The sequence below is a fragment of the Lynx rufus genome, unplaced genomic scaffold (genome assembly GCF_022079265.1).
Source record: "Lynx rufus isolate CCGP_SWC_20201006 ecotype Redwood Valley unplaced genomic scaffold, mLynRuf1.p SCAF_21, whole genome shotgun sequence".
In the NCBI taxonomy this organism is placed as follows: Eukaryota; Metazoa; Chordata; class Mammalia; order Carnivora; family Felidae; genus Lynx; species Lynx rufus.
Window position 1 is genome coordinate 18321593 of NW_025814836.1, and position 144179 is coordinate 18465771.

Genomic DNA, 144179 nt, shown 5'->3' on the forward strand with positions numbered 1-144179 from the left:
TTCTCTAGTAACTTAGGTTTTAAAATGATACGTAAAAAAATATATGGCCATAAAAGTATTCATCTGAGATATAATATAATATATATATAATATATATTTTGGGTAAAATTGAGGAAGGTCAAAGTCTGAATCTTACATGAGGTCTACAGTCAGTAAGAAGAATTAGTGAAACAGACAGGTGAGCCCAGGCACAACCAGGTTCATTCTCTGGTTCAGCTCTGAGATTATGGCTTCAGGATAAAATGGTATCTCAGCCTTCAGTGAATGTGGAACATTCAAGGCCCACCCTCTCATGTGAGGGAGCCAGACCGTAATAGACAATCTTGATCTCAAAAAAAAAAAAAAAAAAAAGTCTAAGACAAAGGAAAAAAAGATGAATAAAAAAGACCACGCTTTTTTTTGGCTCTTCTTGAGAAGTCTAAGCTACATTTCTGCAGTCCCAACCAACCAATCAGAAGACAAGCCTCCAGGGGGCTAAGTGGTAATGGAGGAGAAAGATCCATGGGCCAGGCTTGGAGATGCACCCAAAAGAGGCCATGGGCCATCGCTTTGCATACCTAAAGTGCTATTTTCTCCATTGTCCAGAATAGTGTTAGATGCTGCTTTAACAGGCACTTCTTAGAACAGACAAACTATAATCTGGATTTAAGGGTTTCCTCATTATCTCTAAAGTAAATTTACAAAAAAAAAAAAAATCAGGGAGACTTGCCATGCAAGCCATGGCTACAGTGAATACTATGGCTGTTGGTAATATGGCTTTAGATTCCAATCCAAAGGGAAAACCCTCATCCCACCTCCTCTGGCTGATTTGTTCTATCTTGTTGTTCCATCTGATTGAAGACCTAAAAGTTAAACCAGCCTGCAGAGGGAATATTTCAAGAAAACACAGGAGGGGGTGCCTGGGTGGATCAGTTGGTTGAGTGTCCCACACTTGGTTTCAACTTAGGTCATGATCCCAGAGCCATGTGATTGAGCCCCGTGTTGGGCTCCACACTCAGCGTGGAGCCTGCTTGAGATTCTCTCTCTTTCTCTCTCTACCCCCCTCCTCAACTTGCTATACATAAATAAACCTCAAAAACAAAAAGCAAGAAAGAATGAATGCCTGCCTGAGAGAGCTGCTACATCCTAACCCATTCATTCTGTCAACCAGGATCTATGATTCAATCTGATAACTGCAATAAATGGGTTTGAATAAAATCCTATGGCACAAAGAAAGCAGCTTGGTTGATTCTGCCTGGAGGACTTGGGCAAGGTGCTCAGGGAAGGCAGACTGGAACTTGAAAGGTCCATCAAGTCAGCCGCGACCAGGGATCATTGTGAGAAGAGGCAGGAAGTCACAAGAGCCACGTGAGTTGAGAGATGACACGTGGGCTCCGTGGATGGAGCCTCCCGCAGGCAGCACTGGGCATATGGAGGCTGGAAAGGGAGGTTGGGCCCCAATCGGGCATGCTTGGAATCCAATGGGAAACTGCGTTGGGGAACATTTTCTAAACCGTAGAAGGAACGTGAACATCTGCTGTTATGATTATTTCTTTTCCTCTTTCCTTCCCTAGTCTTCCTTAAGTGCTGCTGGAAATGCCAAATTCTATCAGGGTTTCACAAAGAGAAGCTGTGAAGCCTTCAAACCTGTACTTGAAACTTAGCTCCACATACTTGCCCTGGGAACCTCCATCTCCCCATCTGTAAGCTGGGGATGATACCACCTACTCTTCAAAAAACGTTAAGGGTAGTAAAGATCGCTTATACGAAATGCCTGGCACATTCTAGGTGGTCAATAAATGGTAGCTATTAGTATACTTTTATTAGCAATACTGTATCTGAAGTGCCAGGATCAATGCCTGGCACAGAGGAGATGTTAATAAATCCCCTGCATTTTCCTTGGAGGCGACAAGGACAGCTTCTGAATTAGCATTGTTTGAGAAGAGATCAGAATTCTAATTCCCCCGATGATTCTCCCCATCTGAAATTTTCACTCTCCTTCCATAGGTTGTGAGAAAATATTTCCAAAGTGTGTTTTTCAGGCACATTAGCTCTATGGTCTGAATGTGTATTAGAAATACACACACACACAGAACCATGCAGCATTTCTCAAACTTATGTGACCTCAGGACACTTGGCTCTGTAGAGCCAAACTCAAATGGAGAAAAAGGCAGATTCAGTCTCTATCTGCAGGAGGCCCCTGTTAACATTGAGACATCTTACCTACAAGGAGATAAAACTCAAACATCTTGTAGTAATAGTGATAGTATCTACAATTCAATGCGTTTATATGCTTAGAACGTTAACTGGCTCTATCTCATTTAATTATCTCACTTAATTCATTAAGGTCTCAAGATAATAATGGCCACATTTAGGTAACACTTTATATAGTTATATAAACATCAGGTCATTTATCCATTAACTCGGGGATCCATTGCTGGGCATGTAAACTGAGGCACAAAAACAGAAGAAATGCTCCACAGGGAAATCGAAAGATGCTTACGGGAAATAGGATGAATACTCAGAGTACCCTGTGAAGTTCCTCGATGTAATCACCTCTAGAGAGCTGCTGCTTATGACATGGTGGGGTTCGGGACCCTCAGGGAGCCAGTCTCACCTCCACAAGGCAATTCACAAGAAAATGTTTATCAGACAACCCCAAACAAAATCCCTTTTCCTACATATACGGAGTCCCTAATTTGACACGGAGCCTCTGGAAGCTGGTAATGGACAAGCCTTAGCAACAGTGGCTTGTCACGTGAGTCCCCTCAAAAGAGCAGTGAGGGGCGCCTGGGTGGCGCAGTCGGTTAAGCGTCCGACTTCGGCCGGGTCACGATCTCGCGGTCCGTGGGTTCGAGCCCCGCGTCGGGCTCTGGGCTGATGGCTCAGAGCTTGGAGCCTGTTTCCGATTCTGTGTCTCCCTCTCTCTCTGCCCCTCGCCTGTTCATGCTCTGTCTCTCTCTGTCCCAAAAATAAATAAACGTTAAAAAAAAAAAAATTTAAAAAAAAAAAAAAAAAAAAAGAGCAGTGACTTGCTGCCCAAACCTTCCCCAATTGTACTGATCCTGCCCAGGGAATGGGGTTCACCTGCCACTCGCCACACCTGTTTAGCCACTTCCTTATTAAACCAATTCTAGGTCCACTTCACTTACCGCTTTCAAATTTAACAAATGAGCCAATATGGCTCCTTCATTGGATTTACAAAACCACAGATCTAGCCCTACATCCGACTAAAATATCTTAGACCACAAAATCAGCTCTGTGGGGCTGGAGCTGGGTGCTATGTGTCATTGTCATTGACAGCACCTGCAGATGGCTTTGTTTTTCCTCCCTCGGGCACAGTCACACTAATATAACATTGAGGACTTTATTACTTTTCCTGCATGCTTGCTTGTCTTCTCAGGGAAGAGAGGATTTATAGGAGCTCAAGAACCCCCATGCCCCGAGACCTTCCCCACCATCACTCAGCAGGTGCCAACACTCTGAAACCAAAAGGACACCAGCCCAGGTAATTGATGCTCAGGCTAGAGGCCTCAAAACCTCTCCATGAAATAGTTTGCCTCATATGGTCCAGCCAAATGATAAACTATCACAAAGCCTCAGAAAGAGATTATGAGGGAAAACAGTATAAGAAGTATAAAGCAATGTTTTGTTTTGTTTTTAATGTTTATTTATTTCTGGGAGAGAGAGAGAGAGAGAAAGAGCGTGCACGCGTGAGAGTTGAGGAAGGGCAGAGAGAGAGGGAGATACAGAATCCAAAGCAGGCTCCAGGCTCCAAGCTGTCAGCACAGAGCCTGATGCGGGGCTCAAACCCACAAACTGTGAGATCATGACCTGAGCCGAAGTCGGACACTTAACCAGCTGAGCCCCTGTAACACAGTGTTTTGATGTGAGAAAATTTTAAATAGCAAAATTCAGAATGGCCCATATACTCAGGATGCAAATGTGCAAAAGTATGTGTGCACAAGTATGTGTGCACGTGGTATTTAATACGTAATGTGGAAGTCATTATTGTACTAGTGTGTTGAGAAAAGCATTTTTTTAACTTATGGCCTACGCTTTTCAAATTTTTTCAATTTGATCAACATGGTTTAAGATTTTGAACATAAAACCGTCATATATTCCAATGTAGCTGTTATAAAGCAAGGAAGTTAATAGCCATCGATTATGTACTACATGCCAAGGGATGTACCTACAATATTGCAACTAACGCTCAAAACAAAATTACAAAGGTGCATACTATTATCTCCTTCTTTCAGATAACACAAAGTAACTTGCTCACAAATGACTATAATAGACCGAGCGATGGTTCCAAATCTTTACTTCATCCCCAATAACAGGATCATGCGTCCCTTTGTGTCGCCATGTACGTAAGCTTGTAGTGCTCTGGTGACTCTGGGTTCAGCTACGTGACTTGTTCGGCTGATGGGAGGTTAGCAGACAGGATGTAAGCAGAGGCTGCAAAAGTGCAGAAAGATTACCATAGTTGCGGGTATTCTCTTGCACCTCTGCCATCATCAGCCTAGTTTTCTTGCCAGACACATGAAGCAAGGCACCCCAACTGAGCCAAGGCTTGATCAGTCTATCCCCCGCACCCCCAACCGTCATTAGTCCTCACTGTTGTGCACTACTGGGATTTTGCAATTGGTCATTATCTAACATTATCATGGCCGTTGTCAACTGAAATGGTGACTAACGTGAATTCAAACTCAGCCACTCACTCCAAATCCGTAGCCTTTTTTTCTGTGCCATACTAACACACAGTCTAAACGTCTACTAAAATCACACTTGATACATGGGAAATTGGGCTGAACCAAATGGAATACTGATCAAGTTCATCTTTGTCATCTTTTTCTTTTCCCACTGTGACCTCCCATGCGTAAGTATTCATAGGACAATGAATTCTACTGCAGCTATTCTAGCACAGGTATTTCCCTGAACTTCTAAAATTGGGCTAGATGTGGTTGGGAATAAGTTTTACATGGTGATGACTGCTATTAGATAAACAGAATCACAGTTTTTAAAGATCTAACAAGGCAATGGTTGAATAGGGAAATAGCTACATAAATCGTGATGCATCAAACAATGGAATATTATCCCTCTATATTGTATATTAAAAAGCTAAATACGTAGGTTTGCTTATTTTTGCATGAGCATGTAAAAAAGTCTAGAAGGATACACACCAAGCAGTTGTACTGGCTGCCTGGGGGGAGGGTCAGGAACACATTTGTGAGTGAAAGATTGTCAGCATTTACTTCATACATCTTCATATTGCTTCACTTGCTACAGCAATCTTAAATAACTTGTAAGCCACTATTTCTTTGAATGTTTTCTCCTCTCTCTCTCTTTCCTCTCCTGTTCGCCCATTATGCATAAATTGGTACGATTGATGGTCTCCCACGTTTCTCTGAGATGCTGTTCATTTTCATTCACTTTTTTTCTATTTCTCATCTTGCACAGTCTTTTTTAATCTACAGGTTTGGGAATTCTTGGGTTTGCTGTTTCAAATCAACTGGTGAGCCCCTGTAGCAAATTTTTATGTCAGTTATGTATTTTTTCAACTCCAGAATTTCCACTCGGCTGTATGTTATAATTTTTATTTCTTTGTGAATATTCTCTATTTGATGTGACACTGCCTTCTGTTTCTTCTTTAATCATGGCTTCCTTCAATTCTGTGAACATATTTACAAAGACTACTTTGAAGCCTCTGGTTGTTAAATCTGACATCTGGTCATTCCCACAAGCAGTTTCTATTGTCTTCTTTGTTTCCCTCATGTGTAGGTTACACTTTCCCATTTCTTTATAGGCCTCATAATTTTTTGTTGGTAACCGAACATTGGAGATTAAATATTGTAGCAACTTTGGGTACTGGTATTTTGTCACTGGTATTTTGGGGTGCCTGACCAGATTTTAGTGAAGTCTATTCCAATCCACACCTCCCTCCCCGCCCCCAACACACACACACGCACGCACGCACACACACGCACACAGTGTTAAGCCTCTGGTGTTGCTCTTCAGAAGGTGCAGATTTGGGGATAATGAAGGTATTGGTTGGGTTCTCTTTGTCTCTTCCTCTGACTTAACCAGAGCTGTTAAACTCTACTCCTTGTCTACTGTTTTCAACAACTCTCCCGGGGACATAAATTGCTCTATACCGTAATCCAGATTGTGGTTCCTTTGGAGGAACGGTTCCTGTGAATCTGTGTCTGATATTGTTCTGAGCCCAGAAGAGCTCCTACCAGCTCCTACCAACTCCTTCCCCAGTTCTCTCCTGAAAACTAGCCTGCCTATAGCCTGGGCCGTATCTTCATTAAATTTATGAGTCCCTACCCAATTAATTACCTTTTACCACAACCTTCACTCTCCCTGAGGTTTGAACTTCTCCACGCTGAATTGACGAGATTAGAAGCTCTCTGTCTTACGGTCTGCTAATCTCCTGGGCAAAATCTCTGAGTGATATCTCTGGAGCTGGAGGCTAGGGCAACCTTTGCTGTGAGGGACACTCTGGTCTACTTCCTGAGCACTTTGTTGAGAAGGGTTGAGAAGGAAATACAACCTAAAGTACTCTTGCTTTGCCTTTGCTGGTATGGAACCACCACCTCACAAGCCCTGGCAAAGGCAACAAGACCCCAACACTGACTGCACACGATGCCTAAGGTAGAACATTGTCCCTCATGTGGGGGCTGGGCAGAAGAAGGGAGTCCCCACCTCCCACGCCCACTAACCTGCATCTTTGCCTCAGCAGCAGATAATTTGGGGCAAAATAAGAGGGCTTTCCTGGGAAGAAATTCCTCCAACTGGAAGCAGGGACAAGGGAGCCCGGTGTTCTTGGCCACAGCAGCCTGGAGTGGAGTCTCCTCTTTGCTGAGCAGGAGTGGGTGATAAAGGAAGTGTCTTGATTCAGATTCTACAAGCTCCACCATTTACCTAATTTGCATAGATTTTTTTGAATCCATGTTTTTTTTCACTTGTCATTTGCAAACGGGACCATTTCCAGAAGTTCTTTTTTTTTTAATTTTTTTAATGTTTATTTATCTTTGACAGAGAGAGACAGAGAGACAGAGCATGAGTGGGGGAGGGGCAGAGAGAGAGGGAGACACAGAATGCGAAGCAGGCTCCAGGCTCTGAGCTGTCAGCACAGAGCCCTATGCGGGGCTCGAACTCACAGACTGCAAGATCATGACCTGAGCCAAAGTCGGACGCTCAACCGACTGAGCCACCCAGGCGCCCCATCCAGAGGTTCTTAATGGTTGGGTTTTTAAAGCATTTTCTCCAGTCTCACTGGTGAGTGGATCAAGAGAGGACCTCATGCTATCATTCCAGAAGTCTCTGTTCCACCCACTGACCTTACACGACATGTGTAAGCAATGAAAATGTAAAGTGAAAAGTAAAACATCTGGAAGACTTTTTACTCCAAACCTGGTTATTTGTGGATGTAGAACCTGAGGCCCAAAGTCAGTGGTTCATCCTTACCCTCCTTCCTTATGTTATCTCTCCCCAGTGCCATGGTGTGCTTGGGAGCCCAGACAGCCCCACTAGAGATGTGGCAGGTGTAGATTAAGACAGGATGATGAGAGGGATGCCCAGGTGGCTCAGTTGGTTAAGCATCTGACTTCAGCTCAGATCATGATCTCACGGTTCATGGGTTCAAGTCCCATGTCGGGCTCTGTGCTGACAGCTCAGAGCCTAGAACCTGCTTTGGATTCTATGTCTCCCTCTTTCTCTGCTCACACTCTGTCTCTCTCTCAAAAATAAATTTAAAAAAACACTTAAAAATTTTTGAAGAAAAGATGACAAGAATTGTCGTATTGTCCACTTCACCCTCCCTAGTTCAACAAGGGTGCTCCCCTTGAGGGGATAGTTTATTTATGCGGCACAGAGACCCCCGACAATGCCAGTGAAATCAAGCAGCACTGTGGAGTCGATTCCCAGATTTCCTTAGAATTGTTACATTCAGTCACTGCTCCTTCAATGTTCTATTACTAAAGATAACTCTGCTTTGTTTGACAAAAATGCATCTGGAGTACAGAATCTTAAAAGAGAATGTGCCCAGATGGTAGTGATATTTAAGGAAATATAGTTTTCCAATTTGGGAATTTGTAACCCCCTCTGATTTCATTTGTATGATTTTTCAGACCCTCCTTTTGCCCATACACTGTTCAAGTTGCCAGGGGAGTTTTGTGGTGTAGTCATGGTAACCACGAAGCCTCACTAGGATACCCACCCCCTACACACACGCACACAAGCACACACACATACACACACACACACACACTTCACATGCTTTACCCACCAACAACAACTCCAACTCCAAAAGTCATTTATACCCTGAAAATGAGTTTAAAATAACAAATTCCAAAAGTTGTATGAGCCACATGTTGTGTTTTTGTCACTATGTCTAATTACTATTCACACTGAAGGTACAAAATATAAATGGAATTCAGTAGCAGATTGCTTGCTGTTGAGGATTTCCTTTTTAATAGGAGGAGGATGGGGAATGGGTGTGTTCCCCACTCTGCTAAGGAGGAAAGCTGAAATTGAAGGTGGCTTTATTGAAAGTGGCCTTCCTGATTGTTTTCACTTTCCTTGGAGTAATAATTATTCTTGGCTAATAATGTTGGTTTTTAAAGCAGGTAATTAGTGCTTCCAACACTGTAATTGAATTCTCTGAAAGCCAAGATCTGCATTCTACTATCTGGGTCCCAATTATGTGACCAAGAACTAAGTCTCAGTGACAAGAAGCAAGAATCCCCCTGCAATTGCTTTGGTCAGGTCACAGCTGGAGGGATGTCCAGGGTTCAGGAGACCAATTTGGGGGGAACGTTGATGACTAGGTCTGCACGCATAGGCCAGAGACCAAATCCGTGAGCAGATCTGGAAATCCTATCTTAAAACTAAGCTTTGTGGAAACTGAGAGCCTTTGGTCTGGAGAAGTGTATGGGATTTTAAGTCTGAAACTATGTGTTTTCTGTGACATGATCTCTGAAGAGCAGAGGAACTGAAACAGGAGTGTCCTTAACCAGGGAGAAACCCGGCCCAAGCTGTACCCTCCAAAGCAAAGGAGTGGGAAAGTGTCCCCACTGTTTGCTCTGAAGCCCCTCCTACCCCTGCCCTGCAAGGTGATAGGTTATGTACAAGAAGCCTTCCCAGGGAGGCTTAGCTCCTTCTCACTCAGTCTATTATTTTCCTAGCCTGTGTCAGCCTGGAGTGGAGCCGGAAATAAAGGTTGATGTCAGAGTAGTTTATTTGGGAGGATGATTCCAGTGAGCAGGACAGAGGGACAGGGAAAGGAAAGGAGACTAAGGAAACCTATACAAAGAAGCATTTGCAGGGTCTAACTGGCCCTCGTTCCTGGGCCACTTACTCACACACGATCACCTGAGAAGTCATGAAATGGGTCTCTGAACCATCTTCCTGGGGTTTTGGAAAGCATTTATCCTAGGGTCCTTTCCCATGATAGTCTAGGGCTTTCTCCTACAGGGCATGGACTCCCCTCCATTTTCAGAGCTGAGCATTGGTGCGTACTGAGCAGTTCTTCAGCTGTGCCATGCTGTGGTGTCAGAAATGGAGGAAACTGTACGGATGGATTGCCACAGTAGAATCAGTTGAAAGAAGGGGCAAAGCCAAGGGGATTCAAAATGGTGCCCCAGAGGCATCCACAACCAGGACAGAGGATAGGCAGACACTGTTCTGGAATCCTTGGGCACTCCTTGGGCATGTGGTACTAAAGACCTGACTGTCCACTTCTGACCCAGGGATGCAGCTTCCCAGTGCCTTCTTTAGAATCTTCTCCAACTACTGTACTGTGCTGCATGTACATCCCGCTGAAACTGTCCTGCTGAAACTTCATCCTTAAACATGAATCCCATCTCCCTCTGACCTATTGGAATGCACAGTGCTGACCGGAGCCTATAATCTTTGCTTCTCACCTTTTCAGGTTCCCCCTGTTGGAGGAATCAGAATTTCTGAACACATTCTCCTTCTGTCTTCTTAGAATTTTTCAGATGACCTCTTTCTTGCTTCTGTGTGCACCACCTGCTGTCCCTTCTGACCTGGCCTCTTTCCATGTCCTGGCCTCTTCCTCGCCTTCTGTGCTCTCTCTGTGTCCATCACCTAATTCATTCTGTCTCTCTTCTTGATCCTCTTTCCTTTAGACTAGGTTTCTCCAGGGAAAATCTTATATGTGGTGTAAATTACATTGGAGAACTTCATGCAGAAGCAATATTGATTTTTTTTAAAGCAAGATTATGTAAATTGCAGAGAGTCTATTATTTTGCTTGCCAAAATTCCTTTAGCAAAATTATGAAGTCAAAGTTCTTTAATATGAGGCAGGCCAAAAAAGAAAAATATGTACGATCAAATCACAAAAACATGCAATTCGGATGCATTCCTGTTGGTGTCTCAGGCATTGCATTTGGACTCCATGAAACCCTAACACCAGAGTGTTTCTGCTAAACTCCACTCCATCTTCTTATACTTCTTTTCTATGTGAGAAACCTGAACTTCTCTCAGTCATTCTTCACAGGGGGCATGGCCTACGTTTCTAAGTTTCCCGTAAAGTGGGTCATGTTTACAGTAATCAGCTAGGTCTCTTAAGATTTCCTCTGGGCTGGTAACGTAGGATTTCCAATCCCATTTAAAAGTTTCACCTGGTTCTTTCTGGAAGTCCACAAGAGGTGCCACACGTTTGCATATAAGTGCTTTTCTCAAGTTCCTCTGCCAGCTTGGCTTCCCCACTTTGATATACGGTGCCCTCCACAAAGCCTTTCCCACTGGTACCATTGCTAGGATTGCTATTCATAGCCCCACAGCAGGCTCCCCGACAGGGCTCCCATTCAGGTCGGGGGAGTGGCTCGTGACTGATCTCTGAGATGACATTGTCTTCCCCACCCTTCTTTAACAGGCCTGATGCACATGACCATCTCTGTTCTTCTCCAGCTGAAAAGGATTCTGCTCTGCAAGCTTATGCCAGGAAGGTCCATTTCATGATACACACCAGGACTCACACTCAGACACATTTCCAGATCCTTCCCCATCTGTCTTTTCTGGTCTCTTTTCTCTGTGTGCTCATCTTTAGCGGTGGAATGTTCTGCAAATGGCATGGTTTCTTCAGGACAGATTTAGTGTACTGTGACTTTTCTATACATTTCCTGGTACTTTTTCTACCCATTTGGTTTCAGAGAGAATTATTTGTATTAAATAGATGAAACAGAAAGCGCTTTTTTTCCTCCTTAGAACTACAGATTCAAAGAAAAGCAAAAGGGAGAGGCAGCTCACATTTACAGACATTGGAGGAGAAAAAGAAGGCTCAGAGAGGTCTCTCACTTGCCCAAGCTTACCCATCTAGTAAATGACAGAACCAGGATATGAACCCTGGCACTTTCTAGCTGCAAATCTCTCTCTGTTTCTCTCTCTCTCCCTCCCTCCCTCTCCCTCTTTCTCTCTCTCTCTCAATTTCTGGCCTCTTTGATTGCCTTCTTTTATAGCTTCTGTTGATGTGGCCAAATGAAGTTTCCTGTCGCTATTTTGTAAACATCTCAGTTAACATCTGAACACAAAACTAACCTCCGTTTTCTCCATAGAATCTTCATTTTCCTTTTCTCTTTAAGTGAGTCCTAAGTCCAGATTTCAGATTTCCCTCCACATTACACTTACAGGTCACCTGCTGCTTCTTCCTTCAGCAGAAGCCACCGTGAGGAGCAAGCAAAGCACATCCCACGAAGTGTCTCAAAATGAAACATATCTAACAGTACATGCGTTTTCTTCCTCGCATCCTACCAAGAGTCACCCTCAGAAAATTCTATTTCTGTGCTTTGCTTTGTAAGCATTCCCTAGAGGACATTGTTCTCACTGTAGAGAGTCAAAACTTGGAAGGACGTTACAGTCATTTCGCCACCTCTTCCATTTTTTTTTAAATTTTTAATGTTTATTTTTAAGAGAGAGAAAGAGAGCGGGGGCGGGGGGAGGGGGGCGGACAGAGGATCCGATGTGGGCTCTGGGCCGACAGCAGAGAGCCCAGTGTGGGGCTCCAACTCATGAACCTTGGGATCATGACCTGAGCCGAAGTCGGACGCTCAATTGACTGAGCCACCCAGGGGCCTCTCCACCTCTTCTATTTTAAAGATGAGGAGATTGGGATTAAGCACCCAGCCCAGAACCTCACAGCCTTTCCCTCCATCACATAAGTTAGGACTAGAACCAAGAACCTCTGGGCTCCCAAACTGAACTTCTCCTAGTGTATCTGACCACCTTTCCATGGATCAGTTGTGCTGGAAAGATGTGCTCCCACGAGCTCAGTTAGGACAATGCCTATATGTGTTTAAATATGGGTTAATGTCGGGGCCACCTCCCATACGCGGAAGAGTTCAATTTTTGAGTAGATACATTATGAATAGAGAAAGCACCACTCACTTCTGCATTCTCATTTATAACATTTACCTTCACAAATTCCCAGGCACACCCAGAGGTTTTGCCCATATAAAACCCCAGCAGCTGCAAATGGGGAAGGACCCCTGAAATAAGCACGGGTTAAATGCCAGCCATCTGCTAGGATGGTTCTAGGGGTTTCCACAGGAGCATTTAATAAATGTTAGCTGAATCTGATCTAGATAATTCCCCCACCAAGATTAAGAAAGTCCTTCTGTGTGAGGCTGGAGTATATTATACATGGTTGAAAAACACCCTGGGCTCTCCAGCAAATGTGTTCTGAAATCATGTCTACATTTGGGTGCACCCTAAAGAACAGAGGGGAAATAAGCAATGTTTTGCAAAGGCTGTCTCATTCCACTTGACGGAGACTGGGAGGAAAGGCTAACCAACCCTGGAGTATAATGCATCTTCAAGGTAGTTACTGCCCTCTAGTGTTACAGGAATAGAGCAAAAAGTGTACCTGGCAGAACCTAAATCCAACTCCATAGTTTTTGAATTCATGGTAAGTCTCAGCAGCCTTAGGAGGTCCTTGGAAAACACCACTGGAAACGGATGCCTCACTGGGGTTGGCCAGTTGTGGCTCCCAGGGTGTGCACACAGCCAGTTCACACTAGTATTTCCATATTCCTGAAATACTAAAATGCATCTATACTGGTTGGCAAAAAGCCACTACCCTATGCCCCCTGGCCCCCCACCACCAGCCCAGAACCAGGACCCTCCCTTGGACCCCTCCCCCAAGAGCTCCCCACCGCCCAACAACTGAAGCTTTAATGTTTGCCAAAGCAAGGGACCTCCAAGACCCTGATCCAGTGCTATGGGTGCAGTGTTAGGCCAGTGTTTGAATCGACCCAGTGATTAAATATTACAAATGTGACATTTAATTGCCTCTCACCATTCAACTATCATGTTTCTTCATCTGTCCATCCATAATTAAGTGAGGAGGGTCCTATTAAAAAATCACCATCCTGTGGAATTCTCAGAACTGAAGATGGCATTCAATTTGGTTACTATTGTCCTGGTGGCTTGGAAACACCTATAGCCAATGACTAATCTACACCCCGGCTTCTTTGGGAGGAACTCAGGGGAATGATTACACTGTTCTATATGCCTGGTGACGAGGGGCCAGACCTTAGCCTCACCTCTGAATCACTCTTTGGACTTTGCTGAGTTACTTTGTCTTTCTACATTTCAGGCCCCCCATCTCTAAGGTGGGGGGGGGACAATACCTATATCATTAGGTGATTATGATAATTAAAGGAGGTAATCTGTATCACAGCTCTTGTCACACAGTAAGTTTTTAATAAGTGTTTGCTAATATGTGGATTGCAAAGTATTAAACGTTAAAATTTTAGTCACCAGTCACCAAACCAACTATTTCTACTACTTCAATATTTTAAAGAACCAAAAGACTTAGGTCATCAGGGCAATTCCACTTTCCAGGGACAGTCAGATGGAAAACAAGGAAGGACAGAGGGGAAATTAAGGGATGGAAAATAGGGAAACAACAATTGGTTCTGGTTAGTCCACACTCTCGGTGTGAGCTCAGTCACCAAGTGGGTGTGCTCACTGCACGTGACATTATTGACAGACGTAGCCAAACAGCTCTAGATGGACATATGGCAAGGGGTTGTTCAGCCATTTGTCAAGTTGTTGCAACCCAGGTAATGGGTCCCTCTGCACCTGCAGACTTCCTTTTCACAGTTCACAGCATGTGGGTCTGTCCACCTCGTGGCCATGGAACTGAGGACTGGTCAGTATGACACAGGACTATGAAACATAACTGACTTCTGGTCATCTCAACTTGCAGATGCTTGACAGAAAGATGGCGGGCTTCCAAAGAAACATCTCCTTCCTCCACTGGCTGTGTGTCAGCATACTTCATCAACAGTGATGGTATTACCAATACCTTCTATCCTACAAAGTATTCTTTACAAACCTGAGAGCACGCCACAGGACCCCATGAATACCTGGCGAGATGGCCTTTAACTTTTTCCCAAACACCACTGTTCTAGGAGCAAGACTCTATACCTGACAGGCTAGAAAACATGTCCCATCCAGTCAAAGAACTGAGATAGCCACGTTTGTAACAGTGTCTATAAAACAATTCAACACTGCTGGCCAAACATTCAGGGACGACCATGACCGGTCACCCGTATCTGGATACTTTTAACCTCTCCCCCAAAATGGCATGTCTCTTGACTCTCTTCCCAAAAGAGAATAAAAATTCTTAATCCCCCAGCATTGCTCTTGGGAAGCTACAGTTTGGACTTCCCAAATTTTGAAATAGAAAAGAAAAATGATACATAGGCATAAATCGGTATGGAAAGATGGACCGGTAACTTTAAGAAGAGCTCTTCCTACCTCACATCTCACCTGTTGTATCTCCCTAACCTATCACATCAAGAACAGAGAAGAGAGAACAAAAGATACAGACACTCCCTTAATCTCTTAGGTTTGAGGACCTCCAGGATTCAAATGGACCAAAAAGCTGAGGCCAAAGCTCATGCAGAAAAACAACCTTAAATTCTCCTCCATTTCTGAAACCAGAAATGCACAGATCAGCTCTTTTAACATTCGACCCCATTTGAAATGTAGCCTAATTGACAAATCTGTGTTTAACTACTTAATGTTTCACATTTATAAATTTTGAAATATCTTTTAGATTTTAACCCTTATGTGAAAATAGCCCAAATCAAAACTGGCCAATCCATGGCATGTAGATTAATCAGTAAGAGTTTTCACATCTAGATGCTATGGGAGGTATTTTGTTTTGTTTTGTCTTGATATACCACAAATTCCTCCATCTTCCCCCAAATATAATTTTTTAAATGTTGAGCTCTTAAGGTGCCTGGGTGGCTCAGTCAGTTGAACCTCTCACTCTTGATTTCAGCTCAGGCCATGATCTCACAGTTTGTGAGTTCAAGCCCTGCATCGGGCTCTGTGCTAAGACCATGGAACCGGCTTGGCCTTCTGTCCCCCCTTCTCTCTGCCCCTCCCCACTTGTTTCTCCTCCCGTTCTCTCTCTCTTTCTCTCTGTCTCTCGTACAAAGACTGGCAAATCAGCTAACAGCAATCCACTCCAAACATCTGTTAAACGTGGGTTTCTTTGCCTCCAACTGGCCAATTCCAAATTGAAAAGAAACACACTTTACGAAACACATTTTAAAGTCTAATTTTATCTCTTTCAAATATTTTTGAGGTCGATAGAATTTGTTTTGTATTTCTGGAAGAAACATGTTAATAAACAAGAGTCACTTATAATATGTTCGTCTATTGATTACGTCTATTGCTTGTTTTTCTAAGCATTTTTGAAACATTCTTTTGTGATACAGTCCAAAGTCTAATTTTCCTGCAAAGACATTGCTATGGGTCTTTTGTTCATGCCCTAATGAAATCACATAGGCTGACTTTGACAAATTGGAATCACTGAGATTATTTAATGTATATAAGAAGAGGAGGACAGGACAGTGGGTTTGAGTGACACTTACTGATTAAACAGACCTCCCTTCCCAGCAAAATTATCCAATGTGGTGACCACATTAACTTGGGTAGAGGATAGTCCCTTTCTGAAGGAATACATATTTATGGTCTCTGAAGTTTTAAAATCATCTAAACCAGCAGGCCCAGAGGTGCTTGGACAGAAAAGTGTGTGTTTTAGGTGAAGTGACAAGGACTCTCTGTCCCCCAGCTCATGGCTCAAAACTTCCAAACCTTCCAGAGGATGTATTATAGTCCCCGTAAGCAGAGTTCCTCTTCATTCTGTAATCAGCAATAATGCAACTTTTATTTCTCCACTTCACCCTTGTGGACAGCTCTAGTCTGTTTCATTTCATTCTTAATCTTCCTAGAATCTTTGTTTTTTTGTGTGTCTTGCATCCATGAATATAGCCAGACCAACCCTAGACCATCCTACACACCTAGAAAACTAATCGGAGGATTAATACAACAATCCGCACAACTTGAACCACAGAATTCAGTAGGTTCGCGGCGCAAGAGGTGAACTTGGGGAGAGAGAAGCCGGTGGTGGGCAGGGAGCCGCTTTGGCAGGCGGAGAGAGAGGACGGAGACCGGGGTGGGGGGGCAGGGAATGCGGGAAAAGCACCCCCTCCCCAAAACCAGCTGGAGAGAAAGTGGAAAACTGGAAACATCAGCGGGCACTAAACTAAAAAGGGAGAAAGGAGAGGGTTTAAATTCCATTAAGACTGTAAACAAGGGGAACACAAAGGCTGCAACCCCGCAGCTAGGTACCTGGTGTTGCTCTGGTGGGAAGAGCGAATCCCCAGGAGCAGAGTGGGATCCGGGAGGTTCTCGGGCCACACGGGGAAAAGCGGTTCCACTGCTGGAAGGACACTCGGTAGAGACTGTTGAAGCCACCGGGTCCCAGCAGACCCCAGAAAACGGCCACATTTGCTGCTGCTGGAACAAGGTCATTAAGGGTGGAGCCTGGTGCCAGATGTGTGTGGTGATTTTCCATAATCCCTGAGACGGTGCTGCTACACTATCTCGAGAACTTTTTCTGGGGCAGCTGGCACCTGGCCGCAGTCTCCGGGCACCGGCAGCAGCAGGGTCCGGCAGGCGTTCCTGGGTGCAGCCACATTCGGCCATTGCTCGGTGAGACCCTCCCGCAGAGGGGCGGACCGGGTCAAAGCCGCAGTCCTTCGGAAGTAAGGGGCCGGGGAAAACAGCCGCGTCTGAGACAAAACTCCGGAGAGAGGTACGGCCGGGGGCCTGGTCACGGAGAGGGAGAAAGCAGGGAGTGGACGAAAGGTGAAGACAGAGGACCAGTGCGTGATTGCTGACCTGGGAGAAGAGACTGGTTAGCTGGGTGGAGGCATTTTCACCGCTCCAGCGCATGCACGTAGGCACACGCACGCGCACCTAAGGGCGCAGCAACAATCCACCCCAGTAGGCTAGCAGCGCCATCTAGTGGAGAGCGGAGCTGTTACACTGAGCCCCGCTCAACTGGGCCAACTTCGCTCTTGAACACAAGTCTCACCGCCGGCTTAGTTTATGGACCATAAAGCACTACATACACTGACTTCTAGGGGAAAATGAAGCAATTTCAGTCTTACTTCAATCTGTTAGCAGGTTCATCTATTCAATTTTCTTTCTTTTTTTTTCTATTTTCTTTTTCTCTTTTACAATTCTTTTTCTTGAATACAGAAAGAGAAAAAATTCATTTTTATTTTCAATTTTTATTAAAAATATTTTTCTTTAATTTTTATTACTATATTTTTTAACTTTTGTGTAAATTTTTTCAAATTCTATTTTACTTCCATCATTTTATTTTAGTCTACTTCAGTGCATTCACCTTTTCAAACGTTCAATTTCCTTTTTTCTTTTTTTCTCTTTTTCATTTCTTTTCTTTTTCTTGAATGCAGAAAGAGAAAAACTTCATTTTTACTTTCAATTTCTATTAAAAATATTTTTATTTAATTTTTATTACTATATTTTTTGCTTTTATGTAAATTTTTTCAAATTCTATTTTACTTCCATCATTTTATTTTAGTCTACTACAGTGTATTCACTTTTTTCAAATTTTCAAATGATTTATTTTTTCTTTTTTATCTTTTTTCTCATTTTCATTTCTTTTCTTTTTTCTTAAATGCAGAAAAATACAAAATTCATATTTATTTTTAATTTTTATTAAAAATAGTTTTCCTTAATTTTTTTCTACTATAGTCTTTACTTTTGTGTAAATTTTTTCAAATTCTATTTTACCCTCATCATCTCATTTTAGTCTACTTCAGTGAATTCATTTTTTTCAAATTCTCAGTTTCCTTTTTTTTTCCTTCCCCCCTTCTTTTTCTCTACTCTGTCAAACCACTTTCAACACCCAGAACAAAACACACCTAGGATCTAGCATCATCTATTCGATTTGTGTGTGTGTGTGTGTGTGTGTAATTTTTAATTTTAATATTTTTTAAATTATAACTTTTTTAATTTCAATTTTTCTACCTCATTAATTCCTTTTCTCCCTTCAAAATGACAAAACAAAGGAACTAACCCCAAAAGAAAGAGCACAAAGAAACGACAGCCAGGGACTTAACCAACACAGATACAGGCAAGATGTCTGAACCAGAATTTAGAATCACGGTAATAAGAATACTACCTGGAGTCAAAAATAGACTAGAATCCCTTTCTGTGGAGATGAAAGAAGTCAAAACTAGTCCGGATGAAGTAAAAAAAGCTATAATGTAGTTGCACTCACGATGGGTGCCGCAGCGGCAAGGAAGGTTGAGGCAGAACAGAGAATCAGCAACACAGAGGACAAACTTATGGAGAATAACGAAGCAGAAAAAAGAGGGAGATGAAGGCAAAAGAGCACGATTTAAGAATTAGAGAAATCAGGGACTCATTAAAAAGGAACAACATCAGAATCATAGGGGTCCCAGAAGAGGAAGAGAGAGAGAAATAGGGGTAGAAGGGTTATGTGAGCAAATCATAGCAGAAAACTTTCCTAACCTGGGGAAAGACACAGACATCAAAATCCAGGAGGCACATATATATATAGCTATATATAATCCAGGAGGCTATATATATATAGCAACAAAGATTAGAAAGGACCAGAGAACACCACCTGAAACTCCAACACTACAAGCATCATGATGGCAATAAATTCATATCTTTCAGCACTCACTCTAAACGTCAATGGACTCAATGCTCCAATAAAAAGACATAGGGTAACAGAGTGGATAAGAAAACAAGATCCATCTATATGCTGTTTACAAGAGACCCACTTGAGACCTAAAGACACCTTCAGATTGAAAATGAGGGGATGGAGAACCATCTATCATGCTAATGGTCAACAAAAGAAAGCCAGAGTAGCCATACTTATATCAGACAATCGAGACTTTAAAATAAAGACTTATATGGGGCGCCTGGGTGGCGCAGTCGGTTAAGCGTCCAACTTCAACCAGGTCACGATCTCGCGGTCCGGGAGTTCGAGCCCCGCGTCAGGCTCTGGGCTGATGGCTCAGAGCCTGGAGCCTGTTTCTGATTCTGTGTCTCCCACTCTCTCTGCCCCTCCCCCGTTCATCCTCTGTCTCTCTCTGTCCCAAAAATAAATAAACGTTTGAAAAAAAAAATTTTTTTTTAATAAAAAAAAATAAAATAAAGACTTATCAAGAGATGCAGAAGGGCATTGTATCACAATCAAGGGGTATATTCACCAAGAAAACCTAACAGTTGTAAACATTTATGCAACAAATGTGAGAGCACCCAAATATATAAACCAATTAATCACAAACATAAAGAAACTCATTGATAGTAATAACATAATAGTAAGAGACTTCAACACCCCACTGACAACAATGGACAGATCATCTAATCAAAAAATCAACAAGGAAACAAAGGCTTTGAATGACACACTGGACCAGATGGACTTAACAGATATATTCAGAACACTTCATCCTAAAGCAGCAGAATATACATTCTTCTCCAGTGCACATGGAACGTTCTCCAGAATAGACCATATACTGGGACACAAATCAGCCCTAAGTAAGTACAAAAAGATCGAGATCATACTGTGCATAGTTTCAGACCACAATGCTATGAAACTCTAAATCAACCACAGTAAACAATGTGGAAAGGTAACAAATACTTGGAGACTGAAGAACATCCTACTAAAGAATGAATGGGCTAACCAAGAAGTTAAAGAGGAAATTAAAAAGTATATGGAAGCTGATGAAAATGATAACACCACAACCCAAAACCTCTGGGACACAGCAAAGGCGGTCATAAGAGGAAAGTATATAGCAATCCAGGCCTTCCTAAAGAAGGAAGAAAGATCTCAGATACACAACCTAACCTTATGCCTTAAGGAACTGGAAAAGGAACAGCAAATAAAACCCAAAACCAGCAGAAGACAGGAAATAATAAAGATTAGAGCAGAAATTAATGCTATAGAAACCAAAAAACAAAACAAAACAAAAAACAGTAGAACAGATCAATAAAACCAGGAGTTGGTTCTTTGAAAGAATTAAACAAAATTGATAAACCACTGGCCAGTTTGATCAAAAAGAAAAAGGAAAGGACCCAAATAAATAAAATCAAGAATGAAAAAGGAGAGATCACAACCAACACAACAGAAATAAAAACAATAATAGGATAGTATGAGCAAGTATATGCCAATAAAATGGGTACCATCTGGAAGAAATGGACAAATTCCTAGAAACATATACACTATCAAAACTGAAACAGGAAGAAATAGAAAATTTGAACAGACCCATAACCATTAAGGAAATCAAATTAGTAATCAAAAATCTGCCAAAAAACAAGAGTCCAGGGCCAGATGGGTTTCCAGAGGAATTCTACCAAACATTTAAGGAAGAGTTAACACCTATTCTCCTGAAACTGTTCCAAAAAATAGAAATGGAAGCAAAACTTCCAAACTCCTTCTATGAAGCCAGCATTACCTTGATTCCAAAACCAGACAGAGACCCCACTAAAAAGGAGAACTATAGACCAATTTCCCTGATGAACATGGATGCAAAAATCCTTAACAAGATATTAGCCAACCGGATCCAATAATACATTTCAAAACTTATTCATCATAACCAAGTTGGATTTACACCTTGGATGCAGGGCTGGTTCAATATCCGCAAAACAATGAACGTGATTCATCATATCAATACAAGAAAGGACAAGAACTATATGATCCTCTCAATAGATTCAGAGAAAACATTTGACAAAATACAGCATCCTTTCTTGATAAAAACCCTCAAGAAAGTAGGGATAGAAGGAGCATACCTTGAGATCATAAAAGCCATATATGAATGACCCAATGCTAATATCATCCTCAATGGGGAAAAACTGAGAGCTTTCCCCCTAAGGTCAGGAACAAGACAGGGATATCCACTCTCACCACTGTTATTCAACATATTATTGGAAGTCTTAGCCTCTGCAATCAGACCACACAAAGAAATAAAAGGCATCCAAATTGGCCAGGAGGAGGTCAAACTTTCACTCTTCGCAGATGACATGATAATCTATATGGAAACCCAAAAGATTCCACCAAAAAACTGCTAGAATTGATTCATGAATTCAGCAAAGTTGCAGGATATAAAATTCTACACACAGAAATCGGTTGCATTCCTATACACCAACAATGCAGCGATAGAAAAAGGAATCAAGGAATCGATCCCATTTACAGTTGCACAAAAAAACTATAAAATACCTACAAATAATCTAACCAAAGAGGTGAAAAATCTATACACTGAAAACTATAGAAAACTTATGAAAGAAATTGAAGAAGTCACAAAAAATTGGAAAAATATTCCATGCTCCTGGATAGGAAGAACAAATATTGTTAAAATGTCAATACTACCCAAAGCAGTCTACATATTCAATGCAATCCCTATCAAAGTAACACCAGCATTTTTCACAGAACTAGAACAAATAATCCTAAAATTTGTATGGAACCAGAAGAGACCCCGAATAGCTAAAGCAATCTTGAAAAAGAAAACCAAAGCAGGAGGCATCACAATCCCAGACTTCAAGCTAAACTAAAAAGCTATAATCATCAGGACAGTATGGTACTGACACAAGAACAGACACTCAGATCAATGGAACAGAATAGAGAACCCAGAAATGGACCCACAAATGTATGGCCAACTAATCTTTGACAAAGCAGGAAAGAATATCCAGTGGAATAAAGACAGTCTTTTCAGCAAGTGCTGGGAAAACTGGACAGCGACATGCAGAAGAATGAACCTGGACCACTTTCTTACACCATACACAAAAACAAACTCAAAATGGATGAAACACCTCAATGTAGGATGGGAAGCCATCAAAATCCTCCAGGAGAAAGCAGGCAAAAACCTCTTTGATCTTGGCCACAGCAACTTCTTACTGAACACGTCTCCGGAGGGACGGGGGAAACAAAAGCAAAAATGAACTACTGGGACCTCTTCCAAATAAAAATTTCTGCACAGTGAAGTAAACAATAAGCAAAACTAAAAGGCAACCGACAGAATGGGAGAAGATATTTGCAAATGACATATCAGATAAAGGATTAGTACCCAAAATCTATACAGAACTTATCAAACTCAACACCCAAAAAAACAAATAATCCAGTGAAGAAATCGGCAAAAGACATGAATAGACACTTCTCCAAGGAAGACATCCAGATGGCCAACCGACACATGAAAAAATGTTCAACATCATTCATCATCAGGGAAATACAAATCAAAACCACAATGAGATACCACCTTACACCTGTCAGAATGACTCACATTAACAACTCAGGCAACAACAGATGTTGGCGAGGATGTGGAGAAAGAGGATCCCTTTTGCATTGTTGGTAGGAATGCAAGCTGGTGCAGCCACTCTGGAAAACAGTATGGAGGTTCCTCAAAAAACTAAAAACAGAACTACCCTACGATCCAGCAATTGCACTACTAGGTGTTTATCCAAGGGATATAGGCGTGCTGTTTCGAAGGGACACATGCACCCCCATGTTTATAGCAGCTCTATCCACAATAGCCAAAGTATGGAAAGAGCCCAAATGTCCATTGATGGATGAATGGATAAAGAAAATGTGATACACACACACACACACACACACACACACACATACATACATACACACACAATGGAGTATTACTCGTCAATCAAAAAGAATGAAATCTTGCCATGTGCAACTATGTGGGTGGAACTGGAGGGTATTATGCTAAGTGAAATTAGAGAAAGACAAAAATCATATGACTTCACTCATATGAGGACTTTAAGAGACAGATGAACATAAGGGAAGGGAAACAAAAATAATATAAAAACAGGGAGGGGGACAAAACAGAAGAGACTCTTAAATATGGAGAACAAACAAAGGGTTGCTGGAGGGTTGTGGAAGGGGGGATGGGCTAAATGGGTAAGGGGCATTAAGGAATCTACTTCTGAAATCATTGTTGCACTATATGCTAACTGATTTGGATGTAAATTTTAAAAAATAAAATTAAAAAAAATCTTCTTAGAATCCGCATTGCTGCCACCAGAACCATGCATACAAATTTCCTCCCCGCAAAAAATAAAAAAATAAAAATAAAAAATTCTCCGCCTTCCCCCATACTCTGCTAATTAATCAATATGTGCTATAAGCTTGCCTCATATGCAAAAGCTCTGTGGGATTTATTTCCAAACTGTCCCTATGGCTGCACCAGAACACAACATAGCTACCCACAAAAGCACAAAGCTTGGGATGGGGATGAGGGGTTGGGGGGACAACCTAAAGGTCGGGATCTGGTACACCACGGGACACACAAGAGCCATTCTGTAAATACATGTTGAATGAGGTCTAAGTGAAGGACTTTATCCCACTCTGCCTTTTTCTTATCTAAAGGAAAAATCGCTTCACTTTTTCAAGAGACATTTCCAAACCAAGTTCAGGTTAGCTGTCAGCAGGTCAGGTTCACACCTAGGTACGTCTTTATTACTGCCTGTTCACCCCTACATAGAAGAAAGCTTTTAGTAGAGTAGAGTACCAATAGAAGGCCTAATGGATTAGAATGTGACGCAAATTTTTTAAAAATTTGTTTAAAAAGGGGGGTGCCTGGGTAGCTCAGTTGGTTAAGCATCTGACTTTCGCTCAGGTCATGATCTGAGGGTTTGTGGGTTCGAGCCCCGCGTCGGCCTCTGTGCTGACAGCTAGGAGCCTGGAGCCTGCTTCAGATTCTGTGTTTCTCTCTCTCTCTCTCTCTCTCTCTCTCTCTCTGCCCCTCCACCATTTGTTGTCTGTCTGTCTCTCTCTCAAAAATAAACATTAAAAAAATTTAGAATGTGCCACAAATATATTTGTGTCTGTAAAAATCATTACCTTATGGAAAGAGTCAAAACAGAGCTCATCAACCCCAGGTGAAATGGTGTCCACCCTCTCCTGAGCCTAGAAAATAGAGGCCTACAAACAGACATGGGCTCACAAGTTCAAGGCCTGAGTGAAACCAAGCAGTTTCCAGGGAAGGGAATATTTTCATTGATGCTCTTCAATTACTGATACACTGCCACTTATGGACTGTCTCTGAACTTTAAGAAAGATGATGATCATTTTTCATGAGCTGCTAGTTTTTGTGAGTTTCTGGTTGGGCTGGATTTAAATTACCAGGGTAATAGAGCTTCCCCAACAAATGTAATGGGCAGGTTTTCAGCACTGCTCAAAATATGGCCAAGGGTGACACCATCCACATCACCTGGGAGTTGTTAAAAATGTAGTCTCTGTTCCCACCCCAGCTGAGGGTGGAGCCCAGCAGTGTGAGGTTGAATGCCCCTCCAGGTGATTCTGATACACAGAAAAGTTCAAGAAGCATGAGCCACCCATCCTTTCTCCCCTCCTCCTTTAGTTTGGACAAAGTGTGGCAATGTTCCCAGGTAAATGGTAGATTTCCCAGCCTCCCCTACAATATTAAGGGAGGTCGATGAATATATATGTGGAAGCAACTGGAAGAAGCATCTAAGAGAATAGTTTCGAGGGACGCTGGCTTAGCTGGCAGGTGAGGTCCCTTTGCCCCTTGCCCTTTTGTCTGCTTCCTGCCTGAACTGTGGACATGAGCACCAGCCCTTCGACTGCCATCTTGGTCCCTGAGGCAGCCTCATGGAAAACAGCACTAAAAACTCAGAAGCCTAAAGGTAGGAGTCTTTTCCCAGTAACAAGATCACAAAGCAGCCATACCAGCCATGGCTTTCTTTCCTCCAGAATTCCTCAATCCAAGAGAGAAATAAAACTTTAACTTTTATAAATGTTTTCTACACCTGCTTGTGGGTTTTCACTTGTGTGTCATCAAAGGACCAACCATGGAAATGGAAACATGTTTCCAGGGACTACTGGGAGACTTGCCCATGAACCAATGTCCAGCTTGCATTCCTGGCCCCCATCCCTTCTTCCATGTACAACTATTTGTAAAGTCAATTAAGTAAAAACTGATTAAGCTCTGTAGAAAATGAGCAAGGGTGTTTGTTGTCTTTTCCCTTACCGGGTTTATAAAGATGAGAAAATAGCACACTCCTTGAAGAAAAGAGAAACAGGAAAAAACAAACAAACAACGGCATTCTGAAATCCACGGTTGACCGGTAAAAAAGTAAGAATCCTCTTACAAACAAAAGGTGTATTTTACCGATGATAAGATCATCGTGCTTTTTTTTTTTTTTTTTTTTATGGCCAACTGAATAACCATCTTGCCCACTTGTAAGTAGTAGGAGGCAGGAGGCAGGAACTATGACCAGAGTTTTCACGACTGGATTCCCAGGTGCCTGGCACAAGGTTTGGGCTCAGTAAGGATTTGTTGAATAAATGAAGAATGAGTGGCTAGATGGATTAATAATACCAATCATTTCATACATATACTGATCCTTCCACTTATCACATGAGTTTTCAGTGAATGGCCTCCAGGAATGGAGGGTAAATGTTTGTCACACTGTCCCATTCCTCAAAGATTCAATGACTGAGAGATAACTCCAGAACTATAGACAGAACATCGCCATAGGCCTGGTAGCCCACTCCCAGCACTACGTGTCACCTTGGTCACATCATTTGACCTTTGCGTTATACAAATTATGAAAGCTGAAGGAAATGAGTCTCAGCGTGCCAATCCCAGCTGATCCCATCAATTTAGGAATCCAGAAGAAACCTTAGTGTCTGGAAATAACCTCTAGTCTCACTTCTTAAAGGTTTGTTTACAATGATTTTTATTATTTTTAATGAGCTAATACAAGGTCACGGGGAATCCTGGGGATGTGGTTATTTATGACCTCGGGTGCATGTGCTACTTCACAAATAGGCACACCCCTTTCACTAATTATTTCCAATAAAACAGAAGGTCAAAAATCAGCATCAGGAGATAACACAACACAGTGGAGGCTGTTAAAAGTAACTACTCCCAAAATGAGCATCATAAAATACATCATGAACTGGGAACAGTTTCGCTCAACGAAGGAGAGCTTCATCCTTCTACTCTCCAAGGATGCCATCGGTAGTTTCTCCAGGTGGAATGCAAAATGAAAAAGAAGTGCCTGGCCAGATATGCTGTGCGTGATCCCCGCCCCCCACCCCCAATGACCTGCCACAGGGACTATTTTTAAAGACGCATTTATCTCAGCAGTAATGACTGCACTTGAGAAGTGGCCGGGTACCAGTGCCAGGCAATTCTTCAAGAGGAAAGGCTGCAGGGCATGGCTGCACCCTTTACAAAGGCTTACGTGATGGATGAGACGGGAATTGCCCTTGGTTGGTTAGGTGGTCAGTTGAAGGAGCCATAAAGGTAATACAGAAGTGACCCCCAAATAATGGCAGCCACCTCAACACTCAAAAACGAATCAGATGTTAAATGTGCAAGATCCATTTTCACTAGAAATGCAGACGCTAACTGCTTTGTAAATTTCTTAACCGGCAGCTGCTCATTAAATTGTATCCCATTGAAGAATAATGTTACAAGGGATGTGACCACCTCCAGTTTACAGTGGAAAGTATATTACAGCTATGTTACATGGGGCTTCTCATTATCAATGTAGCATTTACGTTAGGTAGCTCTTGTAAAACACAGAGAAACGTTAATCCACAATAGTATGTTTATATATTTGGGGGAATCAGGGTATCAAATCAGCGTTAAGATGTCTTCCTTCCCTGGGCAGGAAAAAAAGAATAGTGAAGAAAGAGGTAGGGGACAAGAGAACCAGAGTAAACATTTTAACCATTAAAACTGATCTCAGTTCCAGGGTAGAAAGGTTTCATAATATTTACTCTTTCCTTCAGTTGACCTGTTTGTGACTCCAGAGAATAACAGAAAGATGGCCTGAAGCTATCGTGGGGCCCAAGCACTTCTCTAAATCTGACAAAACACTCCATGCGGTCATCATTATCCTGTTTAAATTTTTGGAGATTTCTGGTAGGGAACATATGACATTCGCCGCACTGAGAACACTGGAAATCAACTTAAACAACAAGTTCTTGCAAACTGATACTCTCCTGGCCTCGGCCAGTTCACCCCCAGGGGCATGAGCTCATAGCTCACCGTCCTTCCATGCTAGACAGTTCTGGTGTCCGAAACGTTCCTTTCCTGTGTTGTCAAGACTTCAGTCTATTGCTGATCTTTGTCCAAAGCAGTATTTTCCTAGGTTCCCCACCCCGGTTCATGCTCCAAACGGGTCTCAGGAAAGAGTTCTGTTGGAACACGGAAGGGAAACATCTTTGACATCCACTACATTCCCTAATTCCCATGCCGGTGACATCTGTTTCAAAAGTCCTGAACCGGGACACGTAGCACAGATTTCTCCTGCCATGATAACAAACATGGATCGTGTTTTACAGTTGAAAGAAACAGAAAGAATTTACGCTTTGGAGAACTGTGGCTACACTTCCCTCCCTCAGTCGCCCCTGTTGTCCGCTGCATTTTATTCTCGTCTCCAAAGGGAGGGCCAGAAACCCCTGAATCCTTCTCACACTGTTTCCGGGTGAGCAGCCACGTCAAACGCCGGGGCCCACGTTGGCGAACTTGAGTTTCACAAGTGATCTGTGTAAGAGAGAAAAGTATCTACTCCACCTACACGAAGAACAGCGCCTGGGTTAAATGAACTGTACAACGTGAGTTTGCCGAGTGCATCCTCCTGACAGCGAGTTAAATGGCTATAAGATATTGTGCTTGCATTTCATTCAATCAGACCCAATTTCCTGGGACCTCAAATGCCAACTCCTCCCAAAATATGGCTAAAATTCTGGCAAATATCTGCAGATACCACTTCCGCAAATTAAATCCGAATATAGTTATGTACAAAGTTAGTTTACAGGATACCTAAGTCTCTTTGAATAGATCGAAGCAGGAATAAATAGCATCCTTAAATTTACCATTTGATCATCATGGGAAACTTAGGACACCTGGTGGGAGGTGAGTAGATTTCTATAGATATTGCTCAAATATTTGGTTTTCTATATTAGAGTATCTTCAATGCTATTGTGCCAATTTTCAAATGGAACATATGACCGGTGACATTTCTCAGTGCAAAAATATAAGTATCCTGTTTTTCAAGCCCACTATTTATATGACTCTAATTTCCTGGCAAGTCAGTTTGCTAGGTCATTGGACTCCAAGGAACTTTACGGAGGAGGAGCTTAAATGTTTCTCACCCTCAAATTCATTCTGAAATGCAAATAAGTCCTCGCACCTCCCCATTGGGGAACACACACTCCTTGGTCAGCGTGTGCACCCTCTGGAAGGTGTTATCCCTCTTCCCCTGCTCTGGGCTGGGGAGACCTGAAGCCAAGAACACAGCTCTGGGATTGTAAAGGTGATTCAGGACACCCCCAAATCAGTCACCTGAGTTACAAGCATAATGACAGCTGAAATGGATCCTAAACTAGGAGTCCCAAAATCGACTTCTCCTCCTGAGTTCGCCAGACAGTGTCCTCTGGACAGTGATAGACAGGAAGCGTGGGCGCATCGAAGGTTCCTGGATAAGATTCTTCCAACATTTTCTTTCCCCAGAGGGTGTTCACATCAGGACCTGTTCTCGGGTCTCTGGCAGTCGAAGAGCGATCAGGCCACCCCCGACAAGAGAGGCAGCAGCCAGAAGGATGGGGACCACTACGGTTATCCCAACAAAAGAAGCAAAGATGGTGTTTCCCAGGATGGCTCCAAATTTGCATAATCCATTGAGGATGCCAAAGGCCGTGGCCCTGTAAAAGAAGAAGAAAGTAAGTCATCGTGAAAGTCAAACCAGACTTCCTTAGATGAGCGGGACCATGGGTCCTTTCTTCTCCTTGTTGTGAGAGAAGGTATAGTGAAGGTGTGGAAGGGAACCTTTTTCCTAAACAGGAAGCATTCTCATTTAAATCAAATGTGGAAATACAGAACAACATAAAGATACAAACTTATATAACTCCACCACTAAAAGGCGATCACCACTATTCACATCCTGCAGTGTTTCCTTAAAACTTCTTTCTCTTTTCTAATGTTATCTCTTCTTGAAATTGTCACAGGTAGTACATGCAAACCGTGAAACACTGAAACAAATGGAGAGAACGAGGCGGAAAGGATCAGCGTTCCTCCTTAATAACACCCGGACCCTCTTGTGGCAGACACTGCTGGGTGTCCCTAAGTAGCATTTCTCCAAATATAGACTACATTTCCCAGACTCCCTTGCTGCAGAGTCTGGCCATGTGACTAAGTTTTAGCCAATGGGATGTCGGTGCACGTGGCAGCTCCTGAGAAATTTCCTTAAGAGGTGTCGTGAGTGGTACTTTTTGCTCTCTTCCCTTCCATTTCTCTTCCTTCCTCCCTTCCCACTTCCTGGAATGGAGATGGTCTTCTCTTGGACCCTGGCAGAGCTCATGAAAGGGATTAAAAGAGCCTGCAGTGCCTGTTCTGGACTTCTACAAGAGAGAAAAAGGAAATGTCTGTCTTCCTAAGGCTGCATTTTTTTGAGATTTCTGTCACTCATGGCAAAGCCTAATCCTAATTATTATCCCTCAGTCACACTTCTGAGGGGTAACTATTATATATTTAAGTTCATTTATTTATTGATTTATTTAGTAATTTCTACCCTCAACGTGGGGCTCAAACTCAAGACCCCGTGATCAAGAGCTGTGGGTTCCACTGACAGAGCCAGCCAGGTGCCCCCTGAGTGGTAACTGTTAGGAACCATCTACCCTTTCTTGACTCCGTCTGTACACAGAGACTATATTCCCAGCATCGTCTTCCTTCACCTGAAGTAAAATAGTTCTTTTATTAATATATTTCATACCACAGGTTTATCAAGAAGGTGCCCACATTTTTGTACCTTAAATTCTTTTTATAATTTTTAATCATTTTGTGGATAACTACCCCTCAGTCCCAATCTTCTGGTTTTCAGAAGTTTCTTGGGTATTTTCACATGCATATTTTTCCAAATGAAATTTCCAAAGGTGTCCCAAGTTTCCAGAGGGAGGGGGAAAATATCTCATTGAATTTTGAATGGACTCTTTGAAGTTAGAAGAAAACTAAAGAAGATTTGAAAGGTTTGTAAGATTAAATCTACTTAGAATTTCATAAGGTGTATCTTAACATATATGTAAGTCTCCTGTTCTATCTCTCAGTAAAGCTGTGTGGTTTTTTCCACATACAGCCCAGGGAAGAACTGACCTCTGGTTGGTAGTGAAACCTAAGTGTTTCACTTTTCTTAACAAATTGATTCCTAGATATTTTACGATTTCTTCTATTATTAAATGGAATTCAATTTCGTTTTTAAATGTGGTGATATATTTGTAAATTCCATATGCAGCTAAGTTACTTTTATTATTGACCACCTTATCAAATTATTTTATTGTTTACAGCAGTCTCTTTAGTTAATTGTCTTGAGTTTCATAGATGTAAAATCATATACTGTTGATATAATGATAATTTTTCCTCCTCTTATTTTTTGTAAAGCTTAGAAAGCTCTTTGGTTCAGGGGAGGGGGGCTCCAAATATGGGACGCTATCCATATTCCAACACTTCTGTCACCCATTTGGAGAATATCATTAAGATATTTTGCAGAATTTCATTCACCTGCCTTCCATATCACTTCACACTCCTTTTTTTTTTTAATATGACATTTATTGTCACATTGGTTTCCATCCAATACCCAGTGCTCATCCCCACAGGTGCCCTCCTCAATGCTCATCACCTACCCTCCCCTCCCTCCCACCCCCCATCAACCCTCAGTTTATTCTCAGTTTTTAGGAGTCTCTTATGGTTTGGCTCCCCCTCTTCACACTCCTTTGTGACCACAGGACCACTTTACCTGCTACCCTTCAAACTCACAACTCCTTCTCCATAACGAGAAATAACTGCTACGTAATGGCCTTGACCCTACGCCTTTAAACTAGGACTCTTCTCATATGGCTTGCACAAAATAAAAGTAAATGCTGGGCTTCCCTACCACGTTCTCTGCACATGCCCTAGACCATCATGCCTCATCCCTACCTTTATCTTCCCTTACCTCTCATCTACCTTTTGTTTATCTAGTTCCTCATCTTTGTCCCATATCTCCCAACGGAGACCTATCCTCACCTCTCTTTGGATTGCATGACACATACGGTGTCACCCTCATTCCTCTCTCCTGAACATGGTTCGCACCTGTCCTTTGTATCTAGCCACCCACTCCACCCTATCAGGCTTTAGCCTGCTCATCTCCATGCCTCTGCTGGGCCCCCTACAGGAGAAACTCAACAGCTTAAGAGATGCTTTGCTCACAAAACACCCGGAAGACCAAGATGGCAGCAACGGAGGATCTTGGAACGGGTAGACCTCTGGCCACAGAAGTCCAAACAACTCCCAGAGGGAAGCCCAGGGAAGAACTGACCTCTGGTTGGTAGGATATAGTTCCACCGTGATCACATCCAGAGCATTCCAGGCTGCAATGCTGGTCCCACAGAACAGGCACTGCCAGCCAATCATCTCAGACTCGCTGTTGCCAAAAAACAGGAAGAAGCAGCAGACCGCGGAGATCAGCATGGAGCCACCTACAGGGGGAGGTCAAGGGCAGAAGAAAAAAATGAAGACAAGACTGTCACCCACCAGTCTTTCCCCTTCTCCCACCTTCACAGGTGCAGCCTGTGCAACAGGTCTATCTCTACACGGAGAAAGCACAGCTTGAGGCCCCAAACATGGTGCTCCGGTCATGGGAGCAGAGCCTTCTGCTTGGGTCATGTCACCAGAGTTAGCCCCCGAGAAGGATTTTGAAATCCTCATGCTGTGGTGCTGCCCAGCCCAGAATTACTGGGGATGAGCCAGAGAGGGCCCTAGTTGAAAATCTATGTCCCAGACATTGTTCTGGGTGCCTGAGATACATGAGTATCAAAACCACCTCATGGAGCTTACCTGCTATTGAGAGCATAACCATCAATGGGCTGCCGAAGAAAACCTGAAAGGCCGGCTGTTAATTCTTCATTTATTCCCATCTCCGGCCCAGATATCTGACCTGCCCTTCTCAGCCCTGCCCTGTGCCCTGAGAAGCTACCCCCAGAGACTGCATACCTTGTCAGCTGGGAGCGGAGAGGGGTTGGAGTGTTTCTTCCCAATTCCCATCCCATTTATAAGCCCCGTTTTGGTGATGGCTGCAGCCCCCACAGGACTATGGTTCCTTCCAGGAGCCTCCACCTCCATGGTTCCAGTTCTCACTGGGCTATTTTTTTTCCCTGTAACCCTAGAGGCAGAAACTGCTGCCACTTCTGCTAGCATCTGGGTGCCTCATCTGCCTTATTTGTTCCCATAGCCCTGCCCACCCCTCTAAAAGTCACATCCCATCAATAAAGTCTCTTCACTAGAACTCTCAGGGGTGGCTTCTTTTTCCCACCAGCACTCTGGCTGACCCAGCTAATGATAAGAGGTCCCACTGAAAGAAGGCTGTGTCAAAGGCTGCCCAAATCCAACCCACCCAGCCTGGCCCAGAAGAGCTTGGGAAGTGTGGAGTGGACGCACAGCATAGACCAGGGGTCTGGCTGGAAATGCGGTGAGAATGGTTAGCAGAAAGAAAGAAAGCCGCTTGCAAATTACCAGCTGGGAAACAGGCCAAGGCGCCCCACCAGGCAACCGGGGGTGGGGGGGAGGTGGGGGTGGGGAAGACAGGTCCTCCAGTTGCCAAGAAGCCATGTTGGGGGCCTGGTCTCACCAACAAGTGCCTCCTGGGGGGCCTCTGCCTGGAATGTCACACTCAGACCTGGAGCTGCGAAGATTGAGGCCAAACCCTGCTGATGAGCCGGGACATGGTAAGCATCGCCTGGGTTCTGCTGATTCTGGGAAGGGGTAGGGCTGTGAGCAGGTCACCTTGTAATCTCTTTCCAAACAGTGAGGAAGGAGACAAACATCTACTTGAGAACCCTATCATCTAAACGCATGCCTCCCTCAAAGTGGCCAGCCATGGCACTTGGCTTACAATAAATGTTGACAGCTGTTTGTTGAATACAAAATATGACCGTCAAATGAATCAAGTGATAGTTGAGGAACTGGCATCTCATCTATGTTAGGTAATCCTACCGTAGATCCTTGTGGCCCCCTATAGATCCTTGGTTAATTCCTTTCACTTGTGATTGAGAGGCCTGAGTTCAAATCCCTGCTTCCCCTGTGTGACACTGAGCAAGTCTCATAACCTCTCTGTGCTGCCTCACTTTCCCCATCTGTAAAGTGTGGGCAAAAACAGGACCTACCTCACAGGTTTATTTCGAGTGTTAAATATGTTAATATTAACAAAATGCTTGGCACAAAGCCTGACCTATAATACGTGCTTCGTAAGTGTTCGTTAAATGAACTTTCTAGTTTCTGTCTCTCTCTCCCAATAGATCATTTGCTCTGTGAGCATAAGGACAGTGTCTGTCTCAATTACCACCGTGTTCTCATTGTCTACCGCACAACCTGGCAGAGAGTATGCGCCACATAAATTATTCCTTATTGAATGAATACACGAGGACTAACGGTCTCATCAGGAAAACTTCTACCCTTGTTAACAAGACGCTAGTTCAACCCAGGAAACAGCACAGCATTGCAAACAGGACGAACTCTGCCCTCGCAGATTCTGCAGGGAATTTGAGGAAATAGCCATTTCCTTTCGTGGAAAGGCTATTTCAAAACAGGTCACCCACACGCCATTGAGACATTTATTGAGCATCTGCTGCGCACTGATAATATCACAGTTGGTCCACGGCATGCCAGGCTTTCTACTAAAGATCAAAGAAAGAACGGTCTGAGCTCTCAACAGAACCAGAGAAACAAAATACAGATGCTAATAAGAGAGTAGAACATAGGGGAGCCTGGGTGGCTCGGTTGGTGAAGCACCTGACTTCCGCCCAGGTCATGATCTCGTGGTTCATGGGTTCGAGCCCCACACCGGGCTCTGTGCTGACAGCTCAGAGCCTGGAGTCTGACTCGAATTCTGTGTCTCCCTTTTTCTCTCTGCCCCTCCCCTGTTTGCACCCTCTCTATCTCTCAAAAATAAACTTTTAATAAAATTTTTTTTAAATAAATACATTTTTTTTAAATGTGTAGAACATAAAGAATGAGAAATATTAGTTCCAGTTATCCAATTTGGGGAGCATGCCAGAAATCAGTTTTGATCTGGGGTACATTCACAGTGCTAAGGAGAGCTTCAGTAGCGGTGAAGGGGATGTCTGCTCTCTCCCTGTCCTGCCTTCTCCCCGGGGCCCAACCTTCCCGCTGTCTCCATTGGGGAACATGTGCCTGCTCTGGGCAGTGAGCCACGCCCCTGCACATGGGCACCCACCCCATTCCTCACAGGCCCTGCCTTCCCAAAGACGTCCCGGGCTACCCCAGGCCTCAACCTCAGGATTCACTATTCAGCCTGGGACTCAAGAGGCCAGTGGCAGAAGGGCAGAAATGTCACATGCCTATGCTCACGTGCCTTATCTCATTGGAGCAAACAGAGGTAGTACTTTAACAACTGTGTAATATAAGCTCGCAGAAGGAAAGGAAGGTGTGCAGACTCATAAAGAGAATGTTGGCCAAGATGGTCACCTGACTCCCAGCCACTGGTCTTATGCATGGTGTAGCCCCTTCCTCAGAAAAGCTTGGGCATTGCCGGAGTTAGAAAACACTGTCCTTCCCTCAGGGGACTCGGGTCTAACCAGTACACAGGAGACAGCTCAATCTTCCATGCCTAGAGATGACCCTATCCTCACCACACACTTAAAAAGCTGAACTCATGCTGGGGCGCCTGGGGGGGCTCAGTCGGTCAAGCGTCTAACTCTCAGTTTGGGCTCAGGCCATGATCTCATGGTTCATGAGTTCAACTGACATCGGGCTCTGAGCTGACAGTGCAGAGCCTGCTTGGGATTCTCTCTCTCTCTCTCTCTCTCTCTCTCTCTCTGTCTCTCTCTGTCCCTCCCCAACTCCTGCTGTCTCTCTCTCAAAATAGATAAACTTAAAAAAGAAAAAGCTGAAATCACAGCCATGTCTTGTGCTTACCCTTCCAAATATCTATGCTCCTCTATAACAACAATATTCAATATGAGCCCAACATCAGGAAAAGATTCCCTTGCGAAGATCTACCTGATTGATTTGTTCTTCTCTGACAAAACGACGTGACTTATTTTCTTTGCCTTTGAACTTCACTGCTGGGGAGTTGGTATTAATTTTCCTGATCAGCTGCAACCCTAGAGCAGACCCTTCACGACATGTGAATCCGTGTGTTGTTCTGGTCCCCACCCTGGGCTGACAATATATATATTCTAATGTATGTTTTTCCTGGCCCTGGGTGTGTACTTTTTGGTTCTTGTTTCTGTAGCAAACTTCTGGGGATCCTGGTGCAGTGAAGCAAAGTACGTGAATGCTGCCACCATTTTTAAGGACCATCTGTGCACCAAGCACTGTGAGATCCTCTGGCGACACGACGCGCCAGCCAGGTACAGTTACCGATAAGGAAACTGAGGCCTGGAGAAATAAAGGAACATTTCCAAAGTCAAATAAGCCTCAGGAGGACTCCAACACAATTCTGTCCATCTCCAAAGCCCAAGTGTTAACACTACTAAATAATAATAAGTAATGCAATTTATTTTAAAGCCTGCAAATGAATCGATGTTCATCTAAGAGCACTTTATATATTTTTCTGACAATAATCATACACAGTGGGTAGAGCGGATATATTTAATATCCTTACTGAAGTGCTAATACCATGACTGTCAAAGAATCGCTCAGTCAGGAAATTAAAGAGGACTCCCTGACCTGGACCGTGGGTCTCAAACTACCTCCGTGGAGTCCTGGGGTTTTGGAAACATGCCTGCCCCCTTGGCTCCTACACCAGCAGATGCCGTCTCATCTGTTTGGTTTCCAGTGGGAGATTTCTTCAAGGAAAAGAAAAAAACTCTGCTTCTTTATTACGCTTGAAAGCCACCGTCCTTACCTACTGGAGGAGAGGCGGCATGCCTGACTACTCACCGATCATCTTGAGTCTTCCAACTTTGTCCATGAGCAGAGCAGAAATGATGTTCCCAGGCAACACAGACAGACTGCCAAGGAAGCTGACGAGGTAAATCAGGAAGTCATTATCTTGCTCAAAGTCCATGTGGCAGCCTTCTTTCTGCTTCAGAAAGGTGCTGTTGATAAACCGGCAGTTGATGAACTTATGCTCGTAGAGGTCTGGGGAGAGAAGGAAACCTTTGGCTCGTGGCAAGTGGACGGGGGGCTGGGGAGAGATGGGGCAGAGGAAGGGATGAAGTCACGCCCCTTCCACGGGCAGGCTGCCACAAGCCTCTGGCAATCAGACAGTCTCAAAGTCAAGGCAACATGTGGCCAGGTATGAATGAAGAGAGGAAACTCTAAAAATGTAAGGACGGCTTCAACTTCCTATAAGGAAAATGTAAGGAACACTCACTGAGAGACATGCCTGAATATGTCATCTCTCAGGCTACAGAACAGCCTGTTTCTATCAATGAGATGACACCAAGGTCCAAGGCTACCAGCTTATCGGAAGCAGAAGACAAGAGTATTCCGTCCAGGGACGCCTGGGTGGCTCAGTTGGTTAAGTATCCGTCTTTGGCTCAGGTCATGATCTCGTGGTCCGTGAGTTCAAGCCCCATGTCGGGCTCTGTGCTGACAGCTCAGAGCCTGGAGGCTGCTTCAGATTCTGTGCCTCCCTCTCTCTCTGCCCCTCCCCAGCTCGTCTTCTCTCTCTCTCTCTCTCTCTCTCTCAAAAATAAATAAACATTAAAAAAATTTTTAAAAAGAGAGAGAATTAGGTCCAGAGCCCACGCAGAAACCTGAACATTCTTCAAAAAAAAAACCATCTGCTCAGTGGTGTCCAGGATGGGAATCAGGGGGTGGTGATTATGGAGAGCACAGAGGATTTTTAGGGCAGTAAAAATACTCTATATGGCATGGTAATGATGAATATATGCCATCATCCATTTGTCCAAGCCCATAAAATGCTCAACATCAAGAGTGATCCCTACCGTCAACTCTGGACTTGAGATGATCCTGATATACCAGTACAGGTTCATCAATGGTAACAAATGCACCCCTCTAGTAGGGGGATGTTGATAATCAGGGAGGGGGGTGGGGCAGGAGTTACATGGAAATCTCTGTACCTTCTTTCCAATTTCATTGTAAACCTAAATCATGTCCAAAAACATAAAGTCTTTAAAAAGTATAAACCATTTGCTTTAAAACTAGTTCCCAAGTCTTCCAGCACCTTCTACCACCAACTGTTCTTGCAGAAAGATCGCCTACGTGGGCTCTCAGGAAACCTGCCTTTCGGGAATCGGCTCTGCTGTTGACCCTCTTTAACCTTCCCAAACTCCCTCCTACAAAATTAGAAAATTACACCTGATTATCTCCATCACTTCCCAGCCCACTGACATTTCATGACTACAGGTGTTCTCAGAAATCCCCATGTAAAAGTATGCAAACAAGGAGGCAACATTAAAGCTTGAAAGAAGAGGGGCGCATTGTGGTTCAGTTGATTAAATGTCCAACTCTTGGTTTCAACTCAGGTCATGATCTCACGGTTCGTGAGCTCGAGCCCCGCATTGGGCACTGTGCTGACAGGGCGGAGCCTGCTTGGGATTCTCTCTCTTTCCCTCTCTCTCACTGCTGCTCCCCTGATTGTGCTCATGCGCACTCTCTCTCTCTCTCTCTCTCTCTCTCTCTCTGTCTCTCTTTCTCTCAAAACAAATAAATAAACTTAAAAAACTTTCTTCTTGAAAGAAGAAACTAAAAGATTCGTCAGGTTTTAATGACAAATAGGAAATGTATAGCTCTCATTTTTTTTAAGTTCAGGCTAAAAAAAATAATTTAGGAAGGTAAATCTCATAATGGATTATTTAGAGACTGAGGGATATTTGGAGGCCAGACATTGAACCTTTTGAGGCTGACCTGATAGAAGAAAAAGATGTTCTTGCATAAACCCTGGTGCTGATGCCAGGGAGAACGCACTGATATGGCATGATGCATGGAGTTCCGTGACAAGATGACAGACTTCAGAGCCAAACAACTAAGGAATAAATCCAAGCTCCCTGTGGCCTTGGGCAAGATGCGTGATCCTGGGTTTCCTCAGCTATAAGATGGGAATAATCGTGCATTTCTCACTGGAGACAATGTAGGTGGAGCCCCTGGTAAAACTCAGGTAGTTTCCCTACATCCCAACTTGACCTGGTATGTTAACGTATGATGTAGTAAAAGTAACAAGGAGAGGTGGCCTGGTGGGATTTTGTGAACTTTTTTTAATCATGGAAATCTGAAATGGTACGATTTTAAAATATTCTTATCATCTCACTTCATGCACAAACCTTGAAAACATACAATTTTTCCTTTTCCTTCATTATTGTGAGAACATGACTCTTGAATTTTGCAAGATTCAAATTCTGCGAGGTCTTCAAGAGCAACCCGTGTACGTAAAATGCAGCCTTCCTGGAACCCTGGGTTTTCATCTGTGCCTTATTTTTTAATGTTGTTTATTTATTTTTTTAATTATTGTTTTGATGTATCTTGTTTTATTTAACAAAGCCTCTGTCAGTTAATATTAAAGACAATTCCAGATGTTCTTTACACATGTATAATTTCTCATATACGTAATTACAACTGTATTTGCTAGCACGGTTCAATAGTAATATGATGTGAACAACTTACATAAATTTAAATGTTCTAGTAGCCACATTAAAAAAAGTAAAAGAATCAAGTAAAATTACATTTTTTAAAATACTTCATTGTCAAGTTAGCTAACATACGATATATATGGTATAGTCTTGGCTTTGGGAGTAGGTTCCTGTGATTCATCACTTACATACAACACCAATGCTCATCCAACAAGCGCCCTCCTTAATGCCCAACACCCATTTTCCCCACCCCCCCAAGCCTCCCGCCCCCATGAACCCTCAGTTTGTTCTCTGTATTTAAGAATTTCTTGTGGTTTGCCTCCCTCTCTGTTTTTACCTTATTTTTCCTTCCCTTTCCCTATGATCACCTGTTAAGTTTCTCAAATTCCACAAATGAGTGAAAATATACGATATCTGTCTTTTTCTGACTGACTTATTTCACTTAGCATAATACCTTCCAGTTCCATCCATATTGTTGCAAATGGCAAGATTTCATTCTTTTTCATCACCGAGTAATATTCCATTGTGTGTGTGTGTGTGTGTGTGTGTGTGTGTGTGTGTGTCTGTACATATCACATCTTCTTTATCCATTCATTTTGAGAGAGAGAGAGAGAGAGAGAGAGAGAGCGCATGTGTGAGCAGGGGGAGGGGGCAGAGAGAGAGGGAGAGAGAGAATCCCAAGCAGGCTGTCAGAATGTAAAGGGCTTAATTTCATGAACTGTGAGATCATGACCTGAGCCGAAATCAAGAGCAGGACACTCAACCGACTGAGCCACCCACACACCCCTCATCTGTGTTATATTTTGTTCCTGCTGAGGACCTGTAGCACATATCATCAGTCTCCTCGAGACTAGAGCGCTCACCCAAACTTTTGTTTCTCGCTTCACGTGCAATAAAACATGCAGACAAAATAAATCCATTGGCAAAGACTGTGCAACTAATCCATGCCATACCTAGGGTGAGAACCCATTTTTCCAACCTGAGTGAGACTCAGTAGTCACATCTGTAAATACCTTGCTACCGACCCCTAAAGCTTATGACTGAGACTATCGTGTCTTAGATAAGGCTAGTCCAAGACCCTTGACCCAGCACACCCACACCACCCATGTCCTTACCTGTGTTGTAGAAGGTGGTTGATTCAATGGTGCAGTTTTTGAAATAGGTATCAGTAGATGTAACATCTTGAAAATAGCACTCATCAAAGAATGTGTCCTCAAAGAGTACGTGTTTAAAGTACATCTTTGTGAACCTGTGGGAAAGACATTAGCCCCTGAGTGATTCAGCCAGGCAGAAAGAAGACTTGAGACCAAAATCAAAAGCACAGAAAGGCAGAAAATGGAGAACTTCAAACCAAAGGTGCTGAAACATGGAGTGTTTTTCCATTTCTTTGTGTCTTCTTCAATTTATTTCATAAGCTTTCTGTACTTTTCAGCATACGGATCTTATATGTAGGAGAATCACTGGGTTCTACTCCTGAAACCAAGACTACATTGTATGTTAACTAACTTGAATTTAAATAATAATAATTTTTTTTTAAAGATCATTTGGGGCACCTGGGTGGCTCAGTAGGTTGAGTGTCAGTTAAGTGACCGACTTCAGCTCAGGTCATGATCTCACCATTCCTGAGTATGAGCCCCTCATCGGGCTCTGTGCTGACAGCTAGGAGCCTGGAGCTTGCTTTAGATTCTGTGTCTCCCTCTGCCATTCCCCCACTCGCATCTGTCTCTCTCAAAAATAAACATTAAATTTTTTTTAATTAAATAAAATTAAAATTAAAAAAAAAAAAGATCACTTGCTTCAGTGGCTCTCAATCCTGCCCGTATATCAGAATCATTGGAAGGCTTGTTAACAATGGCTGGTTACATAATTTGTGGGGTCCAGAGTAAAATGAAAATGCTGGCCCTATGTTCAGAAAGTAAGAAAAAAATGCCTTTAAATGTACTAAAATAATATAAAGCTTTTCCTTTTTACTACAGTCTCTCCTTCTCCCTTCTCCTGATTTGTCCTGGTAGGTTTTTTTTTTACTTGACTAATGTTATTATAAATAAAGAAACATTTAGAACTTTTTTTAAAAAGGACTAAAACATTATTTTTGACCTAGACTAGTCCCTGTTCCTTAGCTGGTGTTTATAAAGGCGGGAGGGCAGCAGGAGTGAGGAAGCTTGTGCCTACACCCGGTAGATACAGGATCTTCTACAGCACCTGGTGATTCCCAATACGGTCATGGACCTTATGCATCAGACTCATTGACATGTGGGATAGTGTGAAATGAAAATATTGATAAAATGTCACTCTAAGCGGAGCTTTAAGAACATGCAGTTCCCTCAGCTGGTCTTAGTAGGTTTGGAAGCAATAGATTTGGGAGGAACTGAGCGTCTTCATTTTAAAGATTTCCCCAACCAAGATCTGGAGGGACAGGCACTCTCATTCACACGGTTGATAGAATATAATTGGTGTAGCCTCCTTGGGGAGCAGTTTTGCAAAATTTTAAGTGTGTAATCGCTTTGACCTAGAAATCCCGCCTTGAAGAATTTATCCTACGGTTTGCCTGCCTCTCCGTTTGAAACTAGTTTTTCCCCTTCCCTTCCCTCAATGGTCCTCCATTAAGTTTCTCAAGTTCCACATATGGGTGAAAACATATGATATCTGTCTTTCCCTGACTGACTTATTTCACTTGGCATAATACCATAAGAGACTCTTGAATGCAGAGAACAAACTGAGGGTTGATGGGGGGGTGGGCAGGGGTGAGGGGAAAATGGGTGATGGGCATTGAGGAGGGCACTTGTTGGGATGAGCACTGGGTGTTGTATTTAGGTGATGAATCACTGGAATCTACCCCCAAAACCAAGAGCACACTGTATACACTATACGTTAACTAACTTGACAATAAATTAAAATGAGAGAAAGAAAGAAAGAAAGAAAAAAAGAAAGAAAGAAAGAAATAATTTATCCTACCTATACCTGCTCATACATTCAAAGAGAAGCATTCACTGATGCTCATTGCAACATCTCTTTTTTTTTTCTTTTTGAGAGAGAGAGAGAGAGAGAACATGAGCATGAGTTGGGGGAGGGGCAGAAGGAGAGAGAAACTCTTAATCAAGCTGCATGCTCATTGTGGAGCCCAACTTGGGGCTCAATCTCACAACCATGAGATCATGACCTCAGCCAAAATCAACAGTCAGGCGCTTAAGCGACTGAGCCACCCAGCAACATTTCTTTTTTTTTTTTTAATTGTTTTTAACATTTAGTTACTTTTGAGACACGGAGCATGAGCAGGGAAGGGGCAGGGAGGGAGACACAGAATCTGAAGCAGGCTCCAGGCTCTGAGCTGTCAGCACAGAGCTCGATGCGGGGCTCAAACCCACGAACTGTGAAATCATGACCTGAGCTGCAGTCGGACGCTTAACGGACTGAGCCACCCAGGAGCCCCGTAACATTTCTTATAAGAATTGATTACTAGAAGGATTATGGGTACGTAGGTAGGTAGGTAGACAGGTAGATAGATAGCACACAGTGGAATCACATTTGGCTGTTACAGTTATTAGGTAGATCTGCATGTCTCAATATGGAATAATCTTCAAGGTATATTGTTAACTGAAAAAAAAAATCAAGTGTAATATAGTGTCTCTAGCATGTGAGCGTTCCCGTAAGAAAAGATATGGTACATCACCTCTGATGCATAGAATATATCCAAAAAGTTGCAAAAGAAACTGGTAGGTGTGGTTGGCCCTAGGGAGGTGCAGTGGGGGTCAGGAATGAGATAATGTCAATCCTTCCTTTATACCACACATATATACACTTGTCACTTAAAAACGAAACAACTAATAAGGGGGAAGCATCTACATGACTCTGAGATGCAGCCACATTTGGAAGTACTGCTCTAGTCCAACTCCTTACTAGGAAAAAACTATCTTACATTCAAAAACGTGGACCAGGGGCACCTGGGTGGCTCAGTCGGTTAAGCATCCGACTTCGGCTCAGGTCACGATCTCACGGTCCGTGAGTTCGAGCCCCATGTCGGGCTCTGTGCTGACAGCTCAGAACCTGGAGCCTGTTTCAGATTCTGTGTCTCCCTCTCTCTCTGACCCTCCCCCATTCATGCTCTGTCTCTGTCTCAAAAATAAATAAACGTTAAAAAAATTTTTTTTAAAAACCAAAAAACGTGGACTGACATACATGAACTAACTTCTTCCTCTGCCGGGCCTTTCCCAAGCTAGGTCAAACCTGTAAGCTAGAAGCCTTGGATGTGATTTGTGGAGAATTACAACCCATTCGTTCATTTGTCTATTCATGTATTTATACACTCAGTCTTCAGCAAAACTCAACTTAGCATGGTATTAGGTGCTATGAATACAGAGAAGAAAGACATGGTCTCTGCCTTCAAGTCTAATTGGAGAACAAGCCAAGCAAACAGACAACACACAATACAGTGGGAATCACAGTGACAGAGGTAGCACAGGCTGCTGAGACTCATTGTACCCCTTCAGGGCCACCACATAATTCAGTCCATGACCACATATGATGACCAGTTCCCCTTTTCCTTCATGCTATATTGTATTTTGCTAACAGCCCTAATCTAGATTCACCTGTCGCTAGCTTCTGCAAAACGACCCCCACCCAGTAAGAAGGCCTGAGCGTGTGCTTCTCAAAGAGAGGTCCCCAGACCTCTTGCAACAGAACACAACAGAAGACTGCTGTGAAGGATGCTGTCTCCTATATGCCTAGACCACTTAACCAGAATCACCAGAGGCAGAGGCCAAATTATTTTGTACGATGTTTCATAGGGTCAGATGTGCTACAGACTTTTAAACGGGCCTCCAAAGGCTATCACTGAACTCTTCAGGTTTCCATGGAGAAATGAATCGGTAAGCCTTTTGTTACAGGAAGATGCCTTTGATTTCAAAATTAATGTGATTCGTATGCTGGATATGTTTACTCAGGAAAGCTATTCCTGGAGCCTGTCTCAGGTCTTTGCCTTTCTTAATATATCCTTCTCTTTAATATAGTAATAGGCTGCTGATGTGGCCTTCAGATATATTTTAATGTTCTGGCGAGGGTGGGTGAGGGAGCAGAGCCATAAATCATAATGGGCCTGACGCAAGCAGACCTTAAAATGTATCTCCAAGTGAGTTATAAAAAGCCAAAGTTATAAAGAAAGAGATAAAAGGAGAAAGGGCCATGGCATATTTTATGAGTCTTTATATAAATCATCCCCTATCTCTAATTTATATACTGAACTGGTCCAAGATTCTTCATACAGGAGAGTTAAAAGGCTGAAAGGAAAGTTTGCACAAGTATCTTATGGAACTTGTCCTGTAAGAAAACAGGATCTGTTGGCAATCCAGAGTCCATGGCAGAATTATTACTACAAACACTTTATGTCAATGGTTAGTCACCAAAGGATCTAAACTGTGCCCAAAATTGTATCAATTTAGTCACGTGTTTTACCTGATGGCATCCTCAAGAAATTCAGTCTAATTAAAGAGATAAACAAGGAAACTAATCATTAAAATTTAGTGTGATAATGATCAAGATAGAGGTATGTCGTAAGATATTTCAAAGGGAGCACTTTTCAGGGAGAATATTTCAGGGAGAATATAAACAATGGGCACAGTTCTCCAAAGCTTCTGCACATATACCTTATTATATCATAAGCCTTCCAGGTACAGTAAAATGTAACAGAATGGTCAAGAAAGGAACTGGAATTCTAGTCTCTCACACATTGTCTCATGTCAGGTCCTAATCTGATGTAAAGCAGAGTGTAAACAAGGGAATCGTTGGCTTCAGAAAATATACGCTTGGACCTAGTTTGCTTAAAGAATGGAGGAAACTGAAAATGCTGCCTGAACTCCCTATGTAATTTCCCAAATCCCCCAAATGTAGTCATCAGGCTTTTTCCCCACCTCTGATACCATTCTCCAGAAAATGAAGAGTAGGGTCCCAACTTTCAGAGCTTAATCACCAAGAGGTCTCGGGCAAGTCTTTTCGTCTAAGCTTGCGTTTAAAAATCTTTAAAACAGGGGTATGGAGGAGGTGTTTCTTCCCAGCTCCATATGGTTCTATAAATGAGAAGGGCCTTAACTGTGTGTTGCCTGAGAGGAAATAAAAGATATGGCCTAGGATATGGTCATCTTACTTCTCCACATTATGAAAATATGCTTTCACGGAGAATAGGAAGATATTTATGGAAGGAAATACTGGTGCCAATGTCAACCAAATAGTCTCTAAAAACACATACTTATGCCTCAGTGAATCTGCCAGTAAACCCAATCTCCTTGCTTCCACTTCTTTCACACTCAAGGCCAACCAAGTGCTGAAATCGCAAGAACTCATCCTGTCTCTTTTACAAAGATCCTAGCATGTGTATAGCATTTGGGAATAAAATCTTAAATAGAATGACAAAAGTAGCATATAGGGGGGCACCTGGGTGACTCCGTCGGTTCAGCTCCCAACTCTTGATCGTGGCTCAGGTCACGATCTCACAGTTCATAAGACTGAGCCCCACACTGGACTCTGTGCTGACAGCTGGAGCTTGCTTAAGATTCTCTCTCCCCCCCCCTCTCTGCCCCTCCCCCAATCACATGGTCTCTCTCTCTCTCTCTCTCCCTCAGAATAAATAAACTGTTAAAAAGTAGAATATAGGGGTGTTTCCTGGGTGGCTCAGTCAGTTATGTGTCTGACTCTTGATTTCAGCTCAGGTCATGATCTCACAGTTCGTGAGTTTGAGCCCCACATTGGGCTCTTCACTGACAGTGTGGAACCTGCTTGGGATTCTCTGTCTACATATGTCTTGCCCCTCCCCTCCCTCTCAAAGGTAAATAAATAAACATTTTTTTAAAGTAGACTATACCAAGGGATACAGGAGTACTGATGCATAGGGGCACTTGTACCCCAATGTTCATAGCAGCACTCTCAACAATAGCCAAATTATGGAAAGAGCCTAAATGTCCATCAACTGATGAATGGATAAAGAAATTGTGGTTTATATACACAATGGAATACTACGTGGCAATGAGAAAAAATGAAATATGGCCTTTTGTAGCAACGTGGATGGAACTGGAGAGTGTTATGCTAAGTGAAATAAGCCATACAGAGAAAGACAGATACCATATGTTTTCACTTTTATGTGGATCCTGAGAAACTTAACAGAAACCCATGGGGGAGGGGAAGGAAAAAAAAAAGAGGTTAGAGTGGGAGAGAGCCAAAGCATAAGAGACTCTTAAAAACTGGGAACAAACTGAGGGTTGATGGGGGGTGGGAGGGAGGGGAGGGTGGGTGATGGGTATTGAGGAGGGCACCTTTTGGGATGAGCACTGGGTGTTGTATGGAAACCAATTTGTCAATAAATTTCATATATATAAAAAAAATAAATAAATAAAAAAAATAAAGTAGACTATAGAGTCACCTGGGTGGCTCAGTCAGTTAAGCAACTGACTTTGGCTCAGGTCATGATCTCACGGCTCATGAGTTCAAGCCCCATGCCAGACTCTGTTCTTACAGCTTGGAGCCTGGAGCCTGCTTTGGATTCTGTGTCTCCCTCTCTCTCTGCTCTTCCCCTACTCATTCTCTGTCTCTCAAAGATATTTTTTTAAGTAAAAAGTAGAATATAGGGAAAAAAAGAAATAACAAAGATAAAAGCAATTATTAATTTGCAAGAGAAAAAAGTAGAACAACTTCATACACAAATAAAGTTATACACATCCTAAATAAAATATTAATTTAAACACACTAAAATATGGAAAGGACTAAAATTCCTTCAACTGGTAAATGGATGAAAATGTAGTAGTACATTCATACCATGGACTAGTACTCTGCCATAAAATAAACTGCTAAATGTGCAATGACATGGATAGAGCTCAAGTACATAATGCTAAGTGCAAAAAAAATGGATTAAAAGCTTCGTATTACAAAATTCCGTTTATGTGACAAAGAGATCATTGGCTGCCAGGGACTGGAGGTGGAGTAAGGATTGACTGCAAAGTGGCATGAGGAAATCTGGGGAGTAACGAATCTATTCTGTATTTGGATTGACTGTATGCACTTGGCAAGCTCACAGAACTGTACTGTAAAAAGGGCAAATTTTACTGTATATAAATTATACCCCAATAAAAAGGAAGTCAAAACAAATTTCTAAGGTAATAATAGCTACCCAAAAAACTGAAACCAAGCACAAATATTAGATCAACTCAACACTCCCATATCCCGTAAATGCTAGCAAAAGAGGAGATGTACCCATTTCTTTAAAAAGTCTCTACTGGGGCGCCTGGGTGGTGCAGTCGGTTAAGCGTCCGACTTCAGCCAGGTCACAATCTCGCGGTCCGTGGGTTCGAGCCCTGCGTCGGGCTCTGGGCTGATGGCTCAGAGCCTGGAGCCTGTTTCCGATTCTGTGTCTCCCTCTCTCTCTGCCCCTCCCCCGTTCATGCTCTGTCTCTCTCTGTCCCAAAAATAAATAAAAAACGTTGAAAAAAAATTAAAAAAAAAAAATAAAAAGTCTCTACTGTCCTACATAAGATATCTGACTTTCAACCAAAAATTACAAGATACACAAAGAGGCAAGAACAAAACATTATGTCAAAACAAAGTAATATTACAAAAACAGAAATAAAGTGGTGCCTTAGGTGTTTGAGTTGGTTAAGTGTGTGACTCTTGATTTTGGCTCAGGTCATGGTATCACAGTGGGGAGAGGGAGCCCCATGTTGGGCTTCATTCTGGGCATGAAGCCTGCTTAAGATTCTCTTTCAGGGTGCCTGGATGGCTCAGTCAGTTAAGCATCCAACTCTTGGTTTCAGCTCAGGTCATGATCTCATGGTTCATGAGTTCGAGCCCCACATCAGGCTCTGTGCTGACAGTGTGGAGCCTGCTTGGGATTCTCTCTCTCTCCCTCTCTCTCTGCCCCTCCCTACCCCCCCCCTCAAAAAAAATAAATAAACTAAAAAAAGGAAGATTCTCTCCTCTCCTTCTGCCCCTCCGCCCCGCCCCCACTGTTTGCACATTCTCTGTCTCAAAATAAATAAATAAAAACAAAAATATATATATAATATCATTGCTGGAATTATCATTTAATTTAAAATAACTAGAATTAACATATTAAATCCCTAATGGAAAAGGTGGATAACATGCATACATGATGGAGAATTCTATCACAAAGAGGTAAACTATTAGAAAGAATCAAATAGAAATGCTAGAAATATTTTTAAAACAGTACAACAGATTAAGAATACCCTTAATGGACTCATCAGGGACTCATCATATTCAAGGAAGGAATTACATAGCTTGTATATAACTCAAGGGAAATTACCAAAACTAAAACATAAAGAGAAAAATAAAGGGGAAACCCCAGAAAAGAGAATTCAGAGACTTGGGGAAACTATCAAACAATCTAACGTAAGTGCAATTGGAATTTCAGAAAGAAAAGAGAGAAAAAATTTGGCATAGGACCTATTTGAAGAGATAATGGCTAAAAATTGTCCTAAATTAATGAAACAGGCCAAACCACAACTCCAAGAAACTCACAGAACCTCAAGCAGAAACTCATAGAACCTCAAATATTATCAACTTACATTTGAAACTTGGATCTTCATAAAGAAATGAAGACCTCTAGAAATGGCTAAATTATAAGGATATATAAAAAAACATCTTTTTTCTTTTTTAAGTCACTATAAATGATAATTGAGTGTCTAATGTAAAAATAGGGGGTGCCTGGGTGGCTCTGTTGGTTAAGCATCTGACTCCTGATTTCAGCTCAGGTCATGATCTCACAGTTCGTGTTTTTGAGCCCTGCATCAGGCTTTGTGCTGAAAGCATGGAGCCTGCTTGGGATTCTCTCTCTCTCTCTCTCTCTCTCTCTCTCTCTCTCTCCCCCCTCTCTCTCTCCCTCTCCCTCTCCCTCTCTCTCTCTCTCTCTCTCTCTCCCTCTCCCTGTATGCTCCCCAGTTCACATGTTCTCATTCTCTCCCTCCGTCTCTCTCTCCCTCTCTCTCACAAAATATTGTGCGCCCTAACATATGTAAAAGTAAACTGCATGACAGTAGCATAAAACATGACAGAAAATGACAGTGTTCTATTGAAAAGCTCTCACATGACATGTGAAGTCAATATATTATTTGAAGATAGTGATTAATGAAAGATATATATTGTAAGCTCAAGGCAACCACTCAATTTTTTTAAAAGAGGAATAAATAATAAGCTAGTAGTGAAGGTAAAACAGAATTATGAAAATAATATAAAACAGAGCAGAAAACAGTAAAAAAAAGAGAATAGAGAAAACAGCTAACAATATGATAGAAAATGTGGAACTATATGCTATCTATAAGGAACCTACTTAACTCTAAAAACATAATGAAAGAAAAAAATGGAAACAGTAAATACCAATCAGAAGAATCCTGGAGATTCAGATAATATCAGATAAAGTAAACTTAGAGCAAGGAATATTATCAGGGAATAAGGGGTATATTACATAATGATAAAGGCATCAATTCACCAATAAGACAAAACCAATACAAATGTGTATGCACCTCACAACAGAACTTTAAGAAAAGAAAGCCCTATAGTATACAGATTGCATTATCTGGCCAAAACATAAATATATATAAATTATATTTTGACACTTCTAAATAATTTTGAGATGAAGAGTAAATATTACGGGAAAATATAAAATAGATATAAGAAGTTGATGCTGCTGAAGCAAAATTGGAGTGAAATGTTCCTAATTAAATTCATTCACTTTTTAAAAAATATCAAGAAAGATGAAAAAGAAACTAAGACATAAAGAAAGAAATATGAGAAAAAATATTATTATTTAAATACAAAATATGCAAAACTCCAGTAAGACTGATTGTAAAAAAAGACTAAAAGCGCAAATGGGCAGTATTAGCAGTAAAAAGGAAGAGTTTATTGTTACAAATCTACTAAAAACATATATAAGACAATGTTGTGAAGAACTTTGTAACAATATAATTAAAGCTTAAAAGAAATAATTTTCCAAAAGAAAAATGAGCATATCTGAATATATTAATGCCATTTAAAAATGAATTGTTAATCAAAATCTGTTACCTCAATTAATGGCAAGCTGATATGGTTAGAGAGGCTATCTTTACCAAACCCTCAAGGAATCGACTACCACTACCTTACGCAATTTGTTTTGGAAGAAAAAGTGTGTGTGTGTGTGGGGGGGTGGTGGTGGTAATAAATTTGATACCAAAGGCAAATGGAAAAGTATAAGGAAAATATATATCATCTTATGAACAGGTGTAAAAATCCTAAATAGTACTTTAGCAAATCAAATTTGTCAATCTATTGCCATGAAACAAATTAACAATGAATTAGTAATCACATCCCAGGAATCAAGTATGGTTGAAAACCAGAAAAACTATTATTTTAACGTATCATATGAGTAGGTCCAAGGAGAAAACCTTATAATTATCATAGTAGATGCAGAAAAACATTTGACAGACTCAATATACTTTTTTGACAAAAAAGAAGCTTGGCATAATCAAAACAGCAGAGATTTTTCTTAACTTTCTAAAGACTAAGATTCAAAACATACAGCAGATATCATATTTAAGGATGAGATACCAAAAACACCCACTGATGTCAAGATACCCATTAGTCCTGCTCCTATCCATCACTGAGCACAACACAACGAAAAGAGAACATAATTATAGGGAGAAGAAAGGGAGAGATAAAATTATCATTAATTTTTGTCAATGTGTTTGCCACATACAAGAACCAAGCAAATCTACCAAGAAGTTATCAAAATGAATAGAGTTGTGTCAATGTGTTAGATCAAAAAAAAAAAATGTATAAAGGAAAAAGGTGAAGAAGGGGCAAGAAAAGAAAGAGAAGAGAAGGAGGAGAGAAGAGGGAGGAGGAGGAGAAAACGAGAGGGTAAAGGTCCCACTCACAATAGCAGCAGGAACAATAAAGCATCAGTAATAAGCCTCACAAAACACATACGAGATTTTTTGTAATGTTTATTTATTTTTGAGAGAGAGAGAGACAGCAGGAGGAGCACAGAGAAAGGGAGACAGAGGATGCAAAGCAGGCTCTGCACTGACAGCAGAGAGCTCGATGCGGACTCGAACTCACAAACCACGAGATCATGACCTGAGCTGAAGTCAGCACTTAACCGACTGAGCCACCCACATGCCCCGTGAGATCTTTATAGAGAATATTTTAAACCAATATTGAAGGGCATAAAACAATGACTAAGTAAACAGAAATGCAGTATTCAATGATTGGAAGATTCTACTTTGTAAAGATGTCCCCCGATGAATCTAGACCTATGTCACTCCAATCAAAATCCCAACCAGCTGTTGTAAATGGAATTTTTTTTTTAATTTTTTTTTTCAACGTTTATTTATTTTTGGGACAGAGAGAGACAGAGCATGAACGAGGGAGGGGCAGAGAGAGAGGGAGACACAGAATCGGAAACAGGCTCCAGGCTCTGAGCCATCAGCCCAGAGCCCGACGCGGGGCTCGAACTCACGGACCGCGAGATGGTGACCTGGCTGAAGTCAGACGCTTAACCGACTGCGCCACCCAGGCGCCCCATGTAAATGGAATTTTAGAACTTGATCCTAAAACTCATCTGGAACAGCACAGAGGCAAAATCAGCCAAGAAAAATGTTAAGAACGAGGTGGAAGAACCTGGAAACACAACAAAACAATGAAGTTCCAGCAATAACGTCAGCGTGGTAAAGGAAGAGATAAATTAGAACCATGGACCCAAACAGAAAGCTGAGAAATACAGGCACACATATACGGAAAAGTCACTTACGATAAAAGTGTTACTACATAGCAACAGGTGAGAGATGGGCAATTTCATAAATGTAGAAACAACTGGTTATTCCTATGGGAGAAAAATCAAATGATTTCTCTGATAGATGGAGACCACCTCCAGGCAAATTAAGGGCTGGAGTGCGAAAAGAAGCTTTCAAACTTAGGGAAACAAACAGAAAATGACTTTAGGACTTCCAACAGGAAGTATTTCTTAAATTAGAGCCAAAAGGCACAAATCTTAAAGGTAAGTGGCAAACCTGGTGTTAGAACACAAAATCTCTGCCCAAGAAAGGACTGTTTACGCAAAAGTTAAAAAGCAAATCGCAAAATGTCACAGCCAAGAGGAACCCAAGGAGGCATGACTGACCACTAACCGTGAGGTAGCGTCCTGGATGGATCCTGGAGCAGACAGAGAACAGTGGGTAAAAGGAAATCCAAGGAAAGCATGGACTTTACTGATAGCATACTGATACTGCTTTATTAATCGTAACCCGTGTGCCATGGTAATATAAGATATTATAACAGAACAAACAAGGGGTTGGGTATATGGAAACTCTGCACTATCTTTGCAATTTTTCTGTGAAACTAAAACTGTTCGATAATAAATAAAAGGCTTATTTTTTTAAAAACACAGAAGAATTTCAAACATATAGTTGACAATTGGTTTTTACAAATAAATGTAAAGAACTCATGAGCTGTAGACTGAGTGTGTGTGTCCCCCCAAAATCCGTATGTTGAAACCTAATCCTCAATGTGATGGTATTAAGAGGTAGGGCCTCTGGGAGGAATTAGGTCATGAGAGTCATGAAGGGGATTAGTGCCTTTGTATAAGGGGCCCCAGGAAGCTCCCTCCTGCGTTTCTCCTTATGAGCACACAGCAAGCAGACAGCCATCTAGGAACCAGGAAGAGGACCCTCACCAGACACAGAATCTGCCTGTGCCTTCACCTTGAACTTCCAGCCTCCAGAACTGGAAGAAATAAATTTCTGTTGTTTATAAGCCACCCAGTCTGTGGTATTTTGCTATGGCAGCTTGAAGGGACTCAGATATCATGCAAATTAATATGAAAATGATTATCCAATGAATGAAATAAACGGAGCCCATGAACAGGTGCAGAAGAAGAAACCTGAAGAGCCAAGAAATACAGGAAAAGATACTCAAACTCATCAGGACTAGAAAATGCCAATTAAATGACAGAGAGAGACCACATCACCCTCCTCAATCCCACAAACCGAGAGTGAGCCCAGTTGTAGCGAAACAGGTGCACTCATCCTGCTCAGTGGGAAGTGTACTTTGTACAAGCCTCGTGGAGACCGGTGTGGCACTGAGGCTGAAGGTGTTCACATCCTTCCATCCAGCGATTCCACCTCTAGGTATATAAGCTAGAAACATCTTCCACAAGAACACATATAGTCAAAAACTGCGAATGATTTAAATGTCCATCAAAAGAAGAAGAGACAAAGGGGTGCCTGGGTGGCTCAGTCAGTTGAGTGTCTGACTCTTGATTTTGGCTCAGGTCCTGATCCCAGGGTCGTAGGATTGAGCCCTGTGTCCATGCTGGCTGTGGAACCTGCTTAAGATTCTCTCTCTCCGTCTGCCCCTCCCTTGCTCACATGTGCACATGTGTGAGGGCTCTTTCTCAAAAAAAAGTAAATAAATAAGCAAATAAATAAAACACAACTACATTATGGAATGCTCACATAATGGGATTTAAATGAATGAAACTGAATTATGTAGCTATATTAACCAATTCAAAGAATCTTCAAAACCCTAATTTATACAAAAAAACAAATTGTGAAACTTATAATTATACATTTACATTTATAACATAGTATGATATTTATCTAAACTTTAAACCACACAAAAGAATACTGTACAATGTTTGTAGATATATGAACACATGGGAAAAATATAAAAACACTCATGAATATGAAACACCAAATTTATTAACAATGGCGATCGTGGGGCACCTGGGTGGCTTAGTCAGTTGAGCATCCAACTTCAGGTCAGGTCATGATCTCGTAGTTTGTGGGTTTAAGCCTCTCATCGGGCTCTGTGCTGACAGCTCAGAGCCTGGAGCCTGCTTTGGATTCTGTGTCTCCCTCTCTCCCTGCCCCTCCCCTGCTTGTGCTCTCTCTCTCTCTCAGAAATAAATAAACATTTAAAAATTTTTTTTAAAAAGCAATGGTGATCATTATGCTTTGGGAGAGGGAAGGATCGCACCAAGTGACACAGAGCGAGTAATATTTAATCTATTTTAAAATCTGGAGTAAATATAGCCTAGTTTATGATTTTATAATGTTAGGTGCTCTGAATAGGGTTGTTGGCATTATTCTCCATTCTCCACATATTTGATGTATTTCACAATGGAATTAAAAAGAAAGGAGACAGAACAATTGTTATTTGCAAATGATGAGATCATATAACAATAGCAAAGGGAAACTGTTAGGACTAATGAAAGAGTTTAGTTAGATACCAGATAAACACCCCAAAATCAATAGGATCTCTATTTACTTGCAATAACCTGTGTAAATGTTTGATGGGGAGAAAGCAAACCCATTTTCAGAAGCCAATTAAGTTATAAAATATCCTGGAAGGGTCTCCACAAAGAACTAGGCAGGGCCTACATTAAATTACAAAATTTTACTGAGCAATTTTATCAACTCTGAACCATGATGTATGTTTTATATCTCAACATTACGGTGCTCAGATATGGAATTGGAGGCTTACACAGGTCAGAGAGGGTTTGGCTAGTCTCTGATGCGTATAGACTTGGAACCTAGTCCCTTAAGCTACTTCCTCAGACCCAGAAGCCAGAAGGTGCATTTACACATTTCCCAGCCTTTGGAGGTTCATGGACCTTCACTGCCCTGAAACAGACCCCTGCAGCTGAAGAAATTTCTTATGCATGCCTCACTACAAGGAGCTTTGAACAGTGTGGGTTACACCTCAGTGTGATGCATGAAACCAACCTTCTCTTTTCTGCTACACTAGCTGCCTTATTTCAGAGATCAACCCCCTGACCTTCCATTAGAATTCATTAGATGGTATCTCATTGTGGCTTTGATTTGTATTTCTCTGATGATGAGTGATGTTGAGCATCTTTTCATGTGTCTGTTAGCCATCTGGATGTCTTCTTTGGAAAAATGTCTGTTCGTGTCTTCCACCCATTTCTTCACTGGATTATTTGCTTTTTGGGTGTTGAGTCTGATAGCTTTTCTCCTATTTTTTCCCCTGGCTGATTGTCTTGTATAATCTCCTTCTCTGGTCCTAACCCTCCCAGAAAGGAGACCTGCCAAGCAGAAATTCCTTCCCAAGTGGAAAGGGTAAGTTAATTAATTAATTACTTTACACATGCTCTGGGGCAAAACGCTATCCTCCTTTCAATTAACAGTACGAGAAGCCTGGCCTGACATTTTGGCTCAGGGTTTAGAATACAAACTTTTTCTCTTGCCTTTCTTGCACTTTCCAAAAACTCATGAGTTCTACAACAAAAGCGGTGTGAGAACTCAGAGCCCCCTGATCCCATTAGATGCACCAGGAGGTTGCAGATGGTGCTTGGGGGACCGGCCAAAACTGATCTGTGTATACTTTGGTTTCTTCTTGGTGCCAAAGATGGTCTTTCAGGAGGATGAAGCTCAGGTTTCAAGAGGTTCTCTTTTACTGACAAAGCCTGTGGGTTTCCCCCATGTGTGGCAGTCAATAAGGTAAATAATTTCTATCTAAATTTTAAATTAGCAAAATGTGGATAAAATCAGCAAAGTGCGGATTGGAGAAGTGTCCCACCCAAGCTAAAGAGCAGCAAACTCTCGGAAGAGGCTTGGGGTTTTCAAAGATGAGGGGTCTTCTACTGTGTGACCGGCAGGTGGCAGCAAAATCCAAGAAAAGAAACCAGGTTCCTTCATTTCTTAGATCAGTTTCAACGTTCCTAATCTTCCAAGTTAAAAAAAAAACCCTTTATATTCAAACAATTTGCTGGGAGTAAAAAATATGGGCTTCATGTGATAGCGGGATACTTTTAGGATCCACTGGTTAAAAAACATATAAATGTCAAGTTAAAATGAACTCACCGCTACTTTTGAAGGAATTTATATTTTACTAATTACACAAAAATAGCCACGTGCTCTTGAAATGTAGACATATGGCAGCATATCTGTGCATGTGGAATGTTTACATCCATTCTCAGACAATGCTTGGCATGCCTATGCATTCTCAGACCCTTGGCAATAACTGTATGGTACCCTAGGGTCCTGAGTCCATTGGAGATCACTGCTTTCATGAACCCTGGCTTCCTCCTCACTCCCACCCGGAAGCTTGACACAAGTTTCCAGAGGCTGAGAAAGTTTAAAAGAACTGAGTGGATCAGAAGTTCCCATTTTCTATGTACCTAAGTCTAAGAACTCTAAAACCAGCCTGTTGCAAACCATGAGGCTTTGGCATTGCAATGAACTTTTCAATGCAGAAGACACCATGTGACACAGGGCCTCTGTGGGAATGGAGAGTTTCCCAGTGAGACACTATCTGGAGTTAAGGGTTTGGGATCGGAGTCCGACTGTTCTATTTACGTTGGATGCGTGATTTGGGCAAGCCAGTCAGCCTCTCTGAGTTTCTGTACCCCCAAGCATATTCCTTGCCTCCTGAAGGGTTCCATCATTTTTGTGAGGATTAAATGTAATAGTCTAGGGGCACCTGGGTGGCTCAGTCGGTTAAGTGTCTGACTTGGGCTCAGGTCATGATCTCGCGGTCCATGGGTTCAAGTCCTGCGTCAGGCTCTGTGCTGACAGCTTAGAGCCTGGAGCCTGCTTGGGATTCTTTGTGTCTCCCTCTCTCTCTGCCCCTCCCCCGCTCATGCTCGCTCACTCTCTCTCTCTCTCTCTCTCTCTCAAAAATAAACATTAAAAAATAATAATAAATAAACTATTAAATGCAATAGTCTATATAAAGCGCTTAAGGCAGCTGCCAGCACACAGAAATGCTTCATAATGTCAGCGGTCATGGTTATACTTATAAGCCTCATTAGCCATGTCATACTATGGTCACTACTACTAATATCACAACAGAATATCAATGAACATTGGAAACTTCATAAATGAGGTCTTTTTTACTGACTCGGTCTGTGCAGGGAATGGTGTCACATCATGGGTGACATCTGGCCATCCGTAATGTCCCTTAGTTTCCAACACTTACAAAGAGTTCTTATAAAGCAAGGGCAACATTTCTTCCTTGGCAACGTCAGCACAAAGTCGCCTGACTTAACAGCAAAGAGCCCTGAGAGTGAGAAATCCCAGGGTAACTGCCGTCCATCCCCACTAGCTGCCATCGCTGGAGTGACCACTCTCAGCAGATTTCAGTGACTGAAGTGTCTGCACAGAGGCCGTGTGCACGCGTGGGCAGTAAGTGTGTAGATGTTTGTGACTGGACTTCTGCATTTAAACAAACATCATCTATGGGGCGCCTGGGTGGCCGTCAGGTTGAACAACCACCTCCTGATTTGGGCTTGGGTCACGATCCCAAGGTCGTGATATCAAGCCCCGTGGTGGGCTCTGAGCAGAGCATGGAGCCCGTTTGAGCTTTTCTTTTTTTTTTTACGGTTTTTTTTTCTTTTTTAAGTTTATTTATTTATTTTTTTTTAATTTTTTTTTTCAACGTTTTTTATTTATTTTTGGGACAGAGAGAGACAGAGCATGAACGGGGGAGGGGCAGAGAGAGAGGGAGACACAGAATCGGAAACAGGCTCCAGGCTCCGAGCCATCAGCCCAGAGCCCGACGCGGGGCTCGAACTCACAGACTGCGAGATCGTGACCTGGCTGATGTCGGACGCTTAACCGACTGCGCCACCCAGGCGCCCCTTAAGTTTATTTATTTTGAGAGAGACAGAGTGGGGGAGGGACAGAGAGAAAGGCAGAGAGAGAACCCCAAGCAGGCTCCGCATTGCAGCACAGAGCCAGACGTGGGGCTCAAACTCACGAAACTGTGAGATTATGACCTGAGCTGAAACCAAGAGTCGGACACCTAACCGACTGAGCCACCCAGGCGCACCAAGATTTTCTCTCTCTCTACCCCTCCCCTCTCTCTCCTTCTCTCTCTCTCTCGAAAAAAAAATTAATTTTTTTTTTAAACACATCATCTGAAAGTCTGAATTCCTTGTCCACTCATGCTTGGTCCTAACCTTCTTCCCCAAAGGTCTCATATTTGTAGAAATAATATTCCCCTTTTCATCTGACACTCTCTGTCTCATCCTAAAGAGCAGCGAATGTTTGCTAAAGGGCAGCCTATCAGAGCAATCCGGGCTAGCCTGCAGCAGACATCCTCCTATCCTTCCTGGACTGCACCCAGACACAGGCTCCTCTCCCAGTGTGGCTGACTGACGACCGGGGCCCCTTCTCTCAGATGCTTAGCTGGGCACAGGGACCGTGGGACCCCATGCACTGCAGGGCGGAATTCTTGGTGTCAAACCTTGTACAGAGGCGGTAAATATGGAGCAGTTTACATCACTGACACTGAACTACCTGGGTATTTCTGGTGCCGCCATGCAGCCTGGCTTGATGAGCCTGCAAAGTGCAATTCAGGAAGGGAAACAGGAGTAAATGTTCAGCTGAGTAAATCATGTGGTCTGGGGTCAGCTTTAATGTACTGTCCTGACCCATCTGGGGGCCTGCAGAGACTGGCCTCAAAGAGGCATTCTTAAAGCCCAGTGCGGGGGATGGTCCATGTCACTGGTCCCAGGAATGGGAAGAGAAGTAAAAGGGATTGATGAGACAGCCCCACAAAGATGTGGATTCTTGCAAGACAGCAGTGCTTTTGTCCCTCTTTATGGCAGTGAGCCATGCAGACCCACCCTCGGAGGTAATATTAGATGAAAGAATCATATAAGATAGCATCATACCAGCGTCTGGAGTCGCTTCTAGAGAACTTCCAAACTCAAAGAAAAACCTCAAAAACCAGACATTGGTTTGGCATAGGGATCTCAACCCTCTGGGCGGGCCCTGTCTCTAGGCAGGCATGGGTAAGAGGCCACAGCCCTGTGGGCATCTCCATTAAAGGTGTGAGGTCTCAGGAAAAGTGGTCTGATTGCCTCTCCTCAGTCAAACGTCCCCATCCTTGGATGAATCAGCCTCTAGTCAGGAGATTAGGGATGACTGGAGGCCAGCACCACACAGAGCCCCAGGGTGCCTCATTATATCTCTGGCAACAGAGTAAAGCCATGGTACTACAATAGCCTCGGAGCTCATCCTCCTGCCATATTGAATTCTCTTTCCAATGGACCCGCTGCCAAGAACAGTCCCCACAGACTATCACCTTGATCTGGGGAGAGTCCATGGTCTCTCACTTACTTGTCGTTCACAAGTTTCCCGCGTCGGTGAATCTGATTCTCCATCGTGAAGTTGATGGTGGCATCGTATACGTGCTCACCAACAAACACCTTCATTTTGGACTTGTATTCTACGTCTTGAAAATACCGAATCATATCAGGGAACCAAACCGTCAGTCCATAGTAGCTGTAATAGAGAAGACAGCACATTCGAACAGCAACATGCTTTGTGCTTTCATGATCAGAGTCCACATTCCTAGGCTGGGGTAAATCAAGCTCATTTTAAATGTATGAATACGGTTCATGATTAGAAACTCCAGTGTTATTACTCATCACACGAACAGATCTAAGGAAAAAATCATAACCATCTCCATAGATGCTGAAAAGCCATGAGACTTTTTAAAAAATGTCATTCCTGATTTAAAGAAAACACCAATAGATTGGGAACCGGCGGGCACTTCCTTAACACATAAGAAGATACACATCTCAGTTCAAAAAGGAAATGGTAAAGGCACTCTCACTAACATCAGAAACAAGACCAGGACACCTATTATCCCCACCACTGTTTAACACCACATCTTAGGTCTTGGCCAACTCCGTTAGGCAGGAGCAAAAACAGGAATCTAAAATTGTGAAGCAAGAGGTAAGACTATCTCCATTTACTGGGATGACAAATGTATCGAATATACTGTTGAGTGCGAAAAGCAGATGTGGAACCTGTGTTCCTTTAAATAAGGAAATGAAGAAGAAATAAGAATGAGAAACTATGTCTATACCTCTCTGTTGTTTCAACATTTGAAATGCACTGCCTATTCAACAAAATTAAATCAGATGTAAGTAAATATAAATAAGACCTATTTTAGAACTATCAGAGAATTGAATCCTTGTGTTTACTATCTTTAGCTTCTGAAATGTTTCCTTCTCATTTAAACAGAGGAAGTGGGGGGGAATAGGGTCTGGTTTCCTACCTAGCTTTACCTATTCGGGTCTCCATGAATAGGTATGGAGAGAAAGTAGGTCTCGCCATGTTCCTCCATGAGTCAAAGAGCTAATAGACCCCCTTTAATTTCCTTTGGGTACAAGTGACGGTGAACAAAGCAATTTCACAAACGGAAGTTTAAAATCTCATTGAAAGTTTCTCGCTGATAACAGCAATTTATTGAGCACTTATTAAGTGCCAGAAACTACTGCAAGCACTTTCTACCTACAGTAAATAGCCTCACAATGTGGTAAATGGCTGAAGTGGCATAAAGAGGGTCATTATATTTGGAGGGGCATGAAATGACAGGGATGAGAACCTACCAGTTAAGAGAGGAGCTAGCTAATCACCAATCCTGTTACATTCGATTTTCCTTATTGGGGGGGGACATTATTGCAATGTTTTTATCTATTTTATCTATCTATCTATCTATCTATCTATCTATCTATCTGTTTTATCTATTTAAAATCACAGTGCAACTGATGGCCGCCTACTCAGGCCTTCTTCCCTGCTTGTTCCTCAAGAATAGAAGCTAGATTTTGTTTCAGCAGCAATGGTATCTTTAGCTCAGAGGCCAATCCTGACTAGTCTGAAATCCCTGGTAAATCATATCCCCTTTGCCAGTGATTAGTTAGGTGGTAGGTGTGTGACACATCTAGCTAATAAAGCAGAGAGAAAGGCTGCTGGGGAGGGGGGGTGTGCTACTGAGAAAGCATTCCTTGCTGTTAAAAAGAGAAGCTTGGGGGGCGCATGGGTGGCTCAGTCGGTTAAGCGTCCGACTTCAGCTCAGGTCATGGTCTCACGGTTCGTGAGTTCGAGTCCCACGTTGGGCTGCCAGCTCAGAGCCTGGAGCCTGCTTCAGATTCTGTGTCTCTTTCTCTCTCTCTGCCCCTCCCCTGCTCACACTCTGTCTCTCTCTCTCTCTCTCTCTCTCTCTCTCTCTCTCAAAAATAAACAAACACTTAAAAAAATTGAAAATAAAAGGAGGAGCTCAGAGAGAGGCAGCCTCTTCCTCCTTGGAACATTTTCCCATTGGTGTTTTTGTTTGTTTGTTTTGTTTTGTTTTAATTTTGTTAATGTTTATTTATTTTTGAGACAGAGAGATACAAAGCATGAGCAGGGGAGGGGTAGAGAGAATGGGAGACACAGAATCCAGAACCGCCTCCAGGCTGAGCAGTCAGCACAGAGCCCGACGCAGGGCTCGGACTCACAAACCCCGAGGTCACAACCTGAGCCGAAGTTGGACGCTTAACCGACTGAGCCACCCAGGCGCCCCACCCCCATTGTTGATGGGATGCCAAGAAGGGGTCAGGCATCTGGCCATCACCAGGAGAACTATAGCCTGAGGCTGAAATGCCACCTAGCGTCTGCCTCTCTATGGAATTCTTGTTACAAAGGAGAAGACATGCCCTTGTTGTAGAAGCTACTAGAATGGGTTGCCTGTTACTTGCAGCCAAAAGCATCCAGACTCTATGTGTTAGAACTAATTGTAATCTTCGGTTTATAGATGAGGCACTTGCACAGGGAAATTAATGAGGTTAAGTAAGACAGAATTTACCTTAAAGCCATGGTGAACCAGACCACGGCCAGAATCAGTGTGTTCATCCTGTAGGGTCCCATCACGCAGTACATAGCATTATCCCAGACCTGTAACCCAGAGAAAAGTTATTAAAGCAAGGGATTTGTGACCTGGAAGATCTCATTTCTAAGATGTTCTGATAAACTTGCAAGGAACCCAAGAGAATGGGGAACCACGGTCTCCTAGAGGCAGCAACACTGTTCAAATAACAAAGAAAGCCTCTTCTCTTCTCACTGCCTGGCCTCAGCCTCCAACATAACAGTCCTAGAGCATCTTCCCTGGGAACATGACAATATTCCACACATGTCATCAAAAGCACACTGAGTTGGGATTCTGAGACACTGAATAACCTTGAGTAGTGAGTTCTGCTCCCTGTGTGTGGGAACGGGTGATATTCCCAACATTTAACAGCCGTTCAAAACGAAGGTCATTGGCTGCCTCAGTGCTCGACGGCAACTTGACTGGAGAAGTCACTTCTCCAGAGAAATGGCCTTGCTCTACACAGAGACTTTCTCAGAAATCTCCAACACACTTCAAGGAATCTTCTACTTCATACACTCCTTTCTTCCTCTGAATTATGTAAAAAGAAGATGCTAAAGAGAAGGATGTTTACTAAGAGTAGACGTTGCATCTGCGTTCAAAATCTCTTCTTTGGGGAGGAAGAGCGAAGAAAAGCACTAAGGTTTAGAGAGTTTGTGGTTCAAGTCACCCAGGGAGTGAGAAGCTGGCATGAGCTACATCCCAAACATGCCCGTCCAAGGTACTTCCTCCCATCACACTGCCTTGGGTTGATGGGGGCATTCAGGGTCTTTATCCTTCATCCACCGAAGTTACAGCTTGCCTACTCCCTCTCATCTCCTGCATGTTCCCAGGCATACCTGCTTGAAAGTGGTCTTGAACCTGACCAGCCAGCGCTGGTACCAAGTTCCTGTTGAACTTTGGATCTCAATGAATTCATCCATTTGCTTGGGAGTTTTGATGTGGGACACCTGCAAAACAAAGACGATGGAGACAATCTTAACCCCGCTTTGTGTCACACTTTTCAATGTTTCATTTAGTGTAACTGACTTTACGTAAGTTATCAAGGGCTACGGGAGGCTTTGATGACCCTCTAGTTCAGTGATCTTAACCAAAGATGGACATGGCCTCTCTTAGGGCTCTTTCCCAGACAGGTACGTCCTACCGCAGACAAGATGAACCCATCTTTTTATTAGATCAGGCTTTTGAGAAATTTATATTCGTCAGACATACTACACTGAATTCCCATCTGTATCTGATTTGCCTACACTAGAGTTGACTTCACCTTGAAATCCACAAATCAATCCTTAATAGGTATTAACTATTAACATCACAGAAGTCTAGGACCCATGTAAGCAATGGTGTGTGTGTGTTGGGGAAGGTGTTGCTACTTAAGATATTTGTTTAATGTTTATTTATTTATTTTGAGACCGAGAGAGAGAGAGGAGAGGCAGAGAGAGAATCCTAGGCACTGTTAGGGCAGAGCCTAATACAGGGCTCAATCTCACGAACTGTGAGATCATGATCTGAGCCAAAATAAACAGTCAGATGCTTGGGGTACCTAGGTGGCCCAGGTCACACACAATCTCATGGTTTTGAGTTTGAGCCCCACATCAGGCTCTCTGCTGTCAGCACAGAGCCCCCTTCAGATCCTCTCTTCCCCCCGCTCTCTGCCCCTTCCCTTCTAATGTGCTTTCTCTCTCAAAAATAAACAATTTTTTAATAAATAAAAAATTTTTTAAATTAAAAAGAAAAGAGTCAGAGGCTTAACTGATTGAGCCATCCAGGTGCCCCACTACTGAAGATATTTTTTTAAAACACAGAAAGAAATCATGTCCTCCTTGCTGTCTCTGGTTTTCCTGGTAGAAACCAAATAAATGTGGAGTAGGGATAAGGTTATATATCTCAGCGCTCCCCCTCAAGCACCCTGTAAAGTGTTGACTTGTCCAATGTCACCAGGTAGCCCCTGTGAGCAATCCTGACTCACCAACACAGTGTCTGTCTAGTTAACCCATGTTTAAAGCAACCACTGAATTCTACAACCAACCATCATGTCGGGGCGATTCCCAACCACACAAACTCTTTTTAGCCAAGGTTCATGCTAGCAGACATTTTCAGGGGGAAAACAGAAGAACATTCAAAAAAAATTCAGAGTTTCCATCACCCTCTTCAACAAACTTGTCTAGGGATAAAGCTTTTAGTCACAAGAGTGTCTCCATCGCTTTCTTCGGCCATCTGAGAACGTGAGGACACGTGAGGAGACAGGGCTGGGAGTCCACAGGGAAAAATCAGACCCTGGATATGGACAATGGACTCATTAACTCTGAGCACTAGGTCGAGGACAGCACAGCTATGCTTTTCTAAACCCTGAAAGCAGTGATTCTTAAACTTGGGGGAGGGCCGGGCACCTCTTTGAGAATCTGGTAAAAGCATCTTCCTGAAATTGGAGCGACATGAGCACACTGAGAGCCTCCTGGGTGTGTCCAACCATCCACAGGTGCGCGTCCATTGCAAATCTCTCTGCCTGGGGACACAGGAGGGTGAACACACAGGTCCTGCAACAGAACTCTCGGCTGGAGCTGGGCTTCATGTTATCAGACACCTGCAGGGAAACCATGAGCCCTTGCTGCAGCCAAAAGAGGTCAGAGGGGAAGGCTGACACCAAAATCAGGAAGCAATCAAAAATCGGACTCCAAAGCATTAAGATGGACACTTAAATGCAATCTTTTCCCTTCGTTGCTCCTAGGGGAAAAAAAATAACACCCTATTCCCCAGGGATTTAGGGACTGAGTGTATTAACAACTTCAAGCAAAATTACTCTAATTTACAATTAACTAGGATACTTGTGTTTGATTGGGTCTAAATCAGGACATGGCCTGTGTTCACCCCAGCTGTGCAGAACATTTCACTTGGGACACCTGCCAGGGGGCAGTTCCGAAACTTGGGAGGCAGTCAGTAAATGGGGTGGCTGAAATCTAGGGCTTTGTAGGGAAGCAGAAAGTTCTCCTCACCCCTCTTAGCATCCCAGGCTGGGTGTGAAAATTAAACTGACAAAGATAAATTAACAGGAGAAAAACCTACACATTTGATTGAATTTTAACATGTACAGGGAGCCTTCCAAAGAGAACGAAGAAGTGAGCAGAGCAGAAAGCTTTTATTCCTTTTAGATCAGGAACCAAGGAATTTGTAAAGAATTGACAAGACAAAGGGGTTTGGGCTAAGAGTAGTAAATGGTGAAGAAGTAACTGGGACCAAAGCGTTGATTTACAAACAAATGTTTGTTTACACAGCCTTCTCGTGATCCCTCCCCCCCCCCCCATCTCTGGTGATAAGAATGTCTTCTTTCCTCCTGGTACAGGGACAGTAACTTCACACAGCAGATTAACGACCTGTTCCAGGGAAGAAGGGTGAGTGGGGAGAGGTCAGAGCGACCTTCCTGCCTCTGCCATTTTCCCAAACTCCTTCAGTTTAAGACACTCAATATGCCAAGGTGCCATGTTTTAGGGTAGCGTGTCCTGAATCCCGGCAGCTCAAAGGCGAAAGCGAGGACCCGAGGACCCGGCATCTGTCGCTCTCCTGCTCATGCCTTCATTAGCTGCAGGGAGCACTTGGGACCAAAGCAGTTAACCCCATCCGGCTGGAGTCCACTCCCGACTGCCACTGCTCTCTGACCTGTGAGCACTTTCTGGTTGTTCTTTCTTTTCTTTCCCCCTGGCCCATCCACTCACCCACTTCTACATAATTAAGAGGATTACAAAGTCAGCAGGGAATGCTGAGGCCACAACCTTTTTAATTCTCTTTCGTATTAGAAGAAAACTGCTAAAAGCAGGGGTGATGCCTAAAGACTCGTGGACCAGCATGTGGGCTGGAGTAACAAAATGCCCACGGGTCACAGTACCCACCTCCCCACTCAGGGATCCCCGCCTGAACTCTTCCTCGAGATACACGTCCATCCCCAAGGTGAGGGGCTCTAGGGCGCGAGGGAAAGGCTGAGTTTTTGCCTTTGGAAACCAGAGGCTTCCGGTTTATTGATTTCCAGGCTGACACCTCCTTCCTCAAAATTAGCCTGCTTAAGGTTGAACACGTTAAGAGAGAATGTGGGATTGCTTCCCTAAAAACCACTCCTGGTCTGGCAAGCCCACACGGTTGATTTAGAAGCGGTCCTTCCAGAAGCAGCAGTCAGGGAAGCCACCGTGTGTCAGATACCGCAGGGCCACCTGGGTGAGACGGAGGCCAGGAAGAGTTTACAGCTATAGGGAAAGGCAGGGACAGGTGCACAAACGAGGCAGAGAGCAATCATCCATCAAGACACCTCTCAGGAGGGTTCTGGGTTTGCTTGGAGTAAATACACCAACAGACTGCTTGAGGGCTCAGGGAATGACAGAGACCAGTGACCTGCGGTGCATGAGCCAGAGGGAGGGCAGGGGAAAGAGAGAGAAGGCTAAAAGGCAGGAGGAAAAGTGGGGGAAGGGGAAGAAGGCTGTGTGCTCTGTGAGGAAGTGCCTCAAATTGTCAGGAAGGTTATTAAACTCGCAAATGCCTGGTACAAATGACGTGTGTCTGTGTCTGTGTGTGTGTGCATGTGTCTTTGTGTCTGTGTGTATGTTTGTATACATGTGTCTGTGTGTCTGAATGTGTGTGTGTGTCTATACATGTATGTCTTTGTGTCTGTCTCTAAGGAATAAGCAGGAGCTTGGAGAACAGTCTGTGGAATGGGTGGGGATGGGGGGGGGCAGGACAGAGCCAAGCACGCCCAGTGGGCAGGGAGCCCCACTAACATCTAGTGTCCACACCTGCAGGATTACAACCCATCACAGACAGCAATAGGGGTGGGGGTCCTGGGAGAACCATGTACGCCCTTAACATCTTTCATTTCGAGTGTTTCTGTTAGTCGTGCTTCTTAATAAATGTGTGTCATAAAAGCACTGGTCTCATATTTTAGATATTTTTAGGAGCATTGGAATCAACAGAAACAGGCCATTGAACAGCAGCCATTTATTGCTTGGTTTAGTTTATGAAAAATAACAGGTCATAACATTTTTGAATAATAATTAACGCTTATGTAGCCCCTACTCCAAGGCAGATAGATACTGGCTTAGGTCATTTATTCAATCCTTACCAAAACCATATTTACAGATATTATTATCGGGTTTTTTTCCCAAGAAGGAAACTGAGGCAGAGAGAGTGCCTTGCCCAAGCCCACACAGCTAGAAAGTATCAAAACTGGGATTTGGACCCAGACTGTCTTGCTCTGGGTTGTGGATTCTTAGCCATCACATGGTCCTGCCTGAGACTTGGGGCTTGTAAGCAACAGTTAACAAGGACAAGTGTTCTGTCCAGAATCGATGGCAGAGGCCAAAGAAGCGAACGCAGGGAATCGGAGCTGGAGGCGGCTCCCCCAGGAAGGGCTTCCTTGTGGTAATGGATTTGAAGTCAGCCTGAAAGGAAATTACGCAAACAGGTGCTCAGAGACCCTCAGCGAGCCATTCCTCCCTCACCGGCCACAGACCTTGGCCAGGGGAGCAGAGACCGTGGTAACTAACACGACATCTTCGTCGTGGAAACTGACACTCACAAGTTCTTCACTTATTAAACCAGCAAGAAACAAAATTCAGCCTAAGAGAAACGGCTCTCCTGTTGCTTGCAACACTTAGATTGGCACAATCCGACTGAAATGTAATTTGGCAAGATAACTCAAGAGCTATAAAAATCCTAGTGCTTTTTGAGCCAGTCATTTTATTTCTAGGAGTCTAGTTGGAAAACCAACCCCAGAACTGGAAGGGGAAGCAACCACGAGGGTGAGAAGGTTCACTGCAACAATGTTAACAGGAACAAAGTAACAAAACAGGGTAAATAAATTTCTAGTATTCCCGGACATGCCCAGAGAAACTGTGTTAATGTTCCCAACATTAATGTTTATTAAAAGGATAATTCTGTGGGGTGCCTGGGTGGCTCAGTAGGTTAAGCATCTGACTTCAGCTCAGGTCATGATCTCGTGGTTCGTGGGTTCGAGCCGCACGTTGAACTTTGTGCTGACAGCTCAGAGCCTGGAGTCTGCTTTGGATTCTGTGTCTCCCTCTCTCTCTGCCCCTCCCCTGCTCATGCGCGCGCGCTCTCTCTCTCTCTCTCTCTCTCTCTCTCTCTCTCTCTCTCAAAAATAAACATGTTTTAAAAAGGATAATTCTGAGACAACAGACAGAATGCTTATGAGTACTCTTAAAAATATGTCGATGTAAATATATGTACATATGCCTATCCCCATAGAAGGTCAGGGGTTTTATTGTATACTTCCTTTGTCCAATTAATATAATAATAGAATAAAATTAATTTTTAGCAAGACAAAATAGTGAAAAAGGACAGTCCCCCCCTTTGTTGGCATAGGTGCCACACACTCACCGTGAACACCTTCTCGGGGGCCCCCTTCGCCCTCATGTTGGTGTCATGCACTTGCTTGAGGATCATCCAGGCTTCGTCGTGTTTGCCCATCTGGTTAAAGCAAGCATAGAGGAATGAGAAACCTGTGGCTGAGTAGGGGTGGAAACCCTATGCATCTGAGTGTGTGGTGATTAGACAGGGACTCGCGGCCATCCAGGGCTCGTGAAGGACTAGGACTAATGTCCGCCCCCAGCCCATCTTGGAAGGATAACAGGGTAGCGCCTTCCAGGTGCAAATGGGAGGCACTACTCGGGGCGCCTGGGTGGCTCAGTTGGTTAAGTGTCCAAGTTCGGCTCAGGTCATGATCTCACGGTAGTTCGTGGGTTCGAGCCCCGCGTCGGGCTCTGTGCTGACAGCTCAAGCCTGGAGCCTGCTTCATATTCTGTGTCTCCCTCTCTCTCTCTCTGCCTCTCCCTCGCTCATGTTCTGTCTCTCTCAAAAATAAATAAACACTTTTTTAAAATTGTAAAAAATGTGAGATATTACTCCATTATACACTATTCCCATCACACAGTACAACACTCCTAGTTGTAAAGTTGAATGGACTGCTGGGGTGTCTGGGTGGCTCAGTCGGTTGTGTGTCCGAATTCAGTTTAGGTCATGAGCTCACGGTTTCTGAGTTTGAGCCCCGAGTTGGGGTTGCTGCTGACAGTGTGGAGCCCACTTCAAATCCTCTGTCTCTCTCTCTGCTCCTCCCCCTCTGGTGCTCTCGATCTCAAAAATAAACAAACATTTTTTTTTTTATTTTTTTTTTAACGTTTATTTATTTTTGAGACAGAGACAGAGCATGAACAGGGGAGGGGCAGAGAGAGAGGGAGACACAGAATCTGAAACAGGCTCCAGGCTCTGAGCTGTCAGCACAGAGCCCGACACGGGGCTCGAACTCACGGACCGTGAGATCATGACCTGAGCCAAAGTCGGACGCTTAACCGACCAAGCCACCCAGGCGCCCCAACAAACATTTTTTAAAAATTGCACGGACCACTAATTGGGAGCCACGTTCCTCTCTGACTAGGGAGAGCAAAGCAGCAATATGTTACGATTGAATTGTGTTCCTCCCACCCCAGGACCTTGGAACATGACCCTATTTGGAAAGAGGGTTGCTGTAGATGTAATTAAGACGAGGCCCTACTGGAGCAGCGTGGGCCCCTAATCTGGTTCGACTGGAGTCTTTATAAAAAGCCAGCCATAGGAATATAGACACACACCAGGAGACGACCTGGGATGACTCGGGCAGGAAGTGGACACATACCAGGAGACCACCTGGGATGAGTCAGGCAGGAAGTGGACTGAGGCAGCCGTGAGCCAAGCGACTGCCGGCAAAGCACCGGAAGCTGGAAGACGCAAGGAAGGACTGCCCTACAGACTTCAGAGGGAACGTGGCCCAGCTGACACCTTGATGTTGGACTTCCAGCCTCCAAAACTGTGAGACAATTTCTGTTACTTTAAGCCACTCAGTTTGTAACAGAGTCCTTTGAAACTAATACACAACAAAGGATGTATTTTGAGATATCCCTGGTTAAAACAAAATGAAAACAAACAAACAACAACAACAAAAAAACCCTTGCTGTGTCTGCCCCTGATCAATGGGACAAAAGGGAATTTGACAAGGTGATCACTCTGTAGAAAGATCTAGAAGGAGACATATTAAGTGGACTCAGAATTGGGGGTGGAAGAGATTTCTCCTCTGCCAGCCCCACCCTGTCTGACCACCACAAGCCCAAGTGCCCCGCCCCACCCCGAGCTGGAAGGATTCTTCTCTCAAGACACCAGCAGAAACTCTCAGATGGTCCGGACGGTCAAGAGGCCTCATGGACTTGGGAACCACACAAGTATTGCCACAGATCTCGCTGCAGCAACTTGAAAAAACACCCCACCGCTTTCAAGAGCCTCTGGAGAGAGTGGGGGCTGGAGGCAGCGTCGGGAAGCCCCCTCCACCGCCACCCAGCCTGGGGGAGCCCTGTCCCACTCTGCACTCGGGGAGCCCCTGCGCCCCTCCGCCCCTGACAGTCTGCGATCCAGGGTGCGCGGCCACCGCGGATGGCAGTGAAGCCAGACATAATGATGGGCCAGGTTGGCCAACAGAGGGAGTGGTTTGCAACCTGCAGGCAGGAGGAGACGCGGGGCTAAAGGGCTCTCACGTGGGGTGGGGGCGGTGGGGGTGCTGACTCACCTCCAGCAGGAACCGTGGGCTCTCTGGCATGAACCTCAGGGCCACCATGGACACGGTGCAGGGCAGAGCGCAGATGATGACAAACACCCGCCAGCTGTGGAAGTGGTAATTGGTGCCCATGCTGAAGCCCCAGCCTGCGAAGAAGCAGCCAGAGCGCCTTGGACATGATCTCAGAGTCACCTTCCAGCCCTGGCTCTCAGCTTAGGGCGCGAGAGCATCGCCTGGGGAGCAGGTTAAAGTGCAGGCCCCCGCCTGTCCCCCCAGCTTCTGACGCAGAAGTCTGGAATGGGCTCTGGGAATGTGCATCCCAACAGCCCCCCAGGGTGGGCCAGGCCCGTTCTCTCGGCCAAGAGTACAAAGGAAGGCAGCATCCCATATTTCGATATATTCATTAAAATTTAACGCCACTGACAGCGCGGACCCTGCTGGGGATCCTCTCTTTCCACCCCGCCTCTCTCCCTGCCCCTCCCCCGCTCATTTTTTCTCTCTCTCTTTCTCAAAATAAATCAATGAACTTCTAAAAAACTTAAGTTAAACAAACTGTTAAATAACAGATGTTCTATTCCCTGGCCTTGACAAATAAGGTGCCCTGACCTACCCTTGCAGGATTCCTTTCCTTTCCTTCTCCTAGCCCCTCCCACAGAGTGAGGGGCCTTGCGTTGACCCATGTGAACAAATCTCGCTCCGCCACAATGAGAATGAGTGCCCTTGTCATGATTCCTTGAGTTTAGTGGGAATTCCTGGGTTCTGAGCACCAGAGCATGATCTGGTAGGAAGGTGATCACTCTTCAGGGACCCCTTGCCTTATAGGAAGGGGTATGGCTGAAGGAGAGCCAGATCAGGGCCTTACATGACCCTGGGGATCCCTCTTACCCAGGTCAAAGGACAATACCAGCTCCGGGTGATTCTAATGCAAAGGGTTTCGGGACCCACACTTTGAAAAACACCGTCAGTCATAATACGGGCACACCCCGATGTATCATGCTCCACAGATACTGCGGTTTTTGCAAATTGCAGGTTTGTGGCAACCCCGTGTCGAGCAAATCTACTGACACCATTTTCCCATCGGCATCCACTCACTTTGTGTGTCTGTGTCAGGCCTTGGTAATTCTAGAAATATTTCAAACGTTCCATTATTACCATATTTGTAACGGGGATCTGTGATCTGTGATGATTTGCCATAGCTCAGGAGATGGTGAGCATGTTTTCAGCAGTAAAGTATTTTTTTAATTAGGATGTGTACATTTTTTAGACATAATGCTACTGTACCCTTAATAGAGTATAATTTGGTATAAACATAACTGCTGTATGCACTGGAAGCCAAATAATTCACTTGACTCACTTTACTGTGATATTTGCTTTATTGCAGCAATCTGAAACTGAACTCCTAATATCTCCAAGGTATGCCTATATTACATTTTTTTTTAATTTTAAAGAGATGGGGCTTCTAAATTCAAATGAATTCTATCATCACTGAAATGGAGAGACTAGCTCCTACTCAGCGTTGGTTATTGAAAGCACTCTAAAATTCATTTTTAGAAATTGCTTCGGGATCTACAAAACATTATTTCAAATATGCCCATGGGTCGCAAAAGTCCCTCTTTTGAGGAATGGTAGCACAGAGGAAAGAGCCTAGACATTTGTAGTCACATAGATCAGAGTATAAATCCTGGCTTCCTCACATCATTACTGTGTCGGTGGGTTTTCATAGCTGCAGAATGCAGGTAACACTATCACCACAGATTTGCTGGGTACAAAAGCTTCTGACAACCAATAATCACTCATCTGCTTTGAGGGTAGATTTGATTTGTTTGGAAATAGCTCCATGATACTTAGTGCCGAAGTTGTTGACTGAAATAGATGAATATCAGCAAAGATCAGGAAAAGAATTGCTTAAAAAAAAAAAAAAATCCGGGGCGCCTGGGTGGCGCAGTCGGTGAAGCGTCCGACTTCAGCCAGGTCACGATCTCACGGTCCGGTCCGTGAGTTCGAGCCCGAGTCAGGCTCTGGGCTGATGGCTCAGAGCCTGGAGCCTGTTTCCGATTCTGTGTCTCCCTCTCTCTCTGGCCCTCCCCCGTTCATGCTCTGTCTCTCTCTGTCCCAAAAATAAATAAACGTTAAAAAAAAAAAAATCCAAGGTTAGGGGCACCTGGGTGGCTCAGTCAGTTAGGCATCCGACTTTGTCTCAGGTCATGATCTTGCTGCCTGTGGGTTTGAGCCCCGTGTCGGGCTCTGTGCTGACAGCTTGGAGCCTGGAGCCTGCTTTGGATTCAGTTTCTCTCCCCGCACTCCCCCCCCCCCACCTCATGCTCTGTCTCTCTCTCAAAAATAAACATTAAAAAAATTTTTTTTTAAAATCCAATGTTATAAAATAGATTGGTTTTCTCATGCCACTCAGAGCAGCTTTGAAGACACTCCAACAGCATATTTTTAAGACAGAACTGTATAAATGAATATATTGATTTCTCAAGTTCGGAGGGTAATCATTACTGGGACACAAAGTATCTACTCCATTTACTATCTGTGAAGCACAATAAAATGCAGTGCAATAAAATGAGGTATGTTTATACTTCAAAATACACCATATGGCCAACTCCGTGGTGGGCAGTGAATGTCTTCAATGCTCTATTCCTCTCATTGTGCTTCAACTCGGTCTACGCACTGCTGTTTCTGCTGATTCTTCCTACTTGGAGCAATTAAAGGACGAGCCAGAGGGAATCCCAGGTTGGGGGGGGAAAGAGGGACTGAAACCACCGTGACACATTTGGTCACACAATACACACTTCATCCAACTTTCTCAACGGGAACCAAATCTCTGTTTTGCACAGCATGCTGTCCCTGGGGTTTGTTTGCTTTAATTTTAATTAAAAAGCCTTTCCTTCCTCCTGAGAGCAACACTAGAAAGGGGAAGATAAAACCACAGTCATATTTACACATTTGCAGCTCATGTCCAAAAGCTACTCTGGAGTAATTAGAAGTCAAGTTGATCAAAACTACACAGCAGTGAAACTCAGGTGGACAATGAGGGAAGGAGAGCAGAAGCAGGTGTGTTTCTAAAGCATTCTGCCCAAGACAAACTTTTTTCTTTATGATAATATGTGTAAATTATCTAAAATCCATTATTCCCTTGTGCCGCTATGGTTTTTTTGGCGGCTTTACTAATCTGCATTTATCACGTTCATTAGGCAGATCTTTGGGACCTCAAATTAAATAAAATTAAACAGTGAACTGCTTCCAAATATATGTAGCAACTATTAATTTGGAGACAGGGATTGTTCTGGTTACTGATCTTTTAGCTTGCCCTCCGTCATGATTTCACAAACAGCTGGTGGTGCTGACTACGATGGGAATTCATCTTCCATAATATATTCATATTTTTTTTTTCTGGGCTGTGCCCATGAATTCCCAGGAAAACATTCTGAGTTTTGTAATTTTCTTTCTCAATGACTCAGTCGCCCGAATTCCTGGTGCCAAGACCTCCCATCACTTCATTCCTGCAAAAGCAATTAAGTGGGTTGCACAAGCCGAGCACAAACATGAGTCTCCTTTCTTTAGTTCCCCTGGCGTGTGTCCCTGCTCAGGGGAGGGGTGTGAGAGGATTAATGTCTTAGGCACATTGAGAAATATCATCAAATGTCTGGTTCACTGTGGACAGGACATCTGGTGCCGGTAAAATGAGGCTTAAGGTAAATAATCGCTCCTGTGATAAGGTCATTCTAGTCTCCCATGTTCCTAGGGTGGGCTCCCCGCCCCAGCTAATGCTTGTTTCAATGAAGCATAATCATCCCAGAGGCTTGTATGTTAAAAAGGGACTATAAAAGTCACAGATTTCATACAAGCCTGCAAACAAGAAACACATCCTGTCCGTTTGGGGTAAAATATTTCACCAGGAGCCCTGATGTCAGCCAGCAGCGGCCAGCCAGCAGCTATGTGGCCCCTCAGCCATGGGCATCCCATTCAGACTTGGTCAACACGCTCCCAACTCGAATCCTAATATTGCTTCCTTAGCAGCCAGACCCCCAGACATCAGTGTGTGCTTGTATGCGTAAAGCAAAGTGAAAAAGCGATGCACCGTGCAGGGACCATTGTGGGTAGCCCCTCTCACAACACCCCACAAGCTGTGGGCTCGGTCATAGTAATGCAGACACGTGGTCTGGGGGGCACTGACTCTGCCCCCCATGCTGGAGAGGAGGGAAAAGTATCCGGAAACCAATCAGGACCCAGCATCTCTGGGGTGTCGTGATTGGCTGAGGTGGGCTCATGACCTAAGCTGAACCAATCAGAAGCTCCCTGGTCAGGTGTGCGGGGGAACTTCCTTGGTGGAACAAGCAGTGTGCAAATGGGAGGGTGACCTTGTTGGTGCTGCTGGGATGGAAGCTAGCTCGAGGACGAGAAGCATTTTAAACAAATTCTCAGCACTGCCCTTTGCATCCTACTTATTACTGAATGAGAGGCACGGATCTCTATGGCTGTTACTTCCTTCCCTCTCCGCCTTCTAGGTGAAGGAACCACGGCTGGACGAGATGAAGTGACTTGGCTGCAACCACACAGCATCACTACTTTGGCTCAGCTTTTATGCAGGTTTTATTTGTCCCTACATGCCTCTCCTCCATAAAAAAAAAAATAAAAAAAAAAAAAAGATTGTTTACTTAATTTAAATGTGACAATAGTTTCTTAGAGCTCACACATGGGGATGAGTTAACAGTGTTAATGATACTATAGCAAGAATTGGTGGGGAGGGGAAGCAATTCCTCTAACCCATGTAACCAACACTATAGTATATGGGTCATTAAAGTATGTGTTTGCGTGAAAGGCAGAGTGCAGAAATGATATTAGGAGTAATATGATTTTGTATCTAAAATGATGGAGAACTGCTTCTGGTGACAGAATTCTCTGGAAAACCCTTCATCCCTTGATTTCATTATTCCTGTTTCTATTTCTTTTCTGTTTCTTATACGAAAATCCAGTGGGTTCTCAAAGACGAGATATGGCAAAGATTCCACGTTCACAAACCCGTTTCTTCTACTTGCTGGGCACACGGCAAGATTGCATCGCCAAGTGTCCTTTGCAGTATTGGTGATCACGTTACAGATTTGGGGCCAATGGGACGGAAGCAGAGAGGGCTGTCGGCCCTTCAAAACCACGCACGTACAATTGCCCATACTCTTTCCCCAAGCAGACTTTAAGCCACGTGTTACAGACGGTGCAATCACACGCTGGAAAGAGTCTGAGCCCCAGTATTGCTGATGGAACAGAGCCACCTGCACATCAGGATATCAGCCCTATTTTACAAGAGGGAGAAACTTCTGTTATGTTAAAACAATGAGATTTTAGGATTTATCAGATTACCAGGGTAATGAATCCAGCATCATCCAGGGTAGGCAGTGTCTATACCAGAACTTCTTAAAATTTTTTTTTTCAACATTTATTTACTTTTGGGACAGAGAGAGACAGAGCATGAACGCGGGAGGGGCAGAGAGACAGGGAGACACAGAATCGGAAACAGGCTCCAGGCTCTGAGCCATCAGCCCAGAGCCCGACGCGGGGCTCGAACTCACGGACCGCGAGATGGTGACCTGGCTGAAGTCGGACGCTTAACCGACTGCGCCACCCAGGCGCCCCAGAACTTCTTAAAAAGATATACAAGGGCTTCCATCACCTCAGAACACACAAAGAGGATGAGATTTCAAGGAGGTGAATGGCTAGGGAAGTGTTGGTTAGCTTCGGGCAGTTCTCTGCTACCCCTATAGTTCTGCAGGATTCTAAATGATGGCACAGTCTCACCCATCATCAGGGGTTTACCGAAAACAATTTTAAGGACACTGATGGTATTTATTGCCCAGGATGCTTGAAAGACATAATCGAATTCAAAACTGCTGCGTTCTTCCTACTTTACTCTTAACAAAACCAATTGTGAAAGTAAACACTGCCAGGTCTCTGTCCAGAGAATCTGGTTTCTGCAATTATCCAGGATAATAAAATTGTCCCAGCTGAATCGAAGACCTTGTCTGTAAGGGCTGCCCCACTTCTGCAGCCAAACAAGAGTGACAGCAGGCACTAGAATGGAGAGTATACAAGAGTACCGCATGGGAACAGGGGGCAGGCAGAGCACCAGGATTCAAGGTCATGCCAGGACGTGACCTTGGCTAAGTCACCAACTTCTCTTGCTTTTGTTATGGAATCTATAAAATGGGGTTATCAAAGCCTAACTTGCTAGGGGGAGGAGGGCTGGGGAGATAAAGGTTGAAATTCTTTCAAATACAACAAAGAAAAGAAGGAAGGAGAGACAGAGGGAGGCAGGAAGGACAGATTATATTCTATCCAGAAAGCTGTGTGTACTGAAATTAGTGATGTGTCTTCCAGCGTTGGAAGTTCTATAGAGAGATCAAGGTCACACACAGGAACTGTGTGTGAGCTTGGGGAATAAGGTTGAGGACGGCAAATGTTGTTGGATGCAGGTGCCATAGTGACAAGGATCCCTGGGCTTTTTGAAGGCAGTGCACTCACCATAGTGTGGAATGATGCTCCAGGCCATGGCAGATGCATAAATGCCCCCCGTCATCCAGAAGATGCCCAGCCAACTGAGGTGTTCTCCTCGCTTCTCCCGAGACAAGAATTCAGAAAAATAGGCAAAAACAATGGGCAGAGCACCCCCAATCCTGCAAAAAAGAAAATGCCAAAAAGAAAGAATCGAGTCATACACTAAAAATGGGCTTAGCAGAAACCTAGTCACCTTACACCCCACCCGTAAGTTCTGTGGTAAAGTAACCCAGTGAATTTGAAAGACTGGCTAAGGTGAAGCCAGTATCGGGTTATTTTGACCTCATACACTGACTTTACAACCTAACCCCTTTCTAAGGTTCAGCTTTAATGTACTATCTTGGAAGTCAAACACAAAACCCAGTCCAAGGTTTTCCAGAAGTACCACTCAGAGCTATAGTGCCAGGATGGATGGAACACTGGTCTATGAGGGTCCAGCAAAGCCCTGCGTTTGCGTACCCTATGCCTGAGAGGAGTCGGCAGAAGAGGAAGGCTCCATATCCCTGCACGAAGGAGGAGAGAGAGGCGAAGGAGGCGTTGAGGGCCAGAGACATGCTGAGGACTCTCTTCCTCCCCAGCTTATCGGCCAGGCCCCCCAGCACGAAGGCCCCCGCCATCATTCCTAGGTAGACTATCACCCCTGCAAGGTGGGGGGAAAGAGAAGACAGGGTGGAGAGAAAAGACAAGACATTAGAAACCATGCAATGTTCTAGAAAATCCAATGCCCCTTTTTATGTGTTCTAGACAGTCTGTGTCACAGACATAAAAGGTGGACTATAACAGATGTTCATGGCAAATTAGAAGTGCTGTTTGAATTCAAATTCTTAGGAATGCCATTCGAAAAACTAGCCTCACAGGTTGCCACATATGTGCACATACTAAAATAGATCAACCATAGCTGGGTCTGATGTATCCTTCTTGAAGATGACTCTTTTAGAGGCATAATCCGCAGAAGGTAGTGCTGTCATTTTATTTTTAAGCAAGCAAGCAAGAAAGAAAGAAAGAAAGAAAGAGAAAGAAAGAAAGAAGGAAAGGAAGAAAGAAAGAAAAAAGAAAAAGAAAGAGAAAGGAAGGAAGGAAGGAAGGAAGGAAGGAAGGAAGGAAGGAAGGAAGGACTGTGTGATAAAAATCCTTACCTGCAGGGTTATGTTTAAAGAGAGAATTTCAAGGGGAAAGTGTGACCAAAAGGTTATAAGGAACATGGGAAGGAAGAAAAGGGTGTGAGTGAAAAATGCCAACTACCCATAAGACTGGCTATGTTATTATTCCCCCCAAAAAAGACCATCTCCAAGCTACAACCAATGTTCAGATTTCTTAGGGTAATAAGAGCCCAGCAATGAGCATCCTTTCTTTATCACATGTAACTTTACTTCCCTTCTAATAATAAGATCGGTTAATTTAAGATATCCTATAAATATATTGCTATTGACATGTTTATGGTATTGCAATGAAAGTCAGCATCTTCACGGTCATGGCACATCCCCAGAAGCATGTGGATAATGTCTTCCTACTAAATATTGAGGGCTTACTAATTATCAATGCCTGTGCTAAGTCCTGATGTGATTTACCACACCTGTGAAGGAAACTTTGCAGACCATCTTTCACAAAGTCAAAAATATGGAATACAGATTACATAAGTATCCTTTCACCCGGTCTTGACTGGAAACCAAATGGTGAACACAAACTGTCTTTCACGGAAAGGAAGCTTCTGGATCTGCAGATGCTTTATTTCTGCAGGTGTGTGCCAGGAAGGGCCAACAGAAAGCAAAGAGCTTCAATTAGCTGATTAACTTGAAGGCTGGTCCCCAAAAGGAGAGATTTAACTACGCTCTGTCTTATCTTCCCCATGACAGAGTTCTTTCTTTTATCATTTTATTCCATGAGATGAAAAGAAATGATAGCTTTGGTGTTGTCAATGGTGTTCATTAAGATTTTTTTCACTCACCTGTATTGTCACTTTCAGCCTTTACACACCTCAAAGCCATGGAAGATGCTATTTCCTCTTACGTTTCTGTATATGCTGTTACTTCGTGAAATATGCCTATGAGTCTACAGTATATATTAAATGCCTATTATTAGGTAAGCATTCTTTTAGTTACTGGGCATACAGTGAGGTACAAACACCTGAAAATCTTGGCCTTCGTAGAGCTTACATTCCAATTGGGGAAAAGAAATAATAAATGAGTAAAATATACAGTTGGTAGGTGGCTGATAAGAGTCATAGAGAAAAATAATGGGAAGGAAGGGAACCAGGAGAGCCAGGGTGGGAGGTGGAGATTTTAAATAAGATGGTTCAGGAAGCTCTCATTGAGACAGGACATTCAGGCAAAGACCTAAAGGAAATCAACCATGGGGATGTCTAGGGTAAATTGCCAAGCCTGTGTTCAAATCTGCCATTTCTCTGTACACTCGGAGGATCCACAGACAAGTAATAGAATGAGGATAACTCCTCCTCCCTATTTCACCAGTTCCCAGCCCAAAGCCCAGAAAACGTAGTGAGCAATTTCCCACTAATATTAAGTCACCCACACTTGTGTTTCAGAAAATGAGTCAAGACTGCAAACCCAACTCACAGTATATGTCATGCCGTATGGAAATGATGTGTCGGTCAGTATGCTCTGCTAGACTATGAGTGTATCTGTTCCCCAGACCTGAGCAACTAAGGATCTCCATCATCTGGTTCCCTGTAGACTTAATCTTGCTCAGTTCTTAGCCATTGTGAGCTATGTCCAACAGAACTGCCTTACTCACCATGAGGGTATCTTAAAACCATCTTCTGTGGCTATGACCCCAGAATCCCACTACACAAGCCCAAGTGAGGGTCAGCCTGCAGCCTCCCTGATACTTTCACCTGGTCTTTCCAGTCCACATAACTTCCTTGTGCCTGGTCCTGAGATCCTGGCCCCCATGCTAATTTCCAACTAGCATCCAATACCTTAACCAATTGGAAAAGACCCAAACTCCAACCATGCCCAACCAGGTTCTCGCCAGCAAAGAACTGGGTTCTACTTCCTCTGACTTAGGTAACCCACCTAACATAATTGCCACGTTCAGGAGCCCCACACCTGAGATGCCCCGCCCTTCCCCCCACCTTCCAGGTAGACTGCTGGCTATCACCACTGGCCCAACTTAGAGTGGGGTTTTACACAAGCCCTTGTACTTGGTAATTTAGGACTTCCAGATAAGAACAGAGAGGGAACGTCTTTTTCCAAGTTAGGTCTGTTCAGCTTCCAAACTGCGTTGGCCTCAGCACAACTTCTTGTCAAGAATTTCCAATATCTCATTCAGCCAACAAATGCCTTGTGGTTCTCTCATGATACCTGGTCAATAAATGTTTTGGAATAAAGAGCAGATGTTGTAAGGAAGGAAGGAAGGGAGGGAGGGAGGAGGAGAGTCCTGCCCAAATTGCAAAGGAAATGCTATGGGTGCTTTAAGCCCGCAGGTTATACAGCAATAGATCATAAGAGCTTAACATATCACATCATAGTACCCAGCTGGCAAACACAAGAGTGAGCGCTTACCACCAGCCAGGCTTCATGCAAAGCATTTTACTGGCATAGTTGATCCCCTTTAATGTTCACAACAACCCCACAGATACCATTACTGTTTTATAGGGAAGAAAACTGATTTACAGAGAGCTAAAGTAGTTCCGGAAGGTCAGACAACTAGCAGAAGTACCAAGATTTTGATCTGGGAATCCCAACCTCAGAGTCGATGTTTAACCACTATGCTTTATTGTTCTTTACAGATAAGCATCGGTCAGACTTACTAGCTCTGTATTAGTTTCTTTCTTTTTTTTTTTTTCAACGTTTATTTATTTTTGGGACAGAGAGAGACAGAGCATGAACGGGAGAGGGGCAGAGAGAGAGGGAGACACAGAATCGGAAACAGGCTCCAGGCTCCGAGCCATCAGCCCAGAGCCTGACGCGGGGCTCCAACTCACGGACCGCGAGATCGTGACCTGGCTGAAGTCGGACGCTTAACCGACTGCGCCACCCAGGCGCCCCGCTCTGTATTAGTTTCTTCCTTCCTTGTTTGCTCCTCCTCAGAACTGCTTGCTAAGTGGGGCAAGGATCCTTCCTTTCAAGGAGATAAACCATAAATTATACGATTATCTCCTAGTGAGAAAGAACGTTCCATGAAAGGTGTGTGTTGGGTACTATACAAATGCAGAGAATGAGCGCAGCCTGAATACATCTTACTCAACGTGGGAAGGCTTCTAAGAGCCAGACATTGAGCTGATGGTCAGGTTTCCATCTTGGTCATTGGGCGTGTGAATCACAGGCAGTGGCAGGCAGCATGCGCACAAGACTGAGGAGGCGAAGGGGGCACCTGATATGTTCGGGCAACTGTGTCCAAGTAGATCAGTGTGAGTAGAGCACAGTGCACAGCGGGGAACGAGGTGAGGGATTCGGGCCGGGCGGGGGAGAACAAAGGCCATATGATAATGGCTCATGAGTGAGTGTGTGTGTGTGTGTGAGAGAGAGAGAGAAAGAGGAGAGAGGGAGAGAGAATGCATATCATGTAGGCATGCATGCACATGTGGTTATATGTGTGCATGTAGCTGTTTGCATCGTGTGTGGGGGGCCTGTAAATCGGGAGGAAGGGAGGAGGGAAATCAGAATAATTGTCAGGAGACTTGCTGAGAACCAACCTGTACACTTCATACTCTGGCCCTACCCCAAAGGAAGACAGTAACATCCAATTAATGTTTGCTTCTCTTTGTTCTATAAAGCTATCTTCGGCATGTCTCAGATGCTACCGTGCACACGGAAAGCATGATGGGATCGCAGTAAAATCAGTTACTGACTCAGGGGCACCTGGGCAGCTCAGTGAGTTAAGCATCTGACCTCAGCTCAGGTCATGATCTCACAGTTCGTGGGTTCAAGCCCCGCGGCGGGCTCTGTGCTGACAGCTCAGAGCCTGGAGCCTGCTTTGGATTCTGTGTCTCCCTCTGTCTCTGCCCCTCCCCTGCTCACACTCTGTCTCTGTCTCTCTCTGTCTTTCCCTCTCTCTCTCTCAAAAATAAACATTAAAAAAATTTTTTTAATTAAAAAAATCAGGTATGATTCAGTAAGTCTGGGGCAGGGCCTGACATTCTGCATTTCTGACAAGACTAGTGTTGCTGATCCGAGGACCACACTTTGAGGAGTGGCAGACCAGAGCTCACCCATCCTCCTGGGAGCACACTGATGGGCAGGGATGAGAATCCTGGCCTTAGAACCACAAAATCTCATTCACTGGTTGTGAGATTTGGGAGAATATTCTCACACCCTCTAAGGGCCCTACCACCACATGTGTAAACTGATCACTGGTTTCCAAACTGCCTTCCTATTCATTTTTTTTTTAAATATAAATCATGAACAATGAAAGTGTGTGGATTTCCCAGGAAGAACATATTCAGATTTAAAAAATAAACCCAGATAGGGGCGCCTGGGTGGCTCAATCGGTTAAGTGTCCGACTCTTGATTTCAGCTCAGGCCGTGATCTCACGGTTCGTGAGTTCAAGCCCCACATCGGGCTTTGTGCTGACAGTGAAGAGCCTCCTTGGGATTCTCTCTCCTTGTTTCTCTGCCCCTCACCTGCTCTGCCCCTCCCCTGCTCATTCTCTCTCTCTCTCTCTCTCTCTCTCAAAATAAATAAGTAAACATTCAAAAAATTTTTTAAATAATCCCAGACACAAATGTTTAGGACAACTATTGTGAATGCCACACAAAACAAGTCTACAGACCAGACTTTGGCCAGTGGTCAAAAGTAGCTTCTAGACTAGCAGTGCGCAATCTCAGCGATGAACATTGTGCCACTTATTAAGCTATTGTCACTCAGCCCCGAAGCCACCCTTCCAGCTCCTACTTTGTCCACAAACACCTATGCTCTGCCAGACAGTCCCTGCTGGGCCTCTGCCAATAGGGGGCACTAGAGAGAGAGGCTGAAAGGCTGGAGCAAGAAGAAGGGACCCGAGGTTTCTGCTCCTGTAAATTCCACCCCAGCATCCATCAGCAGGAAGCAGCAATGCCTTTCCACAGGAGCCACTGAATGCAATTAGCAGAACCAGCCACATCCTGCCCTTTCCTCCCCTCCCACACCAACACCGGCCAGGCAGGGTCCCGTCTCCAGAGATCTGAGTTATGGCTCCTTGGGTTTCCTCCTTTGAGCTCTGCAGTTACAATAATGCGGATCTCTTTACTTTACTCCCCCAGTCCCACGGTGGTACCTGCTCCCTGCATTCACTATCTCGGTACATTTTATAAACACATTTCACTCACCCAGCTAATAATTGTTTATATTAAATTCTCTCTGTTCCAATAACTGCTACGATGTCTGTCTGCTGACCACGCCCTGACCGATCCAGACACATCGGCAAATTGATGCATCTCAGAGATTGGATACTGACTCCAGCAACTCAGCTTTAGTAGATGAGGACTCCAAGCCCCAGATAAGGTCAGTGACTCTTCTGGAAGTCCCCTGCTGGCCCAGAACCTGCTGGCACCACACCTCTGGTCTCCTGGCTCCGAGCCTGGTGCTTTTGCTACCCACTGTCCGCGGCAAAAGGAGGAACTAGAAAGAATAAGAAACGCTTCTCAAAATGCTGTGGTAGCGGTCAAGATATGCTGCCCCCAAAATATGCCACTTTGGTTGAAGGGTTATTTTGAGCTGAAGACAGCTGAGAAACAGCAGACTCCAAAAGAGAGCTCTGTGCCCTCCCTCACATTTGCCTAAAAAACGGGTTTGGGATTGTAATCACCACAGACTCTTACCACCTCAGGGACAGCACCAAGAGGCATCACCATAACAAACCTTACTGCAACAACCTTATCTTCCATTAGTTTGCACCATTTGCCAGCCCTGGAAGGCTTTCTTGCCTTCCCTTGGGACTTGTTCCTTCTCTACAAATGTATTGTCCTTTGGGAAAATGCTAAGGCGAAGTCCTAACCATCCCTTTGGAGTGCTTCTGTGTGTGTGCATGTATTGCACATGCTAATAAGCTGCTTTCCTCTTGTTAATCTGTCTTTTGTCACTTTAATTCACAGGGCTTCCAGCCAGGGAGGGCAGAGGGAAGATTTTCCTCCCCTGCACTTTTTTGGGAGGCTATGACGGGGAAGAAATGGACGGAAGAAGGGCTGATCCACAGAGAAGAGAAATAGAAAATTAACGATGCCTCTGAAATGGCTGTGCTATTAAACCCATTTAAAATCTGTCTTTAGCAGAGGAAATTAAGACAATAAATTTGGAAAATTGAAATGCAATGGAGTTATCAAAAATTACTTTAGCACACAGCAGATAAGGGACTAGCTAGAAGGCTAGAGAATATCGCCTTTCAGTTCCACTCAACAAGCTCAGTGGCATATTAAGAAAATCTGCCGCCCAATACACTGAGGTTTTAAGGAAATTAAAAACCACGATGGCTACTTGCAGAGTCGGGGGAATGGGGGCAAAAGGAGGGGAATGTGGTAGAGCGAGAAGGGCTCTTAATAGTGAGAACACCACACAGGAAATGAATTAGGCCTCCATGGAAGAAGGAGGGGCCCGCTCCGACAGGTGCCATAGAGAAAGAGCCCCGTCTTGAAAGTGAGAGGAGCCAGCTCTTAGCCCTGGCTTCACGAATTACCCGCAGCATGACCACGGGCGACCCATTCGGCTTCTCTGATAGTTGCTCCTTCTTTGTAAAAGTCAGATAATGTGCTCATCCTGTGGAGTTGTTAGGATTGCATGGCACAGTGGATGGAGAGTACCTAGCAGGACGCCTGGCACAGAAGTAAGTGCACAATTAATACAAGTTGCGATTGTCGTTGGGAGTGGTGCAGCGTGGAACTGGCTGTGACCTAAGAAAGCCACGGGATTAGAAACATGAAAATAAGTTGGCGGTATTTTAAAGTCAAACCCACCATATATTAAAGGCATTTGAGGTAAAAGGACATAGACTGGCAGAAGAAACTTATTTATAGTAGCATGCCCTTTAAATGTACCTCCCTCCTTACCTGCAGAAGGAGCCAGATTCCCAATAAAAAAGCTTTTTTTAACTAAAACATTTTCCGAGTTTCCTCCAATAAGACTTTGTTGGGAATTTTTTTTTTCTTTTTGCTAACTCGTGGGTAAGTGCCCAGATTTATTGCCATCTCCTTAGAGAGGCCTCCTGATGTTCCAAAGTAGGACTCAGCAAACTTTTTCTGTCAAGGGGCAGAGAAAAAAAACATTTCTCTTGTAAAAATAGTTTACTTTGGGGCGCCTGGGTGGCGCAGTCGGTTAAGCGTCCGACTTCAGCCAGGTCACGATCTCGCGGTCCGTGAGTTCGAGCCCCGCGTCAGGCTCTGGGCTGATGGCTCGGAGCCTGGAGCCTGTTTCCGATTCTGTGTCTCCCTCTCTCTCTGCCCCTCTCCCGTTCAGGCTCTGTCTCTCTCTGTCCCAAAAATAAATAAACGTTGAAAAAAAAAATAGTTTACTTTGCAGATGTCCTATAGCTCTTTAACATCTTCTTCTTCTTCCTATTTACTTTACAGTCCTTTAAAAACATAAAAACAGGGGCACCTGGGTGGCTCAGTTGGTTGAGCGTTGGGCTCTTGATCTTGGCTAAGGTCATGATTTCTCGGTTCCTGAGTCCGAGCCCTGTGTCGGGCTCTGTGCTGACAGTACAGAGCCTGCTTGGGATTCTCTCTCTCCCTCTGTCTCTGCCACTCCCCTGCTCATGCTCCCTTGCTCTCTCTCAAAATAAATAAAACATTTTTAAAAATATGTAAAAACAAAAACAGGTTATAGTTCCCTAGCCCCTGTTCCAAATGCAATTCTGTCCTCTCTGCTGGTATTTCTGCAATATATTCTTCCTTCTTCCCTATCACATATGTCTGTTTGCTCTCACACATGTATTTGTTCAACATCTGTCAACCCCTGGAGGAAGGGATTGTGTTGGTTTTGTTTGAGTGAAATTCTCTACGTCTCTAGCACCCAGCTCAGAGTTTGGCACATAGGAAGCACTCCATTAATATTTGTTCCAGAAATAAATAAAATAATTCATAATCACAATAGAAAAATATGAAAAATACAAATACACACACACACACACACACACCCAAAACTGTATAAAAGTGGAGGCAAAAACCCTCCACCATGCCGCCCACCCAAAGCTGTTGTTAGCATGTTTCTGTCTTTGTATTTCTATTTGTACACATATAACTACACACTGCATTTATATGGTTGAGATCGTTCTGTAATGCAAGTCTCATAACCTACTTTTCCATTTGATAAATATCCCTACAGAGAACATGTTTGTACATATGTCTCTGTCTGTGTTGCTGGTCATTTGCTCAGAATTGATTCCAAGAAACGAAACTATGAGGTCAAACAGGCTCGATGAGTTTGTAGCCAAATTTCCTTCCAGAGAGCTGGTACATATCACACTCTTGCCATCTCTAGAGATGCTTTTCATGTAAACAGAATATACTCTCTGAGCATCCGAGGCAGCAGGGTGAAGTGTACAATGAACCAAGGACTAAGAAGCCATTTTGAACTCTTTTTTTTTTTTTTGCTTGAATACATAGAAATTAAATGCATTAATTATCCTGGGAGGCTTCTGAGCTCCCTTTCTGTACAACAATTTATTTGTTGGACTGTACACGTATACTTTGCAGGGATCAAAAGGAGCACCTCCCAAATGAACGATTTCCTTTCCATTTCTTTATTATTCAACCAAATATACCTCCTTGAAGGGCAATATTGTCTTAGACTACGGTCTGGGAGGTAAATTTGATAAAGATTTAACATATGCAGGAACCTCCTAGTGAAGTCTCACTTTGGTATTAAGTCACAGAAGGACATCAGGGTATCTGTTTGCACACCTCCATGAAATCAGATGTGTTAGGTTAAGTCAGCCAAGCACTGTGTGTATATGACATCTGGATGCTTGGAAACTTCTGGGATGAGTAAATGCTTTCTTTTGGATCCAGGTACTTGGCACCAAAAAGGTTTGGCTTGAACAACTTGTCAAGTGGAAAACAATCTGGCAATTACTGTGTTGGACTTTTCTAGTACTTTATGTGTCCAATAAACTCAAGTGAATGAATCTTTGGAGGTAGGTTCACTTTCCTAATCTATTGAAAGCTGGGACTCTTTCCTAACTGTCACACAAGATACTCAGAAATAAATGGGCAGAGGAAAAAGGAAGGGGCAAAGGAACTGGTATCTGTTTAGCTCCTACTGTGTCCTAAGTACTATACCAGGTGACATATGTAATAATTTCAGTTTGTCATTCCAACCGTGTGAGGGAATTATTAATATCTTTACTTAACAGATGAAGAGGGGCACCTGGGTGGCTCAGCCGGTTAAGCATCCAACTCTTGATTTTGGCTCAGTTCTTGGGTTCAAGCCCCACATCTGGCTCTGTGCTGACAGTGCAGGGCCTGTTTGGGATTCTCTCTCTCCCTCTCTCTCTGCCCCCCCCTTTCTCTCTCTCTCTCTCAAACATAAATAAACATTAAAAAAAATTAACAGATGAGCAGATGAAGTTAAGAGTTTTCCTCTCTGACCACAATTTAAAAATAGCTAATAAAGTTTTCTGATATCTGATGGAAGAAATCTGGGCTTACAGTTGAGTGACCGGCTCATCAATGTATGGAGAAACCCACAAGAAAAGACACACCAGTACCATTCAAGGACACCTGGGTTGGATAAGGCCTTTGTCACTCTGCCTGAGGATTCAACACACCCCCTCAGGTCTGGCCCCTCAGCTCAGGAGAAGCCCCAACCCTATGGAAGAGTAGAATTACCACTTCTGGAAGTTCTAGGTTCTGCGTGTGCCTAACAGGTCCAGAGATGGAAGTCTGCAGACAGACTGGGGGGTCTGAGGGACAGAAGTCCCTTGCTTCAGCAACATAGCATAAGGGTAGCACCTTAAATCAGGGAAGGGTTCTCTCTCCAACCATACTTATGGGAAATAAAGACGCTGCAAGGCAGCCTGGAGACTTCACCCTCCCAGCAGTGTGTGATCAAGCTTAAGCTACACGCGATATTCTGGGTCAAGCCATGAACCTGTGAGCAGACGAGGCCGTGTCTTTGGTGAGTAGAAGACAGGCCCATGGCCATGGTGGGAGCAACTGTAACAGAAAGGAATCAGGTCACTGGTGAGGTTTCTGTCCACTAGCCCTGGGGCAGTGGTACTCGTCACTTCCCTTAATCTTCTCTCACACTGGACACAAGAGGCCTCAAAAAGTATTTCCTGACAGGGGTGCCCAGGTGGCTCAGTTGGGTAGGCATCTGACTCTTGGTTCTGGCTCACGTTATGGTCTCACAGTTCAGGAGTTTGAGCCCCAAGTCAGGCTCTGCACTGGCAGCACAGAGCCTGCTTGGGATTCTCTCTCTCCCTCTCTCTCTCTCTCTGCCCCTCCTCTGCTTGCTCTCTCTCTCTCTCTCAAAAAAAAGAAAAAATTCCTGAGAATACTGTGAGAATCTTGAAATTGCCTTGTTCACATATGACCACACTAGAAATCTCTTAGAAAAGCAAAGCTTCCCTCTGGACACCTCCCACAGCAGGTGAGAGGAGGTGAGGCAGGTGACAGAGGGTGTCACCTGGGCCAAAGCCAGTGAAGGGAGGTATGTACTGTGGGCATCTCAGATGTGATCATTACCCAGTGAGACTGGGTGATCCCTCGGCCATTCCACTAAAGAAAAAGTTGGGACTGCCGTTGTGGTGGTTTCTAGAGGGTGGACCCGTTCAGGGGAACCACAATAAGGCCAGTCATGGACGGTACAGCCAAGAGCCAGAGTCTGAGACGGGAATGGTTGATAAAAGAGCAGGAGAGGAAACCAAAGTCTTCACAAGGAAATTTGCTAAGCCCCATTCTCCGCATGTCGGTGAACCCGGAAGAGCGGCATAAAGATAAATAAATCCTTGCCCTGTGCTTTCAAAAAACTCAGTCTATCAGAAATAAAGAGGTAGAAATAAAGGAGAAGGGGTGGATCAGGGCAAGGGCCAGAGAGGAGACACGGCAAGAACTCTGGCAAGCCGGTAAGTGGAAAGAGGCTGATAGCTGTACTTGGCTGTCTTACAACAAGCAGATGGCCAGTGGGGCGGGAGCGGGGCTGAGCTTCACCCCAAGGGACCAGAAGGTGATGCAGCTGGTTATTGGCAGAAGTCAAACCCATGATCTTCCAGAACTCAGCTGCCTTTTTGGTACAATGTCTCTATACCAAAGTGGGCTACCTTGTCTTCAAAGCACATTATCTTCTTTATTAGGATAGACTTGATTTGCAGCCAGACTGGAAAAGATCTATGTTTATCTTTAGAGACACCTGGATATTGGCTCTGACTTCTGGGCAAGATAAGGGCAATGGTATTTATGAGGTGCTGTTTAAAGTCTGAAACTCCCCTGGCAACCCTGGGGCCAGTTTGTTTACTAATGATTTTCGGTGGTATCACTGGTCGGTCAGGGCTTGATCGTAAGACCAAAGGGACACGAAAGTCCCTGTGGGAACTTCTATCTTGAGCTCTCCCAGAGTGAAGATTTCTTGCACAGACCTTGGTGGTTCAATCTAGAGATAGGTCTATATGGGAATAAGAAGGACCCTGGAGAGACTGTGCCTGGATGTCTCTTGAATCCCCAATGCTTACCTATATGATCTTCCATTGCTCCACCGTGGCCTTTGCCTTTAAATAAAAGCCTTATCTGACCATACTCAGTGGAGTCTTACGAATCCTTCTCAATATCCAAAATGATAAAATCTTTTCACCTCCTGGCCTCAGGGTTGCACCTACAAGGGCCAGGCAGGGAAAGGAGTGAAGCTACCCAGACATACCTTGTAAGGAATGGCAGAGACTCGGAAATACATGCCCACCTAAAGGGAGCAGCCATACCCAACTTTAGCCAATTGCTGTGTTGTAGAATATAGATGCTATTTCTACCATTTCAAAAAGCATCAGAAATCTGGATTTCTAAATAAAATTCTTTGCTTTTTAAAACACGTTACTGGCAAAGCAATTATTTTCATCCACTGTTTGAGAACTCCATGTGACAGAGAGCAGTGCAGGTTTTAGTAGTATATTAGGAATGCGAGTATTCACATCTTTATTAAAATGTTTCCCATGGTTCAGATCTCTTAATTTTTCTATTCCTTTGACAATTTGTCCTAAGTTGCTATTTGCCTTTTTATCACGCATCTATTACCCCCTGGGTAGTGATGATCTGTGTTCTTTCTCACCCCAGAATCTTCACACTGTTTGCTTTTTGTCCTACTTAGTATATTCTTTATTCATATCTTTGCATGGGTGGCTCCTTCTTATACTCCAGCCCTAGGCTCTGAGAGCCCTTCCCTGACCACCCAGTCACAGTGACTCTCCTTCCAAAGGTGGAATCATTTAGGCCAGTTAGAAGACCATTACATATATTCCAAGTGAGTGATGCCAATGGGGTGGGCCAGGGTGGTGGGGAGCAGTGGAAATGGTAGGGAGTGGCTGGATTCTGGATATGTTTTCAAGGTAGGGTCAAGCGAATAGATGGCATTTAAAGCAGAGACAAAGAGATCCCCAAAGGAAGGGCAATAGAGAAGAGATTCCAGGACTGAGCACTGAAATGTTCCAATGGTTAAGGGTCAAAAACATGATAAGAAGCCAGCAATGGAGACTGGGAAGGACCAGCAGGGGACAGGCAGCAGGTAAGTTAGAAGACTGTGGTAGCTACAGGTCCAATAAAGAAAGTGTATCAAGAAGGAGGAAGGGGTAGACTGTTACAGGTTCTGCTGACAGGTCAAGAAAGCTGAGGACCGAGATTGGGCCACTGGATTGGCCAAGTGGGCCACTAGTGATCTAGACAAGCACAGTTTTATGAAATGGCAGGGACTGAATCTCACTCCCAGATGTTCCAGTGAGAATGAGAAATGAGGAATTGGATTCAGAGAATTTTACCAAAAAGGGAATAGAAAAGATACACGTAGGGTCAAGATGAGAGAAATTATATGATGTTTGTGCGCTGATGGGAGGGTTCCATACAGGTAGAAAAAGAGATCAGGAGGAGAAGGTGATAATTATGAAAGAAGTGTCCTGGGGAGGTGAGGAGGGATGGGCATCTGGTGTGAGAAGGGACAGGTCACACTAAGGCTCCTCCACGGCAACTGGAATAAGGTAAAAACAGAGGCAATTAGCAGGGTAGGCGTGGTGGTCAGAGCCGTGGGACTTCTTTTCTGGTTTCTGTTTCCACGGCGAAAGAGGAATGAGTTCTTTGCACTGAGGGCGAGGATGGGGAGGAGATTCTGGGAATTGGAAGCAATGGATAAGGAACAGAATAGTCATCAAGGGGCAGGGGAAAGTAAGCAGTTCACGGAAATAGAGGATGACAGCTGGCAGCACAAAGGGCCCCTCGAGGTTGCTGATCATGAGTTTAAAGTGAGGCCAGTGGACAGCACTGTGTGCATCTCATCAGCCATGTTCAGTTCCAGGGTCTGGGGACTGGCTGATGATGAGTTTGAGGTGACCAGATTTGGGTAACACAGCAAAGTAAAAGATGTACATGGAAGTTGATGGTGTACACAGGGAATGGGGATGATTCTGGTCCACAGAGTTTAAGCTCAGTCAAAAATGTGGTGAGGACAAGAGGGTGGTGGCAGACAGACCAATGGCTGAAGGTGTCCCTGAGGCTGAACAGCTGGGGGGAGTGGGGAGGGAGAACTAGGCAGAGTGAGCTGAAGACAGAAGAAGGGGTGCTTGACATTAGGGGTTGTGAAGGGGTTGGAGTTGCCAGTCATGATAAGACCTGGGTAAGACCGGGAGGGTAAGTACTTGAGGTGGGGGGTGTCGCTGGAGGGGGTCTCGACAAATGACAAACCGGGATATTGGAAAGCACTTACTGAAATTACCAAGAATTATAACGGAAATAGTTTTGGAGTGTGACAGTGGACCTCGGACTAAGATCCTCCAGGAATGAGGGGATGAAATAGAGATCACTAGATGACTATGAGAATAAGCAGGAGGCAGTGCACCCCAATGACAGATTAAACATGGGATGTGTAGGGAGGAGGAAGGGAGAATGGTCTGGAAATTTCAGGGAGAAGTATGGAAGAGCAATGGTACGAGGGGTGTGGAGTGTGAGAGAGAAAACAGCTGCCATCTAAGACTTCAGGAGGATGCATTTCAGCTACAGCAAGAAGGTGGATGACATTGAGAGAAGAGGGGAGGAAAGGGATGGGCAATGTTGTATGGGGCTGCAAATCCAGGTGATAAGAAAGGCTTGGGAGATATGGACCGCCTCATAGTGACCAACACATAGAGTGATAAAAGGGCATAACAGAATTAGTTCTGATGGTTTTGAGACCAATTTTGTTGGCAAGGCTGGTAGTGTCGGGAGAGAAAGAAGTATCAGAGGGCGTACCAAGAGCACAGGGAGCTCTGGAGCCCCCTTTGTTCCTGCCAGTGGAGGAGTGGAGATCAGCAGAACCACCTTATTTATTGTCTCCTTCCCCTAAAATGTTAGCTCCATGAGAAAAAGACCTGTATGTCATTCAGCAATGAGTCAGCCAACAAATAATTGATTCCTTAGAGTTATTAAATAAAATAAAGAATATACAAAGCAAGTTCATATTTATTGGGTCCTTGTGGGGCACTGTGGTAAGTCTTTACTTATTGCATTATCTTATTTAATCCTCACAGTGGTTTTGTAAGGTAAGTACTAATAATATTGCAATCTTATAGATAAAGAAGCCAAGGTTCAGGGAGGTTAAGTGACTTGTCTGCAGTGATAGAGGCAGTTAATGGTGTAGCCAAGATGTATAACCGCACCATCTGCCTTTAAAGCACTTACGCACACTGTAGAGTCTGTTGGCCACATTCCCCACAAAACTTTTTCCTTCTCCTTCCCTATTAAGGAAACCTTGGTTTTTGTTTCGGTATTAAAATAGTCTCAGAGCAATTGTCCCTCTACATACATACTCAACCCTAGAGGGTGGATCATAGCTAACTTAAGATGGTCATCTCCATCCAATTCCTCTTGCCAGGGATTTATTCAAGGAGTTATCAGAGGTTTCTGGGCAATATTTTTGCGCCTAATAAAAGCAGAAGAAGCACTTCCTTGCCACCATCCTTCTTACTTTCTGCTGGGAAAGCCATTACGGGAGGATATAGAGCTTAGAGCTACAGTGATCACCTTGTGACCATGAGGAAAAGGAAAGAAGAATGACAGAGATGCCCGACCTTACACCCTGACATCAGTGAAGCACTAACCCACCCCGGGACCACCTAGTCAGGGAATTCTTGATAAGTAAACAATAAACATCTCTATGATTCAAAGCCATTGCTATCGGCAACTGAGTGTATCCTAAACATATACTGCCTCCTAAAAAAGAAGTCATACAGAGAAAAGATCATCTGGTTGATTTGTATAGTCTTCCTTAAGACCAAAAGGCAAGATTACTTGGTGCAGATGCAAGAGCTCTGTGCCAGTAGGCAGGGGTCCCAGGTCCCAATCTCAGAGTATATGACCTCGACCAACTCACTTCCTCTTGGGGCTTGGTTTCCTCCAGTTGGAAACGAAGGGCATACTAGGAGCCATCCTTCATCCCTTTCACTTCTAGTATTCGATGACTCTATACTGTTGTAATTAATGGCTCATGCCTTATAATTTGTTATCACATCTCCTTTCAAGGACAACACTTCCCTTTCGGGGGCCTAAGAGAGGTGAGGCAGAGAGGCCAAGGAAAGGATGAAACTTTACTGGGTCATTTCCTGCACATCCATAGCAGAGATTGATGCCCATCTCTGAGTCAGCAAAAATCCCAGCAGTGAAACAAAAAATGTTCACTCTGCACATGTGAGCAGCCCCAGCTGGCCCCCATTGGAGGGGAAGGTGTTCACATTCAGTCTGTTCAGTGGGCCCCATGGGGCATGTCAACGGCTGTTACATTCCCGAGACTATCTATCTGACCCTCCCTTCCCTGCTCCCTGCCCTGCTACTATCTGAGACTTTTTCTGGAAACAAAACTGATCTTTTGCAAAGTGAAAATCAGTTCAGCTGGGCTTGGCTGCACGAGACTTATAAAGAGGAATTTTTACATCCACTGGCCTACCAAGGACCATTTTAGCTGAGCAGTTATGAGCTCCACCTCTGACATGATTCTTGGCCGTGGGGATATGGGGAGTCCTTTTAGCTTCTGCTGCTCTGGTCCATATAGGGTGATGGATCATTCCTTAGAACCCTTACATGGCCTGATACAGGAGGAGGGCGGCATTGCTCTTCAATCTCTGGACAGCCTATTCTCAGCCAACAGTTTCTGCCTCCGGAACTGCTGTGGATCCCAGTAAAATCATCACCCCTGCCTTTCTGGTCCAGCTGCCTGGGACATGGACTACATCCTTCTCTCACCTACAGAGATGGGCTGCACCCTACCCGGCACTCCAGTGGGGGCCCAGTTGCCTTGCAACTGCCTCTTATTGGAGTGATACATTTCACATAAAAGGTTGTTTAAGGTTAATGGGCACCTAGGGGCGCCTGGGTGGCTCAGTCGGTTAAGCGTCTGACTCTCGATTTCAGCTCAGGTCATGATCTCATGATCAGGTCATGATCTCATGATCTCTGACCAGCTCAGGTCAGGTTTTGTGGGTTTGAGCCCCACGCCGGGCTCTACACTGAAAGTGTGGAGCTTGCTCAGGATTCTCTCTCTCTCTCTCTCTCTCCCTCTCTCTCTCCCTCTCTCTACCCTTCCCCCACTCACTCTGTCTCTCTCAAAATAAATAAATAAACTTTAAAAAAAAAAAAGGTTAATGGGCACCTAGAAACAACTTTCATGGATGTGGCAGCCAAGTGAGAGGAGAAACCTTTGAAGTTAAGCCTTTGGAGTCAGACATAATTGGTTTCAAATCCTAGATGTATCTCTAACTACTTTTGACAAGTTACTTTAACCTCTGTGAGCCTAACTTTTCCCATCTGTAAAATGGGAGAAAATAAAGCTTCCCTTGCAGGCTGTTACAATATTGAGGAAGATCAAATAAAAAAATGCCTAATACAGAATGGTTGCAAGGGAAGAGCTTACCAAATTATAGCCCTTGGTGGTGATAGTGGAATTATTGTAATTGACTTTTAAATGAGAAGGAAGGTAACAGAGGTTGTAGCAGGCACTGGGAAATCACGATTCTCCTTTGGGTTTCTATGAATAAATCTGTCCATGAGAAAATAACCTCCCAGCCTCATCACTATAAAGTAGCCCACGGTGAGCACCGGTGGCAGTGAGTGTCGACACGGGACAAGAGAACAACATTAGGAACTGAACCGCAGGCCAGCATGCAATCACTTAAGGTCTCTGACAACATCTCCCTCATCGTGCAAACCGGGGATTGTCACTCTGACCATCTCACAGGGTCATTTAAAATTCAGAGTATCCATGGGGCGCCTGGGTGGCGCAGTCGGTTAAGCGTCCGACTTCAGCCAGGTCACGATCTCGCGGTCCGTGAGTTCGAGCCCCGCGTCAGGCTCTGGGCTGATGGCTCGGAGCCTGGAGCCTGTTTCTGATTCTGTGTCTCCCACTCTCTCTGCCCCTCCCGTGTTCGTGCTCTGTCTCTCTCTGTCCCAAAAATAAATAAAACGTTGAAAAAAAAAATTTTTTTAAAAAAAATAAAATTCAGAGTATCCATGGGGCGCCTGGGTGGCGCAGTCGGTTAAGCGTCCGACTTCAGCCAGGTCACGATCTCGCGGTCCGTGAGTTCGAGCCCCGCGTCAGGCTCTGGGCTGATGGCTCGGAGCCTGGAGCCTGTTTCCGATTCTGTGTCTCCCTCTCTCTCTGCCCCTCCCCCGTTCATGCTCTGTCTCTCTCTGTCCCAAAATAAATAAAAAACGTTGAAAAAAATTAAAAAAAAAAAAAATTCAGAGTATCCATGAAAACCACTGAAAATCTGTAAAGCACTGTGCAAAAGTAAATCTGATTTTTGGACACAACCGCATTTTTTTCATGCTGGTCAAGGTGTGTGCAAATGTCCCAGCCATCGTCACCAACATGAGAGGGAAGCCTTTGGGGGATAGTTCCTACACAGCATAGTAAGCAAAACCCCTGACATCTCAGCAGCTCTTACTGGGTCTCTGTAGAATACCTAGTTCTCGAACCCGGCTACACCACAGAATCACAAGGGAGCCGTGAACAAATGCCTATGCCCACACCACACCCAGAGATACTCTGAATTAACTATTCTAGAGCAGGGCCTATTTTTTTTGTTTTTGTTTTTGGTTTCGTTTTTTTAACAGCTCCTTGGATGATGTCATGGGCAGCCAGGGCTGAGAATGCTCATCTAGAAGTGGTTCTCCACTAAGGCTGACTTCCACCCTCCCCCTCCACCCCGGGGAACATCTGGCACCATCTGGAGACATTTTTGGTGGTCATAACTGGGAGCTGGGTGCTTCTGGCATCTGGTGGGGTGGAGGCCTGGGATGCTGCTCAATAGCTTTGAATGCCCAGGACAGAGCCCCAGAGCAAAGAATTATCTAGAGCAAAATGGCAATAATGCATGCCATTAAGAAGGGCCATCCAGAGGACCAGTTCCAAATAAGATCGGTCACTGATTGTATTGCACAAAATGGCTAAAGCAATATTTCTGGTCCCATTGCACCCCTCTGTCCAGAACCCTGTCACTTCTGAATCAGGAGATAGAGACTATTTCCCCTCCCTGTTGAAATGGGAAAGGTCTTTATGATGGCCTCAACGAATAGAATGTAGAGAAAGTAACACTGCCTGCCTTCTCAGACTTCGTCACAAAAAACAATATGGCTTTGTATATGTGTATCTATGTATTTCCTTTATCCATTCATCCATCGATGGACACTTGGGCTGTGTCCATAATTAGGCTCTTGGAGATAGTGCTGCAATATACATCGGGGTATATATATCCCTTTGAATCAGTGGTATATACATACAATGGAATACAACTACTCAGCCATAAAAAGAGTGAAATCTCGTCATTTGCAATGATGCGGATGGAGCTAGAGAGTATCATGCTAAGCGAAATGAGTCAGTCAGAGAAAGACATATACCACACGATTTCACCCATATGTGGAATTTAAGAAACAAATGAGGAAGCAGGGGCGGGAAGGGGGCGGGGAGAGAAGAGAGAAGCAAACCAAGATACAGATTCTTAACTACAGAGAACAAACTGCTGGTTACCAGAATGCAGGCGGGTGGGGAGGTGGGTGAAATAGGTGACGGGGGACTAAGGAGTGCACTTGTCCTGAGGAGCCACCAGCGGATGTATGAAGTGTTGAATCACCATATTGTATGCCTGAAGCTAGTATTACATTGTATGTTAACCGACTGAAATTTAAATAAAAATTTAGGAAGAAAAAAACACAATATGGCTTTTGCTTATCTTTCTCTTCCAGGAAATGCATGTTGGCCACCCTGAGCCAGCAAGTATGAAATCTAGCTGCTTTGAAGGCTGCCTTGTTGGCACAGAGAGATCGTATAACATAAGCAGCCCCCAGATGTTTGTGTCTTCCCAGCCTTGGCACCAGAAGTGTGTGAGTGAACCTTCGGATGATTCTAGTTCCACCCTCCAGTTGCCCCAGGTAATGCCAAGAGGAGCAGAGGCCAGATGTCTGCCAAGACTGCAGGTTCATTAGCAAAGAAAATGGTGTGAAGGTTTTGGTGTGTTTGTTTGGTATTCAGCAATATAGAGCCAGAACAAAGCCCATTAAGATGCCGTGAGAGATCCATTCCAGGCTCCCCTTGATTGGGCCACTCATATCAAAGGCTTCATATCCTTTTACAGGGAATGGACTACTTATCTATGTAGCCTATGCCCAACCCTGAAACTTCTCCTCCATTCCCAGTAAATACACCAGTCTACTTAGAAATTGCCCTCATTCATTCCTGTTGTATTTTCCATGGTCTGGGGATCATATTTTCAAATATGTGGATTAACAGCCTTATGAGCGTTTTTAAATTTGCTGAAGTTTTCCATGATGGGGGCAAATATAAACATAAATACAGGTAGGTCAGTGTAAATAAATAACCACAACATTTTTATTCTGATAATCAATAAGGCGATAGTTACCAAACATCTTTTGTTTACAAGGTCTCAAGGAGTGTGCATATAACTGTAGTGGCAAAAAAAAATCCTTCAAGTCTTTGAAGGTCTCATTGCCGAAGGAGATGTTCTGCAAGGACAGTAGAAAGAATTGGCTGAGATATCCTTGCCCTAACCAAGGTTAAAACAAGTCAGAAGCTAAAACATCAGTTTTGCAGATGGATCGGAGGAGCAAGGTGAATACTGACCAAGCACCTACTGTGTGCCTCTCCTGAATTGCATGGTTAGCATGGGTGATTCCATTTAATTCCCTCAGCAACCCCAGGGGGTAAATGCCATCCTCTGTTGCCCTCTCCTTCCTCTCTCTGTCTCTGTCTCTCTATCTCCCTCTCTCTCCAGACAATGCCATTTATTCCAAGTGAAACTAAAAACTACACATGCATAAGCTCCAAATACCTTTGATTCAATCTAGATTAAAATCAGAGTAAAGCCCAGGATCCGTAAGTTTGAATCAGCAGTTAATAATTTGAAGTCATTGACACAAGTGCTTTGAGATCGAGGTAGGCACTATCCTCTGATGTAGGAGTAAGTGGAAAAACACAAAAATGGACACAGCTGTAGACAAGTGGAAAAGCGTCCCACTCAAAGCTAAATCCATAGTTAATCTGGATCCCACATCATGAAAGTGAGGGTTTTCTTTGCAAGAAGTTCTCCTTGTAAGATTTTTTTTCTTAACCCCAATGGTTAATTGTGGAGAAAAAAAACACCTTAATCTTGAGAACATGATGCTGGTTTTTTGGATGGTTGTTTGGCTGGTGGGTTGGTTGGTTATATAGGAAATTCTTTTTATTCATTGTATATTTATTACCAAAAAGTTGCATTTACTTGTCAGCTTTGTAATAGCCAACACTTTGCTATGAATGCAATTATCTTATAATAAATTCAACCGGCTGTGGAAAGGTGTAAATCTCTTAAAGAGGGATTGTCTTCTTTGCCTGGGCCCTCTGTTTCCTTCCTTGCATAAATTACACAAAAAAATGGTGCTTATAGCAGAAATACTTTAAAGCTCTATATAAAAATCTCAATTTTTCAAAACACTCAAATGCTATCTACTATTTCCTTCCCATACTAGCCCAGGGACCACACACTTCTCCCCTGGGCTATTCCGGGACCTTCTGTCAGCTCTCCTACATCTAGTCTCCCTGACAATCCATTCTTCATCAATGTAGGGGTTTTGCCAGTTGCTGAGTAGGTCTACCCCAATTGCGCATTCCAGAACTGGGGTAATAACCAAAGGAGGGTTTGGGGACCCACTGAGCCTTCTGTGAGAGGGGCCTGAGCTAAATCTCCACAGATCGCCCGACCTCCATGAGCCCCCACTCTTTCTGGTGAACCACAGGAATGTTTGGGTCTCCTGGGATTAGAGCCATCTCAGAGCCATTTCAACCCTCAAGAGGTCGTACTTCCTTTTTCCCAGTGCACAGTTACTCTGGTAAAAAGACCATAGGTCCCTTGGGAAGACTGGGGGGAAGTATGTTTTCAGTACATACTGGTATCCTTCCTCATGGGGACTCAGCCTCCCTCTTCACGAAAGGAGTTCTGGATCTGTAAACTGGATCAAGTCTGAAAATTGACGGGATGCTATTTTTATGACACAAGTTGGAGCTTTGTTCACTTTACCTAGAATTTTTCTGCTTATACAGAACAAGTGACAATTTAGCAGGCTTCCTACCTATTTCACTTTTGGAAACACTACAGTCTTCCAGAATCAGACTATTCAGATTGCTGCTCTGACTCCACCAAGCTCATTATACTCGTTAGTTAGACAAAAAATTCCAAGGGATTATACACATGGTCACCTTGCCTCTTCAAAATGTTTAATGAGGAGTATCCAAGGATGATATTTTGTGTGTCTCTGTTGCCACATCACACCACTGGCGATCACTACTGGAAATAGTCCATCGTGTCTAAACCTAATCAGACTAGAAAGCCAATTCCAGAAGCTCCAGAACCAATTCAGAATCTCATCCTTAAGATCTTAAGATCATTAATTCATCCTTAAGAACGACTCCCAGTACCAAAGCCACTCTGGTAGAGTGATCCTCCTAAACCCCAGGTCCCACCTTGCCATTCCCTTTCTCAAAGGCAATCAATAGCTCCTCATTAAATAGCTCTTCAATGCCTGTGGAATCAAGCCCACACTCCTAAATATGGCGGTCAGTGTGAACTCTATTAAGGGAGCCCTTATCTTTTCTTCTAAAGAATCCCATGATCTAAAGATATAAATAAGAACAGCTCATATAAATAACACACACACACACACACACACACAAAACATATGTATATATGGAAATTCCTACTGGTGGATTTTGCCATAAAGAGTATTTATTTTCACGGTGGTAAGTACTCAACTGAACACCTATTTTGTGCCAGGCCCTGGGACACAGAGTGGCCCCTCTTTTCAGGAACCGACACTCTGAATTCAGGGCTAAAGAAAAAGTGGTTCAGAAATCAAATGCTCTTATCTGATGTTCATCAGGAATTCACACATAAAACAATTAAACGATAATTTTTCATGACACCCAAGTAATACATCCATCTCAGAGCAGCTGTGGAAATGCAGCTCAAAATGTATTCTCGTGAATCCACCCCATGTGACATCACTCCATGCCCTCACAGCATCCTCTCTTAGGCTCTAAATTACTGTCTAAAGGTAATTTGGGTCTCCCTGAGCTGTCCCACAGCAGATGGCAAGAAAAAACTAAGAGCCAATAAAATACATACCGAGCATCTAGACCCTTCCAGGAAATCAAAATTCTGAAGGCAAAAATGGAACTCTTGCCTGAAAATGGGACACTCTTGCTTTTTGGTCAGCATGAAGGTGGGAAGAGACCACAACTGGGGCGTTTTTGCAATTATGGGGAGACTTTGGTATCGATTTACCCACTGCAGGCAGAGGAGGATGCCATTGGTATGTCCTCTGTGTCACCAATATTAAATGCCATCCTAGCTGCAAGGAAACAAGGCATTGAGATGCAAACAACTCCGTTGAAAACACCAAACACAGGGGCCCCTGGGTGGCTCAGGCAGTTAAGCCTTGGACAGCGGCTCAGGACATGATCTCACGGTTTGTGAGTTCAAGCCCCCACGTCGGGCTCTGTGCTCACAGCTCAGAGCCTGGAGCCTGTTTCAGATTCTGTGCCTTCCTCTTTCTCTGCCCCTCCCCTGCTCACGTCCTGTCTCTCTCTTTCAAAAATAAAATAAACATTTAAAAAATGTTAAAAAGAAAGCACCAAACACAGTCCCATCTCTTTGCGTGGAAAATACATCAATATTACATGAAAAGGGATTAAAAAGAAATGTGGATTCTTCCGCCAACCACCTAAGATCACGGGATCCCAGAGGAAGACTTCTGGACGGCCCGAGCTCGGACTCCATCCCTTAAACGGACTTTCTTCCCTTCATATCTGGGCAACAGGGGTAACATTAAATGCGGCACTGCGAGTCTCGTCACGCTATTTCATATTTTCTATTTCTTGTGTGAGCTCTAGTTCTGCCTTTAGAATGAAACTCATTGAGTTGTGTCAACTACACTCACACTAAAAAAAAAAAAAAGCAAAACATAAAACTGCAAAAAAATAAATGTAATTAAACCCATAGTACAGATGGACATTAGGTATTGGATATCCGCCCCCCCCACCCATTTTTAACTTTTCAAAAGTGACCTTTAAATAAATAAAAGCATTTTTCTCTGTCTTGCAGTGTGCAGACAGGCCCTGCCAGAGTCCTCTATTCTTGAGATGTTCTGAACCACACTCTGGAAGCAAGCAGTTACTGAAAAGCAGTAGACCTGCATTGATTTCCTTTGATGCACTGCGTGCAAGGAAGTCATGGTTTTGAAAACAAAGTAGTATTATTGCACAAAAAATTGTTCTTAGGTCAGAAAAGTAGTATGCAGAGTGTTCCTTCTTGTTTTGTGATAAACTACCGAAAAACTGTTCTTGTAATAATGTTACTAAGCACACGCACACATATATGGAGAAAAATAAAACTCACCGAGTGCCTTGACTTGCCCTCTTGGTGTTGCCACCGAATAGAGGACACATCAGGCATGTGGTAATATCCAGTAGTTTTGTTTGTTATTTTTTTTAATGTTTATTTTTGAGAGAGAGACAAAGACAGAGTGGGAGTGGGGGAGGGGCAGAGAGAGAGGGAGACACAGAATCAGAAGCAGGCTCCAGGCTCTGAGCTGTCAGCACAGAGCCTGATGTGGGGCTCGAACTCACGAACCGTGAGATCATGACCTGAGCTGAAATTGGACACTTAACCAACTGAGCCACCCAGGTGCCCCAGTAGTTTTAAAAGTAATAATGAATGAACATTTAAAAAAATTTTTTAGGGGCGCCTGGGTGGCGCAGTCGGTTAAGCGTCCGACTTCAGCCAGGTCACGATCTCGCGGTCCGTGGGTTCGAGCCCCGCGTCAGGCTCTGGGCTGATGGCTCGGAGCCTGGAGCCTGTTTCCGATTCTGTGTCTCCCTCTCTCTCTGCCCCTCCCCCGTTCATGCTCTGTCTCTCTCTGTCCCAAAAATAAAATAAAAAACGTTGGAAAAAAAATTAAAAAAATAAATAAATAAATTTTTTAGATGTTTATTTATTTTGGGGAGAGAAAGAGAGCGTGAGTGGGGGAGGGGCACAGAGAGAGGGAGACACAGAATCTGAAACAGGCTCCAGGCTCTGAGCTGTCAGCACAGAGCCCGACACGGGGCTCAAACTCACGGACCGTGAGATCATGACCTGAGCCAAAGTCAGATGCTTAACCGACTGAGCCACCTAGGGGCAACTGAATGAACATTTTAATTAACAGGAGACCATCTGCTTGAGAGTTAGCAGGATAGGGCCTTCGTCGCTGACAATGTTCTCCTAGACTTTTTCTTCCTGAAGAAAGACAGTTCTGGATAAGTGACCCTCTAAACCTCCACACTTGAAGAAGCTCACCTTTCTTCTTTCTAAAAGCTCAGGAAAGAGGCACAGGGACACCCAGATATTTTTGTTACCTGGCCTAAGGATACTTCTCTTATTTTCTGAACTGATTCATTTGATTCCAGGAAGAAAATAACAAAATACTCTACGACTTGAGGTCTGAATTTTGGGGTAAAGAATGTTCTCTTACTGAATTCTCTTCCTGGAACATCAAGGAGGAGTCAAGTCTAGGGGCATCACTTTCTTTCTGTTTCTTTATAAAAGAAGCAGAGTCCAAAGGAGAAGATAGGTCACAGACTAGGAGAAAATATTTGCAAAACACACATCCTGAAAAAGGACCGTTAGCCAAAATGTACAAAGAACTCTTCAAACTCAACAATCAGGAAGCACCTCATTTAAAAATGGCCAAACACCTTTACAGACACTCACAAAAGAAGATACATATTTGCTAAATAAACATAGGAAAAGATGCTCTGCATGGTACATCATCAGGGAAATGCTGGTGAAAACATCAAGGAGATACACGTGTAAGAGTGGTCAAAACCCAAGACACCAACGACACCAAACCCAGGTGAGGACGCAGAGTGGCAGGACCTCTCATTCACTGCTGATGGGAATGCAAAGTGGTACCGCCTCTTTGGACGACTGGCAATTTCTTACGAAACCAAACGTATTCTTACTATGTGATCCAGCAATCACACTCCTTGGTGTTTATCCACAGGAGCTGAAACCTTATGTCCACATAAAAATCTGCACGCAGATGTTTATAGAAGCTTTATCGTAGCTGTCAAAACTTGGAATCAACCAGGATGTCCTTCAGTAGGTGAACGGATAAACTGTGGTGCATCCAGACAATGGAATATTATTCAGCACTAAAAAGACATGAGCCATCAATCCATGAAAAGACTTGCAAGAAATGTAAATGCAAATTACTAAGTGAAAGGAGGCAGTGTGAAAAGGCTACATAAATACTGTGTGACCCAACTATTATAACATTCTGGAAAAGGCAAAACCTTACAAAAACAGAAAAAAAAAATCAGTGGTTTCCAGGGGTCAGAGTCAGGGAAAGGCTGAATGCGCAGAGCACAGAGGATTTTTTAGGGTAGTGAAACTACCTGTGTATGATACTATTATAATAGATACATGTCATTGCATTGAATGTGTAACACCAAGAGTCAGCCCAATTAAAAGTAAAGTACAATTTTAATTTACCAATCAAAAGTAAAGTACAAACTTTGGGTAACAGCAATGTGTCAATGTAGGTTATACAATTATAAAAAAATGTATCAGTCTGGTGGGGTGATATTGGTAATGGAAGGAGACCAGGCACATGTAGGGGCAGAGACATGCCGGAAATCTCTGTACCTTCCTCTCTGTTTGGCTGTGAAGCTAAAACTGCTCTTAAAACATTAAGTGTTAAACACATACAAACACACGTGTGTATGCACGCACGCACGTGCACACACACACGCACACGCGCGCGCACACACACACACACACACACACACACACACACACAGAGGAAAGAGAAAGAGAGCTAGAACTGGGTTAGCATTGAACGAGGAGGCATTGTCACCAGCCAAGGGAGGGCAGCTTGATCTTAAAAGCCTGCAATAAATAATTTAGGCTGAAAAAAAAAAAAATATGCAATGTCATCACCTGAGAAGATGTAGCCCTGAATTTGGGTGGTTCATCATTATCAAGCCATCAGTTTAGTAAGAATAAAAACTGTATAACAACAACAACAACAACAACTGAGATATCTTGAGCACCTATTATGTGCAAGCACTGTTTCAGGCAAGTTAAATACATCGAACTCACTGAATCGTCACAAAACCCTATAAAGTAGATCCTATTGTCAATCTCCATCTTGCAGACAAGGAAACCAAGGCTCGGAGAAGTGAGGCAACTTTCCCCAAATCATCCTATTAAGACTCAAACCCAGGCCACCTGACTCCAGAGTGCATGCTGCTCCTGTATCACTGCGACTGTCACTTGCGGCCAGTGCTGGGAAGGAGAATGTCAGGATACACAGTAACGACAACTAACAGTGGTTCAGGACTTACGGAGAGCTGGTTGCTTTACCAGCTTTATGTCACTTAGTCCTCACATACACACACACCAAGTGTTATCACCCTCATCCACATACGGGAAACTCGGAGAATTTACGACCTGCCCAAGGTCACTAGCTGATAAATGACATACCAGTGGCCAAACCCTCGTGGCCAGACGCCAGCGCCCACACCATCATTTGTCACACCATGCTGCCTCTCTGTGGGAAGCAGTCTATGGTACTCTAAGCAACCTACCAGGTGCCTGAAGACATGGAAAGCAGACCCGCCCCATGGCGTAACCTCTTTTCCCAAGACCGTGTCTGAGCGAAAGGCAGTATGGTGTAGCAGAACGAGTGCAGACCTTGAAACCAGACAGACCTGGGTTGGAATCCCAGCTCCAGCAATGATTACTGTGTAACCTAGGATATGGCTCTCCAAGCCTGTTTCCTGATGCGTATGAACAGGATGAAACTGCTCTCTAACCACCATGGTGACCACGAAGGTCAGAAGAAACAGCATGTGGAAATGCTGGTCCCTGGAGACCTTCCCGTCATCCACCTCCCCGGATCCATTTCCTTGCCCACAAAGGGGGCCCCCTGAGTGCATGGGAAGTCTTCCCTGCCCTTCTTGGGCTGAGTCATAGCACCTTCTTGGCAAACACTGAAAGCAAAATTGCACAAACACGAACTCTCCAGATTAGGACCACGTTCCCTCGACTCCCAGCATTTGCGCGGGGAGCTGTCAGGAGCCGTGACAGCTCTGTTATGAGACTGCCAGGCACCAAGGTGGCAGAGAGACCAAGGGGACATGAAATTATTACTGACATTGCCAACTTGGCCTGACAGGGACCCAGGTTTTCTGTTGAGAATACCACAAAACAAATCAATGCCGTGGGTATGTTTACATCAACTGGGGACTGTATGGTTTGGTTGGAGGCTTGGGGTCTGTTTTGGTTTTTGCCCTTATTAAAAAAAAAGAAAGAAATTTTAAAAAGCAACTAAACTGGGGCGCCTGGGTGGCTCCGTCAGTGAAGCGTCTGACTTCAGCTCAGGTCATGATCTCACAGTCCGTGGGTTCGAGCCCCACCTCGGGCTCTGTGCTGACAGCCCCGAGCCTGGAGCCTGCTTCAGATTCTGTGTCTCCCTCTCTCTCTGCCCCTCCCCCGCTCACACTCTGTCTCATTCAAAAATAAATAAAACATTAAAAAAAATTTTTTTAAATAAAAAATAAAAAAAAGCAACTAAACTTCTGTTGGTGTTTAAAAACTTTGGGTAGGGGCGCCTGGGTGGTTCAGTCGGTTGAGCGTCCAACTTCAGCTCAGGTCATGATCTTGCAGTCTGTGAGTTCGAGCCCCGCATTGGGATCTGTGCTGACAGCTCAGAGCCTGGAGCCTGTTTCAGATTCTGTGTCTCCCTCTCTCTCTGACCCTCCCCCATTCATGCTGTCTCTCTCTGTCTCAAGAATAAATAAAACGTTAAAAAAAATTTTTTTAAATACATAAAAATAAAAACTTTGGGAAATATTCTTGTTCCTCAAGTTACTCCTTCTGCTTGTACATACGCAGCCTCTTTGGGTTCCCTAACAATCACACCTGACGCAATTTAATTATTTTCAGTGTCCCCTTAGTTAAGCAGAAATGGAGAAAACAAACTTGAAAAGCTTCCAGAAATGAGTCTTTATTGCAGATGTTTTCTTTATTTTAATGTCCCAATCTTATTAATAGTGGCTTTGAATCAGGGCCGGCAAACCACGCAGCCCAGAGGCTACATCTGGCCCTTTGCCTTTTTTTGCAAATAAAGTTTTATTGGGACACAGTTACGTCCATGTGTTTGTGTGTTGTCTATGGCTGCTTTTGTGCTGCCAAGGCAGGGTTGAGTAGTGGTCACAGAGACTATCTGTACCTGCAAAGTTTAAAATATTTGCTCTCTGGATCTTTATAGAACATGTCTGCCAACCCTTACTTTAAAGCTAGTACCGGGGAAGAGAACCACACGAGGCATTTCATAGCACTCGTCTCTACAGTAATTACATAACCCTCTGTGTTTGTCTGTCAACGCATCGTTAACACAATGCCTGTTTGTCCTGCTGTGTGTAAGTTCTTTGAGAGGCAGGGACTATGTCTGTCTAGTTCAGTATTTTCTCCCCAAGGGCTGAGCACAGAGACTGGCACACAGTATATACATAATAAATATTTGTTGAATGAATGAGCTAAGTTGCTAGATAGATTTTTAGTTCTTGAGGGTTAAGAACATGACTCAGAGCAAGTTCACAATAACTGTATGTTCGTTAAATAATCAATCATACGGACTTCAAGTTTAGAGAATAGATATGTTTTGCAAGACATTTAATGATCGAGGCAAATCCTTGTCTGTATTATGATCAGTCTCTTCTACACCACGCCATTCGTGCCAGCCTCTCTCTACACAAAATCCTCTGTCTCAGGCTCTGACATCTGATGCTTGGTTCTGATGTTGCTAGTCTCATTACTGATTTGCAAGGCTGGTCTTGCCTCCTGTACAATTCATCTGTGCTTCACAGTGTGATCCCCAGTGGCCTGCAGGGGTTCTGGGGGTGTGCTCAGCCCAGCAAACATCCCCAAGGCACACGGGCAGTCAGCCCACTAACACTTACATACAAGAAAAACCAGGAGCAGGTGCCATTGGATTCTAGAAGGACACAGAGAGGACAGAGAGGAAGAGGCCTCTGGCCTACCACTCACAAAATGTATTTGTCATTTGAATGTAGAAGATGGTGGTTTTAATACGAAGATGAGAGAAATGTGACTCTCAAAAAGGCAATGAGATTTGGAAAAAGAACCAAGAAGTTGAGATTCAGGAAGACCTAAGCAGGGATCCAAGCTCCAATACTTACTAGCTGGGTAAACTTGAGCCAATTAATTTTCTCTGAGACAAAAATATCTTAAAGGCAAAATGGATGTAAAGTGATAGCATCGCAAGGGAATTGTCATAGATTTAAGGTGTCTAATAGTAACAGGTGCTATACAAGTTTTACTGCTCTTTCCCCTTCATAATTTAATGCCACAGAGAGAATGATCTTTGGAAATTTTACTTACCGAGCATTCCTTTTTTGGAACTGGACAGACACATGTCCTTCTCTGCACTGGGCAGGACAAAACTCACCACGAACACCTCCACTCCATCGGCCATCAGGGCCAAACCCAAGACGAAAAAGAGGATCCACTGGAAACGCCCGTGGCCACACTCCTCGATGATGTTCTCGTACTGGTGGGCCAACTGCTCCTCGTCTTCCAACCTCTCAGCCATCAGGTCAGCTTGGCCCCGAAGGCCATCGGCTCTGGAGGGTGCCATCTTGGCCTGCTTGGCCTTGACATCATCTGGGTGAGGGATGCCCTGGTACTCCCCCTCATAGATCTCATCCTCCTCATCGTGGCCCTCTGTAACATCACTCTGTGCATCCTCCTCTGGGTTGGACTCGTTGCCACGGTAATAGCCATCACTGGGGGCATGGCCTTCATAGTTGTCCTGGTACTTGTAGTCATCCATTGCTTAGTCCTGGGACTGCCTGGTCACCTCTCAAGCTATATCTCTCACTCCTTGGTAGAGGTTTGGGCTGTTTCAATAACCATCACCCATTATATATGTAGAGGTCTAAATGTAGAATCTGTTCGTGTGACTCCTTGGGTGATTCTCCTTCTCGTCTCCCAAATAGAGCAGATGCAGGCAAAGACAAAGTAAGTATCCTTTTGCACTCAATGTCTATTGCAAGTCTTTGGAAAGTTTCAAATTCTAGTCTAGTCTCCTTCAGTGACCCAGCAGTGTTTTTGTGGGGGAGATGTTGATTAGAAATGGGGCCAGCTGTTTTCCTTGACAAGGAGCCCACAGGACTTGGCAGCTTGCTGGCTGGCCTGATTTGTTCTGCTACTGAAGGTTATGCCCTGGGAGTGCAGAGAAGGGAGAGAGCAGTGTTACAAAATGCAGAAATTCTCACAAAATACTCTCAGAATTAAACAAATATATTTACTAATGCCAGTGCTTCAGGGGTTAGGTGGAAGAAATCTTGATTAGACGTTCAGATTGGTATCGAATGAATAAGGACTGAATCAGTGAGACAAAGAGTAAGGGGAGAAAAAGCAGAGGGTCAGAGAGGCCCTTTGAAGGGTTGATGAACCTGTGAAGGGCGTCAACTCAACACAAGGACTAAATAGAAAGCAGGCAAGGGATTCTCAATACAAGGCGATTTTGTACCACAGATTTTCTGTTAGAATTTACCAAACCTTTGGCAACAGGGTAGGTTTCTTACATACCAGCTTCTGTTAGGAAAATGCCAGCTTTTCTAACTTTGCTATGAAGCGGCCATATGATTTTACATCTAGAAAGGTGAGGCAAATATCCAGGACCATTTCTCCAAAGACTCAGCACTGTGGTTTGAAGGCCACTCTGACCTTGGACTTGACTTAACTAGGCAGGAAAAGCTGCTGAAGACCCAGAGCCAGAGGGCTTGAGTCTGCCACATAAGGACTGTGTGACCATGCTCACGTCTTTCTGAGCCTCAGGTTTCTCATCTGTAAATGGGGATAACAAGAGTACCTAACTCATAAGGTTGTTCATAAAATGCTTAGCACAGTATCAGACCTGCATGGTAAACACTGTTGAGGCCCTGACATTATTGTTGCTGTTTTTTTTTTTTTTTTGGTAGCCCCAATTCTAGAAACCGGGACACTGTATTGTCAGAGCCGAGTCAAATCCCTGGGCCACCTGTTGATTCTTATGCCCCATGACTACCACACCCTGCACCAATTAAATTCTTGAATCTCAGTTCTCACAAGGTTTGGAGTCACCACTTAATGAAGCCTACTGTGTGCCAGAAACTGTGCTTAAATGTGTCACATCCCTGGGGCACCTGGGTGGCTCAGTCCGTTAAACAGCCGACTTCAGCTCAAGTCATGATCTCGCAGGTGATGAGTTCGAGCCCCGTGTCAGGCTCTGTGCTGACAGCTCAGAGCCTGGAGCCTGCTACCGATTCTGTGTCTCCCTCTCTCTCTCTGCCTGTCCCCCGCTCATGCTGTGTCTCTCTCCATCTCAAAAATAAAGATAAACATTAAAAAACATTTTTTCTAATGTGTCACATCCCTTAGCCCTAACTCTCACAACAATCAAAACAAGAAGAAAGTATTTGTACTTTCGTTTTACAGATAAAGAAACTATGGCTCAGATGGAGTCAGGTCAAGGTCAAATAGCTAGGACCCAACGCCAGGCCCACTGATTCCCAAGGTCAGTTCTTTCCATGGCCCCTGTGCCTTCCAAATGCTATTCAAAGGGAGTGTCACATTAGATCACCCGGAGGGCTTTAGAATGCAGATTCCCAGAGCACACAGAGGGGCTGGTTCAAGTTCAGGAATCTTAATCTGCACACAGCTCCCTGGGGTGGGGGGCTCCCCAGCTTCTCATTGAGCAGCCCCCAGGGGTGGAGGCAAGGCCCCTCCTGCACACAGGACCCCACTTCAACTCTCCCTGGCTGCCAGACTCCTTCACTGGGGCTGCCAGAAACCCACTCCCCAGCTCAACCCACCTGCTGTCATGTATATGTGCCTTCAACCTTTACAACCTTCCCTGTCCCATCTGAAATCCACATGGACCTTTCTCACCAAGCTCAGCAGATGCTACCCCACAACGGACTGCACACACTCATCCTCACCGTGCTGACGGCACATCCCTGGGTGCCCCGCCCCACACCTGCCTGCCCAGCTCTTCTCACCTTCAGCCCTGGACAGACTCCAGTTCTGGAACTCATCTGTCTCAAAAACAAAACATATGTCTTCTGGACGAAGCCGGAGACCAGGGGTTCTCAAACAAAGGGTGAGCCAGAATGACAGGGGCTTGAGGGACTTACTAGAAATGCAAATCCCAGGACCCCTCCTCCAAAGACTCTGAACCTGCGAAGTGGGGGGTGGTACCTGAAAATCCGCATTTTCCACAAACACCCCAAGGACTCCACCAGTGGGCTGCCTTCTCAGAAAGGATCATGAGAGTTAGCAAGAAAGATTTACTAAGGACTGATTCTCACTTTATCTTTTCAGATTTTTCACCCACCCCAGTAAATAAATTTGTATTAGACCATGCTGGCCTGAACCATGTCAGAATAATATTCTAAATCTGTTTTTATTATATCCATTTAGGAACCACAGAAGGACTATAAATCGCATGTTTACAGCATGAGAGTTTTGCAAAGTGCTATAAAAAAAAAAAAAAACAGAGAAAGAATGCCAACTGCCTGAGATCTTGTGTGTTATTTCCATCCTGGGGGCTCTGCAAAAATGTCATGAACCAGAAACGATAGATTTGCAATTCTAAAAGTACACGTGGGAACTGTCTCGAGGGGCAGAGGTCCTGGACTCGTGTTTTGCAGAAAGATGCAGATCTTCCTCAAAGCTGATTCCACTCATCTGATCCAGGGAAATGAGCTGCTGTGAGTGACTAGTGCAGAAGAGTAGGGAGGAATCCCTGTCAGGTGTTGTGGGTTGTTTTCTCTTCCATTGAGAAATGCCAAGTTATTTTTCCAGCAAAGCATTTTCTAGAGAATACAACCATCAATCACTTTCAGTGCGATGGGCGGAAACGTGATCTCCCAAGAAGGTGCACCAAAGCCATAAACCCCAGTACTTCAGAATGTGACCTTATTTGGAAATATGGTCTTTATAGAAGTAATTGGGTCAAGATGAGGTCATTGGGGTGGGCTCTAATCCAGTATGACTGGTGTGACCTTATAAAGAAGGGAAATGTGGACTCAGAGACCCATCTGAAGAGAGAGATGAGGTCAAGACACAGGGAGCGTGCCATCCATAAGCCAAGGAATGCCTGAGGCCAACAGAGAAGCCTGGAACAGTCTCCCTCACTGGCCTTGGAAGGAACCAACCCTGATTGTGGATTTCTAGCCTTCAGACCCATGAGATAGTGAATTTCTTTAAGCCACCCAAGTTGTTGAACTTGGTTATGGCAGCCCCAGTAAACTAACACATTCAACACCATTGACAAGCCAAGCGTTTATCAACTGAAGAACAATAATAAAACAACCACAAGAGCAACCATTCACTGAAAAGCAATACCTCATTTATTCTCACAGCCAACAGTGAAGCAAGATTATTCTCTCTATTTCATGTAGGATGAAAGCCAAGGCTTCAAGGAAATTAAAGAATGTGTCCAAATAAACACAGAGAACCAGCATCAAGGATTGGATTTGAAGTTCACAAAGAGCCTTAAGGATGATGTACAAGGTGGAAGACACTGGACTCCAAAGATACAAGTTCAAGGTCACACGCTGAGTTGCCTGCAGAGCTAAGAGTGACATCAAGCTTCTGACTCACAGGTTGGGCTTTGGGTGCCTATCCCCCACAAACATCCAACAGGATCTTTGGTGCTTGAGGCATTGTGATAGATACCGACCTGACCTGAGCCCCATTCTCAAGAGGACTGCTCCTCATGAAAGAGTCAGATAAAACAACACAAAGCATCATACAGTAATAAAAATGACAATCTTAATTATTAACAATATTATCTTTTATTTATTGAATACTTGCCTCGTGGCTTTGTGCCCAGGTGCTATGCTAAATGTATCATGTGCTTTAGGCCTTTTAACCAGGACAACAACCCAATGAGGCAAGGATTATTATTATACTTATTTCACAGTAAACAAGACTGATGCTAAAAACATCATGACTGTAGGCTCTCCCAAGGAGTTCAGAAGAGGGGCGGGTCCTCGTGGGCTGGGATGTGCTGAAATAGCATCCTGGGGACTTCCAAGGGCAGGAAAGGGCTCAAAGAAGCCAGCAATTGAGAGGAAGGCACTTCAGGCTGGGAAATAAGGATCAGCAAAGTCATGGAGAACAACTTGGCTTAGCTTGTCTGGGCAGCAAAGAAGCACGTGCCCACAGCAGATGATGCATGAAGGAAAATTTACAGGAGACACAGTGGGGAAGAAAAGAGCAGTCGATCTGAATGCCCTGCTCAGGGACTGGGAATTTTCCATTGAGCGAAGGGAGCCATGACAGTTGCTGAAGTGACCACAGCAGCATATCACACAAAGCAGGGATCTAGAATGATCTCCCTGGTGGGGATATGCGGCCTAGTTTTTAAGATAAAACCTAGGGATGACAAAACTAAGTAGAAGTGTGTGTGTGTGTGTGTGTGTGTGTGGTTGGTTGGTAATAATCCAAAGGTGAGATTAAGCCCAGAAAAAGATGGTAGCCATGGGACTGGAAGAGAAGGAAGGACACAAGGAGACTCCCACAGGAGAACACGTGTACATTTCCTGTCAGCTGAGAAGGAGAAAGCAAGGTGACCAGGACAGTGGTGACTCCAGGGGGGCAAACTCTGGACTGGAAATCTTTCCAGAATCCTCCGATTGCTGTATAATTAAAACAACAACGACAAAAATCTTTTGACTTCTTTCAAACTGCCTTTGCCGGGGGGAGGTGGGAGGGGGGTATATGCAACAGAGTGGTTCAAAGCAACTCGGAGTCATAAGGCGCCAGGTTCAAGTCCTGACTCCACCATTTCCTCTGACCTGAGCGCAAGCAATTAATCATCTGTGTCTCAATTTTCTTATCTGTAAAATGGTTGTGATAAAAAATACCCACATGAGAAAATCCGTGAAGAAGGCTTAGCATGCTGCCTGGCACAGATGTGACTGATACAAATCTGATCTGATTTTCATTGTCGTTGTTGTCATTATGATCATTATCTGACTGCGCCTTGACAATTAACATGGAGCCAGGATCTCAGCTTGAGCCCAGCCTAGCTCTGCTTGAGATGTGGGGTCCATCTGGGCCAGGCTGGGGAATCAAGTGCAGATAAAAACAAAGTGACATTTAGTTTCTCAAGAAAACCACTGCCTCTCAAAAACCCGCCAACCCCAACCTTGTCAGCCTCTTCCCTCACCTCTCACATTCTACAAACCTCTGAGTCTGTGCTGTTTGATTCAGCATCACTGTGTGGTAAACACTTGTTCATAATTAAATATCACAGAGAACAAAGCTAAAAATAATATTATAATAAAGTGATGTAACGCTTCCCAAAATGTGTGCTGTAGAAAGTTAGGCATTTAATACGCTCATTTCAGAGGAGAAAAAAAAGAGAATTCTAAGAGCAAGTAAGTTTAGGAAACATGGCATTCTGTTCTGGAGATTCAAACTGCATATTTCTATATTAAGTGCTGTGAAAGACCTGAATAAAAACCTATCTAACACCGCAATGAGATTTACCACACACCCAACAGAACAGCTCCCATCAACAGATAGACAATAGCAAGGGTTGGCAGGGATGTGGTGAACTGGAACCCTCATATGTTGCTGCAAGGAATGAAAAATGGTTCAGCTCCTTTGGAAAACAGTTTAGCAGTTTCTTAAAATGTTAAGCATGCTCTTACGAAATAACCCAGTGATTCCACCCTAAGAATCTACCCGAGAGAAAAAAAAAAAAAACAACAACATATGCCCACCCCTGGAAAGCTGGGAACACTTATTGGCCCCCTTGGCAGGAATCAGCAGCAGCTGTGTCTTCTGTTACAAATGGCCTTGATGGGAAATTCTCCCCAGTGAGTCAGGGCTGAAGAAAATGGCGGATAATCTGGACCAGAAGGACCAGTACCCCAATACATGAGCTAGACTAGGGTACTCCTGAAACTATTTGGCTTAAATGTAAGGGGAAATGAGGCACATAAATGTATAACTTGAGTAAATGTTATCTGAGAACCTTACTGTAATTCTATTTTACATGAACAAGACATAGGGAAGTCAACAGACTCATATGGATACTAATGAGATGTCCAATGTGTTAGTTAGCTTTGCAAACACCTCTTCCTTAAATTCCTATCCTAACTGTGTAGGTCATGCCAATAATGAGTACTAAGAGAGGGCAGGGGGACTCAGCACAAAATACTATCAGTTGTGTAAGAGAAAGACCACTGGACCACTAGACATCGGACCTAAATTATAGTCCTATCTCTACCATCAAGTCATTGTGGGACTTTGGATGAGTCATTCACTCTCTGAGGTCCCTAAAATGAGCGGCTGTGCTAGGTGACTTCTTAAAGTCCTTTCCAGTCTCAGACTCAACATTTTCTTCTGTATCTGTGACAGTGCTTCGAACTATATACATAATATTTAAAACATAATTGTTATTATTTTAATATCTAGGATAGTGTCTGTTTTAAGAGCAACCATCTTTAGCAGCGAAAAGATAACCATTTTTTGGCATTTGGAAGGCTCTTTATTCTTAAACACTTAGAATTATTCCAAGAGGTCCCATGGCATCATGCACATATCTCTCTTATCATATTTTATCATAATTGTTTATATGTCTCCCTGCCAAGAGATTGTAAGCAATTCTAGGATAGATAACACCCTGGGTCTTACTGATTTTTGCACCTACAACACCAAACACAGAGCCTCTAACCACAGAAGGTCTTTGAAAATATTTGCTCATGAAAGAAGGTTAATAGCTATTTAGTGCTGGGTTGGAAGCAAGTCTAAAATGGCCCATGGGCCAGAGTGCCCTTGCACTTGCTGTAACTAGACCAAATGGTTTACCTTTGTTAAAAAAAAAAAAAAAAAAAAAGTCAGATCAACTGACATCCTGAAGATGCCACCTTTCACAAGAAGTCATTCATTCACTCTTTCACCTCCCTCACGAGCTTTCTATTAACGCCATGTTCCCAGCTGAGATGGCTGGGGTGCTTGGGGTTCCAAGGACTGCCTGAGTTATTTATTATCAACTTCCTGACCATACGATAGGTTTGAGCCACCTGCAATGCTTTTTGAAATACACTGCTTGATGTTGCTGGGGTAGCTGACACCAACCAGTGGGCTGAAAAGACCAAAGCTTATCTGGCTGGTTTTGGGAGACGGTGTTCTCTGAGGCACCCTGCAATCACTGTCCTTGTCCCACTTACAACACCGTTGGCTCATTAGCGTGACACAAAAGCACTTCTCTCCTTTCTTAGCTGAATCACCCAGCTATTTCTATTGTGTTAAAACAGGAAGCTAGTCTCCAAGGAGTGAGAAACGATTGATTATTAAACAAGAACCAAACCACCTGATTTTTCGGTGGGAGGAAAACAGCAAGTATTTCAAAGCAACACTAAATCCTTGAGAGTAATAGGAATGTTCAGAATGCTTCCTCATTTTATACATTTTTTAATTTTATTTTATGGAGGGGGAGAGGGGGAGAGGCATAGGGAGAAAGAGAATCTCAACCAGGCTCAGTGCGGAGCCCAATGCAGGTCTCAATCCCACAACCCTGGGATCATGACCTGAGCTGAAACCAGGAATTGGACACTCAACCGACTGAGCCACCTGGGCACCCCAGAATGCTTCTTCATTTTAAAATACAAAAGCAAGATGGGGCGCCTGGGTGGCTCAGTCGGTTGAGTGTCTGACTTCGGCTCAGGTCATGATCTCACGGTTCATGAGTTTGAGCCCTGTGTCAGGCTCTGTGCTGAGAGCCTTGAGGCTGCTTCAGATTCTGTGTCTCCTTCTCTCTCTGCCCCTCCCCTGCTCGTGCTCTGTCTCACTCTGTCTCTCAAAAATAAATAAATGTAAAAGAAAAATTTTATATACAAAAACAAGAGCACAATTTATGGAGAAGTATGCTAATCAACATATTTTTTACAACATCAAACTTGAAAAACAAACGTATTACACAACAGGGAACAGGTAAATAAAGGTTAGTATATTTATACAGCTAAATATTATGGTGTTATAAAATTTTGTTTTTTGAAGGACTTATTAAGAAAGAAGAAAATGATCACACTATAAAGTAGGTGGAAATGCTAGGTAAATAGTATATTTATATCATTATACCAATAGTTTCCATAATATTATATATTGCTAATATGTATTTACATTATGTAAATAGGCAGGATGACTTATTAAGATGTTAATGTTTGCCTAGCATTCCCTGAAGTGCTCATTTTCTCTCTCTGCTCCTCGGTGTGCTAAAGGTGGGTCAGTGTTTTCCACGGTGTGGTTCTCAAACCACCTGCAAGAGAGAGGAGAATCATTTCATGCCAGTTAAAAACAGAATCCTGGACCCCATTCCTAATCTTATGAAACAGAAAGGGGACAGAAGTCTGTTTTATTAGCAAGGTCTCCAGGTAATTTTGTGCTTGCTCAAGGTCAAGAACCTCAGGCTTAGGTTTTTCTTTCTGAAGGAAGCAGGTTACATTTCTGTGTGTGTGTGTGTCCCTCAAAAATAAATAAATAAAATTCTTAAAAAAGATTGCTGACAATCTTCTACCATGAAGCGTTCCAAGATCAGATCCCTCTGGCTTGACTTTCCCTTGAGCATACAGGACCACGTGGCTAGAGTTCGTCAGCAGGCCCTTCTTTACCAAAGTACACCTCCTGAAAAGGGGGGCAGAAAGCCACGTTGTTCCCCCAGCTAGTAAGTTTGATCCCCAATACCCATATTTCCTCTCCTGCTGCCAGATAGGTATCTCCTGGAAACCAGTGCTATCTCAAAGAAACCTTAAATGTGCACAGGAATCTGTTGGTTACCACTGGGAGGGCCTGCCTGCCAGACAACTCAGAGCCCCCAACCCAGGTCCTTGGGATCCTGGCTTCCTCTATTCTATACCAGAACATTCCTCTACAATTCCACTTTACCTTACAATCAAATACATTCAACAAAGGGTATATACTGTATCCCAATAACTGAACACATCCCTGTATGTTCACTTAGGAACATACGTGCCCTAAGTAAATGCTCAGAATGACAAAATTATACAGCAAATCTTATAAATTTGGGGAATACAATGGTTGGAAAAATTTTCCATTCCTGCCTTCTTGGTTCCTTGGCTGGCCTAATAATTGACATAAAACAGACTAACAGAAGAAAAACGAATTTAATTTTGTATGCACAAGAATGCCATAAAAATATAATACTCAACGAAGTGACCAAGACAGGCAGCTTTTATACCTTTTAGACAAAGAAACAATACATTTTTAAAGAACTGACAAGGGACACCTGGGTGGCTCAGTCAATTAAGGCTCTTAATTTCGGCTCAGGTCATGATCTCATGGTTTGTGGGTTCAAGCCCCGCGTCGGGCTCCATGCTGACAACACAGAACCTGTTTGAGATTCTCTCTCTCTGTCTCTCAAAACAAATAAAGAAATATTTTTTAAAAACATAGATGTAAAAATTAATTTTTAATTTAAAATTAATTAAGATTAAAAAAAGATAATTGACAAGAGGAAGGAGTTTGGGCTCGGGGCAGTAAACTAGTTAAGTGACAAGGTTTCTTCAGGCAACCCTCTTGGCCCTAAATTCTCCACTTCTGGTGATAAGGATGCTTTCTACCCTCCTGGCATAAGGAACACACCTTTCACAAAGGGGATTTATTTCCTGCTTTCAGAGGAACAAAGGAGGATCAGAGGAGTCCTCTGGCACCAACTGTTTCTTAAGTAAACTTAATTCAAAATAATCAATTTGCCAACGTGGCGTCTTTTCAGGTGGCCTCTTCTGCGCTCCTTCAGATATGCCAAAGTCTAATGATGCACCTACAGCAGAGCTGATGAGTCAAGAGGGAGCGTGGGGGAAATCTGGGGGGATGGCTGGAGATAAATGTGGACGAGAGGGTGGAGCCAGACTGGGAAGGTCCTTGAGAGACAACAAAAAGGTGTTCAACTAATCGACACCTTGAAGCTCAAGGAGTCTGGCACAGACCCATTTTAGGCTAGGCTGGAGGAAGGGAAAGTTTTTTTGTTGTTGTTTTTTTTTTTTTTTTAATTTTTTAACATTTATTTATTGTTGAGAGACATAGAGAGACAGAGTGTGAGTAGGGAAGCAGCAGAGAGAGAGAGGGAGACACAGAATCTGAAGCAAGCTCCAGGCCCTGGGCTGTCAGCACAGGGCCTGATATGGGGCTCGAACTCACAAACCATGAGATCATGACCTGAGCTGAAGTCAGACACTTAACTGACTGAGCCACCGAGCTGCCCCTGTTTTTTTGTTTTTTAATGGTTGTTTTCTTGGGTTTTGTTTTTCCAGAAGCAATGGTTCCTTTGGTAAGAAAAGAGCTGTTAAAACAGATCCCCTGTGCTACCAAGATCCACTGGAGGCTCAGAGAACACAACAGTGGGGGGTCTCTAAGGGGGCATTTATAGGTAGGTCATGTTGGTGGTGGACTTCAATTTCCCGGAGCAAGAAGAGCCATTAGAACCTGCTGGGCCTTTCATATACATTTTCTTCCTTCCCCAAATAGATCTGATTCAAAAACAATTCTCCTGGCTTAAAGAGAAGGAACAAATAGTTTAGACGAGGACGGACGCCAATAAAAGCATTGGCTTTGAAGACACCCGTGGCCGTCATCAAAGGAAACCAAAGATCCCCTTCTTGTGTGGCCTGCAGATTTTTTCCAGCTGACCCTCTTTGCTTTTAACTTTTGACATTATGCCAAACAAACGAGGTCTGGAGACGTGCCCCACGTCTCTGGCACTGTCTTAGTGTATCTCTCAACTGCATTCCCACAAGGCTGTTAGCCCCCCTGCGCATGGCAAGACTAAAATCTCTCAGTGGCTTCTCAAGCCCCTCAAAAGACTGTCCTTAGGTTGGCCTTGAAGGACCCTCAATAAATACCCACTCTACCTCCCCAGCTTTGTTTGCTCCCTTTCTGGTAACCCCTCCCTAGGGGATCAACCATACCAAACTACCATCATGACAGTCGTTCACCATTTCATAAAAACTTTTGGGGGCTCCTATTATGTGGTAGGTGGTAGGTCCCAGCTGCTAGGAACCCCCAAGGAGAACATAACAAGCCTCTGCCCTCATGGCCCGCGTATTCTAGTTGATAGCAATTTTACTGAATCTCAAAGCAACTGGCTTTCTGCAAGCAAACGGTCCTCTCTTCACACATAGGATAGTCTCCATCTTTTGGTTTGTTAGCCCCTTTGGGAGTATATCCCAAAAAGTAAAAATACAGAACTGGCATGAGACAAATGATGTGCTGCTCCCGGAGGGGACCCTCGTAGAAAATCGGGGTCTTCAAAAACTTTGTAGAAACACATCTGTGAGGAACACAAAGACTATCAGGTGGACAAACTGATGTCGATGATATCAGGGAGGATCCAAGAACGTCCTGGCTTGCCCCAAAGGCAAGTCGGAGCACCATGGCAGGCTGGGTGAGCACTGCATCCTGTCCTGGCATCCTGATTCACCTGTGCTCCCCCCTCAGGGGCCGTGCATGTTTTTTCTTGAAATTGACCAGTTTTTTGCTTCATTCTAGCCTTGTAATAATTACCCCACTCCAGAAATGCCCCCTCCTCGAGTACTGCCTGCAGCTCAGGTCCATGGACTTACCCCACGCTGCTTGGCTAGGGTCACCTGGTCCCCACCGTCCAGTTACGGCTTCACCCTATACTCCATCAGCCTGCAGCTCTCCCAGCCCCAGAAACCTCCCCCACACTTCTCACTTTGGGGAAACCAGGAGAGGCTCATAGCTCATCTTGCTCTCATCGGTCCCATGTATTTCCCTGAAGTAGTAATTTTTTTAATTACCTCGGTATGTCCGAATTCCTGTCTGCATCTCCTAATTATTGCGGAATTACTCAGCCTCTGGGTGTGATGGGCCCTGTGGCTCTCCTCCTCTCCCCTCCCCCCACTGCAGCGTGTTAGTCTCTATAATTAGCCCGCCCCTTCTCTCCATCCTCACCCCTAATTCAGCTTTGGCAGAGTATAAACTTTGTAATTAGAAAGGGCTAAAATGTTGCCAGGATTGCAAACATATTTAGTGCGGGAGCCTAGCGTTTTGTACAGTTCTGGGCTCTGCTCCAAATCCTAGAGTAACAGGGAAAGGACAGGGGAGAGGAAGAAACCCTTTAATGAGCTTGTAGTATATGTTGGGAGCTTTCTCACTCAATCTCATATAATCCTCACAAAGACCTGGGAGGTGGGTTTGGGAAACAGAAGCTCAGAGAGGCCAAGAGCATTGCCCAAGGTCGCATGCCCAGAGGGAGGCAGAACAACGGTCTTTGGGGCTTGCCCGCTTTATCACAGAATATCACATGTTATCTCAGTCTGGCATCTCTGGCCAATCAGGTGATGCAATTCCTCGGCGTGCCCTTTCCAATGTTTGGCTTTCCTGTTGAAATTACTCCTTTGTATTTGGCAAGGAAAATTTTCAAAGGGTGTCAACACTTTAAAACACTTTGCTTAAGCCCCGGAAAGCTGGACTGCCACCATGGCTCACTCTTGAGGCTGACAGCCTAGACTGTAAGCGCCTTGAGGGCAGGGTCCATCTCGTGTTCATCTTTGTTTCCTAGGCAGCAGGTGGCGGGACTTTTGCATTGATAGGTTCTCAATGAATAGGATATTGCAAAGGAGAAATAAAGCCGAGATTGGGCCCCTGCCCAACTGAAGCCCAGGGCAGTGGAAACCTGCCTCAGTGGAAACCTGAGTAACACATCACAGCATCCTTTATACTGCCCTTGAGATGAAAATGAACTCTGAGAGAGCCGGGTGCTGGCCTCCTGAGCAGGACCGAAGGGAGGGGCAGGTAGGAGAGAATCTGGGTGACAGGAAGATCATCTTTTTTAAAAGGTGTGTTTTCACTGTCCTCCTATTCCTAAATTGCCTTATTATATAGACGGCTGTCATACACAAGGAGGGAAAAAGATGAATTTGGAGAAAACCTAGCAGGGATATTTTCATGGGCTCCTCAACAGCTCCTGGAATCATCCTAGAAACAGATGGCATATCAGTGTGATACGCCACATGAAGGACAGCTCCCCCCTAGGCCTCGTCCGGGGTCCACCCCCAGAGCAGCCTGCTGTTGTCATCAGGAGCCTTGGAACCAAATACACGATGTGGCTCTGTGTTCTCTGAATACATGAGTGTCATTCGCAAAATGATCTTTGGAAACCTTCACCTCTGAAACCAACGAATCCAGCGTTGTTTTCCTTTCAAAGGAGAAAATGACACTTTCTTCTTCATCATAAACCACCCGGTAATGATTCCCCCTAGAGATCTAAGGAAAAAGAGGCAGTCTGCAAGCTGTTGTGCATAGAAAGAGAAGTACAGACACACGCCTTTTTGCAAAATGGGAGTGGTCTCTGGTGGAGAAGTTGAAGCCAGCAGCTCAGACACCGGTCGGGCTTCTACTGCATCAGAGTTTCTGCTACATCAGAAGAGCTACAGCTGCTTTCTCTGGGCTCGGAGCCCCTGGCTCAGCTGTTGATGTCAAGTTGACCAAACAGCCTTGATAGACACGCTCCTAAAAATTGGCCCTTTGTTTGCATGAACTAGACAAATCACCCCCCTGGTGGGCGTCACACAGGCCATTTTCAGATACAAAGATGACAAAGGTGCCCTACTGAGGCCACTGTTTGCTCTGGACACAGGATGCTCTCCACAGAGGTGTTCTTCAACCCCACCTTTTAAATTTGCAGCAGGAGAATGATTTAAAAGTAACTGCTTAAGATTCCATTTCATATCTTTTACAGAGTGGTCTCAACCCAAGTGCCCCTTTGTCACTCTCCTGGGCCTCTCTGGTAGACACACGTCCCCATGGGTCACAATCTTCTTTCCTATTTGGGGTGATGTAGCAAAACAAGGGATCCTCACATCAGCACGTCAGCCTTTCAAACTTCTAGATTAATCAGAGGACCCATTTTCCTTTAAACTTGCTCTCTGTACAGTATAACCAAGTCAAGAGGAAAGATAACAGGCACTAATTAGGTCTAACATTTACAACTTCATGAGCACATCGGTTGACAAACCAGATGACAACTCCATTATCCTCTTAAGGAGTCATGGATCCCCTGAACCCCACTCCCTTTCACTCAAAGCGATTGTACAACTGTGAGCTTCCCAGCAGGCGTTGGGCACAGTGTCCTCGGATGGACAGCCCTTCTGAAGTCCCCCAGCAAAGGGAAAGTTTTCAATCCAATTATAATGCAAAGAAAATAAAGCCTTCTAGAAGAAGAGGATACAAAGGAGGGAGAAGAGAAGCAACAAGGTTGAACTCTTCTAAAGCACAGTGAGTTGGTAAGCTTTTAGTAAATGCTTACTCACAAACACATACTGGGGCCCCTACTTCAGCATTAGATCAACGTGGGTCCAAGTTCTGACTGAGCCTCTCAACATCAGTTTGCCTCTTTATTAAAAACAGGCTCATAAGGGGGGCTGCCTGGCTTGCTCAGTTGGTAGAGCAGGCAACCTTTGATTGTGGGGTCATGAGTTCAAGCCCCATGCGTGGAGTACAGTTTACTTAAAATTTAAAGAAATTTAAAATAAAAACAAGCTCAGAGGGTGGTGGTGAAGGTTAGAAGAAAGTGAGTGGATGGATATATAAGCACCAGTGTGTATGTGTGTGTGTGTGTCTGTGTGTGTGTGTGTGTCTGTGTGTGTGTCTATGTGTGTAAATCCCAATAAGTATCATCCACCATCATCAACTCTCAACACATCACAAATGTGGGTTAGTTTTTCTTGTAAACAAATACCCCTACTCAAAACTAAAAAATGTTAGAAAATCACAAGAAATGAGGGAATTATCTTCATGCACTTGTCCAGTAGAACTTTCTGCCCCGTCCATTACAGCAGCCACTAGTCACAACCGGTCATCGAGAACTTGAAGGTGGTTCGTGGGACTGAGATACTGAAATAAATTTAAATTTAAGTGTAAATAGCCACAACAGAGCTAGTGTTGGACGACGTAGACCTAGATAGAGCCCCTTTCACCAAGGGGACAATGAACTTCAGAGACAGTAAGGAACTTGGTATTTGGTAGAAGCTCTCCACCTTCCAGAACACATCTCACCCTAGACTCCACCTCTCTGGCTCCAAGCCCTGGTTCTACTATCCCCCAACTCCCCTCAAGGAAAATGCCCAGGGCCCCTGGGTGGCTCAGTCAGTTAAGGTCCGACTTTGGCACAGGTCATGATCTTGAATTCTATGGGTTCAAGCCCTGCCTTGGGCTCTGTGCTGACAGCAGAAAGCCTGGAGCCTGTTTCGAATCCTCTGTCTCCCTCTCTCTTCCTGTCGCCTGTTGGCACTCTGTCTCTCTCTCTCTCTCAAATATATATACACGTGTATATACATAACAAAAATATATTTTAAAAAAACAACTTACAAATAAAAAGAAAAAGAAAAAAAAGAAAATGTCCAAGTGAAGGAATCCGGATTGTTTTCACTAAAAGCAAATGAAATTCAAGCTAAACCAGAACAAGATCACTGCGTTTTGAATAATTTAAAATGGAATACACAATAATGTTTTTGAATAAAGATACAAAAGTACTTCATCACAAAGGCTTAAGCCTTTAACTTTTACGGTTATTTGCATTTGAACAGGACACTCTTGATGCGTTTTTAAATGCTTCCATACATAATGGAACTCTAATGGTAGAATTCCAGGCAGGAGGGGGATGTCCTTTAAATGGCACCACGCACCAGCCTGCTGACCTAGACTACTGGAAAGGCTTGCCCTGTTTTGTTCTAAATCACCCCGATGACAGGAAATGAGGTAGAACCCGCTGACATCTCAGCCATGTCCTAAGTAATTGGGCGTCTGGGCAAGGCCCCCACTTGACGAAGTCTACAGGGAGAAAGGCTTATAAATCAAATCCAATCTTAAATCTTTGCAGAGAGGTTGAGACTCTCAAAGGATGGCATTTGCCCCGCGCTCCATGGGCCCAGGCATAACTGCAGGCTCTTAGCAGGGAAGTGATTACTAGGCTAGGGCAGTGCGGTGAGAAGGTGTGATCTCGGCCATTTACTGGAGTTGCCTGGAGTGGGTACCCGCACGCTGCACGCAGACCTTCACACACGCCTGAGACCGTACCCTCATTCTCCAGCTGCTGGGAGTGTGGGGGTCTTCAATCCGCCCTAGAGAAGGGCTTTGCCCAAGACCATGCCGCCTCCCAGAGAAGCCTGAAGCCAATGACTTAGTGACGTGGGGATACAAAGGTCAGGCCCACTTGCCCCAGTACAAGCCAACTCTACTGGGTCTCTCCAGCTCCTACACTCCCCGGAGTAATGAGACTGTAGCCACCTCTTTCTTCCTCTGGCCACTCTGGCTTTGTTCACTGCCTCTGGTCTCACTCCCAAGCACACAGATCCTGCTTGCTAACCCCCCTCTGCTTCTCAGGGAACCCACCTGGGACAGGGACTGTGTGCCAAGCCCTGTTCTCAGGATTTACGTGTCCTCACTCTTAGAAGCAAGTGCTATTATTGTGCTCATTTCAGGGATAAAGAAACTGAGGCTAAACAGAGGTAGCTAAATGTTCCAGAGTCATCCAGGGGGCCTCAGAGAGCTTATGAAGATCAAAAGAGCTCATGTATATAAACACGCTTCTAATAGTGACTAGCACACAAAGTAGTCACCTCATTCATTAATGGGTTTTGTTCATGCTATAAATATTGATTGAGCCTCTAGTGTATGCTAAGCCCTCTTAGCACTGCAGGCACAGCAATGAGCAAAAGAGTCAAAGCCTCTGCTCTCATAGAGCTAACTTTCCAGCGAGAGGAGCAAGGCCCACTTGCCCCAGTGCAAGCCAACTTTGCAAAGTTGCAAAGTATGCAAGTATGCAAATCAACAAGTGAAGGTAAGTGTCCTATGAGCACTGTGCATAAGGATAAATCAGGGTAAGGGGGACAGGAAGGCAGCAGTGAGGATGGGGCTATGTTATGTAGGGAGGTGAGGGAAGACCTCATTGGCAAGTTGACTTTGGGTAGAAATCAGAAGTGAGAAGGGAGACAGCCAGGCAGATATTTAAAGAAAGAGTATTTCAAGTAAAGGGGGCAAGTACAAAGTCACGAACAAATACAAAAGACACTGAACAGAGGTATGACATGATCTGACTGATTTCAAAAGGGATCACTCTGGCTGCTGCTGTGCTGGGAATGGGTCCGGGGTGGGGGACAAGAAAGGAAGCAGGAAGCCTACAGGAAGCGTATCTTGCCATCATCCAGGCCACCAACAGCAGCGGGTTAGCCCAGGACAGTCACAATGGAAGGGGTAGGAACTTCCAGATGGGGCTCCTTGCTGAAAGTAAAGCTCTCCGGATTTGCAGATGAATCCGATGTGGGTGTGACAGCAAGAGAAGAGTCAAGGAGTCGAGGATTTGGGGGCTGAGCAGTTCTGAGGATGCAGTGGCCACGAATAGAGATGGAAAAACCCATGGGAGGGGGCACCTGGGTGGCTCAGTCAGTTAAGCGTCTGACTCTTGATTTCAGCTCAGGTCATGGGTTCCAGACCCGGGTCAGGCTCTGCACTGTCAGTCATATTGCATAGACAGACTACCCAGAGCTGAATCTCGGCTCTACTACTATGAGCCGTGTGACCTCGGGCAGGATACTACACCTCTCTGGGCTACACTATTCTCATCTGTAAAGTAGGTTGAATATTCGCACTCCCCTCATGTGGCCACTATGAGACTTAAATGAATAAATATACATAAAAGCGCTTAGAATAGGGGTTGTCAGGCAATAAGCACAATATAAGTATTTAAAAACTAAAAACTAGCCCTTCAAATAGTGTCAAACTTGAGGATTCATATGCAGTCTATAGGGGGAGAACTAGTTTTCCTCAACCCTCCTAGGGCCCTGGGCTGGGTCTGAAAATTAAACTGACATTAACAGGAAGATTTATTTAATGTCAGTTTTATGTGACATGGGATCTTTCGTAAAGAAATGAAGACCCAAAGAAACAGTTATAGCTGAGTATATTTATGCTAGCTTTGATGAAGAGTGGGCAGTTGGGTAGAAAAATGATAGGATAAAGAACCTGGGGTAAGTGTAGTAAACTGGACAAACTTAGCAAAACCTATTCGTTGGGATTCTTCTTGGGGTTCATTTGGATTCAAAGATAAGGATGTTCCTTTCTTCTGGATATAGGGAGGGCACCTCTCACATGTAGGTTTTATGACTCATTTCAAGGAAGAAGGGCAAAGGGGAGCAGGTAAGAGTGACCTTCCTGCTCCTGCCATTTTCTCAAACTCCTTCAGCTTAAAATATTCAACGTGCCAAGGTGCCATTTTGGGGGTAGCATGCCCTGAACCCAATGAGGTACAAGATGGTGCCCAGGAAAGGAGATTCACTGTATCTGAAGACTTGCTTCCCAGAGATGAAACCTGACCTTGACTCTGAAAGATGAATAAGGGGTAGTCAGATGGACACAGGGTGTGGGGTATGGGGAGCATTCAAAATGGAGGGGTCAGGGGGCACCTGGGTGGCTCAGTCAGTTAAGCATCCAACTTCGGCTCAGGGCATGATCTCATGGTCCATGAGTTTGAGCCCTGCATCGGGCTCTGTGCTGACAGCTCAGAACCTGGAGCCTGTTTCAGATTCTGTGTCTCCCTCTCTCTCTGCCCCTCCCCTGTTCATGCTCTGTTTCTCTCTGTCTCAAAAATAAATAAATGTTTTGAAAAAATGGAGGGGCCAGCATGTCCATTTCCCCAAAACTATAGCCAACATAAAATAGTTATCTTATGACACTTGTATCAATCCTTCTCCCTGATACTGGAAATGGCAATACGTCTAAAGAGAATGAGAATGGCTTCCAGTTTATTTACGGAAAATAAATCACCTCTGGTACAGTCCATCTGACCTTCTCACGCATCTGTCTTTAAGAGTTGGGCCAGGACTGCCACCACTGACCATGTGAAAGCCCCTGTTGACACACTGGAGTTTCCAGCAGCTGCTAAAGGTCACTGCCAACACCTCTGAATTTTCCTCCCTTAGCCCCCAGGGCAAGTGTGTTCAAAAAGTAATCAATAGTAGCTGGTATTTGCCTTTCTTCTAACTGTAGTTATCCCTCACTTTTTGAAACTTCACCTTATACCACTTTGCTTTTAAGAAAGACCTACCTATTTTCTTTTTTTTTTTTATCTTTTTTAATACTTATTCATTTTTGAGAGACAGAGCACAAGCGGGGGAGGGGCACAGAGAGACAGGGAGACACAGAATCCAAGCAGGCTCCAGGCTCTGAGCTGTTAGCACAGAGCTCGGTGTGGGTCTGGAACCCACCCACTGTGAGATCATGACCTGAACTGAAATTGGATGCATAACCAACTGAGCCACCCCAACACCTACCTATTTTTGCTAACTGAAATAAATCCAGAGAGGATTTTTGCTGTCGTGAAAAATATGAAAATAGCATTCAGTGACTGTTTTGCAGTGAGCCGTTACAGAGGCAGCATGCACCCCAAGCAGCAAGAGTGGCCCCCCCCAACGTCCTTCCCCCAGAACCACACTCACCACCACCAAGCTCCATAGCTTTGAACTGTCTGTGAGCATCTATGCTTTACCTCCATTTATTTTGTGCATCTGTTAGAAAGATGTGTCCTCAGGCATCAGAAAAGCCTAAGAGAGGTTATTTTAGGGTCTAAAAATGCTCAAAAATTTTTCCATATAAATTAATGGTAATTGCTTTTTTGCTTTACATCATTTTGGCCTATGAAGGATTTCATGGGAACGCTCTACTTTCAAATAGTGGCGAGCACCTGTATATTTGAACAGGTTTCAAGGCCATGTGGCTCAATAAAAATCCCTAAACTCTCTGCATCTCACCATTGTTATCAGTTCTAGAAATAGCATTTCAAAGGTCAAAAGCTTGATTCTGACAGACCAATTCTGCCTGAATCTCAGTGAATTGGGCCACAAAGACCAGACACAAATATAAAGCATCTGATTCCCTCAGCAGAAACCTTACCTCTATGTAAGTTATCAAATATCAGAACATAAACAATAGGAGAGGGCTGAACTTGTGTAGGATCAAGGCAGTTGCTGGACTTTTGAATGCACCTTAGATACCTAAAGATGGAAAGTCCTAACCAGTGGTAGGAGTTCAGAAGAAAGCGAGACTCAGCTGTCAGAGCTTGCCTCCCTCTCTAGCTGGGCCACACATCTGAAGCCCCTCGGCACTCAGGCCCTGCGCCATTTGGTCCCCAGTTAGAGAGAGGCACACCTAACCACCCAGGTGCCACAATATGTCCTAAAGGGTGGCAGGCTATGCCACCCCCAAATATACCACAATGGCATATTCATTGTTTTGAGCTGAAGACAGTTGAGAAGAAACAGATACAAGGAAAGCTCTCTGCTTTCTCCCATTTGCCTAAAAGAAGGACTTAAATTTGTAAAGGTGTCTCTTCTTTCCTCTCTACCAGAAAGGACAGAATTTAATCACCAGAGATAATTCTAAGACCCTTATCAGCCTGAGGTGGTGCAGGAGGAGTTTACATAACAAATCTTACTAACCAACTCTCACTTTCCATTCTTTTCCCCCATATTCACTTTCCCACAATTTGCCACCCTAGAAGCTTGAAGCCTTTCTCTTTTATCTTGTCACTTCTCTCAAAATGTAGTGTTCTCTTGCTAAGATGCTATATAAGCCCAAGTTCTAACCACCTCTTTGAGTTCCTCATCGCTACACACGTCTGTGTGTCTGCACACTGCACTTGGCCCTAAGCTTCAGTTAGTTTCTCTGGTTAAACTGTCTTTGGTCAGTTTAATTGACAGGGCCCCAGCCAACAAACCTAAGATGGATAGAGAAAAAGAATAACTTTCCTCCTCAGTAATTTAAAGCTGCTTCCTCATCAGCAAGTTGATGGCCTGAAGTTAATAGCCCTCAGCCCAGAATAACCCACCAAGCCCTCATCCTTACTATGCAAGCCCAGAAACTTCCATTAGGCCTCTGCTCTACTATCTGGCTTACCCATCACCTTACCTGGGCCCTGAAACCTGCATCCCTCGATGGTTCCTCTCAGCCCATATGGCCCATGGTCCTAATTCAACAGGGACAGGTTTGGAAACAAACAAGGAACACCACTGCCTGTCACTGCAGTTCTCAAAGCATTTGCTCTGCCCTGAAACATCTGAGAGCCTACCCTGAAACATCTGAGGGCCTAACATCCCCCAGAGGCAACTTGATTTATGACAGCAGCATTTGACAAACAGAACCACGACCGAATCACCCCAACTCCAGGTGGGGGGATCTCAGTGAGGAAGACCACACTTTGCTTGTCAACCCCTCTCCCCAACTCCCTCACCATCACCACCAACATTCTGGTTCCCTGAGCATGCTCCCTGCTCTTCTGACAAATCTCATGGCCATTCGTTCCCAAATCCTCATTCTCCCCCACTCACTCCCACAAGGAAGAAATGGCTTCAGTTAAGAGTCAGATTATTGGGGCGCCTGGGTGGCGCAGTCGGTTAAGCGTCCGACTTCAGCCAGGTCACGATCTCGCGGTCCGTGAGTTCGAGCCCCACGTCAGGCTCTGGGCTGATGGCTCAGAGCCTGGAGCCTGCTTCCAATTCTGTGTCTCCCTCTCTCTCTGCCCCTCCCCCGTTCATGCTCTGTCTCTCTCTGTCCCAAAAATAAACGTTGAAAAAAAAATTAAAAAAAAAAAAAAGAAAGAGTCAGATTATTTCCTGAAAATTCTTCCCCCAAGATTTGTTGAGTTTAACTTTCTGTAGTTTACATGGAAAAAAATATTCACAATAGAAAATATATTTAATGATAGGCTGTTTCCAACTTTAAATATACATGGATATTGTGACAGTCCCAGAAGGCATCTCCACATAGTTAGAATCCCTGGCTTTTGTTTCTCCCCCCACCAGCTCAGGCCACATGCACACTAGCCTGGGTCCAGGCCCAAGTTGGCCACAAAGCTTTGAAAATCATAATTAAGATCTCCAGCCACTCCCCTGGGGCAAGATCACCCCAGCCAGGTTCTTGCTTTCCCACTCTAGAACATGCTTACCCCTTCAGTGCCCCCTCATCTTTTGTGGCCTTGGCCCAGCTGCCCAGAACACAAGCCCTTTTCTCATTAAGATAACATATTCTGGGGGTGCCTGGATGGCTCAGTCGGTTAAGCGTCTGACTTCAGCTCAGGTCATGATCTCACTGTTTGTGAGTTTGAGCCCCCCATCGGGCTCTGTGCTGACAGTTCAGAGTCTGGAGCCTGTTTCCGATTCTGTGTCTCCCTCTTTCTCTGCCCCTCCCCTGCTCGTGCTCTGTCTCTCTCTGTCAAAAATAAGTAAACATACAAAAAAAAAAAAGATAGCATGTTCTGCATTTCTTTTTTTTAATGTTTTTTTATTCATTTTGAGAGAGCACAAGCACATGTGCACACAAGCAGGAGAGGGGCAGAGAGATGGAGAGAGAGAATCCCAAGTAGGCTCTGTCAGGGCTCAGATCCCATGAACCGCGAGATCATGACCTGGGCCAAAATCAAGAGGTGGATGCATAACTGACTAAGCCACCCAGGTGCCCCTCTTCTGGATTTCTTTTAAAGAAAATATGTTTTGGGGCACCTGGGTGGCTCAGTCGGTTAAGCATTCGACTTCGGCTCAGGTCATGATCTCACGGTCCGTGGGTTCGAGCCCTGCATCGGGCTCTGTGCTGACAGCTCAGAGCCTGGAGCCCGTTTCAGATTCTGTGTCTCCCTCTCTTTCTGCCCCTCCCCTGTTCATGCTCTGTCTCTCTCTGTCTCAAAAATAAATAAACGTTAAAAAAAAAATTAAAGGGGCGCCTGGGTGGCGCAGTCGGTTAAGCGTCCGACTTCAGCCAGGTCACGATCTCGCGGTCCGTGAGTTCGAGCCCCGCGTCAGGCTCTGGGCTGATGGCTCGGAGCCTGGAGCCTGTTTCCGATTCTGTGTCTCCCTCTCTCTCTGCCCCTCCCCCGTTCATGCTCTGTCTCTCTCTGTCCCAAAAATAAATAAACGTTGAAAAAAAAAAAAGTTAAAAAAAAATTAAAAAAAAAAGAAAATATGCTTTTAGGTCTCTGATACGAACATAATAATCCACTTTGATAAATGTGCTAACTTCCACTAACAGACCCCCCAAATACACACCTATACACCCACATGCATAATGGATAAAAACCAAAAGCTGCCACTGGGAAGAAAAAGCAATTCAAATACTCATTCAGTCTCAAAAGCAGCGTCTTTGTTTGAGTAGGCCTTGGTACCCTGATAAAAACATTTCCTTTTAAAATTTTACCATATTACGAAATTTCTCTTTCTATTTCTTAATAATACAATGAACTCATTGCACAGCTTTATCTAATCTTAACATTTACTTTATTGGCTTTGTTTCCAAAATAAAGGAAGCACTACAGGTAAAATTGACACCCTCCCCCCCCCCCCCCGTAGACCTTTCTGTCTTGTCCCTCTCTCTTCCTGCCAGAGATTCAGCAGTTTTTACATCTTCCTACATATTAATACATAATGAATGTATGTGTCCAATATGCTTTGTGTGTGTTTTAAGTAGTATCATATTTGTAAGTATGTTTGCTTTTCAGCCCAACATCATATTTCAGAGATTTATATTACATTTATTTAGCATATATGTAGTTCTAATCAATTTATTTTAACTCCTATATCATATTCCCCTGTACACCTCTCTTTAATGACCCATTCTTTTCTCTATGGTGATGTTTTTTTGCTATTAAAACTAGGATGAGAACATTCTTTTATGTCAACTGATATTGACTCTGGGAAGAAGTGAGATATCTTGATAAGGCCAGCCTCACTCCTGTATCTATCAGGAGCAGGGCATACAGACCTTCCTCATTTGCTTCCATCTAAGACCAGCATGTATGGACTATAGGCTGAACAGAAGAGGGGCAAGATCCCACAGCCCCGGGATTAGATCTCAGCTGCCCCATGCAATGGGGCCAAGTGTCATAGCCGGGCATGATACTGGTGCTATGTGAAAAATAGTCATCATTCTTATTACCTATCCAACCCTGTGCTTAGCTAGAATCCCAGGGCTCCCTTCCTCCTTCTCTCCTTTAGACTCACCCCACGGTGACACTTTTACTCATTAATAGTTCCAAATGGCATAGCCCTTACTTTAGTGCAATGTCATCTTGACAAACCTAACTAGGCACACCTTGTTCAGCAGGCAAAAAAGGAAAGAAGGAAGGAAGGAAGGAAGGAAGGAAGGAAGGAAGGAAGGAAGGAAGGAAGGAAGGAAACAACAACACAAAACTTTGCTTGACATATAAATGGAAAATAATTCATCACTTTGCTGATTTTCCATCCTCTCTGTCTCTGGTGTTTCTCCAAGGCACAGGTGCCAAATGCATATGGCTCTACAACATCCCTCCTTCAGCAGCAAAATCAAATCCAAATTCCCTAACTTGGCATCAAGGACCTCACAACCAACCTCAGCTACTTGCTTCATCTGTATCCAGGCCTCTCTCCATCCCACAGGGTCCCACATATCCAGGGAGGACCCAGTTAGTATGTAAAACCTAATTCAAATGTCACCTCCTCACCAAGGCTTTGGCCAGGACCCACCTAGACATAACATGTCACTCCCAGCTTGTCTGTGTAATTCTGTGATGCAACAACACTTAGAGAATCTTATTTTAATTCTTTAATTCTTTATATAGAACTATATACATCCTCTAGACGGAGCACCTTAGTACACAGGCTCTGCTTTCTGCATCATTTTATCCCCATACCTTGCCTGGGACATAGGAGAGTAAATACAGGTTTCACAAATATGTCAAAAGTGATTTTTCTTTCCATGACTAATTTCTAGCAAAAAGAAGAGAATTTTAGTATCTTGGCCTATGTGTGAACTATTGATTTATTTTTTTTTTTTTTAAATTTTTTTTTTTTTTCAACGTTTATTTATTTTTTGGGGACAGAGAGAGACAGAGCATGAACGGGGGAGGGGCAGAGAGAGAGGGAGACACAGAATCGGAAACAGGCTCCAGGCTCCGAGCCATCAGCCCAGAGCCTGACGCGGGGCTCGAACTCACGCACCGCGAGATCGTGACCTGGCTGAAGTCGGACGCTTAACCGACTGCGCCACCCAGGCGCCCCGCTATTGATTTATTTTTGAAAGAAGATACTTTTAGTAGCAGATCTCTAATAAATTACTATGAACATGAAGTCGAAAGCCCTTAAACAGTTTCCTTTGTACAGATATTTTCCCTGCCTGCAGAATTTTTTAAAAAGAGATGGGCATATTTTGTTCCAGCTTCAATAGACTAGAACTAACTGCAGAACCCCAGCCCTCCCCGGGACCCTCCGATCCTGAGGCTGACAGAAAATGTACCTAGGTAACAATGTCAACATCCATAACTCAATGAAGGCAGCTATAGCAGGTAACCATCGAGTGTCAGCCACTCTGCTACGCCTTATCTGTACTTCTGCATTTAACCTGAACACCACCCTAGAAGGTAGTGAAAGTTCATTTTACATGTCAACTGGAATGGTCCATGGGGTGCCCACGTTAAATATCATTTCTGGGTGCGTCCGTGAGGGTGTTTCCAGATGAGACTATTCTCAACCACCCCAAACTGGAAGTAACCTAGCTGCCCAAAGGCATTATCCCCACTTTATCGAGACAGGAGCTGAAGTGCATGAGCAGGCTGGCCCAGGGACACCCTGGTACAAGGCAGAGCCGAAGTGGGGAGGTCAAGCCTTCTGGTGCCATGCGCATTGCTCTGTTCATCATCCTTCTGACAAGTCACCAAGCCAGAGCTCCCTGCTTCTCCATCTTCCCATTTCTGCTTCACTGGAACATCGTCTTCTCTCTCCAGAACTTCTCTCTGTACTAGTTCCCTTGTGCAAGACACTAATCAAAGCTGCCCTCAACTGATCTCAGCTGACTCTGCTTAAAATTCCGTTCTCTCCTACAATGGCCATCCATTTCAGCATCCCAGTGCCTTGGCCAGTTCCTATAAGAAAGCCAGCTCTCTGACTCATCTATACCCTGATGATTAGTTAGCTAACACAAACATGGGTCTGCAATTCCTGCATTTACACTATAAAAGGAGGGCGGAAACTTGGGGGTCCTCAAGGTTATAATCTAGGTTTGATATACCTAAACACGCCACAGTGTGGAGGAAAACAAAATGTTTTTCTGGCCTGCTGTCTGTGAGCTGATAAGCACATTCATACCACTTAAATCTACTCCAGTGATCTCTTTGGGGGTCATTTTACAAGCATTTCACTTGAGGATTAGTCCTCATGTTAATATAGACGGACAGCTATGAAAAGCCAAGTGCTTTCCAGAACTAGGACGTGACGCAACTTGAAAGCTGAACGCTGCTTTCATTCTGTGTTGGCAAAGTGTCTTTGTGCTTTTCTCGTGTATGTGGATGTCTTCGAAGACCTTAAAATTTTTAAACGTGCACGGTGTGGGTCCACTCTTCGATCTGCCTCTTCTTGCTCAGATCTGGCCCACAGAGCCACCATCTGCTGTGCTCCAGGGGAGAGAAGGAAGCACAGGGAGTCTGGGTCTTCCTGAGGGAGTTCCCTGGCTCCGAGGCTGCTTTTGTTCTTGGTCTTTTTAATATCCAGTTTTGAAGACGTTAAGGCAAAGCAAAGCTGGCCCTACTTTGCTGGAAATGAGAGGCTAACCATACATATCAGGTGAACAAGGAACACCAATTGTTGACGTGCTACTGTGCGATGGGGACATCAGGCTGGCGTGGCAAAATCTCCCGGTACTGGTTCCCTTCCCACAAACTTGCAGGCCCTCCTTCCCAGCTGCTGCCTTCTCCCCGACTCACTCCCTTCCAAGAGCGGAACAGGGCACACTGTTGAGCAGACACAGATGCCTAAGAAACCAATGCCTCACTGAGCCAACGTGACCACTATGTGCTAACAGACAGAAAACAAATCAGTGACCAGGTTAACATTTTTTCACCTCGAAAAGAAAAAAAAAAAAAATGGGCCAAATAGTCACGTATGGTATGAAAGCAGCCACAAGCCTGAAAACGACAGGTTTGAACGGCTGCAGTGGGAACAGTGTCCATCCTGCCCTGCCTCAGAAGCCTGTACAGCAAGGTGCTTGGCAAACAGCATGGCTTTGTCTGAAGCTAGGAATCACAGGCCAGTCTCCAAGGCCCACTTCATAAAAAGAAGCTGCTAAAAGTCATTCACCTGTCCACAGCGAGAAAAATTTTCTACAGTTTTTACTTTTTTTTTTACTTCATTTTTTTTAAGTAGGCTCCATGCCCAACATAAGTCTTAAAGTCACAACCCTGAGATCAAGAGTCACATGCTCCACCAACTGAACCAACCAGGTGCCACCATGGTCTTTAAAAGTGGGAAAAATCACAGAGAATTCCCTGGCCTTGTGAAACAGAAGAAAATGTCACCTGCTCACCCTTTTTCTTCCTATCCTTTTGTAAAAGGAAGAATTTTATCAAAAATTTTACAGATGGGGCGCCTGGGTGGCTCAGTCAGTTAAGCCTCTGACTTAGGCTCAGGTCATGATCTTGCACTCTGTGAGTTCGAGCCCCACTTCAGGCTCTGTGCTGACCACTCAGAAGCTGGAACCTGTTTCAGATTCTATGTCTCCGTCTCTCTCTCTCTGCCCCTCCACCTCTCATGCTCTGTCTCTGTCTCTCTCTCTCCCAAAAATAAATAAACATTAAAAAATTTTTAACTTTACAGACACAGTGGAGGTAATTCAGTGACTACTCTCTTATCTGTAAGCACATCATATGTCTCATCCACTATTTCATTAATTTCTTATCACATCCACTGTAAAATACATACTGATACTCATCTCATTTTGCAGATGAGGAATTTGAAGTCCAGTGAGGCCAAAGGTCACTCCCAAGACTGCCCTCAGACATTATAATAGAAACACTAAATTCAAGAAGTCATTTTACAAAGACTAGCAGGCCAAGGTCAAGGTGTAGTCAAGGAGAGGGTAAAAAGGAGTCTGACAGAAGTTTGGTCAAGGAGAGAGTCTTTGTCAGTTGAAAATAAAGGAATGAGACAATATGAATCAAAAGAAATTCACAATAACAACTCTAATATCAGACTAGGGAAAGTTTAAAGTAAAAATTATAAGGATAAAAACATTATAAGGATAAAAACATTTGATATATACTGGTAGAAGGAGCACTAGATCAAGGAATTATAATAGGCATGACCATAATGCTCTAAATAATTCAGTATCAAAGTATATGAAGCAGGGGCACCTGGGTGTCTCAGTCGGTTGAGCATCCAACTCTTGATTCCGGCTCAGATCATGACCCCAGGATCATGGCGTTGAGCCCCGTTTTGGGCTCCACGCTGGACACAGAGTCTCCCTAAGATCCTCCCTCTGCCTCTCCCTCTGCCTCTCTCCCCCCCGCTCGCACTCTCTCTCTCAAAAAGCCTCATAAATAAATAAATAAATAAATAAATAAATAAATGTAATTTTATACACACACACACACACACACACATATATATATATGTATATATATATATATATATATATATATACATATATATATATACATGAAGCAACACTGATAAAACTATAGAGAGAAGTAGATAAATCAACCATTGTAGCTGGAGATTTCAATACTTCCTTCTCAGAAAAAGATAAGGCAAACACAAAGTCATTTCACAGAAGAACTAAAAAAGTTTCTGTGTATGAGTGTGTTGATACATATGAAATATTTGAAAACATTTGCAATGTACCCGGCCACAACAGAAACTTCACGCATATTAGCTTCTGACCTTGAAGCAATAAAATTAGAAATCAACATCGTTTGTCTGAAAAATAAGAAATGTTCTGTGTCTGGGAGGAAGCTAAAATGAAAATGGAAAACTGAAGATTCTTGGAGCTTAATGAAAAAGAAGGCACTCTAAGTATTTATTACTATAGATAAAACATATTAACGAGAAAATTTTATACGCATCCTCTTTAAAATCAAGAAAATAATACAGACGTTTATCACAACTGTACAACATAGAATTGGAGGTCTTCACCAAAGCAATTAGGGAAGAAAATGAAACAAGGAAAAAACAGAAAACATTGGAAGCAAAAGGCATAATAAGCATTACTGATGAATGATGTGATCAATCACATAGATTATTCATATAGATGTAATAATCCAAGGTTGATAGGTAAAAGATCAACATACTAAAATAAGATTTCTCTTTATCAGCAGTAACTAACAAGAAAACATAGTATGAAATAAGATAATATACAGAATAGCAATAAAATATAACAAGTATCAAGGAGTTATTCTAAAAATAAGTGGACAAGACCTTTATGGAGATTATCTAAAACCCTGCCAAATAACACTTTTATTATATTATATATTATATGGAGAGATTTACCATATTCATGTATGAAATTACAACATTACAATAAAGGAGGATTTTCTTATAATTAGATTATATTGGTAAGTTAATTTGGAGAAAATTGACTTCTTCACAAAATCAGAAGCACTGAAATACATATAAACATGTATGTGTATACACATTAGCACATATATATTAGCGTGGGCAGATCTTTAAAAAAATAGCACCGAGCTGGGGTGCCTGGGTGTCTCAGTCAGTTGGACTTCCAACTTCAGCTCGGGTCATGATTTCACAGTTCATGAGTTCAAACCCTGCATCAGAGTCTCAGGCTCTGTGTTGACAGCTCAGAGCCTGGAGCCTGCTTCAGATTCTGTGTCTCCCTTTCTCTCTGCCCTCCTCTGCTCATGCTCTGTCTCTCTCTCTCTCTCTCTCTCTCTCTCTCAAAAAGAAACATTAAAAAGTTAAAAAAAGATAGCACCGAGTGAAAAAGGAAGAAACAGAACAAAACTATGGTGTGGTGCCATCTACGTATATAAAACACATAAAAATAAAATGATGAATGTATTTTAAGAATATATGTAGGTGTACTCATCAAACATGTTGGAGTGAATGTGTAGGAGAGGAGGTAAGTGGGATGGAGGTAAGGCAAGAAGACAATGGCTAACCTACAGAATACAGGACATCTTTCCAAGGACCAATTATGAGAGTGCGTCATGAATTAAATGTGATCCACAAAAGGAATAGAGGTGGGGGAGGGGGGAATTTGGAGAAAAACACTAAGGTAAGAAGGAATATGCAGATAAACTAAGGCTTAGTATTAAAAGCTAGGTCATGAGAACAATCTTAATGAAACTTGTCTTGGCATCTGTAGAAGGCAGGTGGTAGAACTGTGCATATCTCACTTAATCTCTGTATAATTATTCTTTTTAAAAAAAATGAAGTATAATTGGCATAACAAGCTTATATTAGTTTCAGATGCACAACATTGTGATTTAGCAATTCCATACATTACGCTGTGCTCACCATAAGTGCAGCTACCATCAGTCACCATAGAAAATTATTACAATATTGTTGACTATATTCCCTATGCTGTACTTTTTACCCCCATAACTTATTTAGTTTGTAACTATAAGTTTGTATCTCTTAATCCCCTTTACCTACTTCACCCATGTCCCCATCATCCTCCTCTCTGGCAACCACCAGTTTGCTCTCTGTAGTTATGATTCTATAATGATTCCTTTTAGACTAAGGTAAGTAAAGGAAAACTTATTGGTAAAATAAAATGACTAAATAAAAGCTAATATATAGTTTTAAACAACATGGTAAGCTTTCAGCCCCAAATTTCTCAGTAATTCATATTTGGATATTTTACGAATATAAGCTAACTTCATTGTTATCATTTTATTTTGTGGTTTTAAATTAAATCCAAATATAGTGAATTAAATCCAGTTTAACTTCCAGTTATGTGGTTCATTTTTTCTTCAAAAGCTCTAGGCATCAAATACCAGCCTTAAAAAGATATATAGTCTGAGTTTTGTGAAGAAGAAAGCTGACACATCCCAAATGCTGCTTCCTAATAAATGAATATACAAAATTATTATATTAGTTATAATTAACACTCAATAAGAATTATACAAATCCACTGACTTTGCAGCAGGTGAAAATTTTATTTATTGCCATAATAAAAAACATAAAGTCAACTAATTTCAGGGTTATCACAATTCTTCTAGGTAACAAACCAGTATTTGACAGATGTTATCCTACAAGCCACAAAAATTACTTTAAATACTGAAGAGGGTTTTTAATTTTGGGATTTTATATTAGAAAGAGGTGTCTTCCAGAAAACAAAGCCAGGGGCACTTATTTCAAAAGTAGTAGCAGCTTTCAGCACATTGGACAGTGACCTTTACCTGCTGTTTTCTGATGCTGGTGAGCCAGCTGGTTGCGGTGCTCTCCTACTCTGCTGTCAAGTAGAAAATCATTGATTAAATCTGATCTGAGACTCGGAAATCCATCTCTTACTGAGAAACATTTAAGAGCATTACAGAATTCATTTTACCTATGCAATATATCTATTGAGAAATGAGAAAGAAGAATCTGCTTGCAAATATGGAGAAATACTTCCTCAAGCAGCCACACCAGATAAATTATTTACCTCCAACAACATGCCACAAAATGTAACGCCAGTAGATTTTTTTAATGCAATATTCACGCACCAGGGATGGATGTCTGTGAAATGTTAATGCCTGTCAGTTTTTCTTAAAAGTATGCCTTGTGTGTGACTCAGGACTTCTCCTGCACTCATTATAAGAATAGAGCATGATCAAACAATCCTCTCTTTCTGGTACAAAAATAATGTGTACTTTAAAAAAGGTAAAGTCGTCCAAACAAATTTCTTTTGTGTATTAGATTGATACATCATGCTTCCCAGTTAATTGCCTCAGAAAGACTAGTCTTATTTTTTTTTTAAGTCCATGAAGCCCATAAATCTTTCCACATTTCTACAGCTTGTTCAATAACTCTGCTGGTAGATGAGCTTACCTTTTTTCTTAAAAGTTAGGAAACTAAGTCTCCGAGAGGTCAGGTGACTTACTAAAGGACACACAGCAAGTTAAGTTGTGGAGCTGAGCTTTGGAACTAGCTTTAGCCAACTCCATGCTTAGCCAACTCCATGATTTTTGTATTTATCGCGACGTTGCTCCTCTACAGTATGTTTTACCAATAGTTTTTGCTCAGTGGTTTATCTCACTTCTAGACAAGCATAAAGAAATTTAAACTATATCATTAGTTCTACTTACAGAAAGGAAAACATGTCTATGACAGTGAGCTGTCAAGTAGGTGTTCTGAAGACTTGTAGTTACCAGCTTTGGGTATAAAGGAAACCAGTCTCAGTCCTTCATTCCACGTCTTGCTAAGAAAGGCCAGGGCATATTTTGTTAGGAGAAAGGAAGCAGGGAATTTCCTGCCAACACCCACACTTGTTCTGAGAAGAAAAATACCATAATGTAATAATCCCTTATTTATAAATTATATATTTATAAATGATTAAGATGGGAGAGAAAAAAAGCAGAGGTTCAGAGAGAGCCTCAGATATACAGGAGTCTATCTTCGGAAGGGTCTGGCCATACTACATTAGGTTATCAAGATACATTAATGACACAACACTGGCTGACCTCATCGAGTGGTAACGAGTGCAGGTTTTGGAGTCAGGCCACAGCAACATGACCTTGGGCAAGTTACTTTACCCCCCTGGGTTTTAAGTTCCTTTAGCTGAGAAAAGGAGGTAATGAGATCTGCCTTACAGAGTACTTGAGAGTTCAAAGACTTACTGAGGGCAGGGTAAGTGTTGAACAAAAATGTTGGCCATTATTATCGCCCTAATCACCATTATATCACTTTTCCAGTTCAGCAATTTGACCTTTGAAAATGTACTCTTTTTCCCAGGAAACCTCAAAGGACACTGAACTTGGGTATGAAGGGCAGAATGATATCCATTCCATTTCATTCATTCGTGTATGCTTTGCTGGGGAAAAAACAAAATATCTTCTGACAGAGCTGTGACCTCTGGACTCACAAGACTAGGACATGTTCAGTGTTTGGGAGACAGCTGTGTATCTTACAGGCCAAGCAGTGCCCATCGACTATTTAAATGGAAGGAAGGAAAATGTCAACTGTATCATGTCAAAAGAACTACACACAAAAAGCCAAATAGATGCAAACAAATGTGCTGCAGATCTTTGTGAATTAAAATCAAAATAAATTTGAGGGTTTTTTTTTCCTTATGTCTTTTAGTTGATATTCAACTAGATGGATAGAATATCTGCTTCAGAAGTTTCTTCTAATATCATACCTCTTTTAAAAAGGAAAGAAAATTTTATAAATATTTATCTTAATTGAAATATATGTTTAGTAATGTTATATTACTAGCATTAATATATGTTTCATCTACATTTATGCAAAATAGCCTGAGAAATCCTAAGACACAATGGTGATATTTTGACTCAGAGTTTCTGAGCAAACATTTGAGGAGATGAAGGGCAATTGATTCTGACTGCTTGAATCCTGAATAAAGTAGTGAAGGTCAGATAGATAAGTCGGATGCCAATGATAAAATAAAACATACAGCTTTGAAGTAGCAGATAGGTCATGAGTAAGCACTTTCCAAGCTCACAAAGCAAGAAGCAGCTGGCCAGCCATGGAAAAAAACAAGCTAAAGAAGAAAGAAACGGGGGGATAGAGTTCTGGGGTGATGAATCAGAAGGAAGGGTAGATTCTAATAGCAGAACCTTGGGGAAGATTCCAAGGGACATTTTAGAGAGCATTACCAAGGCCAAAATATCCCCCCAAGAAATACCTGGCAACTATTTGTCAAATCTCACAACACCTATCACCTGCTCATGATATCCAAGTAAGAGATGAATAGGTCACTTTACTGAAAAGTGACTATGTGCCATATATTTTTAAAGCATTCTTTACAAGCATTGTCTCACCTTTCAGGTGGGAGCCACTATAATCTCCATTTTTCAGATGAAAAAACTAAGGCTCTGAGAAATTAAATAACTTGCCTAAGGATGTGTAGCAAATCCATGGTGGTGTCCAGGTATGAAGCAGGAAAATGTGATACAGAGCCTATGGTCCTAACTACATAACTGCACTTTTGTATACATCATGGGACAAATTGCTTGAAAGTTAAAAAAAATTAATAGAGCTCAACCTAATGAAATGAAGAAGAGAGCATTCCATGCAGCCCTTCTTCCTTCAACAGTAAAATCTCATTAGATACCTATTCATATTCTCACCACATCATACTTTTTTTTAGAACAGGCAGTATAGGAGAGTTCCAGACCCATGGGGATAAGACTTCCATACATCAGGGACTTTCTTAAGCTAGGTAGTGCTTTCTCCCTTTCCTTTTTATACACAAAAAGCCACTGCTTTTTACCACCCTAAAGCTTCTTTTTTTTTTTTTAAATTTTTTTTTCAACGTTTATTTATTTTTGGGACAGAGAGAGACAGAACATGAACGGGGGAGGGGCAGAGAGAGAGGGAGACACAGAATCGGAAACAGGCTCCAGGCTCTGAGCCATCAGCCCAGAGCCTGACGCGGGGCTCGAACTCCCGGACCGCGAGATCGTGACCTGGCTGAAGTCGGACGCTTAACCGACTGCGCCACCCAGGCGCCCCAACCACCCTAAAGCTTCTTTAAAAAATATTATTTCATCTCATTGTCTTTAAATAATGACTCGCCCAATTAACCAATTAGATAAACAAATGGAATAATCAGTTTGGCAGCCAAAACGAGGTTGTCACTTCTCTGAGTAAAGGGGTTTGTCACACGTCACTTCTCATATGTGGGAGTCGTGGTTGAAGCTGTATTAGTTTATTTGTAAAATAATGTAAGAAACTTCATGGCATCTGGTCTAGAATGAGAAAGACTTTAGTTCAAGCTGGATTGCATGTCTCTGTAATTAATATCTAGAGATAGATCATAGATATATAGATAGATATGTATATGTATATTTACATTACAGGCATTTTTTTAAGAGTTTAACTCTAAAAGACAAGGAGAATAGACCTTTGGGATTTTGCACTTTCTTCTTTCATTTTGACATACACATCTCAAATAAGATTGTCTAGAACCACATTATCACTAGCCTTCTGATTAAAAATGCATCCAAATAGAAAACATAGTGACACTTCAAAAGAAATTCAAGTAGGAGAAACATAGCTTGTACAAAACAGAAGAGGAATGTTTTTCCTATGATTAATTTAAAGCAAGGATCAGTTCAAGCAGGGAGTGCTTTCCTCTGTAGAAACCTCTCAAGGTATGATGTGGGACCATCCATCTAACCGTCATTGTGATTGAGCACCTGCTTTGCTTCAGCGCCTTGCACTGTGGCTGACAAACAGCAAGTGCTCAATTAATATTTGTTGAATGCATGCATACATATTAATAACCCAATAAACCTATCTCAAAAAGCTCAAAGTCTGCAAGTTCTTATTTCAAGAGTCTGAAATATTGTGGACCTGAATACAGTCCAATGATGATGATAGTACCAATGACACTCTTCAGGCAACGTTCTTGAGCTTGATTCCATGAGAGGCCAGTGAGCTTTGGTAACTCTGAGCCAGAGGCTCAATGGGCCATCTCTCAAATGCATGCCACTTACCACAAGGGCATCTCAGATGAATCAGCATTGAACCACAGCCGGATGAAACAATTCCAAGTGCCTGTTCCATGGCGGAGGTCAGGAACACCTCTTTGCGTCCTTCATCTTAAGGACTTTATCTTTATTTTCTTATCCCTATAACCTTTAAAAATGCCACTTGTGAATGGGAAAAGTCCACAGTTCCATCAGATATTAGTTCATCACAAGCCAC

The 144179-nt window shown here is 43.7% G+C and overlaps 1 protein-coding gene across 3 annotated transcripts; it reads right to left on the bottom strand.

Annotated features, from left to right (window-relative positions):
• Positions 1–28875: 28875 nt before the first annotated feature.
• On the bottom strand, positions 28876–108292 carry SV2B (synaptic vesicle glycoprotein 2B). 3 transcript variants are annotated; one of them, XM_047086800.1, is made up of 12 exons: positions 107842–108292; positions 77217–77397; positions 76725–76876; positions 70218–70351; positions 68006–68095; positions 62470–62580; positions 61571–61659; positions 59056–59220; positions 40057–40190; positions 36288–36488; positions 31705–31864; positions 28876–29059 (listed from the first exon to the last, which is right to left on the bottom strand). In XM_047086800.1, exons 1-12 carry the CDS (start codon positions 108290–108292, stop codon positions 28876–28878), a joined length of 2052 nt encoding a protein of 683 aa, XP_046942756.1. The 3 variants fall into 3 exon arrangements, with proteins under 3 accessions (XP_046942756.1, XP_046942757.1, XP_046942758.1); XM_047086801.1 differs by lacking the exon at positions 36288–36488; XM_047086802.1 differs by lacking the exons at positions 76725–76876; positions 77217–77397.
• Positions 108293–144179: the final 35887 nt, after the last annotated feature.

Excerpts from the sequence above, each read along its gene's own strand:
- SV2B (XM_047086800.1), bottom strand. The coding sequence starts at position 108,292 with ATGGATGACTACAAGTACCAGGACAACTATGAAGGCCATGCCCCCAGT. Across the intron at positions 68,096-70,217 it reads GCCCACGGTTCCTGCTGGAG|ATGGGCAAACACGACGAAGC; the intron begins GTGAGTCAGCAC and ends TGCTTTAACCAG. Across the intron at positions 31,865-36,287 it reads TGGAAGACTCAAGATGATCG|GTGGCTCCATGCTGATCTCC; the intron begins GTGAGTAGTCAG and ends CTCCCCCTGTAG.